At 36.7% G+C, this 144179-nt stretch overlaps 3 protein-coding genes and 1 pseudogene across 8 annotated transcripts in view; 1 reads left to right on the forward strand and 3 right to left on the reverse strand.

Moving 5' to 3' along the window:
- Positions 1-6630: 6630 nt before the first annotated feature.
- PICK1 (protein interacting with PRKCA 1) lies at positions 6631-76457 on the reverse strand. Of its 5 annotated transcripts, none has more exons than XM_081754017.1 (10): positions 76300-76457; positions 59312-59486; positions 36996-37088; positions 34200-34311; positions 32504-32632; positions 28415-28688; positions 26360-26493; positions 21166-21359; positions 15620-15872; positions 6631-11835 (listed from the first exon to the last, which is right to left on the reverse strand). In XM_081754017.1, exons 2-10 carry the CDS (start codon positions 59407-59409, stop codon positions 11740-11742), a joined length of 1383 nt encoding a protein of 460 aa, XP_081610143.1. In that variant the 5' UTR covers positions 59410-59486; positions 76300-76457; the 3' UTR covers positions 6631-11739. The 5 variants fall into 5 exon arrangements, with proteins under 5 accessions (XP_081610143.1, XP_081610146.1, XP_081610144.1 ...); XM_081754020.1 differs by lacking the exon at positions 76300-76457 and adding an exon at positions 42087-42165 and having other exon boundaries at positions 59312-59427; XM_081754018.1 differs by lacking the exon at positions 36996-37088.
- A 293-nt stretch (positions 76458-76750) lies between these two features.
- LOC145682407 (uncharacterized) lies at positions 76751-96099 on the forward strand. The gene is made up of 5 exons (XM_081754022.1): positions 76751-77067; positions 82158-82320; positions 85077-85209; positions 91347-91461; positions 95688-96099. The coding sequence occupies exons 1-5, from the start codon at positions 76900-76902 to the stop codon at positions 95814-95816; spliced, it is 708 nt and encodes a 235-aa protein (XP_081610148.1). The 5' UTR covers positions 76751-76899; the 3' UTR covers positions 95817-96099.
- Positions 96100-100163: 4064 nt separating this feature from the next.
- LOC145681367 (protein GVQW3 pseudogene) lies at positions 100164-100499 on the reverse strand (annotated as a pseudogene).
- Positions 100500-120836: 20337 nt separating this feature from the next.
- The window catches only part of dachs (unconventional myosin-IXb-like dachs), a 553892-nt gene continuing 530549 nt past the window's right edge, over positions 120837-144179 (reverse strand). For both annotated transcript variants that reach the window (XM_081754023.1, XM_081754024.1), the window contains exons 10-18: positions 143582-143722; positions 139357-139530; positions 136360-136549; positions 133143-133314; positions 131571-131782; positions 127253-127457; positions 124982-125252; positions 123461-123560; positions 120837-121540 (exon numbers count right to left, since the gene is read on the reverse strand). In XM_081754023.1, coding sequence (XP_081610149.1) covers positions 121374-121540; positions 123461-123560; positions 124982-125252; positions 127253-127457; positions 131571-131782; positions 133143-133314; positions 136360-136549; positions 139357-139530; positions 143582-143722 — 1632 coding nt within the window. In that variant the 3' untranslated portion in view covers positions 120837-121373. The remainder of the gene's footprint in view (positions 121541-123460; positions 123561-124981; positions 125253-127252; positions 127458-131570; positions 131783-133142; positions 133315-136359; positions 136550-139356; positions 139531-143581; positions 143723-144179) is intronic.

Genomic DNA, 144179 nt, shown 5'->3' on the forward strand with positions numbered 1-144179 from the left:
ATGTGATACGCCATGTCAGAAACGAAAAGAAAATGCCCATTCAGCATTAATGACCTATACTGTTCGTCACATTACGATTATCATAATTACTGATACTGTAAGTCATAACTCTGTTACACACAACACACTGTTGTTGTATTGCTGAGGTCTGTCATTGTGATTTGTATGGCAATGTATGTGCTGACATCGCATATAGTCTTCTATTTACTCCTTCATGCACAATTTCTCGTCATCAGGGTTTCAATTTCTCGTCATTAGGGGTACAATCGTTTCAATTGTACATGCTTTTAGTTAGTTTAAATAGCTTTTATGCCACAACTATTTTATTACAAACACAATGAGAGCATTATTTGCAAAGTAGAACACACATTCGACGTATAATATACTCTGTTATGAAATGCCGTTGATTTCATTTGCCTACTCAATACCTTACTCCAGGTTTCTTTGCAAACATTTAGTCTAGCAACACTGAATATCTACAGATGGCAATACTGAAGGTGCTTTTTCCATCTCCTTTGTGTCGACTAACATTATCTATGGTCATGGTATGTTACTGTTCATTATCTCTATTCGTTTATGAGACAATAGCAAACGAATGAATATCAAACCTTTGCCTTCCAAAGGGTCCGGCCGCCCCTTACTTTCATTTATTTTCATTACTTCAACTACAAACTGACCCTGTTAGCATGTTCCTGGTTTCGGATTTACACTTCTCATGACATAATGCTTTAGAACAACATATTTACATATATACGACAGTTTACCCTTGTTGTTCAGTCCCTTCGTAAATTTTTGTTTACTATCAGCTTCCCACAAACATCCCTCGATTTTACACAACCGAGCAGAATGGAGCAAAGTTTGTTTGTAGTGTCTAATTCCTAGGATATTGAGCTCATATGTACGAGAAACATCTGAGCTTCACTTGGCTTCACTCAAAAGAAAAGTCTAGAAACACAAAAATACACGTATACTTTTGTTTCCTTTGCTACGCTTACCTTTAACGCTCTTTCCAACGGGACACTGCAATCACATCACACATCTACGCACACCAACAGCAAGTATAAGCTTTGCATATATAATATATCCTGACCCCCTTGTTCAGTCGACGAAGGACATGCATAACACAACACTGGTAACTTTGTTGTCTCTAGCTGATACACAACTGCTGTTTTGTGCACAGGCAACCTCTTACATTGGACGCCAGTCACAGACTGCGGGAGGCTATTATTTGAAACACCCATATCGATATGACTGCCCAAGGTCAATGCCTATCCAGCACTACTACTAGTTCCGAGATTTGCGTCATGTAATTTTGGCCAGGTTTTGAGGGTCTCTGGACCACTGTGCGGTCCCATTATGAATATTAGCTGGTGCTACACCCAATGTATCTGACATTGAATAATTTAAAAAGTAAGTAATTTCAGTAACATACTTAATCCAATCAGAATATTTACCACGACAATAGGGTCTAAATAATATACCGATATTTCTGTGTGTTTTCCACAATAGAACTACTGGGATGGTACGGAGTAACAAAATGCACCTTAATATAGGCACTGTTCATTGCACGAATGAATAAATTACTTCGAAATTTCCACCATTGTCGCAAAGTATGTGTTCTATAGGACCACAATGAGGTATGTATACATTTAAAATTCGGTTAACAATTGCTGAAGAAATCGCTTTACGCAAAGGATATGCTACTAAATATCTGGTAAAAATGTCCATAACTGTGAAAAGGAAATTTTCCCCTGCAGCCGCTCTCGAAAGAGGTCCATATAAATCTACTGAAATAAAGGAATGAGGTCGTTCAGGCATTATCGACATCATAGGTTTATATAAAGATTGATAATTGTGTTTAATTTTCATACATTCCTCACAATCATTGATATAATTTTTGACTCGTGTTCTGAGAGATTTCCAATAGAAGGTTTGCTAATCAAAGAATACACCTTCAAATATCCAAAATGTGCAAAATCAACACGGTAGGCCTTCCATATACGAGGTACCAATATCGGTGGTATACAAATTTTATTCCTATGTTCATATTTAAAATCTTTACTAATACACCATTAGACACTTGATATAAAACATTTCAATTGCGAGGACAATCACAATTTCCAGAACAAGATGTTAAATGATGTATGATTTTTGCATATTCTTCATAACTTCTTTGATGTTCTTGCAATTCCTCCAAGGAAATTTTAGATACTTCCTCTTGTAAGATTTTGAATACATTTATAGATAATACTTGGTGGTTCTCATTTGGAAACAATTTGGATAATATATCAACTGGAACATTATCAACACCTTTAATGTTCTACATCGAAATCAAAAGATTGAAGTTATAAGGACCATCTTAATAAACGGCTGTTATATCCCTGTACTTTCTTAAGATGATGTAAAGAATTATAATCAGTTATAACAGTAAAAGGACATCCACTAAGGTATGGAGCGAATTTTCGCAGTGAAAAGCGTACAGCGAGTAATTCAATTTCTGTAGTGATAAATCCCTTTTCAGTGTTCTTTAGCGTTCGGCTACCGCAATGTATCACAGCAGGTTCATTTGTTGTAGGATTTGGTTGCCAGAGTATGCCAAAAATTCCAGATAATGAACCATCACATTGCACATAAAAAGTATCACTTTACTCCTCCAAATTAACTATACATTAAAATGCTAGGTTTATATGTGTGTGCTCAAGAAAAGTTTACATGTTTCTAGCTAATTCTTCTGACAATGATATCTCGGAAACCACAAGGTCTAGAAAGATGCCGTTTTTACTGATCGATTGCATCTTTTGTGTAGATTGTTCAGTTGTAATTGAATAGTGGTACACTGGAAGTGTTAAAATTTAAAAGCAAAAACTAAATCATCATATCCTACGAGTTATATATTCCAACACCACACATTTGTATACGTGGTTAGTATAACTCTCTGGAGTTTGTTTCATGGCTAAATGATAATGAAAAACGAAGGATAACTATTTCTCCAGTCTAAGATGAATTTTTATTGTTTGGAATGTTTTGCCCAATGAACACTATATATAGGGTGTCCGATAAGTCCTTCCCTGATTACAGAAATTGATAACTCAGGCTAGAAATAAGATAGAAATATGAAACTGGTGTTGAATTGTTTACAAACTATAAAAGTTTTTGTCTGTGTTAGGTTTGTTCTGTTTTACCAAGTCATTTTTTTTGTTTTAGGTTTGTAGTACGTAAGTAAGAAGCCCAAGAAGCCATGCCAACCAACCAGGAGAAGGCACAGTGTGTCCTGTGGTACCATGAGACACGATCACCAACCACGGTGCAGAGACAGTTCCAGACAACATTTGGGAGGACTCCACCTGATGTCAAGAGCATTAAAGCCTGGTATGAGAAGTTCAAGAACACAGGGTCGGTTGCTGACTTTCCGAGGTCTGGTCGACCAAGAACCTCAGCAGACACGGTGGAGGTTGTGCGGCAGTCTTTTCTGAGAAGTCCTAAGAAATCGGTGCGCAGGGCCTCACGTGGATTACAGATGCCAAAAAGCTCTATCCATGACATTTTACACAAACGTTTATTGTTTCGTGCTTACAAAGTGCAACTCGTTCAGGCCTTGTTGCCCGACGACGGTACACGTCGATATGACTTTGCGGTCGAAATGCTATCACGTATTGAGGACGATAATGGTTATCTCAGACGAATTGCCTTTTCCGACGAAGCGACATTCTTTGTCAGTGGAGTAGTGAATCGCCATAATGTACGCATTTGGGGTTCAGAACCCCCCAGGGAGGTCAGGGAGTTCACCAGAGGCAGTCCAAAGGTGAATGTTTGGTGCGCGTTATTGCACGATCGAATTATCGGGCCATTCTTCTTCGCTGAGGATACTCATGTGGAAGTGTACTGATGTGACCAAAACTTTTATAGTTTGTAAACAATTCAACACCAGTTTCATATTTCTATCTTATTTCTAGCCTGAGTTATCAATTTCTGTAATCAGGGAAGGACTTCTCGGACACCCTGTATTACTGACACTATAATTAATTCTGTTTGTAATGTATTTGCTTATTACATACTGCATGCAAGAAGAAAAACACTAATCATACATGAATTAGAAACTCCAACCGGAAGTAGGCTCAAATCTTGCAAACGGTACGAGATATTGAAAAAATCTCCCCTTTATGGTACCCGTTGCCGATGTTTATGAAGACATCTTTCACTTCTGTCTGTAAAGGGACATATAGATGTTGTGAGGAACGGCAAGGAGATTCATGTTTATATGTGAATGATGCGCTGTGTCGACAGCGCAGGTTCAGCTAGTTATGTTTTAAAGGACCATATTAAACATCGAATTTTCGATTATTTCTACCAGGATTCTCAAGATTTAGGTAAGTAAAGGTACTGATGATGTATGGGAATTAAGTATTCACGCTATTAAATGAAAACACATTGCTGTTCCACAGAATACACAGCTTAATCTTTCCTCTTCTTCATGGTGGTTGGTGATGATGGTGAATATCTCAATAATTCTACTATACAGGGTGGTCTCGAAGTGGGTGTACTCCGCCCGCCCTTTACTTTCAACAGTATAGTGTTAGTTATGGTAGAATGTCTGTACATACTTACCTTGAAGTCTTAAGAGTTTAAGAGTCATAAACATCGGTATGGTCACCATCCATGTCGTAACAAAGCTGAATTCTTAAGTTCTCGCAGATGTTTTGCGGAGATAATCCGGAGTCACGACGGTGAAGGCGTGTTTCACAGCTGCTCGTAATTTTTGTGTTGTGTGATATCGAGTGTTTCTTGCTTGTTGCTTTATGAAACCCCAAAAAGCATTGTCTGGTGTCGTCAGATCGGGACTTCTTGGAGGCCAGGCAAAGGGAGCTACTGAAGATGCACAACCTCTTTCAATCCAGCGGCCAGTGAAGTTGATTACTCCAACTTCACTGCAAATTACTGTTACCAAGCAGAAAACAAATGAACATGAATAGCAATGTTGCCAGACAATACCAAGCAAACGTGGTACCAAACAAACGTGGGTAAAACCTAAAACCGTCAGAAAACATCAATTCCGGACCATGCTGTACATCTACAAAGTACGAGGACGGATCAGAAACTAATGTTACAAGGTCGATATTTCTGGAGTTTCGTTTGTTATAGAGGAATGAGGAGTGTGCCGTAATTTTAATACATGGAGAGTTGGTAACTGTGCAGTTTCAGGCACCCGCAACCTACGGCGCTAGCTGTAGGTAAACACAAATGGTGACTCGTTTGGGACTCGTGAAGAAGGCTGCTCAATTATTCGATTTCTGTAGGCAAAACGTTTAACAGCTGCTGAAATTCACCGAACAGCCCAGAAAACAATCACCCTGTTGAAGCAGTTTCGCTGAGACATCATTGGCTACTCTCCCTACAGCCCGGACCTTGCTCCAAGCGACGTTTCCGCACTTCGAGCAGCACCTAGGAGGCCGTTGCTTCACTTCAGACGAGGAGATGAAACACTTCGTGACAACATGGCTAAACACGCAAGGACGGGATATTTACCAGGAGGGAATCTTCAAACTCATTCCACGAGACTATGTCAAAAAATAACTTAATGTATGCACTATCTGTTGGCTGTATTGGTTGTATGAAATAATATATACACGTTTCACTGCAGGCTTTGTAACCTTACTTTCTGATCACCCCTCGTATGTACTATCTGTTGGCTGTATAGGTTGTATGAAATAATATATACACGTTTCACTGCAGGCTTTGTAACCTTACTTTCTGATCACCCCTCGTATGTACTATCTGTTGGCTGTATAGGTTGTATGAAATAATATATACACGTTTCACTGCAGGCTTTGTAACCTTATTTTCTGATCACTCCACGTACACTCATGTCCAAAATGATTATCGCATATCTATAACTGTCTTCTTGTAAGAATATAATTTGATAATAATTTTGCTGGGTACCATTAATACTGATACTATGTCTATAATGTAGAAATGTATATCTGTGATAAATTTCATAGGAAAAGAATTATAAATACGAAAATTAAAATGAGTAAAACAAAATGTTGTTAAATGGACAAGAAAGTTTTATTTTCGTTTTATTGTTCTTATTTACTGCTATCTTGACATGAAATTTTCCACATACATGTCTTTGCCGATTAATAAACATACTAACATTATAAGAAATACCGGGCTAATTCGTTATCAAATTATATTTCTACAACAACGTATTTATAGGCATGCGACAATAATTTTGGACATGAGTGTACATAATCTCATTGACACAATGAATGCAGAAGAAATAAACAACGAAATTATTTAACAATATCATTTTATTCTGCAAATTCATTTTACAATAAAAATAGTGCTCATAAAATAAAATAAAATAACGTGCAATAAATCTGTTGTAAGGTAATAACGAAACAATATTACATAAAATATCTTTACGACAAAAAACAAAATATTTATCATATTTCATTGTATTAAGGAAGATATAACATTACCTCAAAATATAAATATCAAACGAAAAATATTGCACTTGAACATGGGTAAAGAACTGTGGTGCTCTCATAAATATTATAACAAAGGAATGTGGTTGTATTTAACAGTACTTCTAAGCACAAAATTTGTTATTCCGTTTGATTATCATTATGATTTTTCACTTTTTTTTTTTTTTTTTATGTTTTTAGAATCAATTTCCAAACCAAGCTTTTAATAGTTAGAATAGGTTTCCAACCAAAAGAGGTTCCTTTTTGTACAAATTCCTGTTTTTTGAACATAGTTTTTAAATACTTATTGAATAGTGTTGACTTGAAAACACTTATTAAAATCAAAGCGAGGTGGAGACATTGTTAAAACTAAGAGATTCGAAGTAAGGAAGGCTTTAAAAAAAAAAAAGTCTCTTTTAATAATTTAATGAACTAAACCTTCAAGTGGTTTATTGGAGTATACAAAGGGCAGTCAAAAAAAGTCACCGGAATTTTATTGTAAATCTTTAGTACACATTTAGTTAATCTCCTTCAAAGTAGGCATTTTCGGAACACCCACACTTCCTCGCAGGGCCGTGCCGTGGAAAATCAGCGCCCGGGGCGAGAGTATACGACGGCGCCCTCATCCATATATTCCAACCAATTTTTCCTATCTTTTTTCCTTTTTTCTCCCGAATTGTTCACCCCCTTACTTCGGCGCCCGGGGCTGTCTCCCCCCCCCCACGACACGGTCCTGTTTCCTCGACCACTTCTGCCAATGTTGGAAACACTGACAGAAACCTTCTTTTGGTGTCTTCCGAAGATTAGCCGTCGCGTTGGTTTCGGAATCTTTTACGGTTGCGAATCGGGTACCAGTGATATTTCCTTAAGGTTGGTTTAAAGGGACAAGTTTTGCCGATAGATGGCACAAAAGTCTTCGTATCTCTCCCATGTATTTTTTACCTTTCACCAAAATTCACGATTTCTCTTACAAATTTCAACCTAGAAACTTCAAATTTTTGGAAAAGGAACTTCATAACCTATCGAAAACAATAATCCGTGCCTATTTTTATTTAAAATTTTCTTCGTTGTTGAAATGGCTTGATTGTTGAAATGGATATTCACATCTTTAACAATGGAACTGTTTCAACAATGAAGAAAATTCTAAATAAAAAATCGGCACGGATTGTTCCCTTTAATAGGTTATGAAGCTTCTTCTCTAAAAATTTGAAGTCTATAGATTTAAATTTGTAAGATAAATTGTAAACTTTCGTGAAAGGTAAAAAGTACATGGGAGATACAAAGACTGTAGTGACATCTATCGGCAAAACTTGTCCCTTTACACTAACCTTAAAGCACTATCACCGTAAGCTGTTTTTCAGGCTCTCGGAGAACATTTCCTCATTTAGAACATGAATTTGATGTTTTTGCGCGTTGTTCGAACTGCGACATTGCTCTGACTAATCACCACCCACTCCTCCGTTCAGCTACGCTACTCAAGAACTGCCTGCTATGACCTGTTCACACTTGTCAAATTCATAATTAGGTAACCTACGGACAGTATTGTACAGTCCGCAGAAAAAACCTGCAATATGAGCATGTAAGTTTATTGTGAAACTACGCCTAACAGCGCAGGGAATCAACATAACGTCTAAGTGGCACGAATCACGCCAGGAAAAATCTCGACGTCCTCCCCTGCACACTTATTTTGGAGCAAAAGACTTCGTAGTTTCACAATAAACTTACATGCTCATGTTGCAGTTTTTTTTTTTCTGCGGACTGTACAGGATTCACTATGATTGGATCATTAATACAGAAACAGCAACGTCATTCTGGGAAGTTTTTGACTGCCCCTCGTAAAATCACAATTGTATTTTGTTGTAAACGGAGTATAATACTGGTATTTCTAAGGACAGAAATTTACCATGAATTTACGAATTAACGTAATAGAAAAATATTTAATAGACACCTTGCGGTGATGACGATAACGCCAACCGTTGAAACGTTTATGACTACATCAATAAACACGGTTGCTTAAATTAACTCAAGGTTATTATATGCCTTTTAAGTTTAGATGTGAATGCTCATACCGTAGTTTTCACAACCAGCAGACTATTCGACAATGACAATATGCTTCCAAATAACCACAGGAATTTAAGAACTGTAACTATTTGAAGAAATGCATTAGACAAAACATACACGAGGGATGAAAACAAGTATGTATTACTTTTTGTACATATGAATACAAAATGAACAGATTTCAGTCAAATATTTTAAATTAATAAAACTGTCCTAAATGAATGCAAAATATTTAATAATAGTAGTAATAACGGCAGGAACAATAGTAAAAGCGATTCTCAATCAGTCAATTTGCTGAGTATGGTTATGTGTCAAGATAGTACGTAACTTTATTCCACATTCAATTCAAAACACAATTTCCTTCAACAAGGAATATACAGACCTATTCAAATTATTACACTCACGCTCGAAAAATGCAAAATTGATGTAGGAGTCCTAATTTCAGAGTTCTAGAACATTTAATTTAATGGTTAAACCACCAATATAGGATCCTTCCTTTGTTTACTGTACAGTTGAAGTGGTGATATCACCGTTGAACAGCAGATGGTATTACTGAGGGGAAGGGGGGGGGGGGAATTTTGAAAGTGGTGTTTCAGTTATAGATAGCTATTGTGGTTCCTATCAACAAGTTACAGTTTGAAGTGTTGTGGTTGCTGTCGTAAGAAGTTAATGACATTCAAAGTGTTCAACAGTTCGAATGGGCCAGTTTAAAATGATCGTGACGTGTTTCGTGTATCAATCTTTTATTCTGTGTAGTCCTGTAATTGCAGCCTAATGGGAAAAGCAAAAGATGTAAGTTAACAAAATACTCCGCGTAAAATGTAAGTTAACAAAATACTTCAGGTGGAAATAAGATATACATGGCAATATATTCCTAGTAGAGTTGGGATAGAACAAAATTTGTGAGTAGAATCTCTCTTGAAATGAACAAGAGCCAAAAGGTTGGGAAGATGGATAAGATTAAGACTCGTAGTGTGATAAAGTTCCTGTATTTGAAGGGTAATAATGCCAGACAGATTCATAACGAGATGAAGGCTGTGTATGGCGATGATTGTCCATTTGATGATACCATTATAAAGTGGAAAAGGAAATTACAAACTAGTCATTTGTCCCTCACAGACGACCCAAGACCTGGAACACCACTCCTAACGGATGATGTGGCCACTGTGAAAAAAAGTGGAATGTTTAATCCTCGAAGACAGACGTCTAACCATCCAAATGATTATGAATGAAACTGGTCGCAGTTATGGTAGTGTGTGAAAAATTACCCATGACGAACTTCACATGTCTAATATCTAAGGTATCTGCGCACTGGGTTCCTCGTTTGTTGGCACCTTTCCAGAAACACCAGTTCATTCATCTCAAGTTGCTGTCGACAAAGCAAGGGCATGCGGCTTCCAGGTATTGCAGCATCCGCCTTATTCTCCCGACCTCGCACCCAGTGACTTTTTCTTGTTTCCGTTGCATGGTGGCAATTTTGAAAACACAGATGACGTCATTTATGAGGTGGAAAAGTGGTTTAAAGCACAATGTGCAGACCTCTACAATGACGGTGTTCGTAAAATGAAGGAACACTGTGAGAAATGTGTAAATGTGGGTGGTGACTACATAGACAGAGGTTATCAACTACAAATCACAACAATCCCTGTAGCCTGATTTTTTTTTACTATGATAATTAAAATTTTACGATACTCCCTCGTATTAATAGCTAAACTGTAATAATTTCTAACATCCTATATGGTTCAAACTTTTTAATTTTTTGAAGGTGTTGTTCCTTTCCTTTGTAACATTAATTCTTCGACCTAGATAACAAATTTAGAGACAGGGTTTGTTCTTCCGTGGAAATTCCAATCTACACCATTCCCCCTTTTCTATAAGGAAGTGGCTGAAAAAAGGCAGCCGTGTGTATCACCTTTCACATTTCCTTCTATTGTTGCTAGCCGTTGATAGGCTTTCTTGAAGGTTTATGGCTGTACTCTAAAATAAGCTAAACTTTCCCATTAGAGTACTACACAGTAAAATATTATGAGTTGTGAATAACCCATCCCTTATTCCGTAAAACTTGACATCTTAGGTCACCCTCTTAGTCCATATTAGGTCGAGTTTGCAGAACTCTATTCCGCTTACGGTTACCTTCCGTTTTATAATTTTGTTAAGAAAGAATACAAAAAAATATTAAACTAAACATTAAGTGGGTATCAAAGCTATTATGACACCCACCACTGCCCTAATATTTAACTAATAAACTGACTTGACAATATTTCGTAGCACATCGTGATCAAGTACAGATTGATTCTCCCGCCGGGAACTATTGTGGTTTGGATCCCACTTTAAGCTGTAGGCCCATGTCTCATATAGCTTCGCTGCTGAAAGAGACGCTGAACTCAAATCCAATCCAACAGATTGGATTATTTTTTACTGTGTAACACTTTATTAGTCGTGTAATCATCTTGAAACGCGCATACTTCACAACAGAAGCAGCACGGAAAGTAATGAGATATGATTGGGTTAGGCCTCATGTTCTAATATGGTTATAACAGTGAAATAATTTAGACAGGACATCCCCCATACGGTCCTGATATGTCATCCAATTACTTTTATGTCTCTAGATTGATGAAGCGGGATTTAAAAGAACAATGCAGTTATACCTTTTTTAATTCCGCGGTGTCTATATACACTCAGTATAATCTTACGTGTACGATAAAGAACATTATTTTGTACTAGAAGTCTCAATCCAAATTTCATTTAAAGGAACCATACATCTCTTCATTCATAATTACTCATTGAAAAATCTACAAATCATTCCTGATAATACTGAAATTGACTTTGAATCGCAACGACAGATGTTAATATAAATCTATTTTGTTTTAAAAATCCAATATTACCTGCTTTAAAAGAAATCTGTGGAAAATAAGTGATGTGAAAAATATGTGTTTGTTACAATAGTAATGTTTTTCTTCACTTATATTACTTAGGAACAAAATATATTTTTTTAAAAATAAATTTCAATGCTGTTGGTAAGACTAGCAAAATCACTTTGGCATCGAGAGTTTGTATAATTCACAGTAATGCCCTAACATATAATGCCCGTAAGTTATATAATAATCAACAATTGCCAACTGACAACAGTTGGCTACAACAATTAAAAATTGGTCAGATGTATATATATATACACACACAATGACTGGTAACCAAAGGATGAACCAACTGAGGTCGTTCAATCATTTAGGCCTGTTATCAAATCATCATCAGTTTCCTTCGCTTCTTCAGCACGCAATAATTCATCATCATCATCTTCTTCATCTGCTCCATCCTACAAAGCACAACAGAGTGTATGTGAAATTTATATATATATATATATATATATATATATATATATATATATATATATATACTATATATGCAGCCGCGCTCACATTCGCGGTCCAAAATCTTTGGCTGTATGACAAAAGAAAGAAAAGCAGCAAACATTTGGAAAAAGCTAAAGTTTATTATTACCTTACAAGTGGAAACAAGAAATTGGAGCTATGAAATTAAATAAAACTTTGTTACTTTATCTTGCGTTAATTCTTGAATATACGAATATTTCGTTCGTTTAATTATCCTACAGACATAATCGGGGTTTCAGCTTCTTTCCGGAGGTAAGTACGATTTTCCTACATCATGTTGTTAGTTACGATTTTGTACAGGCTTTTTTTTTTTTCCAGTTCATCCTACTAGTGGCAGTTATCAAATGTTCTAAGTATTATTTCTATAAATTTATGGTAGAAGAATTTTAGATACACAGTTGAAGGAAAATAGTAGCTAAAAATCGTACTTACCTGCAAAAAGAAGGTAAAACTCGGAAAAGCACAAGAATAGAAGAACGAAATATTGGTACAGTCCGCAGAAAAAAAAACTGCAAAATGAGCATGTAAGTTTATTGTGAAACGACGAAATCTTTTGCTCCAAAATAAGTATGCAATGGTGGACGCTAGGGTTTCTCCTCGTGTGATTCGTGACACTTAGACGTTATATTGATTCCCTGGGTTGTTAGGCGTAGTTTCACAATAAACTTACATGCTCATGTTGCAGGGTTTTTGCTGCGGACTGTACATTTAAAATCTAACGCAACATAAAGTAACAACATTTTATTTAATTTCATACTAGTACAAGTTACGTACAAATGAAATTACTAAGATGTTAAAGAAGTTGCCGCTATTTTCTTGAGCTCAGAAAACACAATGCGGTGGAAAATGAAATGAAATCTTTGAGTCTTACGTCCCACGATTATGCCGGTTAGGCTAAAGGAGACGGTGATGATGAGTAATGAATGAAATGGTGGAATGAAGAAAGTGGGAGGAAACGGGAGAACCCCGAGAAAACCCACGCACACTGTACAATGCGGTGGAATATCTATTGGTATACTATTGATTAAAACAAACATACAACAAACGCAAAGGGGACACTATCCCTCTCCCCCTAAAGGACATCCCTGTCGACATTGAGACCTCAGATATCACTGAAATGGCGTTTGTATGTCTTTAAAATTAGAGAATAGTTACCGTAGAATGGGGTGATACCGATCAATATTTGAACTTTTTGCGGGAAAACCAACAAAAATATTGAATTGCAATATTGAAAAATACATATTAGTTTCCTACGTTGTTTCTCTAGCAGATGTTAAAAGATGACGTGTGGTATTACGTTACGGCATGAGATATTAAATACGAATTATTGATCGGTATCACCCCGCATAGTGGGGTGATTCCCGATCACTCATGTATTGCTGCGGATGATCGGTATAAGCCTGAACGAGAGGTGATACAGAGCATAAAAAAACATTTCAAACATATATGTATTATCAGTAAATGACAGAAATGAAATGAAATTTTTGAGTTTTACGTCCCACGATTATGCCGGTTAGGTTACAGGAGATGGTGAACATGAGAAATGAGTGAAAATGGTGGAATAAAGAAAGTGGGAGGAAACGAGAACCCCGAGGAAACTCACGCACACAATGTTTGTCCACCACAAAGTTCACTTGGCGGGAGCAGGGTTTGAACCCGAGACCCCATGCACCAGAGGTGAACGCTCTACCACTGAGCCACCGCGGTCCCCAGTAAATGACAGAGTACAGAACACACTACAAAAAATAGAGACGTACAATGCTGGTAGAAAGCACGTTCACTGTCATAGTTATTCGACACCTTAAACATCGAGACCTAGAAATTCGACACTCGCCGACACACTTATCTCCCAGTCATGACAATCTGGTGAAAATTATTGAGGTTCATCAGGAATATCCGGGAACACAAATATAACCTGCTTTTTTCCACACTTTTTACGAAGAATCTTTATCTCTTATCTGTTGAACTCAAGGACTTGCGTCGCTTGTCCCATAAAGTAGCGTGTGTGGGTTTTGCTCACAGAGAATTTTACGCGCCATTTAGCTCATACTAGCCGTTGAACAAGATGCATCTCCTCCTCCTCAGTGAGAACTGTTTGATCACCATATTTCTTGCTGTACTTATTTTTAGCATTGACACAAAACGTTATATATGGGACGTTATACTTTTCTGCTGCCTTTCGGATACTTATTCCACCCTCTACTTCTCGCATTGCTTCCTCAAGTTGTTTTACATTATACTTACGCCGAGCATGCGGACCAACTTGTTTGAAATACTTTTTCGGCATGATCGGTTTCACCCCTAAACTTGGCACAAATTTGTAAGACACCCACCGTCACTACACCAATTTTGCTACTGTTATGCAAACTTACACGAAGCAAGCTGTTTTACCTTGCTACGATATAGTGTCCTACCAAAAGCTATAAACTACGTACTGTAGTCACACAAATATAACGGAAACAATACTCCGCAATAATAAACAGGATTCCGCAATAATAAATTTTTCAAAATTAAGCAACTTTGCACTATACACACAATCTACAGAGGGTTCACAAAAAGAAAAACATGTACTCAGTGTTCGTAATGAAATAATTTTAAAACAAAAAGACTTAAACCCACTAATCTAACGCACAGTGTAGTGTAAGGTATTAAATTTGCTGTGGTAGACGGAGCTGGCAATTTATGCCGCGGGGGGTAGCTGGTAGTAGAACGAGCCAGTTATATTAGCCAGTGCAGCATAAAACAGTCGAGTAGCACACAGCAAAATTGTCAAGTGAAATTCGTCAACGAGATATGGATATAGCAAACAGAGTACATTTTTCTGGACAATTCTCTAGTTATTAACAACTAAACTTATTTCAGAGTTCTAATCAGCGATAATAATCACACCGATAAAAATTAATATTTTATCCCTACAAACCAATGTCCTAATTCTTGAGTACAAGAACAGTACCTAAAGCTAGACTACCATGCTGCAAGAATCTTGTAGCTGTCATTAAAAAAAATCTTGCAACCCTACAATATTTCTCCATGTAAATATAGTGTTGAAAGGGACATGCAACAATTTTTTCATCTTGCAAGGAGTCAAACCATGTACAACTTTCTGGGTCATCTTGCTTGCTACCTGCTATCGCCCTCCCACTATCATAAAGAAAGAAAGAAAGAAAAAGTTTCGCCGCTTCCGGAACGACGGATTATTTTGGACGGGGAGAGGAAGCGCGCCAAAATATACGTCTTTAATGAGGAGGTTTACTATTTCTACACTAATGTGCAATGCTGCATGGGTGGAAATATCTTTCTTGCTTTCAGAAAGTTGTAATGTGTAAATAGTACATAGAAAGATGGGGTTGCAAGAAGAAAGTTTTCAGGATTAACGCTCCACGATTATGTCCTGTAGGCTACGGAAACGGATTATTAATAAGAGTGAATGGTTCTGAAGTTAATTTTTTGTGCTCTCCCACCGGGAATCGAATCTGGGACTACTTGTATCAAAACCTCACTTGACCAGCGGAGAGAGCATTTTAGATTGCAGCAATAAAATATTATTTTTTTCCGGTGTGACTACTCTCAAAAACCATCACTGGTTCTAATAGGTAGTGAAGGGTATCATGGCATGAAAGACATATCCAAATATTAAGTAAATAAGAAGCTTGGTAAGCATCAACGTTTGGCAAACATTATTTTAAAAACTCAAAACAGTTAACTAACCTGCACAACGGGACTGGTGGACTCGTATTGGAATGCCTTCTGCGATAAATCCACTTCAACTGGAAAGAGAGAGTTTCCACGCAAAAGTTCTAGAGATTCTTTATGGAATTCTGCCAGCCCACCAACTAACCTCTGCAACTGACGTACAACGTCTTGCACATGTTTGTTATCCAGAAGCTCCATTTTCACCAGAACATCTGAGCGGAGACGAGCAAACCGAGCTCGAGCTTCTTGGCGACAACGAAGAATTAATCTGAAAGAAAGAAAGCATGGTTACCATCATCGGAAGTATTGAGTTAATCCATACGAAGTGGCCTGAAGCAGGTTGCTCTACCATTTCGGAAAATTATAGAAATTGAAGTGTGTTGAACCTCGTGTATGAGAAAGCCAATTACAGCAGTCACGTTGTTGTATGTACTAGTATTCCTGAATAGCAGCCATTTTTGCTGTCTGTGAAGTACCATTCCATGCATTTGCAAGCGTGTACGAAAACTGCAGTTGCTCTGGATGTATGAATCAGACGAACACGAAACAAAAACGTATGTTTACAGGAGAAACAGGTACACGAATATATATAATACTCTTGCTTCTAAATAAATATGCAGGGTTGCAAACCAATACATGAAATCACCAGAAAAAGTACAGAAAATTGCACTTTTAAAGGGCTGTGTGTTGAAATGGCATAAAGTGGGGGGTTCATAAGTTTTGTGCTGAATACTATTTCATGTAAATATTCTGCAGAAATATCCATAGCTATGATACTACTGGTGCCGTAGATTTATGGGGGTCCGAAAATTGGAGTTTTTCATTTTAATGGCATTTTTGGAGCGTAATATCTCTCAGGAGGGCAAAGTGCTGAAAATTTCTCCTTAGGCCACAAAGTAATTCTGTATGTGAATAAACTATTGAAAAAAAAAATCAGGACTGATATTACATGAAGAAAAAAGTGAGGATATGGTAAAAATGAGAAGGAAGCACGTTCATGACGATGGTATTTTGAGTTAATTATTGCTGACTGAGCAACAAAGCAGTATTAAATCAGGTAAACACAGTGTTTCCTTTATACACACCGCTGCCTAATGATACTATGAAATCATCCGCGATATTTCTTCACACAACTGCACGAAAATTGTATGAAGGCGGCCTGTGGCTGTTGTCAGTTCCAATGGGGAAAACCTACGAAGTACATTCGTCAGAGGAACCCAAGCGGTGGCCACCATAGATACAAGCAATGCTTTTCTTGCATCTCAGTGTTAGTGGCACGCATTTTGCAACATTAGTCCTGAATTTCGTCACCTGTAGATGTAACATAACAGCGTAAGGTATGTTCAGAAATGGCAGTAGAACTATGAAAGCTGCGGCTTGGACTATTTCATTATAGGAACCATCTCGGCATTCACCTGGCGGGACTGAGAAAAACCCTGGAAAACTCCAGTTAGGGTAGCCGGTCCAGAAATTTAACCCGGACCTCCCGAATACAACCCAATTCTCTACCAATAGAGCTACCGGAGCTTGGTACAGTCCGCAGCAAAAAACCTGCAACATGGACATGTAAGTTTATTGTAAAACTAGGCCTAACAGCGCAGGGGATCAGCATAACGTCTAAGTGGCACGAATCACGCCAGGAGAAACCTCGGCGTCCTCCCTTGCACATTTACTTTGGAACAAAAGACTTCGTCGTTTCACAATAAATTTACATGCTCATGTTGCAGGTTTTTTGCTGCGGACTGTACATATACATCTATATATGCTATATAACGCAAACTTGTGAACATATTAACTTCCGTAATTGGGACTGGATTTCAATGACACTTGGCTAATACATTAAATGCCTTAATACCGCGGTCCAGTTAGACGATGGGTGTCGTGGGTGCAAGGGTGAGCTAACCCCTCTCCTATATCAGGGTGTCTATACTAAAATTCCAAAGTGAAATTTCGTGACTTTTACGTGACCTTTTCTTTACCAAGCCATGTAATTTCGTAATATTCTCAAGAGCGATTCTGGATGCGAATTAGGCCGAATTTTCACGAATTTTTTATGAATGCGCGCTTTGCTTGTGATTTGGTAGCTTCTAAAGCGGACCATACACATTTTTGGTGGCGAATTTTGACCTTTTATAGAGCAAAATTTTCCAGTTTGTACTTTTATTTGTACAGATAAAAAAAAAAAAAAAAAAAAAAAAAAAATCGTAACCCGAAGGCTAAATTTCGTTACTTTTGTGACCGATAGACACCCTGCATATAGACGTGGCAATGATTATGGAGCTAGAAAGATGGAACAAACGTCATTCGCAAACTTTCGCACAACTGAACACAAAAGAAAACGGGCCTAATTGCTGAACCATGCGTTGTTTTTGAGATCTAGCATGAAACGTATATGCAAATATTTAACTTTTTCCGAGCTACGGCCATCGTCACGCACGTGCTTTCTTCGCATTTTTACCATGTCCTCACTTTTTTCTCCATGCAATATCAGTCTTAATAGTTTATTCACATACAGAATTACTTTGTGACCTAAGCAGAAATTTTCAGCAATTTGCCCTCCTGAGATATTACGCCCCAAAAATGACAACAAAATGAAAAACCTCAAATTTCGGACCCTCATAAATCTACGGCGCCAGTAGCTGTGGATATTTCTGCAGAATCTTTACATGCAATAGCATTCGGCACAAAACTTATGTAACCCCATTTTATGCCATTCCAACGTACAGCTCCATTAAAAGTGAAATTTTCTGTACCTTTTCTGGTGATTTCATGTATTGGTTTGCAACCCTGCATATTTATTTAGGAGCAAGAGTATATATTCACCATGTACCTCAGTCTGTACTGTAAACTTCGTCTTTGTTTTGTGTTCATCTGACTCGTACGTCCTGAGCAACTGTAGTTTTCGTAAACGCTTGCAAATGCATAAAATGGCACACCACCGACAGCAAAGGTGGCCGACATTCAGGAGCAATTGTACATACGCAAACGTGACTGGTGTTATTGACCTTCTCACACACAAGGTTCATCAGACTTATTTTCTCTTATTTTCGGAGATGGTCGAGCAACTACTTTTACCATCTTTGGACCACTTCAGATGGATTGACCCTATTCTGAAACCACTGACAGGTCTTTGCCACAAATTAGGAACCCTGTCCTCTAATAATCGTTTCGTGTTTTCATGAGAACTGTTGTTGTTGTTTTTTTTTTTTTTTTCATATTGTCCATGAAGTCTAGTCTTCTATTTTTTTGTCTTATACTCCCTGAGAATATAATTTTATCATAAACAGTGATCTCTAAGAATAACCGAGCGCGAACAATTTTTCCCCCTATGGAAATCAGATAGGTCGAACATTTTTTACTATCATCATGTGCTTAAAACAATGCCCACTGCCGTTTTATTCCTTCTCATGTAGTACGGAGTTTGGCCCACTACACCATCAACAGGTCAACATTGCAGTCCCCACCTGACCATTGCCAACCCAGACATCTGAAGTTTTTCCATCTCCGGAAGTTTCCATTTTTTACAATCATCTGTATGCTCATTTTTTTTGTTTCTTTGAAACTTTTGATACAATCAAATATTTCAAAATACTATATATACAGGTAGTGATTAAGCTTTGTTTAAAATACACAAGACTGTATATACGAGGAGTGATCGGAAAGTAAGGTTACAAAGCCTGCAGTGAAACGTGTATATATTATTTCATACAACCAATACAGCCAACAGATAGTACATACATTAGGTTATTTATCGACATAGTCTCCATATCGGTTAAGCTTCTTTATCGACATAGTTTCCATATCGGTTGAGGTTATTTATCGACATAGTTTCCATATCGGTTGAGGTTATTTATCGACATAGTTTCCATATCGCTTGAGGTTATTTATCGACATAGTTTCCATATCGGTTGAGGTTATTTATCGACATAGTTTCCATATCGCTTGAGGTTATTTATCGACATAGTTTCCATATCGGTTGAGGTTATTTATCGACATAGTTTCCATATCGGTTGAGGTTATTTATCGACATAGTTTCCATATCGGTTGAGGTTATTTATCGACATAGTTTCCATATCGGTTGAGGTTATTTATCGACATAGTTTCCATATCGGTTGAGGTTATTTATAGACATAGTTTCCATATCAGTTGAGGTTATTTATCGACATAGTTTCCATATCGGTTGAGGTTATTTATCGACATAGTTTCCATATCGGTTAAGGTTATTTATCGACATAGTTTCCATATCGGTTGAGGTTATTTATCGACATAGTTTCCACATCGGTTGAGGTTATTTATCGACATAGTTTCCATATCGGTTGAGGTTATTTATCGACATAGTTTCCATATCGGTTGAGGCACTTGTCACATTGTGGAATGGATTTGGAGATTCCCTCCCGGTAAAAAAAAAAAAAAAATCCTGTCCTTGCGTGTTCAGCCACGTTGTCACGATGCGTTTCATCTCATCTGAAGCGAAGCTACGGCCCCCTAGGTGTTCCTTCAAGTGCAGTAACAGGTGAAAGCCGCTTGAAGCGAGGTCCGGGCTGGAGAGAGCGTGGTCGATGATGTCCCAACGAAACTGCTTCAACAGCGTGGTGCTCTTCTGGACTGTATGCGGACGTTTTCTCTACCAGCTGCAAACTTTGGCGACATGCTGACGAGACATTACAGTCTCTTCTTAAACTTTTACCAGCTGCTGGTGAATTTCAGCCGCGGTTACATGTTTCGCTCACAGAAATTGAATAACTGAGCGGACTCTTTCGCATTCCAATTTTCCAAATGAGTCACCATTTATGTTTACCTACAACTAGCACCGTAGGTGACACGTGGCTGAAACTACGCACAGTTATTAAATCCATATATTAAAATTAGGGTTGGGCAAAACCGGTTTTTGTAAAAACAGAAAACCGGTTTCTATAAAAACCAAAACCCGAAAAACCGACATTTCGGTTTTCTCCAAAACCGGTTCGGTTTTTCATCGAAACCGGTTTCGGTTTTCTCCTACACCGGTTCGGTTTTCACCGAAACCGGTTTCGGTTTTTTTCAAAACCGGTTCGGTTTTCACCGAAACTGGTTTCGGTGAAAACTTTCCGAAAACACATAAAACTATTTCTGTGGAAATGGATTCAGTTTCCGGAGAACAACGAAATACCATTCTGGTCAGAAATAGAACAAATTTTGAAAAAAAAACCGGAATCGGTTTTGAAGAAAACCGAAACCGGATCAGATGAAAAACCGAACCGGTTTTGGAGAAAACCGAAAACCGGTTTCGGTGAAAATTTTCAAAAACCGGTTTCGGTTTTTAAAAACCGAAAAATCGGTTTTTGTGCCCACCACTAATTAAAATTACCGCACACCCCTCATTCCTCTATAACAGACGAAACTCCAGAAATATCGGCCTTTGTAATCTTAGTTTCTGATCCTCTCTCATATATATTAAAGAAATAAATATTTTGACACCGTTATACTTGAGAATAAGAAGTACCATTGTTACAGCAAATTCTGGTAATATGATCAATCAAAAACATTATTTTCTAAAAGCCCCTTAACGCTTTTGAGAATACCTGTATTCGTAATTCCCAGTTTCTACTCTGTACAAAGGTTCCTGGAGTGCACTGTAGCTATATTCTTCATCATCCATCTCCTTCACTTTCAGGCAATAGGACAAATACTCAAATTTGGTGTCTGCGTACTTCCGGATGGTAAGTTTTGTGTCAGGGATAGCTTTGTACAGGTATGTCCCAAGATCAGTCAGAATCTTTAAAAAGAAAGAAAGAAAAGTAATTACGAATAGAGTTTCAAATCAAAGCTTACTTATCAAGAAGATATCTTACTTATAATTAGAAATGAAATTATTTCTTTGACTGTTTACTTATACGAGGAGACACACAAAAGCAGCCAGACTGAAGGCGCGCAGCCGTTCCTACGCGTAGTGGAGAGTTCTCCCGTTAGGTGGGGCTAATAGAGACCTTCCCAAATCAGTTCCCCAAGTGGCGTCTACGTAGGATTTTAACGTTTGATAGTAGTGTTGTTTTTCTCAACTATTCTTTGTCGCCTGCGAAATCGTTATGAGAGATTTAAAGGAACAAAGAGTGTCTTCGAAATTTTGCTTCCCGCTTAAAAAATCTTCACAGAAGCTTACCAAATCCTTCAATAGGCTTTCAAGAAAGATGCTGTTAGCTTCATATAACTTTCCGAGTGATTTGGCTGCTTTAAACGCGGGGAGATGAGTGTTGAACATCATGCTGGTTTTGGGCGCCCTTCATATCAAAAAGACGAAAACATTGAAAAACAATCTGCCTACATATCAACGAGAATCATTATTTTACAATCGAGGAAATTTCCGAACAAACAGGAATGAGTTGGAGCTCGTTCTAGGGGACTTTAACTGAGGATTTGCAGATGAGACGTGTTATCGCACAGTTCGTTCTTTGCGTGCTCACAAAGGATAAAAAGACAATTCGTCTGAATTTGAGCCAGGATTTGAAAAATCAGATTGAAAGTGATCCTTTTCTTTTTATATTTTTACTAAGGTCATTACAGGTAATGAGAGTTCTCGAGAATGAAAAAATGTAAAAACGAATGTGATGATGTGAAGTAAAAAGGGCTTCGCACAGGGCACTAGACAATACAAAAGTTAAAGACTTTCTGAGGTGCTTCAAACAGTGGAAAAGAAGACTGGAGAAATGCATCACATTTAATGGAGAGTACTTTGAAGGGGACTGTAAGAATTTTGTTTGTTTGTTTGTTTTTTTTTAAAAAAAAAAAACAAATTAATTTTTTAGAACGGAAGTCCGTTTTCTTTTGGGTCCGCCCTCGTATTCTAACTCAACAAGAATACTAAAATAAATAAGTTTTTAAATCTTCGCTCTACTTTATATCAATTATTCAATCTCAACAAGCAATATAAAGCTCCTTCATGGCTATATGAGGCGTTCCGAGGTACTAAGGTCGAATTCAACAAAAGTTATGTGCAATATGAACGCTCGGAGATTATATTTGGGATGTTTTAAGTAGTAACACAAAACTCATCTGTGGCAGCCAGTTCTCGTGCCTCTATGAATAGTTTGTGGAAGCCGTTCCGCTTTCCCTTAGAAAATACAGTTTCAAAATAAATGAAAGATTCTTTTGACCACTGAGAGTGCATTTTAGGAAACAAGTCTTTGTTGACTTCGCTCTTACTACGCATGCCTCATATGGTTAGCGCATGCGCTCGGGAGCTATTTATTAAGCCTACAACCTTAGTACTGAAAAGGGAATTAAACTCCGAATAATCACTGAAATAAACGATAACAATACGATTATTTCATTTAAAGGTCATTTACCAGGGCTATCCAGAAAGTAGATTACGTTTTGGAATAAAAAATCAACAAAGTATAGGAAACAAATTTTATTATATACAGATGAAAGCCACACACAAATACTACTTTTCGACATAGTCACCATTCAAATTAAGGCATTTATCGTAGCGATGTACGAGCTTGGAAATTCCTTCGTCGAAAAATTCGGCCGCCTGCGACTTCAACCACTTCGTTACCTCTTCTTGCAGCTGTTCGTCGTCATCAAAACGCTGCATAGCCAGCCACTTCTTCATTGCTGGGAAGAGGTGGAAGTCGCTCGGTGCCAGGTCGGGACTGTACGGCGGATGAGGAAACAACTCCCACTGAAAAGATTCAAGAACTTCACGCGTGACATTTGCCGTGTGGGGCCGGGCGTTGTCGTGAATCAACAAGATCTTAGAGCTCAACATTCCTCTGCGCTTGTTTTGAATTGCTCTTCTGAGGTTTTGCAGAGTTTGGCAATACCTCTGAGCGTTTATTGTAGTGCCTCTTTCCAGGAAGTCCACCAAAATCACACCTTTTCTGTCCCAAAAAACAGTCGCCATCATCTTCCTTGCCGACATTGTTTGCATGCATTTCTTGGGTTTTTGGGGAGAACCTGTGTGCCCCCACTGCATTGATTGCAATTTCGTTTCACAGTTCACGTGTTTCACCCATGTTTCGTCACCAGTAACGATGCGATCGAGTAAAGAGTCACCATCCTTATTGTAGGCGTCCAAAAAGTGCAACGCTGCAGCCATTCGCTGATTTTTGTGGTCCTCTGTCAAGATTTTTGGAATCCATCTTGCACAAAACTTGTGGTAACCAAGCTTTTCGCTGATGATTTCGTGCAACAAACTTCGCGAAATTTGTGGAAAACTCAAAGAAAGTTCCGTTATTGTGAACTTTCGATTTTCACGGACTTTAACATCGACTTTTTCGACAAGTTCGGCAGTCACTTTGCTGGGTCTCCCACTTCGATCTTCGTCGTGAACATTGGTTCGGCCATTTTTAAATCTTATGACCCACTGTCGCACTCCACCTTCAGTGATAATGTTGTCCCCATACACTTCACACAGCTGCCGATAGATTTCTATCGGTTTACAGTTTTTTGCTGTCAGAAACCTTATTACTGCACGCACCTCGCAGCTCGCGGGATTTTCAATGAACGCAGACATTTCAAACCGTCACAGTATCTTAACGGAGCACAGCACGAACCTCTCACTAGCACGGCTAGATGCCGACTGAGCTGCGCAACGCTCTGACCCCAAGATGGCCGCGCTAGCCCCGCCCCTAGCGGACACAGACGAAAACGTAATCTACTTTCTGGATAGCCCTCGTAATTTACAAAATATTATTTGAGTGTCTGACATTTATGATATCACAAAGTGCGTACCCAGATTTCTGCCCCACAACGAAATACTTCAAAGGAATTATTAGTTTATTTAGCAGTATTTTGTACATATTGTCTGGCTTACTTTTTAATTTATTTTTCACTCTTTATTGCCTTATTTACTAAAACTAATAAAATGATGAGAAACGTAGTAAAGACTTTTAATGAAACAATTAATTTCTAATAATTAACAGAAGCATTCACCTAACAATTAAAGTAATAATTTCTAATAATTAACATAATGGAGCATTGCTTTACTGTAGCCATGCTTCTAGAAGTACAGACTATTGAAATATACACAGATATATATATATATATATATATATATATATATATATATTGATTTATATATATTGAAATATATATAAATCATATATATATATATATTGATTTATATATATTGAAATATATATAAATCACAGTTAATATCCAAGGAGTTTCAAAACAACATCGACAACCTTTGGGAGGTAATTCCTGAGATCAAGATAAGTCAAAAAGTATAAACCATCCTGGGTGCAGAAACGCTTCCTTTCGGAGTTATAGGCTACAGAAAACATGAAAAAATGAACTTTAAAGGTAAATAGCTCCAATACTATGGGACATACCGTAGTCAGGTCAATACTTCACTTTAGTATGTGCTCTATCCAAATATCCATGTTTCAGAATCCTGCGGTACTTCCGCAACAATTTTTATAGACGTAGTTGGTGAGTACTTCAAATTATATGCCCGTAGCCAAACTCCCTCTATAAAAATTGTTGCGGAAGTACCGCAAGATTTTGAAACATGGATATTTGGATAGGGCATATACTAGTTTCTAAGTAAAGTCTAGACCTGACTATGGTAGGTTCAATTTGGAGCTATAGACCCTGACAGTTCATTTTTTACATGATCTTTAAAGTTTATTTTTTGATGACCTTTAATATTCATTTTTTTATGTTTTCGGCAGCTTATAACTCCGAAATGACGGATTTTTGCGCCCAGGTTGGTCTATACTTTTTGTCTTATCTTGGTGCCAGGAATCATCTCCCAAACGTTGTCGGTGTTGTTTTGAAACATCCTGTATATACATATAGTTCGCTTGTTCTGGAGAGGATCAAAATTTTTCAGTATAAAAGAAAAGTGCTAAACATGCGTGAAAAATATTTCATCAATTGTATCAAAACTAAAAGCATTTCTGTCATGCTATTCTCCGAAACAATATAAAATCAAGATCTATTATCTTTTACACTTTTCAGAATTAAGTTATTTCTCTTCAATCATTTAGATGTGTTTATTCATTTATTGAGATTAACTTCCCCCGATTATGCACAGAAGCTAAGGGAAACGATGAATGATAAGATGGATGATAATGGTGGAATAAGGAAAGTGGAAGGAAACGGGAGAACCCGGGAAAACGTACGCACATGGCATTTGTCTATCACAAAGTATTTGGCCAAGAACTAGGATCGAAAAAATGAAATCTTTAAATTTTACGTCCGATGATTGTGTCGGCTAGGCTAAAGGAGACGATGATGATTAGAAATGAAGGAAATGAAGAAAGTGAGAGGAAACGGGAGAATCCCGAGAAAACCCACGCACACGGTGTTTGTCCACCACAAAGCTCACTTGGCGCGAGCCGGGATCGAACCAAGGAAACCATGCACCAGAGGTGAACGCTCTACTACTGAGCCACCACGGTTCCCAACTGGGATCGAAACAGGGACTCTAAGTGCCAGACGTGAGCGCTTTACCACTGAGCTACCCTGATCTTCTTGATATGATACGTTGATTAACACATCATAATTCACGTTCTATTTAATCTTAATTATGGATCTATAAATATGTGAGTTCAGTGCATCGATCATTTTCCATACTTTGAGCGACTGAAGATGAAACCACAAGCGGCTTTCGAAAATATTTTTGCTGTAACAAATACATTGGCTTAGTAAAGTTGAGAAAAATGTACCAAACAGTTTCTATATTTCCCATTAATCTCAAGATGAAAAAAAAATGTCAATAGAAATAATAATAAATAATACGCTATATGGAAGAAATAAAATACCTACAGGCTTAACATTTTTGAGCATCATTATTCCATATTTCTCCAATTGGCGATGGTAATCTCCGAAACGGCTGAAGGCTTCACTAGCTCTCGGTTGTGGCTCTCGGACACCAATTCCAGCAAAAGTATCTCCAAACGCTGGAAAGAAACAAAGGAAAAAAATAAGTACAAAAATAAACGAGAAAGTGAAAATAAAATCAAATGAACTGCGTATCACGCTCTATAACTGAGAACATCAAACACGTATAGATCACACGAATAATGTAAAAATCATACGATTCCTGTAGATATATTGTTATAAAAGATTCTTAATAGCTTTCACTATTAATATATATTTTCTTCTATTAATGCCAATTAAAAATTTACAGTGTTAATAGTATCTTAAAAAAAAATGTAAGTATAGTAACTGAATCGAACCTAACAAAATGATTCGTTAACCCGTTTTCATTGATAGAAAATACGCAATGAGACATCTGAAGTAAGTACCAGACTTCATCTGAGAGACAAAATCTGAAAATAATATAAACCGAATATCTCATATAACACATCACTCAATACTTTCGTAAGACGGCATATAGATGTCGCCATTATTCACAAATCCATATGATATTTAGGAAGTACTAACCTTCAAATGATACGTGTCACAATTTCACATCTGACGTTCAAAAGTGGTTTTAGTGACGCAATTTTTGGAACTTTCAAAACAAGATCTGAATTTCGTGTGTTGATAAAGCATTGCTTTTTAATGGAGAAAAAAATGAAATGAAATCTTTGAGTTTTACATCCGACGGTTATGCCGGTTAGGCTAAAGGAGACGGTGATTATGAGAAATGAATGAAATGGTAAAATGAAGAAAGTGGAAGCAAACGGGAGAACCCCGAGAAAACCCACGCACACGGTGTTTGTCCACCACAAAGTTCACTTGGCGGGGGCTGGGATCGAACCCGGGACCCCAAGCACCAGAGGTGAACGCTCTACCACTGAGCTTAATGGAAAAAAGAACCGTTCAAGTAAAGCAATGGCTTGACATGTGTTAATCGGACTCTGCTCCATCGAGACAAATGGTAGAGCAGTGGTTTCCTGCATTTAAATGCGGCCGTACAAACATCGATGATGCGGAACGGTCTGGTCGCCCAAATTCAACAGCTGTTCCAGAAAACTGAAAAAAGGTCCACAAAATAGTTTTGGCCGATCGTAAAGTGAAGCTGTGTGAGATAGCTGACACCTTAAAGATATCAGAAAGCAGTGTGTTCACCATTTGGCATGAACATTTGTCCATGAAAAAGCTCTGTTCGTAGTGGGTACCATTCTTACTCACAGTCGACCAAAAACAACAACGCGTCGACAATTCAAAGCACTGTTTGGAGCTGTTTCAGCGCAATAAAAAGGACTTTTTCATGCGGTATGTAACAATGGATGAAACACGGAACTATGACTATACTCCAGAGTTTAATAGGCATTTAGCTGAGTTGACAGCAACCGACGAAAGCCGCACAAAGCGACCAGAAAACCAAATGTTAGGTGGTAAGGTTTGGCCTTCGTATTTTGGAATGCGCACGGTACCTTAAGAAAGGAAGAACCATCAATAGCGAACATTATATGGCGTTACTGGTGCGCTCAAAGGAAGAAATTGCGAAAAAAAGGCCCTACATGAAGAAAAAAGTGCTCTTTCACCAAGATATTGCACCGTGTAAAAAGTCGATCGCAACAATGGCAAAATTGCACGAATTGCACTTTGACTTGCTTCCCCATCCCTGTACTCTCCGCATCTGGCTCCCAGCGACTACTACCTGTTTGCAGACCTAAAGAGAATGATATTGGCTCCAATAAAGAACTGAATGCCGAAACTGAAGCCTATTTTGAGGCCAAATATAAATCATTCTCTCTCTCTCTATATATATATATATATAAATGGCATTTAAATGTTAGAAAAGCGTTAGAATGAATGTATTACTCTTGAAGGAGACTATGTTTATGAATAAAGCCGAGTTTTGCCTAAAAGTTGTTTTGTCATCTTACGAACTTACTGAGTAATGTGTTATATACTAATTCGCATTACCTTTATATACTTGCAGAAGTTCAAAAAAGGCCTTGAGAACCCGTTTTGTATGCTCTACTAATCCCTTATACATCAATTCTGTTTGTTCCAACTCTTCGAGTTTCTTCACCAGACTATCATTACACAGAATAGCTCTTGATAAACCTAAGGCGTCGGCTGTTGTACTGCTCATGTTCTCAACCAAACGATGCTTCACCTTCTTCAACACAATATCCAAAGACTTTCCCTGCTGGGGGTCGGCGTGAAGTTTGTTGTAGTTGATTGTCACTTCCTCCTGGAATAAGCAACAAAATAGTGCAATTGTAGCATGACGGAACAGATTATCATTGGTGGTGCCGGGTACTTAAAAAGAAGCGAAATAAATATATAGCGACTAACTTCTTGTCTAATACCACGTTCCAATGGAAAAAAGGGCCGAAATCCAGAAAAATATTATTTTCTTTCTTTTTTATTCAAAAATTTCTAAAAGAGAGGCATTAAAAACTTTAGTGAACAATAGAAAGAAGTAACTTCATACAAAGCAAAAACAATAACTGTCCTTAACACGGAAGAGAATTCTTCGCAAAACTATTAACAGCCACTGCACAGAAAATCTAACAGTCTTTGAGTTACGGTACAGTCAAAAGAATCAGAAGAAATAGGTTCTTCGACGGAAATACATCTGAGCATCCTCATTACAAGATGGATGGAAAGCGGTGACCGAGTTTAGAAATATCAAAAATAATATTTTGACCGAAGTGGAAGAGGATACAGGGTTATGACGTAGTTAGGTCAAATTTACGGTTTGTAATGTGAAAGAGAATTGAAAACGATTTGTTTCAGTTCATTCGAGAAGTATGATACAGACCTATGCGTGAGTTGGATCTCTCCGCACAGTCTATCGTGTTCATTAACCCGTAAAGACCCATCCGTGGTCTGTAGGGCAAGTAAATAATTAGCTCCGAGACTTATCTCACTTAACTGAATTAACTTACGGCCAAAGTGTACTTATGTTGAAGTCACTTTGTGTAATCGCAAATTTTACTCGTCGTTACATTTTGTTATATAGTGTAGGAATGGTTGTAATTATGTAAGTACAATAAGTCATATATTACAAGTATGCATAACTGATTAATTTAGGTAGTGCAAGATAGAGTTAACTAGGTCTCATATGACGTTGGCCAGGTGTACTCTGGAGTAGAAAGGGAGCTTAATATCGCTTTCTCTCGAAATTCGTCTTCATGGCGAATGACTCTTTGGATACATTTATAATTACATTGTGTAATGTATATGTTACATATTAATGCTGTCAATCTAGGTTGAAATGTTTTATGATTTGGACAGCACGATCCTAGAACCCACGATCTTTGATACTTTATACTACCGTTGTTATGATCCTTTGTAATTAACTCTGAAAAGAACTATAATTTACTACAATAAAAGGAATAGGAAGTTTCAATTGATTTGCTTTCATTTAATGGCTAATTGGTAACAGTGAATACCTAGGTTATTTCTAAACTATGTTCTAAATTTATATAAAAACCGACTAAAATTCAATTTCTCTACATTTATTTTATGTAGAACTAAGAACTGATCTGCCCTGTCAAGCGAAAAGGCCTTATCTCCATTTCACATACTTTCGAGAAAATAAGCAAAACGCGTTTTGGCTTAGGCTGTACGTTCAAATTTGTTGTATTTCAGTAAAACTTTATTAAATATATTTACACGATCTAAAATTTCTGTGGTAATACAGTTAAATATTTTTGCTTATGAATTGCCACTTAAGGTCTTTTGGCTTACTTTCAGGTAGTTTTGAATATAAGGTAAACACTCATGACGTCATTACCCCCCTACCTATTGGTCAAACCACGTCAATTTCTCTTTAGATAGATGCAGAATTGTACTTCGAACATTCCCATACCAATATCTCGATTTTCGAAAAATGTGGAGTTAAGGTCTTTTCGCTTAGGACGGCAATGATAGCTTATACTGAATCACAAATTGCGTGATGTAACAACCGTAGCACTCCGGTCACTACTACTAGCGCCACGCCACAACGACGACTACTTTTCGAAATTATTAGGCCTCATTGAGAATACACTACGCTTCAGAAAAATCAAATAGCTTTTAGATTTTGTTTTTCTGTTTTAAAATGGGGCGAATTTACCTTTGCCTCTAGCGAACTTCAATCCCAAGCAATCAGTAATTCCAATAGGTCTCAAATGAAAGTCACATAATTCTAAAAGAAAATAACTCCTTTTCACTTTCAAACTACGTAAGAAACAGAATTCGAGATTTTAACAGATTTATACGTTTCATCGCTCATAGATGTCGAAAAAGTGATTTTTCGACATCTGTCCGTTTATCCGTCCCGGTATACATATACAGTAGGCCATACTGTTTACGGTATCGATACCAAAGTTTAACGTTTTTATGTGATCTTCCACGAGTTATTTTGAATTTTCTTCCCGCTCCGAAAAAATGAAATCTTCAAGTTTTACGTCCCACAGTTATGCCGGCTAAGCTAAAGGAGACGATGATTATTCGAAATGATTGAAAATGGTGGAATGAAGAAAGTGGGAGCAAACGGGAGAAGCACGAAAAAAAAAACGCCCCACACGGTGTTTATCCACCACAAAGTTCACTTGGCGCGAGCTGAGATCGAACCAAGGACCCCATGCACCAGAGGTGAACGTTCTACCACTGAGCCACCGCGGCCACCCTACTATAAAAAATAAGGGAAGTTTTCTTAAGGGTAAAAATAAAAAATTGCGATTTTCTCAAAAACGGCTCTAATGATTTTTTTTTTTAATATTTCATAAATCAAGTTTCCAAATACAACCCATTATGAGGTATCTAAGAAAAATCAAGAACGGGTAGTTTATTCTTGGGCTGAGTTTTCTTTCCAACGATTTTCTCAATAACGGGTCATGACATTTTGTTAGTATTTCAGAAATAAATATTTCATTATTATTCTTATAATGTTGCATAAATCACTTTCATGAGAATACCTATAAGGGATATTTACTCTTGCGTTTTTTTCTTTTTTTCTTTTTCTTTCTTTCTTTTTTTTTTTTTTTTTTTTTACAAATTTGTAAAATGTAACTTATGCGAGATTTTATTATAATTTTATAAACAATTATTTCATTAATAACCCTTACATATGGCATAAGTTATTTCTTATGGACAAATCTACAAGGGATGGTTTACTTCTGGGAATGACTTTTCTTTGGACGAAATTTTTCAAAAAAGCCTCAAATGTTTCATTCATAAAATCGGCACAACATGATTCACTTTAAAGAATTAGAGCGAGAATGTTTAGTGCGGTGGCCCTTACCTTTTATTGAGATGTGGTTATCTGTAGAAAGTTTTTCGATGTGCGCTATGATTTCCCTCGCATAAAAGCGGTCCTTAACTCGTAACTCTGGGCTTGATCGCAGCTTACATTATTATCTCCTAATGCATACTTCCTTATTACTTTGATATCATACAGGGTGTTTCAAAACAACACTGACAACGTCTGGGAGGTAATTCCTAACACGAAGATAAGACAAAAAGTATAAGACAAGACCAACCTGGGTGCAGAAACCCATTATTTCAGACTTATACTCTGCCGAAAACATGAAAAAAAAAAAAATGAACTTTAAAGGTTCACAGCTCCAATACTATGGGACCTAATGTAGTCGGGTCAAGACTTTACTTAGGAACTAGTATGTGCCCTATCCAAATATCCATGTTTCAGAATCCTGCGGTACTTCCGCAACAATTTTTATAGAAGTGTGTTGGTGAGTACTTCAAATTATATGCCCGTAGCCGAACTCCTTGTATAAAAATTGTTGCGTGAACCGCAGGATTTTGAAATATGTATTTTTGGACACTGCACATATTAGTTCCTAAGTTAAGTCTTGACCGGACTACGGTAGGTCCCATAGTATTTGAACTATTGACCTTTAAAGTTCATTTTTTCACATTTTCGGCAGCCTATAATTCCGAAATGAAGTATTTCTGCACCAAGGTTGGTCTATACTTTTTGTCTTATCTTAATGTCAGGAATCATCTCCCAAACGTTGTCGTTGTTTTGAAACACCCTGTATTTTCCTGAATACTTACTTTGCATGCTTGTATCATTTTGGCCACTTCCACTTTGGTTTTTCCTTTCACTGAAGTTCCATTGACACCAATCAACTCATCCCCACTTTGCAAAGTTCCATCTTTGGCAGCCGGAGTGTTATCGAACACCTGAACAAAAGAAATACAAATTTTCAAGTAAATTAATAACAAAACACTACTCTAACCTACTCCATATTCCAATGATTCAAATTAAATATAAACACATTCGTTATACGTAACATTTGAATAAATAGAAAACTTTTGTTTGTTTGTTTAAATTCGCATTGACAACCTTGGTTATATAAGAAGTGTATGTACTGCAGTTTAAAGTGGAATTCGAACTACTGTAATAATTTCAAATTTAAAGTATTTCTAACCGAGAATCGAATCCGGGACACTGTGTATCAAAAGAGCACGCGCTAGTCACTAGACCTGCAATGAGCATTATGTCTGAATTACGAGACAGAGACCATTGGTCAGGAAATCCAGAAATATCCGATGGTCTTACCGTATAATTACTTTACTAAAGACAATCTAAGCGATCATGAGAAATTGTGGACTTAACGCTAGGGAGTCATTTGGATTGAGTTGATTTTGAGCTTAATGACCCGTTCAGAAGAGAGGCTACATGAGACGTGGACCTAAAGCTTAACGTGGGATCCGAACTACATGAGATCCCGCCGGGAATCGAACCCGGATCTCCCATGTCAAAAGCATGTACACTAACCATTTAGCCACGAAAGAGCTCACAGTCAGACGTTCAAGTAACATCACTGAGACCTCCATTCTCGCCAACAGCCACATAAGAAGAACGAAGATTTAACATATGTATACTGTGTAGTAGCAAACAGTTTTTAATCAGCGGTGTTGATGTTTTAATTTCTTTTATTTATTTATTTTATTTGATATCCAACTAATTTTCATACTATATCCTCGCTAAAACTTTTTCTCACTTATGTCTTGAGAATGCTATTTAACATGTTAGCTGAAACTTAACTGCGCAATACAGAATTACAAAGTGAGTTTGTCCTACGTACATCAAGAAGTTACGCGTCAACACCGTACACCAAGGAAGGGTTAAAAAGTGTTCACGACATAAACACTGTTTCAGAAAATGTAATACTCTTCTCCATTTGGTGTCTTCAGAGAAGAATATAACTTTTTTTTGGGAGGGGGGACAAAACAGTTCCGAGATCTGATCTGATTTCGTTAACTTCTTGGTGCACGTATGATTCCAGTTTTAATATCATCACTCTAAAAACAGCAGTTTTTTTTTTCGTTTGGGTGTACAAGGCTTTACGGCTGCTGTACCCACAGCAACACCTAGTATCAGAACCTTCAACTTTAACTCGAAATAACCTCATGTACAATATGGTAACACGTTACACCAAATAAGGGTACTTTATGTCCACCACCACTTTTTTTTTAATTTTAGGTTATTTTCTACAAATTAAAAGTATTGAATGACAGAAAATAATTTTGACACAAAACCTGAGTTATGGCATGATACTAAAGAAACATTTATAAAAATTCTTATCCTAATAACAGTGTGGACAACTTTTCGCTCACCTTGGTGGACGTAGGGTTAATAGTTTTGTTTAATTTGATAAGGGAAAAGAAAATGGGCAAATTTCGAATTGTTTTGGAATGTAGTATCACAGGTATTACACATTAAATAATGAATATGCGTACCTACCTGTACAATATAGAGACACGGGCAGAGAGGTGCTCCACCCCCAATACTAATTCCGATCAAATTCGTGTTATCTTTCTTAATCGTTATGCTGCCTGAAGTTACGGTCATCCCCCTGAAAAATAACAAAAAATAATGCTTCGAGTTTGGTAGAAATAATGAAAAAAAAAAAAATCAAGCGTCTCGGGAATGAATTGCTGTGAAGACAAAACTCCTCCTGTACAAATGAAAGAACATGTTAAAAATATTTTTAATTCAAATATTATACCGGTATTAAACATCTTACATCATGTTTTATTTCTACACATCATCGATTGGCTCCCTCCGCCCCTCAAAAAGAAAAAAAGTGCACACTCTAAATAATAAAGTAACTGTGGCAACTGCGTAATGCAGGGTTTTTCAACTTGGGGTCGCGAGAACGTTTCATTGTGGTCGCGAAGATAAGCGCAAGATATGAATATAATTAGAATCTAACACCACAAAATATTCTGAATGTTGTTCTGATAAGCATATTTTTAATTTTATACATACTGTTAAGAACAACAAAAACTAGGTCTATTAAACATTTTCAACAAGTGCAAAGTTGATAAAAACTCAATTTAAATAAAAGTGGTACCATATGAAACTAATGAGAACTGCATATTGAAATTCCAGAAAAAAATAAATGCAACAAAACCTACATATTGAAATACAATTAAAATTGAAACCTAATGAGAGAGTACCTGAGCATGGTGTGATTTCACTAGTGCGGCAATGTCCGGTTCAATCTTCGTGACGCATATCATCAAGTCATTTAAAATACTCAATACCTTTTCTTTAACAACTGTCCAAGTTCTTTTAACCAAAATTAGAAATCACTTTATTTTTTATCATATGATCCAAACTTAAAGAAGTTATGAAGTTTTAAAATTTTCAAATGTCCTCCATTTTGAAATAGTATGGCGGACGGATTCCATATTTGTAATATGAATGAACCTGCCAAAGTTGGTTTTAATCCATTTGCTTTTAGTGAAGTTACTGTATCCATTATATACAAGAAATAGATGGATATCGTGGGATCTCCGCAATAGGTATATTAAAAATCCCACACAAGCTTATTACAAACTAGAAATTATAAGGGGAGTCGCTGGCAAGATGTGATAAAATGGGGGTCGTGATACGAATTAGGTTGAGAACCACTGCCGCAATGGATGAATAAGTTCAGTACATTCTCGTCTGCTTGAAACAGAAACAATTTTGTTTAACATTGAGAAAATAAAATTGCTTATTTTAGCGCTTTCATTTAAGAGATGATAGTAAGAGAAACAGACTCGAATTTTTTCGTTTTAACCGACTTCTCATTCAAAAATGACTTCCTTGTCAAAAACTGATAACGAATTAGACAAAACAACCTTCTGAAATGGTCCGCCATCTTAAATAACGTTCCAAGGGTCTTAATTACACTCTCCATTACTTCTTTTGAAATTGCCGTAGGTAACTTAAAAGATAATTAAGATCAAAAATGTAGAAAGTAGGGATAGCCAATTCCGGAAAATAAATTTTCCGGAACCCGGATAATTTTGGCCATCCCTAGTAGAAAGTGAAGCTAACACTGAAGACAAAACTGAATTACATAATAACACTATTTTCAAATCTTTTATTAGGACTAATAAGTTTGTATTGTTATTAGGATCATCTAGTGGGCCTTGTACGATTGTAATGTTATTAGTCTCATCCTAGTGGGTCTTATAAAATTGAAATGTTATTAGAATCATTTTAGTGGGCGTTAAGATTGTAATGTTACTAGAATCATCCTAGTGGGCCTCATAAGATTGTAATGTTATTAGAATCATTCTAGTGGGCCTTATAGCATTGTAATGTTATTAGAATCATCCTAGTGGGTCTTGTATGATTGTAATGTTATTAGAATCATTCTAGTGGGCGTTATAAGATTATAATGATACTAGAATCATCCTAGTGGGCCTCATAAGATTGTAATGTTATTAGAATCATTCTAGTGGGCCTTATAGCATTGTCATGTTATTAAAATCATTCTAGTGGGCGTTATAAGATCGTAATGTTACTAGAATCATTCTAGTGGGCGTTATAAGGTTGTAATGTTACTAGAATCATCCTAGTGGGCCTCATAAGATTGTAATGTTATTAGAATCGTTCTAGTGGGCCTTATAGCATTGTCATGTTATTAAAATCATTCTAGTGGGCGTTATAAGATCGTAATGTTACTAGAATCATCCTTGTGGACCGCATAAAATTGTAATGTTATTAGAATCATCCTAGTGGGCCTTATAAGATTGTAAGATTAGTAGGTCCGTCCGCTACTCTACACGATAACTCTTGAACGAAAGAGAATTTTTGCATTTTTTTTCTTGAAATACATAGCTAGATCAATTCTCTTGGCCGAGTTCGTCAATGAAGTCAATCCACTAACATCTTCACAGGTAACGGTGAATTTAAAGGTGGTTACCCATACCCCATTTTCTCTTATTGAAACAAAGGCAGTAGAAATTACACACCTCGCCGTTAAATTGCAGAAAATGTCTTGCAGCAGGTGGCATCTACCGGACAAAATTCGCGCAATGATCTTTTTACTGTCTTTAGCAAAGTTTTTTGTAGTTACAAATGTGGGAACGCAATTTATGACGTCATTTAACTTATGAGCGCTCGAATGTTTGTACTATACGGAACTGAATCAGTTCATATAAGTAACGAATCAAAAGAAGTGCACTATTTACACAGAAACATACATACACACATTTAAAAATATACATATACAGAAACATTCACCCAGAAAGGACTTACATTTTATTTTCATAGGTCAAATGCAGAGGAACCCTTTCCGAGCACACCTCCTCCTCATCATCATTCAAGACATCCTCTTCCGTAAGCTCCTTTCTTTCGGCACAATGGTTGAAAGCACAAAGAGATACAGCAGAACATGCTCAGCTATTTTCATTATTGTTTTTTTTTCTTTACAAGAAATAAAAGTTAAGTTCGGAAAAAGGGAGGGGGATAAAAACACCTGAAACATACTAGGAGGAAGTTCAACTTTATTGTACATATAGTTTATATATATATATATATATATATATATATATATCGCACCTTCTACAGAAAAGTGACACAAGTCAAATAAAGATCCAAGCTCGTATCCCTCGCGAGAAAAATGACATAACTCGTAACTTGTTTTAAAGTTATTTTATAATCACAATGTTTTTTTTTTCTCTTATGTGTAAAAGTATTGTAAATATAGCTTTAAAATTATCCCAAAATCAGAGTGTACTAGAACAAAAATGACAAATTTCGTGTTATGTCACTTTTATTGCGAGGGATCGAATTTGGAGCTTAAGGTTTTTTGACTTGTGCCACTTTTCTCGACAAGGTGCGATATATCGGGTGTTCTAAAAATGGTGCACGTGGACAACACAGCACTATTCTAGAAGTCAAATTAAAGCGAAATATATATATATATATATATATATATATATATATAATTCTATACCTTTCGGGCTGTCGTCTAGAGACGCGAACTGCACTATATGGCAACGTCACTGATGACGAACCCTACAGCAGATCTACCAATCTATCAAATAGCTACATGAATTCTTTTCAGATGGCAGTTACAGATTGCCACTAGCACCATCTATTACCGTAACAATGGATGTAACTGCTTGATGGATTCGTAGATCAATGCTAATGTTTCCAAGTGAAACTGCAACGTTGCCACACAGTGAAATTTTTTATTTTCCTTAGCGGCATACATATGGTTAGTTTTAGTTTGTGAACCCCCTGGTTCTATAGGGGCCGCGGTGGCTCAGTAGTAGAGCGTTCACCTCTGGTGCATGGGGTTCCTAGTTCGATCCCAGCTCGCGCCAAGTGAACTTTGTGGTGGACAAGCACCGTTTGCATGGGTTTCCTCGGGGTTCTCCCATTTCCTCCTACTTGCTTCATTCCACCATTTCTTTCATCTCTCATCATCACAGTCTCCTTTAGCCTAGCCGGCATAATCGTGGGACGTAAAACTCAAAGATTTCATTTCATTTTTTCCCTGGTTCTATAGTCCAAATGCGTTCAACTGAGTAATGCTGTCACCGCACAACGCCACTGTTTCTGACCTTTAAAACTAGAATTTTCCTAACACTTAACATGACTGATTGATACGTATTTATGCTCTTCGTCAGCACTGAGGCTATGTTGGGGGAGATCTACGGCTTATAAGTGGGATCTGAACCATTGTAGTACGCTTGATCTTTCATGAAGACGAGACAATTTGATGTGGAAAGCCCTACATTATGACGCGTTATCTTGCATGATACATCCGCCAACTGTACAAAATTTCAGGTCCCTGTCATGGTTCAGAGTCCACGTTAATAGTGGCTCCTGTTCATAGTCTTCCTGCTACAAAAAGACGTAAAGCCCGAAAGCTCACAACCCAAGTGGGAATCGAAACCCGGGACCTCGTGCAGCGAAGACTCTAGCCATTAGATTGGGAAGAAGGGCTATTTAACACAAGTTAGTCACCAACTGCTGCTGGGCCAATACGTAAAAGAAAGCGCTCAACTAAAGTCGAATCTGAGACCACGTGAGCATCAAAAGCACGCGAGCTAATTCATCTTGAATATCAAACACAATACAACATTCATTCGCTTGCAATATTACTGACACGAATACGTATTGAAACCTTAGCAAAACGAATAACAATTTCGCAAAAGCAATTTCAATATAAAAATGCTGAGAGTAATACAGATAAATCTGGACGCTCCTCGAACTCTCATCCTGGGTCTCGAACCCTCTCATCTTGTATTTGCCGAGCGATTCCTCTAATTGACCTCTAGCAACTCCCAACTAGCTTTATGTATATATATATATATAAAACAATAAAAATAATGTTTCGCTTGTGAACAATTATGCCCACTGAATGAAATTTATAAATGAAGTGGGAAATCCCCGAAAATAAACTAAAACAGGTAAGATTGTCTGTGAAAAGAACGTTGTCAACAACGTACTTATTACAAACTACATATTAAGAGGATGTAAATTTAGTTCTATAGGTGGATTTCACCTATATTCTGAAATTCTCGCGCCAGTCATACCTTGTCTGCCCTTCGAAGAAAACTCCATGTGTTGGAAATGAAATAGCAAGTTTAGTATTAATACCGTACGTTCTTGGAAAGCGTATCAGAATAAGGCACTGATCATTATTACAAATTTATTTAAACGTAATTCCAATGACTCCTTTAGATTGTACACTCTTCCTCCTACTACGCTTCTTAAAACAGAATCTAATACAGATAAAAAGTGACAGAAATATCCACATCCAAGCAGAGTATTAAATTACATATTACACAGTTAACAAAGAAATGCAGAAAAAGAGGAGATTCTAGAGAATGCATATATACTATTTATTGGAGAACACCAAGAAATTAAAGTAATATATTAAGAGATAGTAAAGATGATACAACAGTAAGTTTTACCAACTAGAATTAAATAAAATTAAGCATTTTCTTTAAAGAAATTTACTAAGGAATTAGTAATAATAATGGTATGTTTAATATGTTTTCAAAATTTCATTAAATATATAGAATGGAATTATACTGTAATATATACCTAAAATAAACTTTTTTTTTTTTTTTTTTTTTTTTTTTTTTGCACAAACACACACATATATATTCAAACTTTTGAGAATTGTAAATGCTATTATCATTTATCTTTTACTAACATCAAGAAAATTTCGTAGATATAAATTGACATCAACTAGACATTTTTTATAGCATGTCTACATTGTACATTGGTGGAAACTATGCCGAAAAATAGTTTAAAAGGTGGGCTTTTCCATGGAAAAATAAATTTGGCTTGAACAAACCTGTTTAATTATTTTTCTTTTCAAAACGGTACATACTTTCCGGAGACGCCTCGTATATATATATATATATATATATATATATATATATATATATATATATATATATATCATTGATCAGAAATATTATGGAAAACGATCTAAGGATCGGAAGAACAGAGACACTGTGGCACAGCTCAGTAATAATAAGGTTCTGCTTTCGCCAAGCTTTGTTTTTACTTAAATTCTTTGTTTTGAAATTACGAATCATATAACAAAGTATTGTTTCCATTGTGGTGAAAACAAATGAATGTAAACAGTTACTATCAAAACTTCTGATAAGAAACGAAAGTTACCAGTGTTATGTTCCATTTTTTCAATTTTTTTAAATAGAAGTATCCATTTTTATCAAAAACTCCATCTTATTTCTTACTTTAATGAAAATTACTAGTGTTATGTTCCATTTTTTCAATTTTTTTTTTTTTAAATAGAAGAATCCATTTTTATCAAAAACCCCATCTTATTTCTTACTTTAATGAAAATTACTAGTGTTATGTTCCATGTTTTCAATTTTTTTTTTTTTTTTTTTTTTTTTTTTAATAGAAGAATCCATTTTTATCAAAAACTCCATCTTATACCTTACTTTAATGAAAATTACTAGTGTTATGTTCCATTTTTTCAATTTTTTTTAAATACAAGAATCCATTTTTATCAAAAACTCCATCTTATTTCTTACTTTAATGAAAATTACTGGTGTTATGTTCCATTTTTTCAATTCTTTTTAAATAGAAGAACCCATTTTTATCAAAAACCCCATCTTATTTCTTACTTTAATGAAAATTACCAGTGTTATGTTCCATTTTTAATTTTTTTTTTTAAATAGAAGAATCCATTTTTATCAAAAACTCCATCTTATTTCTTACTTTAATGAAAATTACCAGTGTTATGTTCCATGTTTTCAATTTTTTTTAAAATAGAAGAATCCATTTTTATCAAAAACTCCATCTTATACCTTACTTTAATGAAAATTACTAGTGTTATGTTCCATTTTTTCAATTCTTTTTAAATAGAAGAATCCATTTTTATCAAAAACTCCATCTTATTTCTTACTTTAATGAAAATTACTGGCGTTATGTTCCATTTTTTCAATTCTTTTTAAATAGAAGAATCCATTTTTATCAAAAATCCCATCTTATTTCTTACTTTAATGAAAATTACCAGTGTTATGTTCCATTTTTATTTTTTTTTTTTTTTTTTTTTTTTAAATAGAAGTATCCATTTTTATCAAAAACCCCACCTTATTTCTTACTTTAATGAAAATTACCAGTGTTATGTTCCATTTTTTCAATTTGTTTTTAAATAGAAGCATCCATTTTATCAAAAACTCCGTCTTATTTCTTACTTTAATAAATAGTTCACATGAAGAACACTGTTCCTGTTCCCAATGTTTGAGGAATAATTCACTCCTCTTACGGAAAGGTAATTTCAAGTAGTAAAATTTTAGAATTGTGAAGTGTCAGAAATGATTTTTTTTAAAACCAAAATGATGATGAAAAAATTATATCTAAAGCTAAAAAATATACATTTTATGATAAAAGTTTATCTTAAAAATAAAAATAACGTAAACGTAATAATATATGTGTATATATATTGGTAAAACTTGTCTGCAATTTTACAGTACAACATATTCTACAAATACTTCTAGAAATAAACATAGACATCTGACGGATATTTGAAGATATCAACACTATATACATCCTGGACAGTTTCAAAGAAACTGACAGGAAAGAAAAGAAAAAAAAAAGAGAAACAAATGCTCATATGGATTAAGATACAAGCACCATGAACATAGGTTAGTTACATACATTATTTCATGCAAAAGTGCATGTACAGATATATATACAGTATAATTGAGTGAAGAGGTGCAGAAGTTGAAATGGTGCAAGAGAGGAGATATATATATATTACAAGACAAACACACGAAGGAATCTCTAGAATATGGGAACAACAACAAAAATTACAACACATTCTCAGTATGTTGAGTTTACGATTACCTGTATATAGAACTTGTACTTGGGCTTCCTGGATCTCTTACCCTTTACGACGTTTTTAATGGTCTTCTGTCACTTGGTCCTAAACAAGATTTTAGTGTATACTCTACTAATGGTCAATGAGGGAATTATATCAAGTGATTGAAGAGGATGTCAATACAAAGGGTCTAAAAGTTGCTTGACAATACTCACTGTATGGTTAGATTGATAATAATAAATGTAACCGTGTACCCTCAGGTAATAAAACTGGTTACCACTAGTTAAGTCTCTGTATAATTTTATACTCGCACACATAAGCGAAATAAAACATCATATTAAAATATCTAATCTTGTTCAATCCGGAGAACGTTAAAAAAAAGGATATTCAGACTAATAATGCTTGCTATAATGTAAAATGTGCTTCTATTTTGTTCATCGTACACAATACTACATTGTTAAATTCAATTCTAGAACTATGTCAAAATTCAAAGCTGAAGCTACATCAGTTGTAACGGGAAAAAAGACAAATTTATTAATTCTGGTCAAAAGTTTGTGTTGTGTGTTTATTTTATACAAAGAATACTTACATACCTTTGTAGCAGATTCTGTTTACCGCCTAAAACTGAATCTTACTTTAAATTATTCACATACGAAGCTCTCTTCTTCTTACCTATAGGATATGGGATTTTTTCATTTTTTAAATGCAGGGTGCAGATTAACTACTGTAAACTCGATACATGTTAATATAAAACCTCAATGTCAAATGTTACAGAATAAAATATCGGTATCATTACGATATACTCGCCAATAGCTTGGTGAACTCTGATTATATTATACCATGGTTGAGTCGTACTGACTGTATCAGTATATTCCTACAACATGCTATTTGTTGCGGCCAATGGATTTCTGCCATCTTGTAAGTGCTACACTAGCTTCATACAAAAGCTCTTTCATGGCTATATAATTAGCATACACGCCTTCGGGACGGAGACCTGAGATCTATTCCCGGTGGAAGCTCATGTGGTTTGGATCTCACGTTAAGGCGCAAATCTATGTCTCATACAGTATGCGCAAAACAAACAGTACTGAAATCACATCGTTGACATTTATTTGTTGTACAACATAATGAAATATAAGAAACGTTGTCAAATAGATGTCAACTAAATGATACTCAATATATATTGGAAATTTAAGAGGAATTGTGCCTGCGTTCAAAATGTCGACCATTACGGTGCACACATTCTTCATAGCAGTCCTGTAGATCGATGATCATCTTAAGTGACCATGGCAAGCTGGAAAGACAAAACAAATGACCGAATCTTCTCTCTTAACTCTGGTATAGTGGTAGGGGGTTATCTGCTCGGAAAATTGCTTCCTTCAGCATACCCCATATGTAGGTGTCTGCAGCCGTGGGGTCAGCGGAGTGGAAAGGATATGAAAAATTCGTTACATAGGAAACCAAGCGATGTCCAAACTCTCGTGGGAAGACGGACGAGTGACTCATTTGCAGTGTGGGCAGTAGATCTATCCTGCTTCATCCACTGTTGTTATAACAACAGATTTTTGGTGTGGCAAAAACCACGCAAATCATGCAAGAATTAGTCAATAATCACAACTGTCGAATGATGTTGCAATCAAGGAGGTAGACATGGCTTTCACCACTGAACCGTATGCTGGTGACGAAATCTTCATCTTCATCATATGCTACAGCTCCAGAGCAATACAGTCGACATGCGCGCTCATCTCCTGCAGTGAGATGCTGCCCCACACCGTATGAGCGGGAATAGTGCTCGACAATAAACACCTTCCCCTCTGTTGTGAGTAACATTAACTTCGCACCAACTGCACACTATGCTAGTCGACATACAAGTGTGCACACATGTGGCGCTGACAGCTCATACCATATTGCACCTGCGCGTCATCCGTACGCAGATTTCAGTGCTGTTTGTTTTGCCGCATACTGTATAACACTGGTCCTAAAACGAACAGCTTAACTCCAAACCAGCCAAATAGCTAGGTTCACGTCGACCAAATGTGATGATTACATCATTCATTGACACTGTCCAAAATACTACTCGAAGAAGTTCTGAACAATGTTGACCCGAAACACAATTCATTATTATCCTGTGGCAATCTACAAAATCTAGAGACAGCAAATGTTCAGTAAGCAGCGACATAACCGTTACCGATCAATGACGACTTTATCACATCCAATTCACGTGAATACAATCACATACGCAAATTATTAACAACTGGAGTCCATGACGCCAAACTTTAGGTATCAGGCCTACAAGAGGCACTGAGTTCGGTTCTGTGGTCTTACGAAAAGTACCGTATGCACTCGCGTTAATTTCCGCACTTTTTTTTTTTTTTTTTTAACTAAAATCGTGGTGTCAAAATGCAAGTGCGAACTTTACGCGGGTCGTTCAAAAAACGTGCGATTTTCAGTAAAAATTTTTCGAAGTAAATTTCATTTTGAACTTCCTACATAATACTGGTAAATAATTAAATAAAAAGCAAATGAGGGCCACTAATTGAAACAAAGTTATGGCATTTAAAATTAATAAACAAATTATTTAAATCTTACCTTTATTTTCTCCTCGAACATAACTTTCAACCACGTCAGAACACACTTGATGTAAAGTCACAAACATAACATACACTCATAAATGCAAAAATATTAAAATTACTTGTAACCAGCTTTTTTCACTGGAAAGAAACAAATGTTAATACACAAGCAGTGCTGGCACTTTTTTTTTTTTTTTTTTTTTCACTCGTCATCTGACGAACTGTCGGTAAAGTCCGAGTTATTATCGGTGTTTTCTTCGTTCACTTTATCTTCCCAAAGGAGATCGTCTTCCGATCCATCAAGTGCGTTTGATATACCAGTTACCTTAAAACTTTTTAAAATAAGATCACTGGATATGCTTTTCCACGCAGCAAGAATCCACGTACAAACTTCCGAGATTGACGCCCTTCTTAGACGTCCAGTTGCCAGAAGTACGAAAATCGGAACCGTATTACAAATACCACAAGACGTAACTTAGATTTTTAGAGTGCGGACATTACGCGAGTCACCCCCCCCAAAAAAAAAAAAAAAAATTCTGAAGTTGGTGTGCGGACATTACGCGAGCGTATACGGTATTCTGCTCCTGTGTTCTATGAAAACAAAAGAAGCTGCATGGAGCTACTAATTTGCAACAGGTATCTCCTGTGATGTTATCTGATAAGGTATCGCTGATCTAATATCGCGGAAAATTCTAGGTAGATGTGACAGGTACTCAGCAATTGTGCTGTGTTCGCTGGATAGTAATATTTCTTATGATCGATGGTAATATACTCACGTAAATTCTGAAACAGAATGCTCCATTCGATCGGTAACTACTATCATGTAGGTAGCTCCATTCGATCGGAGCTACCTACATCGATCGTTGTACAGAATGCTCCATTCGATCGTTACACCAGTTGCTGAGGAAAATTACCTTCTGACCTAGACGCCACTTCAGAAAACCAAGCGTCACAATAACACAAATCCAATTTGATGTTATACCGCAGAGTACAAAGGTGAAAGAGTCTTTACAATCCTGTATGTGCTAGACTAGGTTCATGTAAGGCTGTCCAATAACATGGACACAAAGACCTACGTGGTTGGTGGTATAAAAATTTGTGAAGTTTTACAAAGTAGCAATGTGTATTTTATGTCCATGCATATACCTTGTACTCTGAGCGGTAGAATATCAATTGTCCATTTTTCTGAACAGATCAAAATCCTCTAATGATTTTCCAGCCATTTATGTTACGATTCAAGATAAGCTGGAAACTTTGAACTCTATAACGAATTTCTTTTAATCTGTCTAAGCACATAAAAATCAGAATTATTGGCAGGTAACTATTGCGAATACTAACAAAATAAATAAATAAATAAATTTTAAAAAAAGCAAGGAAAGCTACGCGCCAGACTCATATTTCCACTTTCCAAAGCGATCTGACCCGAGATTTTCCGAGCCCTTATCATGTCCTATTTAAATTCCCATTAAGAGTTCATTTTTGTTTGTGATGATTACATTGGCCAATGTTGGACTTACCTCAAGAGTTAATACATTGCACCTGATTAATATAATATAATATAATATAATATATATATATATATATATATATATATATATATATATATATATATATATATATATATATATATATATATATATATAAACAAGCCATCAACCCAGGTTGGCAGCACTTGACGATTTACAAGATTTCCAAATTGCTATCCCACGACTCTGGTATTTTAGTAAAATTTATATTACAAAGTACAAAACTAATAGTTATGTTAAATTTTACTAAGTTTCAACATTGATCCCCAAACCGAAGAGATTACAATTTCATTAATCTGCAACCTGCATACCTTTGTATTGTATAAATTGAAATCCCAGCCTAAGTCTTTCAGGGGCTACAAAGAAAACAAAGCAGCGGTGCACTTAAGTGATGTGACAATGCGCAGTTTCCGATTTACTTACATATTTATTAACTCATCATCATCATCATCGTCGTCTTTTTTCTTCTTATCAGCTGCAGGTTTCTCGTCCTTTTCATTCCCAGATTTACTGGGGCTGCTTGAGATGTGGAAATTATTTAAACATTAACAACCTTGCTTAAATACGGTTTGTAAAAGTATCAAAACCAATTTGGAGTCAAAGATTAACTGCACTCTAAGTTTCATGCTTTTTTTATGGTATAATTAATTATAACATGCTTTTGGATATAATAGATATTCTTTAAAATATCAGTGCGTGGAAATACGTATTTACAAATAAACTTATGACTACAATTAAGACTTCCATTATACACAAAAAAAAAAAAAAAAAAGACACCTATTTGACTGTTCCGTACGGGGTCTCTGTGGCTCAGTGGTAGAGCACCTACTTCTGTTGTGTGGGATTCCTGCCAAAGTAAGTTTGTGGTGGACAAAATCGTGCTCACAGGTTTCCTCGTGGTACTCCCGTTTCCTCCCACTTTCTCACTCCATTAATTCTTCCATTATTATTCACTTGCTTTAATCATAGTCTCCGTTAGCCTAACGGGTATAATCATGGGACGTTAAACTAAAAGATTTCATTTTTCGACTATTCCGCATTTTACGGGCTTTGTTGCACTATTTTGCACTTTATGATTGCCGCTTACTTTAAGTTGGTGCATAACTTCGTCCCACTTTTATTTATTTATTGTATGAAACAAATACAAGTATAGTAGTCTCAGTCTAAAGACAGCCAGTTGTTCGCAAAGGGATGCCGCCCCCGTGTAAGGTTTCTTTTCATACTGTCTTGTTCGGTTTTTCTCTCCCTTGAAAAGTAACTGACAGGCAATAAACTGAACCCAAACTGTTGCCAAATCTTTCTCAATGATCCTTTTTCTTTGACCCTCCTCCACACACACTCACACTGACACATGGATGGAAGAGAAAGAGAGGGAGAGAGAAAAAGGGGGTGAGGCAAAGGAAGGCACGATGTATGGCAACGTTTAGTTTTTATCTTCTTCCGAAAAAACCACAAACTTTATGACGCCTTCTTTGTGCTAAATTCAAAGTCTCCCGTCTGGCTATCGTCTGAGCGCGTCTTCTATACTAATCACTGATATATACCCTGCATTCTTAGGGACCACTTTGACTCAATAGTAGTGCTCACCTCTGGTGTGAGGGATTGCTGGTTCGACTTGAGGGCATGTGAGTTTGTGATGAACAGCACTATGGGTTATCCCGAGATTCTTCAATTTCCTCCCACGCTCTCGTTCCACCAATAATTTCAGTAATGATCCGTCTCAGTCTAAAGAGCATAAGCACAGAACTCTGAAATAAAACTTTCATTTCGCCGCATTTTCCTGCATTCTGTATGAATGCTTTCCAGAGCTGTAGGTGTTTTTCGTCAGCACACTTGAAAAAAGTGGCAATGATAATCGGAAGAACTGGTGAAGTCAATTTTGAAGAGCAGCTAATTTAATAAATCACCACATAGGTTCTCCACATACTGCCGGACAGAAACGAAACACTCACGACAATTCGTGACGAAAAGTTTGAAATTATACAATTAGCGATGAGCAAAGGAATACTAATGACAACTTAATGGTTCCTGTTCTTACCATAAAATAGATTTAATTAATGGGAACTCATGGCACCGATTTTTGGACATTTCCAACACAAACTTTCAGAAGTTGCATTCTTGTTAAATGGTTGCAGGTCGCTTTAATAGTCAACTCACTAGTTAATTCACGAGGTTTCATCGTGCAGAATAGGACCTGAGAGAGAATATATTCTTGGGATTCTGAAACCATATCAGAGAACCGTCTGTCGTCTCCTATCACCGTTGTCATTCCATAGAAATTAATGCTGAAACTAATGGAGTAAATGTGTACCACTTTCGTAAAGAAGTAAAGAGATCTCACTATGTAATACTGGTCTTGCTCTACGATCACTAACATTGAAACCGGGAACAACTCTTTTCTGTCACTTCCGATTTGAATAAAAAGGAGATGGGACATATTCTTAGAAACTAATTCACTAACTCTATGACCTATGGAACCCAGAGGTTCAATGTCGCGTTCCCAAAAGCTCTTCACTGACTTCTGCCCTTAGTCAACTGAATCCAGTTTCTACTTTGGATTCCTATTTCTGCGAGATCCATCTTAATATTGTTCTCCCATCTCCGCCTAGGTTTTCCTAATGGACGCTTTCCGATTGGATTTCCATTTAAAACTTTGAAAGCGTTCCTACTTTCTTCCATTCTGGCTACATGACCTGCCCATGTGAGCCTCCTAGACTTGATGACCCTAACAATGTTTGGTAAACGTCTAGTCTTAGAAAACTATATTTATACGAAGGTCAGTCAAAAAATTATCCGCAATGTGGCTATAACTTCTCTTACATTGCTGATACTGACATCTGTCTTCATTTATTTTATTGTTATGTTGCTGTGGTCATGCTATGAAAGTTTGATCCTAATTCCTCCATTTGTCTTTCTTTTGTTGCATGCTATGAAAGTTTGATCCTAATTCCTCCATTTGTCTTTCTTTTGTTGCATGCTATGAAAGTTTGATCCTAATTCCTCCATTTGTCTTTCTTTTGTTGCATGCTATGAAAGTTTGATCCTAATTCCTCCATTTGTCTTTCTTTTGTTGCATGCTATGAAAGTTTGATCCTAATTCCTCCATTTGTCTTTCTTTTGTTGCATGTTATGAAAGTTTGATCCTAATTCCTCCATTTGTCTTTCTTTTGTTGCATGCTATGAAAGTTTGATCCTAATTCCTCCATTTGTCTTTCTTTTGTTGCATGCTATGAAAGTTTGATCCTAATTCCTCCATTTGTCTTCCTTTTGTTGCATGCTATGAAAGTTTGATCCTAATTCCTCCATTTGTCTTTCTTTTGTTGCATGCTATGAAAGTTTGATCCTAATTCCTCCATTTGTCTTTCTTTTGTTGCATGCTATGAAAGTTTGATCCTAATTCCTCCATTTGTCTTTCTTTTGTTGCATGCTATGAAAGTTTGATCCTAATTCCTCCATTTGTCTTTCTTTTGTTGCATGCTATGAAAGTTTGATCCTAATTCCTCCATTTGTCTTTCTTTTGTTGCATGCTATGAAAGTTTGATCCTAATTCCTCCATTTGTCTTTCTTTTGTTGCATGCTATGAAAGTTTGATCCTAATTCCTCCATTTGTCTTTCTTTTGTTGCATGCTATGAAAGTTTGATCCTAATTCCTCCATTTGTCTTTCTTTTGTTGCATGCTATGAAAGTTTGATCCTAATTCCTCCATTTGTCTTTCTTTTGTTGCATGCTATGAAAGTTTGATCCTAATTCCTCCATTTGTCTTTCTTTTGTTGCATGCTATGAAAGTTTGATCCTAATTCCTCCATTTGTCTTTCTTTTGTTGCATGCTATGAAAGTTTGATCCTAATTCCTCCATTTGTCTTTCTTTTGTTGCATGCTATGAAAGTTTGATCCTAATTCCTCCATTTGTCTTCCTTTTGTTGCATGCTATGAAAGTTTGATCCTAATTCCTCCATTTGTCTTTCTTTTGTTGCATGCTATGAAAGTTTGATCCTAATTCCTCCATTTGTCTTTCTTTTGTTGCATGCTATGAAAGTTTGATCCTAATTCCTCCATTTGTCTTTCTTTTGTTGCAGATAAATCATGGCCGCTCCATTAGAAGTTTGCACTAAAGAGGAACAACGAGCAGTGATCCAGGTTTTGTGGTCGGAAGGTATATTAGGGGCCGCAATCCATCAAAAACTTTCGGCACAATACGGGAGCAGTGTCTTGCCGCAACAGAGTGTCTACGAATGGATTGAAAAATTCAAAAATGGTCGCACAGGTGTTACGCACGAGGAAGGAGCCGAACGACCATCTACGACCATAAATGATGACAATATTGAACGTGGACGTGACTTTATGATACCCAAGTCTGTGCCGAAAGTCTCTAATAGATTGCGGCCCCTAATATACCTTCCGACCACAAAAACCGGATCACTGCTCGTTGTTTCTCTTTAGTGCAAACTTCTAATGGAGCAGCCGTGATCTACCTGCAACAAAAGGAAAACAAACGGAGGAATCAGGATCAAACTTTCACAGCATGGCCACAACACCATAACAATAAAATAAACAAGGACAGAAGTTAGTGTAAACACTGTAAGAAAAGTTATAGATACATTGCGGATAATTTTTGACTTAACCTCGTATATATTAAGAAATATGTATTTCTATCTCATTGTTTTTGCTCTGATATCTGTCAACGGATTGACTGACGGACATAGCCGTTCTATAAGACTTCCCGTAGTTATATACAGCATAGTTTGAAAGTCTTAAAAAAAAAAAAAAAAAAAAAAAGAGAGAAAGACTATTTGTCTGAAATATGAGTGCTAATAAGAAGTGTTACTAATACACTTCATTCTTTACTTCAACTGCTTTCCAATATATACCACTCAAATTAGAACAAATTCTCTAACAATAACTTCTAAAAGTGATATTCATTCAAAATGCTGACTCCATTCACGTAAACAATGTATCATAAATAAACATATATATATAGGGTTCGGAAAAAAGTTACCACTTACATAGGATTTGTTATGTTCTTTTCGTTTCAGACAGACGGACACACGATTAAATCTGGAGGAAAGAAGGAGGATTGTCGTGTGGATGGAAGTATATCAATCGCCAACAATAGTGAGAAACAAGTTTAGTATAATCATCAGAAAAATCCCCCAAGTTGGTTAACCATTCGGTGAATATATGAAATATTTGAACGAATGGGTTCTATGGCCAATAATTATAAAAGTAACACTGGGCGACCCAGAAATATCAGAAATGAAAACAATATCGTGAATGTGTATAAAAAAAAAAAAAAAAAAAAAAAAAAAAAATGCTTGATTGTATGAGAAGATCACTTTCTCCTTGCTCGATCTCTTCGACGAATCCTGCACCGTGATTTGTGTTTCAAACCATCATCACATCCAAATTGTGGAAGCACTGCCTCAAGTAGATAAAACTGCTCAAGAAAAAATCGTAAATTTTAGTGGAAATGATCTACCTGTGCTGTTTCTGTATTTCGATGAGGCAATATTTCATGAGTGCTTATGTTAAAAGTAACAGTGATGTGGTCTATTCAACATCGCACATGAGCTGTGGGTGCACACATGGGATCAAATGTACGATGTGTGTTTCCAAGTTGGAAATAGTTGAAAAACAAATTCTAACTTGCCACCTATAACTGATGATTCCTACTTGGACATGTCAATGAATTTCATAGACAATTTTCCTATAGCCATTCTTACATAATTCATTTCAACATAATGATGCACCCGCACATTACTACGTAGGGTTTCGTAGGTACACTCATGTCCAAAATTATTGTCGCATGTCTATAAATATGTTGTTGTAGGAATATAATTTGATAACGAATTCTTCCGGTATTTCTTATCACGTGAGTATGTGTATAATCGGCAAAGACATGTATCTGGCAAATTCCATGTCAAAAGAGCAGTAAATAAGAACAATAAAACGAAAATAAAACTTTCTTGTCCATTTAGCAACATTTTGTTTTACTCATTCTAAGTTTCGTATTTATAATTCTTTTCCTATGAAATTTACCACAAATATACATTTCCCGATTATACACATAGTATTAGTAATAAAAGTACCCTGGAAAATAATTATCAAATTATATTCTTACAGGAAGACACTTATAGATATGCGACAATCATTTTGGACATGAGTGTACCTCTGCTGAATATTTGGCCGACGACAGATTGACTGGGGCGTGGTTTGCATCCAAACCAATCAAGGTCATCTTAGCCCGTGTAACCTCTGGTTATGGAGGATGGTAAAGGAATCCACATGACATTCACGACTTCCAACTAAGAACTATACAAGTGATCTGCTCTATGCTGCGACACTTGTACGCAAAGATCAAGGATTCAAGACTGACCGCATGTTCATGGTCAGACAGGCTTATTAAATATGTACGTATTTCAAGCATTTCCATGTACATGGTAACATTTTTACCGGGCCCTATATATATATATACATATATACAGAGGATGGACAAAATACCGAAACACCTAGTATAAAAGAGGTAGCTGTTTCAAACATGATCTGTGTCTGAATGGTAGGTGTCGCTGTGCTCACCGACACCTCCTGTGAGGTATACAACCTGGCCAATCGAACAAATGGGCCAATTACAGTTGAGCAACCGGTCCACGTAAGTTATCGTGAATCTCGTCTGAGCTGACAGAGTTTCAAAGAGGGCAAATTGTGGGTGCGCGTATGGTGGGAGCTTCCGTGATGAAAGTAGCGGAAATGTTTGGTTATCAAGAGGCACAGTCTCGAAGATCTGCCTACAAGTGATCGGAAATACTGCATCAGTGAAGCACCAGCGTGGACGGAAGTGTGTATTACGTGACAGAGGCAGACGCACATTGGATAGGATTGTGACCAAACAGAAGATCACCACGGCGCCAAAGATCACAGGTGAGCTGAATACAGTGCTTACAAACCCTGTTATCGTCAAAATAGTCAGAAGATAACTCCAGAAGCACGATATTTATGGCAGATCTGCAATTCTCAAACAACTCGTTACTGCTGACCATGCTGCAATAGGGAGGAGTGGTGCAACGCCCATAAAAATTGGACAAAGGAACAGTAGAAGACTGTCATTTGGTCGGATGGGTCATCCTTTACATTGTTTTTAACTGCTGGTCGACTTTACGTGTGAAGAACGCCAGCACAAGTATACGATACTGACTGTCTCTTACCAAGAGTGAAGCATGGTGGTGGTTCAGTGATGATTAGGGCAGCCATATCCTGGTATTTTGCCGGACCCATCATCACCCTGTATAGACATGTCACTGCTAAGAACTACGTAACCATTTTGAGTGACCAGCTGCATTCCATGGTGAAAACTTTGTTCTCAGATGGTAATGGCATGCTTCAAGGTGACAGAGCCCCTGTTCATACAGCTCACATCGTCCACGACTGGTTTGATGAGAGCACGAAGATGAAGTGTCACATCTGCCATGGCCTCCATAATCGTTAGACAATACTATTGTGGTCAGTTTTGAAGACCAAAGTGCGAGACAGCTACCCACCAGCGTCGTCTATACAATTTGCAACTTGCTTTGGAGGAAGAATGGTACAACATCCCTCTGACAACCATACACGACCTCTATTTCTCCATTCCCCGTCGACTGAAGGCCGTTCTACGTGCCAAAGGCGGTTCTACTCGCAATTAATAAAGGTAATGTACAATTTTTCAGGTGCTTCCATATTTTTTGTCCATCCCGTGTGTATATATATTTTGCAATCAAAGAAACTTGTTACAACAAAATCAGAATACCTAAAACTACAATGTATTGCTTCTGAGGGTGTTCGGAATACCAAGCTGGCGAATAAGAAAAATCAAATTATATTTTAAAGTGGAAAAATGTATATTCTTCTACAACAGCTCAAGAATTACAGGTGTAGAAAGCGGCGTATTTAAAGGATAATCTGTTTCCTAAAAGAAAATAAACTTGAACTATGGCACAGCACTGTAAATAGAAGCTTATCAATATGGGCAGAAGCCTTAGGACATGATATTGGCCATCTACAAAATTGAATAATGGTTACGAAAGCGTGTTGGTTACCGCGGGTGTACCTAAGCCGCCTTTATACTCACGCATCGTTGAACGCCATATTAAACTCATTACGAAACTTGTCATTTGATGATGACGATGTAATGTGTATTTCAGGTCTATATAAAAAGAAAAATATATATATATACGAATTATCTGAAACGTAAAACGTATAATTAGCTGTTAATTATGAGACAATAAAAATAATATTTATGAAGAAGTCCTCTTTCTTAAATTATCCTGAAATAAGAAATCAAAATTAATAAATTACATACTATATATATGAGAAAATAGTGTTTTTACATTACCAAGAATAAATTTTCCAATGCTTGCAACAATAAACTTGCAATACTTTTGCTAATTCAACTACAAAATTACGATACACTGCAAAACTGACATTACCAATACATTTTTGGTTGGTAAAATGACTTGAAAATCGGTGAATACAAAGATATTTATGTTATGGGTCCGTATTTATTCCATACTTATTGGTCGGTAAGAGCTCCGTCGTGGTTATATGGTTAAGGTACACACTTTCGGAGCGGAAGGCCCGGGTTCATTTCCAGCACAAACTCATATAGTTCGGATTTTACGTTAAAAGGCTGACATACAAAAATAATACAAAGTTTACCATTTTTCTCTTGCTTGTTTCTTACAATTGAAAGGAGATAAGAAATGCAACTTACCACAATCACAGATAATGTTATTCTACAACAGAAAATATGAACCTCAAGAATTTTTAGTGTTGCCAGAATAACATTTCCTCCAAAATCTAAGTTAAGGCAGCGACTAGAGGAACGAACTCAACTGCATTTGACTACATTTCATGTTGTTTTGGTATCCTGTGAAGTACTTTTTTAAATATCATTATTATTTAATTTTAATAACTGTATGTTAAAACTAATTTGTTCATTACAAAACTAAATACAACTATTATTTAAAAAGTAGTTCACAGAATTTCAAGACAACATGATACGTAATCAAATGCAGTTGGGTTCGTTCCTCTAGTCCAGCGTTTCCCAACCGGTGTGCCGCGGCACACTGGTGTGCCGCGAATGGGCCGCTGGTGTGCCGCGAGAAAATCGAAACAAATTATTAATTCTATAGGAAACAAATTTCAAGACATAGGTGAAAATGTATCTTTGTATTTCACATTACTATGAACCTCTACTATAAATCTACAATTTTAAGTTTCATACTGTGTTACTTTTCTGTACATTTTTAATGTTGAAAAACGTATTTATCATTGTCATGACCATTATTGCAACATAGGATAAATTCTCGAGATTGTGTACGACATATTGCAGACTATTTTGTAACTTGAAATTTTAACATATTATTCAATAAATTCAACAAAGCAAACATGCATACAAATTACCTACATTTGTGTTTTAAAAGTATAGGAGATTTGTTTATTTGTTCGTTATTTAGTGATCTTCCCTTTTAGTTAAAGGTTAGAACCCGTTTTCGAAAGAGAAAGTGGATTTTTAAAAACCCGAGTCCTACATTTCATTGCTATTGTTTTCTATTTTAAAATTAGAATGAAAAATAAGCATAATGATTTACCATGGGGGAAAATCAGTGATCGAGCTTTCTTCTCTGTAAGAAGATGATCAGTAATCACATTAAAATACCACGGTATTATATATTTACAAATAATAATAATAGTAATTTTATATATATATATATATATATATATATATATATAATATGGGTGTGCCGCGAGAATTCAAGTTACACCTGTAGTGTGCCGCAAGTTGAAAAAGGTTGGGAAACGCTGCTCTAGTCGCTGCCTTAACTTAGACTTTGAGGGAACTGTTATTCGGTAACATAAAAATTCTTCAGGTTCACATATTTTCTGTTTTAGAATAACACTATCTATGATTGTGGTAAGCTGCATTTCATTATCTCCTTTCACTTATGAGAAACAAGCAAAAGAGTAATGGTAAATTTTGTATTATTTTTAGTATGTCAAGCTCTTAAGCTGTAGGCTTACTATCGTATAGGCCTAGATGCTGAACGGGATATTAAAACTATAAAATCATTATTGGTTCATAACTGTTAGTCATAACCAGCACGACCATAACCACGATGTAAGTTGAAGCAGTTTGTCGCTGTTTACAGTATTATAAGATGCTTATAGTTGATTTTTTTTTTTAAACTATATAACCTAGGCATAAGATTTAACGATCTTTTTGATTTGGATTTATCAGGTTAGTGTTCCTTTCACCAGCAGCGGCGGATCCAGGGGGAGCGATCGCCGCCCCCTCCCCCCCAGAAGAGGAAACTTTCTCATTTTATATATATAAATAAAACCAATCCCAGAGTTTAAAGCTCTTAAAAGTAGCTCAAAGTAGCAGTATAACAACCTCCCCCCCAGAAGTCAATCCTGGATCCGCCCCTGTACACCAGTGAGGTTATATGAGACATGAACCTACAGCTTAATGTGAAATCCCAACCACCTGAACTTCGGTCAGGAATCGAACCCAGGTTTTCCACCTATTATGAAAATTTTTGAGGAAACATGCAATGTTTTGTACATGGAACTGCCTGTAAAAGCCTGTCAGATTTTGGCAGGCATTATACAGGCGCCTGTTTCGGCGAAAACACATGTAAAGAAAATATTACAGGCACATTGCCTTCAGGTGATATGCATGTCGAAAAAGTATTAAATTTCTGTTGGAAATTTTGCACGGAAACACGCGTTGTACAGAGCCTGTACATTAAAATGAGAACATGCAATGAACACGTAGTCACTCACGTACAGTAAATGGAGAGAATATGTGCATGTAAAGTACCTTGAAATAATTGTTGATAACATTCACAATACAGTTAGAATGAAAAGTACCAGGAAGGTGCCTGTTTATCAACATATAATATACATGTGTGACATTAGCATTACATGTAAATACCATGTATTAGCGTATAGCATGGAAAACGCATGATGTAGAATATGTTATTTTACATTTATCATTTTCGTGTACATGTGAAGAGTGTAACTCCCCTACGTGCAGTGTAAAGGCAATGTTCAGGTGAACGGGAATATGCAATAATCATGATTACCAATAAGTGTATTAAAGAGATACGTGTGGTAAACAAGGTGGATTGAGCTAAACTTTCACGTTATAGGCATAGGAGACATGCACTATTCAGGTACAAGTCTCCAGTTCGACATTCGCTATGCAAGGTCCTGACACATGTATAATGCATGGGATTAAAACTGAATACATTGCCTGTATTATCTCCGTGTACATGCGAAGTGTGAACCACCTATATGCAATGCACAGGCAATGTGCAGGTAAACGGAAAATGCAATCATCATGATTGCCAATAAATGGGTTAAACTGGCGTATGCCATGAACATGGTTGATTGAAGTGAATCATTAATGTTGCAGGTGTAGGAAACATGTAATATTCTGGCACCAAGTCTCCAGTTTGTCATGCACGTATGCAAGGTCCTGACACATGTGTAGTACTTAATGCGATGTACTTTACATATATATTCCGCTAACACGCCCACTAATTCCCTAACACCTATATTTCACATGTATTTAACATGTCAATTACATTCTTATCAAATGAAAAGCAGCTGTCGTCAGATCCTCATGAGGTAACGTAAATGTCAACTACATGGAATATGCCGGTTACGTACATGTCTTCCCATTCTCTACATGTTGTTTACACGCATTTTTCACGTTGCAAGGTTGCAACCCTATCAACATGAAAACTACCTGTTTCCATGAAATGAACATGCAATGATCGTGAAAAAAATCGATACCTGTCTCATGCGTTTAAAAGTGTTCCATTTTCAGGCGCATGTACAGGCGCCTGTAAAAATATGCCTGTTTATGCATGTTTCACAGGCGCCTGTAAACCACCTGTATTTTCTGTCTGGGACAACAAAATTTACAAACAGCAATTTTACATGTTATTTATATAAACACAAGATTTATATGTTCTACACGTTATTTATATAGGCACAAAATTAGAGTAGAAGTTTTAGTCATTCTTTTCTGTAACACTTATTCATACGTATCATAAAAGAGGCCTTCAAGTCAAAAGACAGCATTCGCGATCAGTTAGGTGCAGTTAGGTGCATATGTACACTACCGCTCAAAATTTTCGAACACCCCGGATTTTTGTAAGCATCTACTGTGATCCTATTATTTTGGCACAAGAACTTTACCGTCCTGCATCAGAGGAACTCCTACCTAAGGCATAGGTACTGCAGATAGTATGTTGAATTATAATTCTGACAACAGGCCGAAAAAGGATATTTCATTTAGATATTACATAGAATAAACAAAATTGTGCAAGCAGAGGCAACAGATTAGTTTTGTTGAACGATGTAGACACAGCGGGGAAATGCAGTGACAGAAATTTGAAAGGAAAATCAGTTTTCCAAACGTTGTAGATCTGTATACTTTATAGATATGCTGACTTTAAAAGAGCTGAAAATACCATTCTTTGAAAAATGCTTACGACGGTCAATACTCATCCTTGTCTGCTTAATTTTCGCTCAGTGGAAGGGTATATTTAATGCTCGGTGTTACTATTTCAACGAGCAACAATTCAGCATACGAAACCATCGTAAGGACTTTTGAAAATATGGTATTTTTGGCGTTCTAAACGTTAGTATATCAACAAGCTATAAAGAACTCCAAAATTTGGAAAACTACTTTCTCTTTCAAAGTTTTGTAACTACATTGACCTTCTATGTCTACAATTTCCAAACAAAATTAATATCTTACCTCACCTTCCACACTTTTGTTTAAACTATGCAATATCTATATCAAATTGTGTCTTTTTTGTTTCAATTTTAATAATTATGATTTGACATATCATCTGCAGTACCTCTCAGACCTCAATTCAACTGTTGTCAAATTCTATGCTTTAGGCAGGGCGGTAAACTCGTGCCAAAATAATAGGATCATAGAGATACTTACAAAAATCCGAGTTGTTCGAAAAATTTTGAGCGGTACTGCATATATGAATAGAGGCAAAACTAAAAAGAACTGAAAGCAGCTAAAATTGAAAAATTAACAACATGCAATAGAAAAAGAAAATAAAAGAAACTAAATAAAAACCTACGACGTACATGCGATCTTCCAACATTGCTGCGAATTGCTGATCGGTCAGCGTATCGAAAGAGTCTTCCTGATTAAAAAGCCGAGTGTATGTGTAAGAATTCCACATCAAAATAGCTTTTAACTAAAGGATATGACGGAGATTCACGGGATTAACACAAGTTCACATAACAACTCTAGACAGTACTGAAACAAGAAAAGAAAAAAAAAGCATAAGGAAATAAATAAAGTTATTATAACTAAAGCAAATAAATAAATAAAGTAAAACAAAACATTTTAATGTTGGTACACACATGCATGTTCAGAAGAAAAACAACTTAAGCTGGTCAAAATTTAAACTACAGCAAACAGGTAAGCATTAAATACAATAAATTAATTAAGAAATATATAACTTTGATTTCTAACATAATAAGGAATAGCTTTGACACATCTTATGGGAAATAAACAATGCATTTGCGTATGTTGCTTCAAAAATATAACGCAAGAAATTAATACTTTTGGCGCAATATAGGCGAGTGCACTATTTTTTTCTGCTAACCTGCTATTGCTTGCACCTTGCAGTAATCGTTGGTCGGGGTGTGTGTGATGATGAGAGTGTAATATGACGCGCAGTTAAATGCCGTGTTCGAGATTTGAAGAATACTTTCAGAAATGAATGTTATATTTGTTGGCTTATTTTGTAAAGAATTTCTCTGTAATTGAAACTTATTTAAATAGTCAAGTGATGCTTGCAACACGGAAGATAACAGTTAGAAATTCTGTTTCAGTGTGGGAATACTGAAATTAAGACTTGTATTTCGTGTGAGAAAGAAAATGAAATGAAATCTTTAAGTTTTACGTCCCACGGTTATGCCGGTTAGGCTAAAGGAGACGGTGATTATGAGAGATGAGTGAAATGGTGGAATGAAGAAAGTGGGAGGAAACGGGAAAACCCCGAGAAAACCCACGAGCACGGTGTTTGTCCACCACAAAGTTCACTTGGCGGGGGCTGGGATCGAACCCGGGACCCCAAGCACCAGAGGTGAACGCTCTACCACTCAGCCACCGCGCCCCCTCGTGTGAGAAAGAGTATATCATTTTTCACCTTTTGTGGAAAACAACTGAAAGTCAGAAGTATGTAATATTTAGAGGCATGCAGCTGAATTGTATTCATCCATATAATTTTTTTAGGAAGGTAGATGCTTTTTATTTAATACATATATTTTCTTTAAATTTTACATACCGGTATAATATAGTAGTGTTGGTATAGTTGGGGGCTTGCCCCCCCCCCCACTTCCCAAGTGAATAAAAATGTTTGTATTATTTTACTTGCTTATGCTACATGAATTCCGATATAATGGTTAGTTTTAGGATTAATGAATTGTATTCTAGAACTTGGTGGAATTAAGAAATACGGTCGTTCTAGAATAATTTAGAACTATTCTGAGTGGAAATTATTACAGTAATAAATTTTTCGTTACTTTAGAAAGCAATGTTTAAAACAAATTGGTGGAAAAATGACAGCAGGAATTACCATGATAACTAACCCGATTCAGTTTCGGAGGAACTCGTTCCTCGGAACATTTAAGGAACTCTTGCGAGCAATCAGTTTTCTGGAATCGGAATTGGAATCACTGAACGAATCAAAAATGAATGAATTGCCTAAAAGGAAAATTTGCCCGAAAAATTAAACATTTACAATATGAAGATACGTATACAAAGATCACACGTGGCCAGAAACGGTATGAGCTTGGGTGCTTGAACCCAGTCCTTAATGAAATTCTGTGTACTTAACCGCCGTCAGCTCTCTATAATTTAAGGTTATGTTAGCTTCGCTTAAAATTAGGTAGCTGGTATAAATCTCCTGTGCTTTTCGCAGAAGTTCATACAATCACATTAGCAGTCGTATTCCCTCATAGTGTGTTTTGTATCGGTCTCCAGTTGCTTATTTTTGTCTTCTCTGAATATTTCTTCTTAGATATTTGTGACAGTGCTAATTGTAACAGCAAAAGTTTCAATTTTAGCCTCCAGTTTACAAATCTTGAGCAACATATTTGTAAAACTTATAGAAAAAATGCGAAATTGAAAATAACACTGTGTAAATAATCAAATTATGTACAGATCTCACCTTTCAGATGCGTAATAACGCAGAAATAGGCCTACATGATATAAAGAGGAAGGCAGTGTGTTAATTTATGACGCGCCAGCATACACTTGTCCCACACGTTAGTGCACTATGTAAAGATAGTGAATTAACTCAGGACGCGCACTACACAAGTGTCCCACACGTCAGGGGAATTAAGTTCCCATGAACCCTGCGCCAAGCACATGCACGAAATAAATGAAACCAAATTTAACCTAACCTAAGTCACTATTGTCATGTTGAAAAAATGGCGGAGGATGACAGAATAAATGATGATAAGGGATCTTCCAAGAAATATATATACACAAAGTATATGGAGAAATGATTTAGGCGGTTGTCCTTGCCACCACCTAAATCCGTCCGGTACCTCTACCTACGCCTCCTCTAACCCATGGTTACAGATACAAATCCTTATGAGCAGGGCTTAAAAAATCTTGCTTGCAGGTACTAGCAAGACCATTTTGATGTCACGGTGTTTATATTCGCCAAACGTAAAAAAGTGCTCGGCACTCACGAGCAGGCGAGTGAATTTCTCATGCCGTGCTTGAGGGTATCTAGCACACATGTAGGCAGTTATAAAGAAAATGATCAATCATTTCTGTGTTTATATTTGTAACGATAAAATCCTCCTAAACTGGTTCTGCACTCAGGTATGCAACTCCTCCCACTGTTAGAACTACTAAAGGTAGAGGTAAGTCTTTACTTTGACTCCAACTGTGACTTTAATCGGTTCTTATAGGTTCAGTTACTTCCTGGAACTGTTTGTGCGTGAGTCACTTGTTAGAACTGTTCGTGCCTTTGGTGTGACGTCTTAGTTCATATTTTTCCCACTAGGTGTCTGTGTAGTCATATGGTAGTTGGTTAGTAGTCACATGTTCTGTGTGCATATATGTGTGTGCTGCTTGTTACCTTATACATCGTATAATGTAACATGGCCCGGAAGTTTTGGGCAACCAGTGTATATATGAATTCTATATTTATTAAAATTTTATTTTAATACATATAATTAAATCAATGACTCGATTTGAAGCAGGTCGCGAAATTTGCGTTAAGTTCCTTGAACTACTGATTTTAGTATATTTAGAGGGAAATATATGGTAATATATTTACATTGAATAATTATTTGTATATTTAGCTAAAATATAATATTATTTTAGGAAATAAGGTAATTTCTGGTCGTTTTTAATTCTTTCCAATCAATTTTCATTCATATTTTGGCTTAGGGGATCTTCAAAAGAATTCACAATTTTTTATTTCAAAAATCTTATTGAAAATTTTCATTTGTAAAGTCAGCCATAGTAGCTTCTTGAAGCATCCCTTTGTTTAATCTAAATTATCTGTGATTGGATCTTCCGCAATCACAGTTGTGGTTGAGATTTTTCGGCTCCTTTGATCTTGAGAGAAATGCCTATCATCGTATAGTTACGTCACAATGAACCTCCAATTAGGGATCTTCTTCCCATTGTCTTTGTCTTTTCCAGAAGCGGTGTTTAGTGATGGACGTACGATAATCTCAGTCCATAAAAAAAACGTGAAAAGAGAAGTATTTAAAGGTTACGACACTAAATAATTGATACCTTTGATGTCTTTGGGCAGTCTGTGTATACAGAGAGTGTTTTGCTGTGCTCAATGGACGATGAAGCTACAGTTGTGAGAGCAAAATTCATACGTCAGGGTGTGAGTGGCTGACGTAAGCCATTGTGTTGGTACAGTTCAATTGCCCGGTTTCGAAGGAGAACTTCAATATTTTTTGGAAAACACCATGTAATCGCTCGGTAAGAGGCGGTGGTGTAGAATATTGCTTCAAGAATAACAACAACCATCAGACGTAGGAGGGAAGTATTTATTAGTTTTTCCATGGAACATATCAAGTAAGTTATAGACGATAGCATCAAAATTATTGTTGTTTTCGGCCACACTAACCTGCTAAATTTCGAACCTCTTTCGGATTGAAAAATGTGTTATGTTATTGGTGTTGTGATGCCTTATAAAATGTTCTAAACGCTGCGTAGTTTTCCCTAAGTTGTACATTATACAAACTCAACGATGTAACATAAATCACTCGTTCAATGGAGGGGGGGAGGATTGTTCTTTTGGAGTTTCAGTGTGGACGTTTGTTACCAACAGTCCATGAAATGTGTATACTTTCGAGTACATACATTTCACCCCAAAATTATATCTTGAATATGTAATCTCGTATATATTTTTTTTTATTTATTATTTTTCCGTACTGCTATATTACTAAATTAATCCATTCTCTGGTTTGTGCTTACCTTCACTGTAGTTTGAATACGATGAGACAAAATGTATACAAAGTTTCGGCTCACATTGATAACAAGGGTGCTGGCATAGCTATTGATAATGGGAGATGCTCTTAAACAGTGAAATATCCGTTTTGTGTTTTGGAAATTCCCTTAATTAGCAAAACAAAAGTTCAGTTTTGAAACCTTATGCAGATTTTTTTTTTATTTTATTTAAAGAATTGGAAAGCTGACTGAAAAATGTTCTGTACGTCCTTGGAACCGGCTGTGCATACTATTCTATGAATATGTCTGACAAAGTGAATTTTCTATGTGTTAGGTTAAGTTAGTTTTAGATAGTTAGGCTAGGGATTAGGTTAAGTGTAAATTTTGATTTGAATTTTCTAATAGGTATTTTCTTTAATGTCAAGAAAATGATTTATTGTTGTGGAAGAAAATGTGAATAGGTCTGAGCTTATACAAGAGGTCACCCTACTGGTATAAATCCTCTGTGCCAGTCCCACTTTACACAACCTTGACCAAGAGAAAATACAAAAGAAAGAAAATTAGTATGCACACAGCCATGGAAAGTAGTACGTGTGTCGTATAGTGTTTTGTAATAAGGTTTTTTTTTTCCATTTCGTAACAAAATGTGATGACATATGATTTGTTTATAGCCAATGGAAATTAAAACACATGAAGGTTACCCACGAGATGTGGAGAGAAAATGTCATTCTAATTAATTTGTATCCAATCAAGCTTATTCATTCTGCTATGTCAGGAATTTTCCTCAATTTCCAACCTTTGCGATTTTTTTTTTTAAAAATATGTATTCTCCTGTCATTTCTTATCATATAAGAAGTTAGTGTAATAAAGTATGCGAGTCGAAACAAAATCTTTCATTATCCAGTGCAAAGCTAATTATTTTAAAACGATGTAGTGGAGTAACTTCAATAGTATTGTTAGTACTCAGAAAGTAAAGTGTTTAAAGCAGTACGTGAACAGTGTAACGAAAGTAAATCATAGTGTCTTGAAAGTGTACAGAATTGATTTCACTTAGTGTGACCGGGGTTGGAATCACAGACCTGCCAGGAAACTTCACTTCGTTAATAATATCAACAAAATTCATTTTGGCACTTAGTTTTCGTTTTCGAAATTCCATCCCGTTGCGCGATTTAGATTTGATTCGAGAATTTTTTTTTTATCTGGGTTAGTAAACACAAACATTTAGATTTTCGAAGCATTCACCGTCAGTTTCACTCTTGGGTCAGTGTCTTGTTCTGTCGGGTTGTGGTTTGTAATCTTATCTCTTGATGGGATGCAGGCTATGACCTGCGGATCGGGATGCTGGACTGCGAGTGAGAATGAGGGAGGCTTAGAAATCTTCACATTTTGGGACGATTTGAGTTCTACTTTCCGGAGATGATTGGTGTAGTGGATGGGTCAGTGAGTGTTGACAGCTTGCCCGTCTGGGCCCGGTGGGTTCGCGTTCAGCAATCAGTGACACATTCACGCAATCATAGTCTTAAGGAAAGTGAACGTCATACAGAAACACAATATCAGTATCATCATCATCATTTTATTTTATTTATTTATTATTTCTTTTCATTTTTATTTTACATTTTATTCATTTATTTTACTATTTTTTTTTTTTTTGTAAAATTGGCGTTCCACAGCCAGGATCTGTTATTTCAATCTTTCGCGAGTGCTAAGTGAATCGTATTGAAAGACCAGTGTAATGTAATGGGGACTGTTGTGACAAACGACTCCTTGAACGATGTGTAGTCACTCTTGAGTTTGTATATGTGTAACTTGGGGAAAACAATTTATATGAAATGGAGATGTCTGCTGGTAGCAGGTCAAGTACTGAATCCCGTAGCCCGGATGAATATGTATGTTGTAGCGAAGAAATACAGGGCTTTAGTGTTTATTGTGATGGTTGCTCTGGATGGGTGCATGCACAGTGCTATAGTATAACCGATGAACAGGTAGAAGAATTAAATAAGTGTAGTGAGCCATGGTTTTGTAAAACTTGTGTGGCCAAACAGCTGACTGTGCGATCGCTACCAAAGCCACAGGAAAGTGGAAAGGAACGGGACACCACGTCGCACGTTACGGGAGAGAAAAGTTTGCACGATGGTGGAGATAGTACGGGAACTGCAGGTTCACCTGCATCCGTGACAGACCTTGCGAAAATGTTAGAACGTTTTAGTCAAACTTTAACTTTAACTTTGGACCAAAAATTTGAAAAGGTTGACAGTATTATGAACCAAAGGTTTGAGAAAGTAGATAATAATTTGTACGCGATGAATAAAAAATTTGATTTGTTAAAGTCGGAAATGGAGCAAATTGTAAATGAAAGAGTCGAAAATGTAAACAAGGACGTATCGGACCTCCGGAACGAAGTTCGCGATATATACACTTCGGTGGGGGAATTTCAGGATACGATAACAACGCGGGTGGACACCGTTGAGGAGAATCTCCGGTTGTCAATAGAAAAGCAAAATCGCAGATGTGATCAGCTCGCCAAAGAACTATCGCATCTCGAGTTGAGCACCCAGAAATCTTATAACGTACTCGAGGCTAAGATCCAAACTTTGGTGAAGGATCGGGAGCAAAATAAACCAGGTCGTGTCGGTCGCAAGCGGTCACGTGACTTTGTTGGTTGTGAGGGGGTTGACTCTGACGGAACAGACTCTGACACCCGAGTGGATGAACCAGTCTCTTCGGTTGGGGAGACTCGTACTGTCCCAACGGTGACAGTCTCTGTCTGTCAGCCGACCAGAGTTCACGCTAAGAATGTCTGGCCGTTTGACTTAAATTCGCATTCGTTGGTCACGAACAATTCCAGTCGCGCCTGTGGGGATATCATGAGTGGTCAGGTTGCCTCTAGGGCTTTAAATCCTTTATTGACGTGGTCTCAGGCTTCGGTCTCGACTTCCAATGTATGTAGCTTAAGTCATGTAGTGTCCAGTAGTGCCGCAGACAGGACTCCTTCGTTTGTTTTAATTCCGGAGGGAGTATGTAGTCACACAGTGGTATCGATGCCAGGCAACTTACCTTTTGGCCCAAATTATACCTCTTATTCGAATTTTGGACAAAATTATAATAATGCAAAGAGCCCTGTGATTGGCTGCAACTCTCCCCTGAATCCCGGCAGATATGAGGGATGTTCTGGAAATAGAGCGTTAAATTTAAGGCTGTCGGAACTAAATCACTTACCAAACTTCACTGGAGAATATGGTTTGGCCAGGTCTTTTCTTGAAAGTTTAGAACAGGCGTTTAAGATAATCTCTGCGTCGGAATACGAACGCATGGTTTTGGTACCGTGTTGTTTGTCGGCTGGGGCCAAGACTTGGTACCAAACGGTCTGCAAAGACATCAGCAGTTATGCGGACTTTGTGCGTCTATTTAAGGAGCACTATTTCTCGGCCAGGATGGAACGCCTGCAGAAGAAATTCATCCAAGGAATGAAATTTGACCGGTCCAAGTATAACCGGCTAACTGACTTTGCCTGGAAGGTCATAGCTGAATACTATGCTGTGGCACAACATCCAGATGAGACAGAACTCATTGAAATAGTCCTAGATTGTCTGCCAGCTGGAGATGCAAAATTGTTGCGAGCCGTGGAGCCCAAGAATATTCAGCATCTGATTGTTAAGATAGCCGAAATAGAAGGTCATCCGGAACCTGTGGAACCTGTGACAGATAAGAAATTCAAGCGTCTGCACATTCGGCAGGCGAAGATAGGAAAAAAGACCGAAAAGAACGGAAAGGCGCAACAGACTAAAGACACTTCGTCGCAGACGGAGGAGGACGAAGTAAAGAAGAATGGTGATGCCAAGGGAAATGGAAATGGCAATCGATTCTTGGGGAACCGAGGTCGCAGAAGAAATTTTCAGGCCAGAAGACCCTGGTTCAACAACCGAAGGCAAAACTGGGGGAACGGAAATCAGAATGCTCCATATGTTTCCAACCCTAACTACCAATCGGGAGCAATGAACTTTGGATGTCATCGAGGTGCATCCCAACAGTGCGCGCCGAGTTCGAACCACATACCGGGAGCGCAAGCCTATCCGGGATACATGCCGAATTTGCCTCCTGGAGGAGGAGTGGCAACTCCCACATCCACTCCTTCCCCAGCGGTGAACATGGCTATGTCCACTGGTTGGCCTTCACCGTATACGACGTTCATGCCGCCGATGGCGCAGTCATCTGAAGCGAATGGGAATAGTTCGGGAAATGCATGTCGCAGCCCTCATTAGGGGAGACTGTGGACTGCGATATGAATTCCTCGACTCCCCAAAAGGAAGAAGGTTCGGTAACGGAACATCAAAATTTTTGTTTGGCATCAACCTGTCCAGAAGTTAATTTCGAACCTCAAAATTCCAAATTAGATGTTTTGGTAACTTCCGGAATTCGGGGAAACAAATCGAGCACGCCTCTGTTCTCGGTTCGTTTCGTGATAGACGAGAGGGAGTGTGACTCCAGTGCGGAAAAAGGTGTTCTTTTATCCTATCCCTCACCCACTCTAACTTGTTCGGTAGGAGAGTTATCTTTGGTCTGTATCCTAGATTCTGGAGCGGATACGAATTTGCTCTCGGGAGATGCTTGGAGGCGAATAAAAGAGATCTATCCTTCTGCCAAACTTCGACCGAAAACTAATATCTCTTTAAAAGGTTTTGCAGGAGACGAATCATTCCAAGTTAAAGGTTTCCAGATCTTAAACTTCACTATCCAAGGTTGTGTGTTTGAAGTCCCAGTCTATGTTGTCCAGAAATTAAAAGCACACTGTATTTTAGGATTCCCATTTTTCGTTCGGTATAACCTTTCTCTAAATTGTAAATCCAAAGAAATTTTGCTTGAAACAGACTCGGGACAGATCATCTCTATTGACATGGAACAGCAGCATTGTTGCCAGGTTACTGTCGCCGAATTAACTTCAGATAAAGAGGACGACTCTTTGTTTCAGCCATCGGTCACGAAGGAGGAACTTCGGAACTTTGTTTCTCAGAGAACCGATCTCGATTCGGATTCTCAGGAGAGGTTATTTTCTTTATTAGTTCGATTCAGGTGTCTCTTCACAGAGAATCCCCGTATCATAAAGGTCGAGCCGTATAGAATACAGCTTTCCGACGACGTCCCGGTGGTAGGAAAGTTGTATCCTGTACCCATTCATCTTCAAAAAGAGTTTGAGGAAGTCTTAGATAAGTGGGTAAAACTTGGGATTATCGTTGAAGGTCCTTCACCTTACAGATGCCCTGTACATATTGTGCGTAAGGCGTCTGGAGAGCTAAGGCCCGTGATTGATCTGCGTGGTATCAATGAGCGTGTGATTGCACCAAAGATTCAGGTCGAGCCGATCTCCGATCTAATCGCGCGAGTCAGTGGTGCAACCATTTTCACCTCGTTGGACTGTACGCAATCATATCATAGTGTCCCGATCCATCCAGACTCTTACAAATATGTTAGTTTTGTTTACAAAGGACGTCAGTATCAAATGACTCGTTTAACAATGGGTTTGAAATCATCACCAGCGGTTTTCCAGTCTGTCATGCACACCTTCTTTGGATTAGAAACCTTCAAAAATTTTCTTATAGTTTACCTGGACGACGTACTTTGTTTTTCATCTTCCATAGACGAACATTTCCAGCATTTAGAAAAGGTCTTCAACACTCTTCGTTCGGCTAATCTTTCTCTCAATTTTCGGAAATGCAATTTCTTCAAATTCGAAATTCCTTTTCTTGGTCATCTTGTTTCAGGATCTTCTGTAAAAATAAATCCTAAAAGTAATGAGGCCATCCGTCACTTTTCCCTTCCGCGAACTAAGAAGGCTCTACGGAGATTTCTTGGTCTCGTGGGATGGCGAAAGCGACATTTTCCAAACTTCGCAGGTTTAACTGCTCCGTTTTACGATCTTCTTAAGAAGGACCGGAAGATAGAATACTCTTCGGAGTTATTAGAAAAGTTCGATCATCTAAAAGAACTTCTAAGTAGTCCTCCTGCTCTTGCTCAACCTGATTTCAATTTGGATTTTCATCTGTTCAGTGATGCCTCTGCGGAGTCATTGGCTGGCTACGTGGCACAATTTCCCCCGGGACAGGATGACCCGGAGGTTATTGCGTACGCGAGTCGGCGAATAAAACCGCATGAGGCCTCCTTGTCAGTTTTCCAGTTGGAGTTGGCAGCTGTTCTTTTCCTTTGCGAGAAGTTCTCCTACTTCATTTTGGGTCGACGGACTACGGTCCATTGTGACAATGCTGCAGTCACGTATGCTTTCAGTTTGAGAAATCTCGATGCTCGAACTACTCGTCTTTTGCTCAAACTGCAACGTTTCGATTTACAATTTGTTCACATCAAGGGCTCTGATAATGAAATCGCTGACCTATTGAGCCGTTATCCTCCAGAAATTCCTGAGGCAGAAGAGGATCATTTTATAAATTTTTTGACCGCGGAGGACGCTGACCTCTTGGATGTCGCGGAACTGAGGCGAGAACAGCGGAAAGATCCGTATTGTAGAAAGCTACACGCCATTTGGAAGGGTTCTCGAGACAATGACAGGATACGTGTGGAGAATCATTTAGTTTATATTAGAAATTCTCAAAATTCTGTTTGGCTGCTGGTCATTCCTGCCAGCTTGGTGGAAAATATGGTTTCGGCAATTCACAACAAAGGCCATTTTGGTGTGAAGCGATGTCTGTCGTTCGCTAAGGCCATGTTTCACTGGAAAAGTATGCGTGCGACTTTTACTAAGTATATTCAAGAATGCCTTCCTTGTGCACGAACTAAGTACTCGTACAGGGTGATCAGAAAGGAACCCTGCCATGTTGAGGCCTCTGCTTCCTTCGAGAAACAATGCCTCGACCTGGTCGGGCCCCTTCCTAGGAGTCAGGGTTATAAGTATATCTTGTCTATCTTGGACGTCTACAGTCGCTTCGTGTGTTTCTTCCCCCTTAGGACGGCTCACACGAGGGAGATTGTGGCTGTCCTCGAGAAAAGATATTACTATCAACTACCTTATCCTAAGTATTTGGTGAGTGACCAAGGTCCGCAATTCTTGTCGCGCGTCTGGCGAGAATTTTGTCAAAAACATCGAATCAAGCACATACTTACCACGCCATACCATCCTTCCTCCCATGGCATTATCGAACGCAGACATCGTGACCTCCACCGCATTCTCCGCCTCTATTGTAGCGAGAATCAATCCAAATGGAGTACCTTTCTAAAAGCCGCCCAAGATTTGTGTAACCATTCCTGGTGTGATGCACTTGGATGCACACCGGCAGAGCGTTTCCTATGCTACTCTGCGTCCAAGAGCTTCAAAGAGAATTTCATTTGGCCAAAAGAATCACTTCCTGTCAGTGAAGACAAGAAGCTCGTCATATCTAGTCCAGCAACTGTGCCCAAGAAGGAACGAAAACAGCATAAACATCAGGACACCATTACTGAAGGCTCATTGGTAATGGTTAAAACACATCACGTATCATCCATACCAAAGAAAGTATTTGCCAAGTTTATGGACACCTATGTAGGACCATACATTGTTTCCGCTTTAACTAGAAACTCAGCTAGACTACAAAGTCTAAAAGGAGAGAATATTGGCACTCAGAGTTTCGACAACCTAAAATTATTTCGATGCTCTGAAGAAAAGAGGAGAGAGCTGTTGGGAGGTTGAACAGAAACAAAACATAGTCGTAAAGAAAAAAGAAAGAGAATCGTAGGTTAAATTTAGATAAAGGTAAATTTTGTTTGTTTTTGTGTCTATTTTTGTGTCCAATTTTCTTTTCTTTCACTTAGTGTAGTTATAAATTCTTTGTTAGGTTTAAGGTCTCTGGAAAATCTTCAAAACATTTCTTATATTGATTGCATTGCATTAGTGTATTTTATAATTAAAATGTTAGGTTAGAAAAAAAAAAGGAGCTTAACTTAGAACTTCTAAGTTAGATTTTTTTTTCCGAAGCTCCCGGAGGATGTTACCTTATACATCGTATAATGTAACATGGCCCGGAAGTTTTGGGCAACCAGTGTATATATGAATTCTATATTTATTAAAATTTTATTTTAATACATATAATTAAATCAATGACTCGATTTGAAGCAGGTCGCGAAATTTGCGTTAAGTTCCTTGAACTACTGATTTTAGTATATTTAGAGGGAAATATATGGTAATATATTTACATTGAATAATTATTTGTATATTTAGCTAAAATATAATATTATTTTAGGAAATAAGGTAATTTCTGGTCGTTTTTAATTCTTTCCAATCAATTTTCATTCATATTTTGGCTTAGGGGATCTTCAAAAGAATTCACAATTTTTTATTTCAAAAATCTTATTGAAAATTTTCATTTGTAAAGTCAGCCATAGTAGCTTCTTGAAGCATCCCTTTGTTTAATCTAAATTATCTGTGATTGGATCTTCCGCAATCACAGTTGTGGTTGAGATTTTTCGGCTCCTTTGATCTTGAGAGAAATGCCTATCATCGTATAGTTACGTCACAATGAACCTCCAATTAGGGATCTTCTTCCCATTGTCTTTGTCTTTTCCAGAAGCGGTGTTTAGTGATGGACGTACGATAATCTCAGTCCATAAAAAAAACGTGAAAAGAGAAGTATTTAAAGGTTACGACACTAAATAATTGATACCTTTGATGTCTTTGGGCAGTCTGTGTATACAGAGAGTGTTTTGCTGTGCTCAATGGACGATGAAGCTACAGTTGTGAGAGCAAAATTCATACGTCAGGGTGTGAGTGGCTGACGTAAGCCATTGTGTTGGTACAGTTCAATTGCCCGGTTTCGAAGGAGAACTTCAATATTTTTTGGAAAACACCATGTAATCGCTCGGTAAGAGGCGGTGGTGTAGAATATTGCTTCAAGAATAACAACAACCATCAGACGTAGGAGGGAAGTATTTATTAGTTTTTCCATGGAACATATCAAGTAAGTTATAGACGATAGCATCAAAATTATTGTTGTTTTCGGCCACACTAACCTGCTAAATTTCGAACCTCTTTCGGATTGAAAAATGTGTTATGTTATTGGTGTTGTGATGCCTTATAAAATGTTCTAAACGCTGCGTAGTTTTCCCTAAGTTGTACATTATACAAACTCAACGATGTAACATAAATCACTCGTTCAATGGAGGGGGGGAGGATTGTTCTTTTGGAGTTTCAGTGTGGACGTTTGTTACCAACAGTCCATGAAATGTGTATACTTTCGAGTACATACATTTCACCCCAAAATTATATCTTGAATATGTAATCTCGTATATATTTTTTTTTATTTATTATTTTTCCGTACTGCTATATTACTAAATTAATCCATTCTCTGGTTTGTGCTTACCTTCACTGTAGTTTGAATACGATGAGACAAAATGTATACAAAGTTTCGGCTCACATTGATAACAAGGGTGCTGGCATAGCTATTGATAATGGGAGATGCTCTTAAACAGTGAAATATCCGTTTTGTGTTTTGGAAATTCCCTTAATTAGCAAAACAAAAGTTCAGTTTTGAAACCTTATGCAGATTTTTTTTTTATTTTATTTAAAGAATTGGAAAGCTGACTGAAAAATGTTCTGTACGTCCTTGGAACCGGCTGTGCATACTATTCTATGAATATGTCTGACAAAGTGAATTTTCTATGTGTTAGGTTAAGTTAGTTTTAGATAGTTAGGCTAGGGATTAGGTTAAGTGTAAATTTTGATTTGAATTTTCTAATAGGTATTTTCTTTAATGTCAAGAAAATGATTTATTGTTGTGGAAGAAAATGTGAATAGGTCTGAGCTTATACAAGAGGTCACCCTACTGGTATAAATCCTCTGTGCCAGTCCCACTTTACACAACCTTGACCAAGAGAAAATACAAAAGAAAGAAAATTAGTATGCACACAGCCATGGAAAGTAGTACGTGTGTCGTATAGTGTTTTGTAATAAGGTTTTTTTTTTCCATTTCGTAACAAAATGTGATGACATATGATTTGTTTATAGCCAATGGAAATTAAAACACATGAAGGTTACCCACGAGATGTGGAGAGAAAATGTCATTCTAATTAATTTGTATCCAATCAAGCTTATTCATTCTGCTATGTCAGGAATTTTCCTCAATTTCCAACCTTTGCGATTTTTTTTTTTAAAAATATGTATTCTCCTGTCATTTCTTATCATATAAGAAGTTAGTGTAATAAAGTATGCGAGTCGAAACAAAATCTTTCATTATCCAGTGCAAAGCTAATTATTTTAAAACGATGTAGTGGAGTAACTTCAATAGTATTGTTAGTACTCAGAAAGTAAAGTGTTTAAAGCAGTACGTGAACAGTGTAACGAAAGTAAATCATAGTGTCTTGAAAGTGTACAGAATTGATTTCACTTAGTGTGACCGGGGTTGGAATCACAGACCTGCCAGGAAACTTCACTTCGTTAATAATATCAACAAAATTCATTTTGGCACTTAGTTTTCGTTTTCGAAATTCCATCCCGTTGCGCGATTTAGATTTGATTCGAGAATTTTTTTTTTATCTGGGTTAGTAAACACAAACATTTAGATTTTCGAAGCATTCACCGTCAGTTTCACTCTTGGGTCAGTGTCTTGTTCTGTCGGGTTGTGGTTTGTAATCTTATCTCTTGATGGGATGCAGGCTATGACCTGCGGATCGGGATGCTGGACTGCGAGTGAGAATGAGGGAGGCTTAGAAATCTTCACATTTTGGGACGATTTGAGTTCTACTTTCCGGAGATGATTGGTGTAGTGGATGGGTCAGTGAGTGTTGACAGCTTGCCCGTCTGGGCCCGGTGGGTTCGCGTTCAGCAATCAGTGACACATTCACGCAATCATAGTCTTAAGGAAAGTGAACGTCATACAGAAACACAATATCAGTATCATCATCATTATTTTATTTTATTTATTTACATTTTTATTTTTTTTACATTTTTATTTTACATTTTTATTTACTTTTATATGACTTTTTTTTTTTTTGTAAAATGCTGTTTGTGGCATGCGGGAGCGCGTAATTGAATTGGTTGAATTGAGTTAGAGAAAACCTATCATAGTTGTGGTCTAAACTGAAGATATTTTCGACGTATTCTAAAAGTGGACGTTTATTGGTTTCTTGTTTGTAATAATAGCAAGTGTGCTCGGTTTAATAAAACGACGTGTGTGCGGAAAGGAACATTTTTCAGTAATGTTGAGTATTGTGCATGTGTTCTTGGTATCTTATTTTTTCGTGTGTGGAATCAGCAGTTATGAGTTCATTATTCATAAGTGTTCTCCTATGGCGAAATGGTGAGTGTTTTCTTTTTTTAATTCATATTATTTTTATTCTTGATTTGTTTTGCATTTGAGTATTAGGCAAAGTATTTGGTTTGCTGCTGCTTGTCCTATTGTCTTGTTGAGATGTAATTTTTTTTTCTTTGTCATGCACTGATTTATGATTAGAGACGAGTTTTTTTATTTTTTAATTTTTCCCTTCTTATCTTAGCTTTATAGTAGTGGTGTGATTATTTATTATTATTTTGGATGTTTTTATGGTACTTGAGCGGGGGGTTGGGGGGCGGTAGCCCCCCATTTAGATCTCAAAATTCATAGTCACCGCTTCACCTGAATTGATGTTTAGTAATATTGTGGCCCTTGTACTTATAGTATAATTCTTAACTTCGTATAGTAACATTGTGGCCCTTGTACTTATAGTATAATTCTTAACATCGTATAGTAACATTGTGGCCCTTGTACTTATAGTATAATTCTTAACATCGTACATTACTTTCACTGTGTTGGTAATTGTAATCGATTCATGTGATCCGGTTCCGGGAGCAGTTTAGGAATGATTCCTAAACTGCTCCGGGAACCGGATCACATGAATCGGTTGAAGTCACAGTTGGAGTCAAAGTAAAAATTTGCCAAGGTCGATTTTGTAAAGTACACATATAATTAACTATGTATAGTTCCAAATTGTAAATCTGCATCTAATCTCATGTATAGTTTGTGTTCACTCGAACAGACGGTTCTACAACATAGAATATTTATGGGTAAAATACGATGTGAAACACATTTTGTGAAGGAATGCGAGTGTAAATATAAGTGATTACTGTCAATACACACCATATTGAAACTTGAATTTTGAGTGATAGTGAAAGTATTGTATTTGTAAGTGTGCTCTTCCACTATCCTCGTTTATGCGTATACCTCCATCAGTGACGCGCCTGCTCCCTGGAAGCACCCCCAAGCTATCTGCGCTCCTGCCATGACTCCGTTAGATACGATTCGTGCTAGAGGTCACCTAGCACAAATTGGTTCCTGTTTTATGCACTGTAGTTTTGAAGCCATACGTTCACACTGTATTTATACTGAGCCCTTCTTAAGTAAATCTGCAAGTAGTAACAGAGCTCCTCATTTAGTGCATGCTCTGCTAAGAAATAGAAAACTCTAACCTGAAAATGTAAGAAATATGTCTAAATTTGATAGAACTGTCTGACCGAGTAATGCCGTTATTTTAAATCTGCACCAATTGATTAAACTATAATATCAATATTGAAATCAAAAATAATAACTATATAGCGAAACGTTCTCAGGTTATTACTTGGATGTTTCATGAGCACTTAATTTACAATCACGTCATACTGTTCGTAACTGAATTTTCTCCTTACATTTTATCCTCCTCCAAAAAGTAATCATCTTCATATTCCAACATTTTATATACAGACAATAACCTGCCAACAGATATTTTTCTGTCTAGGCCCTACGATAATACACACTACGAAAGCAACCACCCACACCTACAAGATTATTTATGCTAAATTGCACATTTTGTAACCCTGCTTTCTTCTCTGCAGAGAACCATCAAAATGGTTGTTGTAACCAATAACCATAATGATCATTTTTCGATGTTATAATATAATTTAACAATTTAGCATGAGCACAAACAATTTAATTAATTTACATTCCTGTACCAGAAATTAGCATATAAGTATTATTATTATAACTGTTTGTATTTAATGTGTTTGTTTCTTTAGTTTTAATAAATACCAAGAAATTCTTGATCGATGTGATAGAGCGACATGTTAGTGTTACCTGGCAAAGCTGAAGTTGTCTGTCAACATCAAATCGAAAATATCGAAACACAACGGCAGGGCTAGCAGCACGCGGGAGTTTTGTGTGCTCGTAAAATAAATATTTTGTAATAAAGTGACAAGTTCAGCAACATCAGTAAAGCAGTGCATATTGAGCTACAGATAAACTAATACTAAATGATGACGAGTAATGGTTCTTGCCACACGTCTCTTCATGAGATAGCTAAGAAACATGGATTCTCTAAGAAGGTCCAGAAGTTACAATCAAATTCTGAATGTGACAGTGGAATTAAACCTTTTGGTGAATTCAGCGAAGATAGTTCCGTCCGGAACGTTGATCACAAGGTATATTAGAATAAGGTAGTTCCGTTCGGAACGTTGATCACAAGATAGAATAAGATAGTTACGTCCTTAACGTTGATCACAAGGTATATTAGAATATAAACAAGATAGGAAATAGTAGTGCAGGTTGTTTCCTCGCTTCAAATGATTCCACCTACAATTGCTCTTCTTCCATTTCTTTCGGTTCACACATAACGGTTAATCATAAGTATTTCTTATTTTCATGCTTTCTGTGCTCTTGACATTAGTCGAGCAGACGGTTCTACCAAATTTTGACATATTTACAGGTTACGTCAGAGTTTTGTATTTTAGCAGAGCATGCACTAAATGAGGAGCTCCATTACTACTTGCAGATTGACTTCAGGGGGGCTAAGTATAAATACAATGTTAACGTATGGCATAAAAACTACAGAACATAAAACGTGAACCAACTTTTCTAGGTGCCCACTTAAAAGCACGAATGTTATCTAACCGAGTCAGGGCAAAAGTACAGCAGGGGGCCAGAACGGTAGCAACGGGGTGCGTCCGTAGGAAGTAAGCGCGTCAGCGAAAGGGGGTATACGGATAAACGAGGATGGAAGAAGGGCACACTTACACTACTGTCACTATCACTCAAAGTTCATTTCAATATGCTGTGCACTAACAGTAATTACGTATTCACACTCTCATTCCTTCACGAAAAGTGTGTCACATCGTATTTTATCTATAAACTTTCTACTTGGTAGAACCGTCTACTCGAGCGAAGTAAACTTTGTGGAGGACGAACACCGTGTGCGTAGGTTTCTCGGGGTTCTCCCACCTTCTTCAATCCACCATTTCATTCATTACTCATCATCACCGTCTCATTTAGCCTAACCGGCATGAACGTCGGATCTAAAGATCAAAGATTTCATTTCATTTTTTTCGAGTAAACCCCCCCCCCCCCAAAAAAAAATCTAATTTTAATAAAGCCGTTTTTTCTCTGGCTTCTATCCCAATCCCAATATTTTCTTGACGTGTCTTCTGGGAATCTAAAGGGATCTTTTATGGGCGGCTGTTCCAGGGTTTGAATCCTGAGTGTGATAGGGGATTTTATTAAGCCGCGGTAGCTCATGTCTGGCGTGGATTCCTGGTTAAGCCCAGCTGCCTCGAAGTGAGTTTCTGCTGTACAAACACCGTTTACATGAGTTCTCATGAGTTTCACCCATTTCCTTTCACTTTCGTGGTGCTATCATTATCATTCATCATCATCACGTACCATAAGGCTCCAACTGGGTTTCGTGGGACACCATTTGCACCATTGATACTTGTTTGTATTTGTGTTTCTAGAGAGAAGGAAGTAGGTAGTTTGTAGAGTAAGAAAGAGTGGGTAATTCTATATAATACAGAATGCATAGTAGAATATATAATACAGAATTACCTACTCTTTCATACTTTTCAAAATTGTCTACTTCGTTCTCTCTAGAAATGGAAATACAAACGAGTGACAATGGTGCAAAGGGTGTCCCACGAAACCCAGTTGGAGCCTTATGAATGGTGATGATGAGATGAATGATAATGATAGCATCACGAAAGTGGAAGGAAATGGGTGAAACTCGAGAGAACTTATGTACACGGCGTTTGTCCACCACAAAACTCACTTGGGGGGAAGCTGAGATCGAACCAAGAACCCGCACCAGAGGTGAGCCACCGCGATCCCACAAGGAAATTCCACACTTTCATGTGTACAATAGAACATAAATGTTTAAATGATGGGAATATGGCCTTAAATATTTATACAAAATTTAATAAAGCCTAGTTTTTCCCAACGAAATCAATGAGTCTCGCAACTCTGATGTGTATAGTTATTATTTTCATGAGCCTCTAATCTGCATAAAGAATTGCGTGCAGATTTACTATATTCGTCAAATTAAATAGAAAAGAAAATCCTTCACTTTTCTTTCTTTACATGATTCCTTCTGCATTCATGTTTTCATGGCACATGTTCAAATAATTGCGTTCATATTGATAATATGCGTGCAAACTTCTGCGAAAAACATGGACTAACCTCTGCAAGGTGGACACTACAAGTAAGAATTGTATCTTTCCTATCCTAATGGACTCTATAGCATACGTGAGGGCGCGGTGGCTCAGTGGTAGAGCGTTCACCTCCGGTGCTTGGGGTCCCTGGTTCGATCCCAGCTCGCATCGTGTGGACTTTGTAGTGGACAAACACTGTGCTCGTGGGTTTTCTCGGGTTTCTCCTGTTTCCTTCCACTTTCTTCATTTCACTCATCTCTCATAATCACCGTCTCCTTTAGCCTAGCTGGCATATTCGTGGGACGTAAAACTTAAAGTTTTCATTTTCTATAGCATACATCCGTTTCCCTTAGTCTCGATGCATAATTGTGGGTAGGGTTGCCAACTGAAAAATAAAAAAACAGGCACCCCCTCAAAATCTGCTATGATATTGGTCTAAGTGTGAAATATCTCTGAATGCATCCATGGAAAGAAAATGTACTATTGTGAACAAAATTGCATTAGCACCTGTATTCTGCATAACCTTAGTACATTCACTAATAAGCTTAATGATACATTGTTCTATAAGTGAGAAACTGAAATCGGCATTGATCATTTTATTGCATTTACCAGTAACTGCCACTTCTTTAAAGTTATCGAAACAGATGAAGAAAAGTATATTGATCCTTACGTAACAATTTTGGGTTTGGACAATGGAATTTGTTCTTTAAACTTGTACTTCAACTACGGGAAATTGCCTTAACAAGTCCTTTTTCACTCAATAAATGTGTAAAATACCTTACAAGTTAATTTCAAATTTTCTCTGATACAGGCCTGTTCTCTCTTTAAAATTACCTAAACAGATGATGGTGATAGATAATAGTTTGGATGTACATAATGAAAGTTACGTACTTCTTAAATCTATACTTCTAACTAAATACAAATTTGAAAAAAACCGGCCATAAAGGGACTGGTAAGAAATGTGTACCGGTCACTGGCTTTAATTAAAATAACAGCAATTATTTCCGACCAGGCCGGTCAAAAACGGCCAGTTGGCAACCCTAGCGTAGGACGTTAAACTAGATATTTCATTTCTACTAACCTTGTATCGCGATAGAATATTTATTCTCCATGTGTCAGTTCGACCCTTCTACTCAGTTATATGAAAATGTAAGAAAAGGAATAGCAGCAAAAGAGAACTTTTAGAAAGACCCCACAGAGGGTAGAAATTATATTAAGAAGAAATATTCTCTCGAGATACAAAGTAAGTGCTCATTTAAAGACTTGTGTTAGGGCAATATGAAGGTGGTGTGCCTGCGTGTAGATCTGTCCCTAGGGAACAGGAGCGAAGCAATGGTGATTATTCGCATAAAGGACTATTCATACGAAAAACGCCACCAACTTGTACTAGCTCTCCATTATAAGCGTCAGCTCGATCTTGTTGATATATTGTATTTATAGGTACCGTAATATGCTTTTTGAAGTATTGCAATGTGTATGATGTATAGCATATAATTGACTAATAGAACGTATGGAATACATGCCTAACTATAATTAAAATATTTATAGAAGCTATAGGCCGCATATTCGTACATTCATAAGCAAGTGTCTCATCTGACCTGTTTGTATTCCTTAATACAAAATACAGTTTCCAATATTTCGCTTATATACACGAGTAACCTTTTACGAGAATAAATAAGGCTTAATGATAAGATAAGATAAGATAAGATATGCTTTATTGTCATTAAACAACATTTGTTGTAATAGACATTGTCAAATATAACATATATATATATATATTTACAAGTTTTATCACACTATCAGGCAAGTTTTATCTAGTTCTTGCTTTCAACTCTTGATAACAGATTTTTTCAAATTCAGAGATACTATATACAGAATTGCTTATAAGGAAGGATTTACAAAAGTTTTTGAAGTTGTCGTGAGGCATTGTGCGTACATTTTGTGGTAATACATTAAATAATTTCATACCTGTATACTTATAACTCTTTTGAGTAGTGGTTAACCTAACTTGTGACATATTAAGGTCGCCTTTATGCCTAGTATTGTAGGAATGAACATCACTTCGGTGATTAAAATTATCTAAATTTTCTTTTATATACATGAGACATCGATAAATAAATAAAGAAGGCACTGTCATAATTTGAATTTCCTTAAACACTTGCATGTTGTATATTAAGATTTTTACGTGTATATTGCTTTAGTATCAATGTACATTTCAAATTTATATACAAAATACGAGGAGTGTTCGGAAAGTAAGGTTACAAAGCCTGCAGTGAAACGTATATACATTATTTCATACAATCAATACAATCAACAGAAAGTACATACATTAGGTTATGTGTCAACATCGTCTCCATATCAGTTGACTCACTCATCGCATCGTGGGATGAGCTTGAATATTCCCTTCTGGTAAAAATCCTGTCCTTGTGTGTTCAGTCAAGTTATTGCGAAGTGTTTCAGCTTCTCGTCTGAAGCGAAGCAACGGCCTCCGAAGTGCTCCTTCAAGTGCGGGAACAGATGAAAGTTGCTTGGTGAGAGGTCCGGGCAGAGGGAAGGGGGGTTCGATGATGTCTCAGCGAAATTTCTTCATCAGCGTGGTTGTTGTCTGGGCTGTATGCTGACATTTTTCTCCACCAGCCGCAAACTTGCAACACCATTCTGCGACATGCTGACGAGACATTACAGTCTCTCCGGAAACCTCTACTAACTGCCGATGAATTTCAGCCACGGTTAGATGTTTCACCTACAGAAAGCGAATAACTGAGCGGATTCTTCGCGAGACCAGTTTTCCAAACAAAGTCGCCATTTGTGTTTACCTACAACTAGCACCGTAAGTGCCGGGTGGCTGAAACTGTGCACAGTTGCCAGCTCGATGTATTAATATCACCGCACATTCCTCATTTCTCTATAACAGACGAAACCAGAAATATCGGCCTTACAACCTTTTTAGTATGTGAAGAATTCTCTTTTCTATGTAAAGAATAATCCAAACAATAGGCTACCCCCCCCCCCCCTAAATTGATGTTGTGTATAATCTTGTAATTATACATTTTCTTACTGTTATTCTTTACGTAAACTATGTCTTAATTTTTCAGGATGCTAGCAGGGTTAGTACCAATAAAGGTGATTCTAGCGAAATGAGTTTGTTAAGTCTTTTGAAGAAAATTTACGATGTGGAAGAAAAAATACTTCGATATGAAGAACAGAAGCACATCGTTGAGTGCAAGTCATCGCTTGTGTTTGTTCAGGAATTGCACAGTAAGTTCTATTGAATTTAATTTGTATAACTTTCGGTTGGAAAGTAAATTTCTCTAATTTAAGTTGGAAGTGTTTATCGAAGGGCTATCATTTAGCAGGAGGAAAAACATAAAGGACATAGTAGAATATATATCAAAGACACAATTCTTTACTTTTCTTATGTGATTGTTTGTATACTTTATACAGAATCTGGAAACAGGACCTGATACCTTCAGATTTATTTATTTATTAATTTGTAATATGTCAATTTATGTTGTTGAGTTCATTTTAAATATTTGTATAATCTAAATTGTTTTAATATACGATGAATAACATGAGGGGATAGTCACATTAGATGGTCTTAACAACTTTGGGATTTTGGTCCTCAAAGTAGAAAGATTTTCAGCTTTCTACGACGGCTTACGAATAACTCAAAAACTTTCTGCAAGCATTTTAGTAATAGCTAATAAAATTATAACCTAAAATTTTCAAGCTCACAAAAGTAAGAAAATTGTTTTATTTTCCAGAACATTTCATTTAAATTATAGTATTTTTATTTATGGAGAAATATATATATGCGACACTTATAGGGCTATATAATAACTGAATAAGTAATCAATCAAGAAATCCTCATAAATTTGCTTAAGAAGTATTAAGAGGTACCGTGTTTACTCGCGTAATAGTCGCACTTATTGTACCAGTTTTTTAATGCGAAAATCCAAGTGCGACTATTACGCGAGAAAAGCTGCCATTCAATTATCGCTATGATCAAAACAATTTCGAATTTTGATACATACAGCATTGTGTCAACATAAAAAATAAAATGTAGCTTACAAGCGGTAAAATATTAAAACTTGTAAAAATTAAACTCGTAACTTAGGAAGGAGTTGCGATTCGTTCGAGGGTGGAAGTAGGTTGCGTGATCTCTGTTGACAGATGGAAAACAATGTTACGTGTCAGTAAAAACGAAAAGTTCTTTTGCTAAAACTCGTGCAAGATAAGCAATTTCGAAGAAAGTCTCGTTCACAAAGACAAAAATCCCGTAGACTGCGACTTTTATGTGGGGAAATTTTTTTGGCAAATGCTTTTACTTTTAAACTTAAGGTACGATTCTTACACGAGTAAACACGGTATTTACTTTTTTTTTAATTCTTAAAACATGCCAATGAATCGTTTAAGTCTCATGGTATCCTTCTTACTAATTTGGATGTCACCTATTTAGACATTAATTTGTCTCCAAAAACAAGTTTGAAACCGTTGTAATATTGTCTACTCATTGATATTTCAACTGGGGAAATTAGAAGTAATTTTATTCGCTTTTTTTTTTTTTTTTTAACAATTCTTTGCTTTTCTCTCTGCTGTGTTTTCTTTTTTCTTTCTTTAATTCCTCGATAGCTTTCAACACTTAGGAGTGTTCTCTTCAATTATGTCTGAAACTGAGGGAGAGCAGTTTTTCATTAAGTGGAGCTTTTAGGATAATTGAATACACTGGATATTTTTTTGAGTTGAGTTAAGTATCTCGTCCAGCAAGGAGTGAATATTGAGACCTACAGCTTAACGTGGGATCCGCACCGTATGCACATATGCTAACCATATTCTGTGAAGTTCAACTCTAATTTATTATTATTATTCACGTGAATACTTTTATGATATGTAATGAACTTTGTACATTCATAAATATACATTTATGTTCTGGTGGAACTTATTTATGAGCTTCCAGTAGGAATTTACAAATCTGGCGCAAAGTTAATATGGAACGACGAGGTGGTGGTAGGTAATAATCATCCCAATATGACCCCTGGGATTACTACCATGAATAGTAGTGATCCCAACATGGCCCCTGGGATTACTGCTATGATAGTAGTGATCCCACACATGTACAGAGATGTTAAAAAATATGTAGTACTCACCTTAATATCAGGTATAACCAGTCCGAACGGCCAGAGAAGGAGCTAACTGTAGTTGTGTATCCCATGCTCATTGTAAATCTTGGGGTAGCAAGGGATAGTCATTGCCAGAGCACGGCTAGCGGTCGCGCACTGCTCAACATGTAATCGTTAGAGCTTGGATCCGAAGACCTAGCAGGCCAGAGTAGAAGGTGTATACCAAATGGAACACGCAGTCTATGAAAACCCATGAACATAAGATTCCTCTACTACTCAATTATATTGTCCATCATATAGTTACCACACAGTGAACGTTTCTTCATGCATTACCTTCTCGGATCGGATACCTAACTAACTAACTCTATGGCTTATGGAACCCGGAGGTTCTATGCCGCGTTCACAAAAGCTCTTCACTGACTTCTATCCTTAGCCAACTGGCTCCAGTTTCTACTTTGGATTCCTATTTCTGTGAGATCCATCTTAATATTGTCCTCCCATCTGCGCCTAGGTCTTCCTAATGGTCGTTTTCCGATTGGTCTTCCAGTCAAGACTTTGAAAGCGTTTCTACTTTCTTCCATTCTAGCCACATGACCTGCCCACCTAAGCCTCCTAGACTTGACGACCCTAACAATGTTTAGTAAACCGTATAAATTAGGTAGTTCCTCGTTATGAAGTTTCCGCCATTCCCCATTACCGTTCCTCTTGGGTACGAATATTCGTCTCAGAATCTTGTTCTCAAATACTTTCAGTCTATGTTTTCTCTCAGAGTAAGCGTCCAGGATCGGATACCTATTTAACATTAAATGAAATATCGTATGAGTTTTATTCTACCAAAAATATAGGGAACAGGATGAGTGTAAAATAAATGATGCTTTTCTTTTCCTTTTACAGATGATCTGGATAAAAAGTTAGAGAAATGTGCCAGTAATATCACATTTTTGTTAAATAACATGAATGTTATTGAACAATCTCTTCAGCAGCCAATGTTAAAGGACAGTCTTCCCGTTCGTTTCCACATGCAGAGGTAAGATCGAGTATTCAGTTTTTACTACGATAATTGAAGTGCAGCGTCTCTTTTCAGCACCAAGATTATACGTGTATGAAACAGGATGTACTGGGTCCCTTCTACTGGTCTAGTGGCTACCGCGTGTGCCTTTGGTACATGAGGTCTCGGGTTCGATTCTCAGGAGAGCTCTGAAATTCGAATTCATTACGGTGGTTCGGATTCCACCCTAATTATCTGTAGGTTCACGTCTCGTATAACCTTGATGCTGAATAGGAACGGTAAATTTCAACAAGCAATAACAATTTTAAAGGAAGTTGTAGGCTCTTACTTAGGAAGCTGCTACTGCTATCCGAATTACTTTCACTGTTTGTACAGGGTTTGCCCAATAAATGTCGAGAAGGAGTGAGGGGCTGTCTCGATGGGTGGCGGGATATTTGATGTAAGTGAGGAGAATTATGTCAGTTGCCCCCAGGCTGTTGGAGTGTGTAGATTTTAGATAAAGTGAAAATATGTTTAGTGTTTGCGTCGAGAGTGAAAATGCAACGTTATGCCATCAAATATTACGTTAAATTCACCAAATGAGCTAAAAGAGACTTTTTATATGATCCGTAAGGCTTACAAAGACGAAGTTATGTCCATAACACGTGCTTTTGAGTGGCACAAAAAATGCAAAGATATCAGCGGGAAATGTGGAAGACAAACAATGCGCTAGACATCAGACAAAATTCGAGATCTTTTGAACTCTGGTCGCCGATTATGTGTTGATCTCTTAGCAAAGGAGTTACAGTTAACGAAATTCACTATGTAATCAATGGTAACCAATGATTTGCAAATGTGAAACGTGTGCACGAAGTTTGTGAAACAAGTAGAAGCAACATCGCGTGAAGTATCGTGAACTGTTGGAATCTGTGGAGACCGATCCAAATCTTTTGAACAGAGTGTACGATCCGAAGACCAAAAGCAAAGTTCTAAGTGGCACACAAACGCCTCTCCTCAATTAAAAAAAGGCCCGCATTAGCAAATACAGAATGAAATCGATGACGGTTGTCTTTTTTAATGCGAAAGCTATAGTCCACAAGGATTTTAAGCTTCTGAGACAATAAATTTTATACAGAAGTTCTGGATTGGTTGAGTAGTACGGTCCGCCGCGTCCGAAAGGTCTCTAATATGTGAATTGTCCATCACGACGATGCGCCCAGTCACATGTCGTTAATTATGAGGGAAGTACTGTCCAAACACAACATCGCAGCGCTACCCAACTACTCTACAGTCCAGGTCTGGCTCCCACTGACTTCTTTTTGTTCTATTGGATGAAGAAAAAAGTTAACGAAATTCACTGTGCACGTCCTGCAAGGACATCTTTACGGGACAATTAATGCAGTTCAAGCGTCTTCGGCGAGATGTCTGTAGAGCCCTGTTGTTGTCAACTTCCAGGGTGCGTATTAGGCCGGGAAAAACCACTAGCAGCGGTGTATTAAGGTTAGTATAAAGGGACAAGTTTTGCCGATAGATGTCGCTACAGTCTTCTTATCTCTTCCATGTATTTTTTTACCTTTCACGAAAATTTACAATTTCTCTTACAAATTTCAACCTAGAGACTTCAAATTTTTAGAGAAGGAACTTCAAAACCTATTAAAGGGAACAATCCGTGCCGATTTTTTATTTAGAATTTTCTTCACTGTTGAAACAGTTCCATTGTTAAAGGTTTGGGTATCCATTTCAACAATCAAGCCATTTCAACAATGAAGAAAATTCTAAATAAAAAATCGGCACGGATTGTTCTCTTTAATAGGTTATGAAGTTCCTTTTCAAAAAATTTGAAGTCTCTAGGTTGAAATTTGTAAGAGAAATTGTAAATTTTCGTGAAAGGTAAAAAATACATGGGAGAGATACGAAGACTGTAGTACCATCTATTGACAAAACCTGTCCCTTTAAACCATCCTTAATGCAGGAGGGTCATAATTTGTAGTGTATTAGCACATTCTGTATATATACATGTATCCTGGCTCATACTGGGAGCGCCAAAATCATTGTCAAAAAAATTATTTTCTTAAATATATATATATATATCTTCAATACATTTCTTGTTAGACTTTAGTACCAATACTTACTGCACAAACCCTGTACTTCACTGTTTTCAGAATGGATTGGGTTTTTAAATGATACTACACTTGCACGGATACAAAAGTCGGGGATTTTTCGGGAATTTTTAAGAAAATAATTTTTTTGACAATGATTTTGGCGCTCCCAGTATGAGCCAGGATACATGTACTTCAAGAAATAACACACATCCTTATCTCTAGATGTTTATCGAATTATTGGAATACGGGTAATATGTAGGCTATGAACATGCTAAATATTTTCCAACCAAAGGTGTAGTGCAAAATGGATGAAAAATTTTAACAATTAAAAATGTAGGAAGCTCTTGTGTGTACTTTAATTATCATAAGTTTATTGTTCGTACATTATTGCCTACAGAATGAATCTTGCTTTCCAGTGATACCACACACACGCTTCACGGTCCATAAATGCGGAAAAATATGCAGTTTAGTAATGTTGGTGGGCTTCTTAAACTCAGGTATCTGGGCCCAACCGAACTCCAAAAATATTACAGGTCTTAGACTGTAGTTTCGCGAAGTTCCATTGGCTTATGGTTAATAGGTATGAATAAAGGAGAACTTTTTCGAATTGCTCGTTCATTGATGGCTCGTAGATTCATGGTTTGTGATTGATTATCTTCTGAATGATGCATGCTTTTGAATAAAATTACATACATATGTAACGGTTCCAAAATTTGGAAAAAATTCTCGACATTTTTCTTATAACAGTATTGTTTAATTTGAATACTCCTATTCGAGCCCCAGGGTCAGATATCTGCATGAAAAATAGATCGAAAGTTGTATGATATATTTACATGCAGTTAATAGCTGACGGTCTCTCGATTTTTTTTTTTTTTTTTTTTTTTTTTTTTTTTTTTTTTTTTTTTTTAAATCAACTTACTACCGATTCAGTGCCAAGCCAGAATATACAGTAAAGATATTTACATCCAGAAATTATATTTATTTCGATTTGACTTGTAAAATGATATAACAACGTACATAGATTTTAGGCACACGTGAAAGCTGTGTATCTTTTTCTTGTCCCGAGCACGTTACTTCTTTTCGTAACATTTCTTGCCTAACAGTGTGTAGTGTTAGATAACGTTGCATTGTGTTTCTTTCTCATAAATTTTCCATGACCAATTGATGCCGTACTTAAAATTACCTTCAGTAAATTCGTTCATTCATCTCGTAATGCTGTTTGTTGTTCCGTTTGCAGTGAAAGGTTTTTGAACCAAGGACAACTTTTGTAATAGATATGATTTCTGAAAGAGAAATGAGAGGTGATAGAGAGATGGAGAAATGAAATAAAATTTTTCAGTGTAACTTCCCAGTATTATGCCCTTTAGGCTAAGGGAGACGGATGATTAAAGCAAGTGAATGATGATGGAAGAATTGGTGGAATGAGAAAGTAGAAGGAAACCGGAGTACGGTGCTGTTCACCACAAACTTAATTGGTCGAGCATCGAACCATCAGAGGTAAACGCTGTATCAGTGAGCTCCCCCTAGAGGGAAAGAAAGGGGGGTCTTCATATATAAACGGTGTCCCGCAACTTTATTTGTAAGAAAAGTTGCATAAGCCTCATAATGTAATTTAGTATATTGTAATATCCCACGTGGTACTGTATACAATCAATACTTTACGCTTGTGTTTACAAACACCACCACATGGTTTTACGCCTCCTACGAAGCATACGATGACATTGGAGCAGCAGCGCCACTGCCTCCTGGAGGCCTATAAATTCGGCAGCATCCAGCGGACCAGTACCAGTTCTCTGGTGTCCTCTTACTGTTTGTTATGGAACATTAGGAGTAACCTAACCGCAAGCATCTAGTCTGCTACGGGGCTTTGTGACTACTAACCTCCTCACTGCTTGCCACGGAGCTGTGGGAATTCCTTTCGTCATTATGCTTAGCCTGCCACGGGGCTCTGTGGAGATCCTGTTCGCGACCTCACAGTCAAGGACTACACCTTTCTAACCGAACAGATTTAGAAGAGAATAACTTTGTAGTATTTCTATGAATTTTATAATAAAAGCCGGTAGTGGGAGTCGATTCTGGACACTCATATTATTACCTTACTGTACCTACAACTTATATGGGACAAGAGTTTTATAAAATCTACATACCAGTGAAATGTCAACACCTGGCAGCAGGGTTGGCTGGTTTAAACCAGCTGTTTAAAAAAAATGGTTTAAACCACAAAACAAAAAATGTTCTTAAAAATGTAAATGTTGGTAAAATCCTGATGAGCATAAATTTGTGGGTTACCACGTGTCACTCCCACATGTTATTCGTATTATATTCAGACCCAAATTCCCAATTCGTTACTCAAAGAGATTATACTAAAAAGGCAACTTTTTTTATAAGTTTATAAATGTTTCTTCTGTGATTTTTTTTATAGTTTGTTGTTATTGTTTTGCAATTGCAATCAAAGAAAAATTCTAAATATTGTTTCATTTTAATAATTTACTATTGGTAAAAATACATCGAAATTTTTTTTTTGGGGGGGGGATCATACAAACCCCACGAGAGGCATATACTGAAATCAGAAGTATCTTTGGTATCTATTTATGTATAAATGGGTCAGAGCCAAAGTGGACTCAAATAATTCGTATCTTCATTCACTTTTGTTACCGATATGCAAATTAAGTCGTTGTATTTCTTTAACTTGGAATAATAAAAGTCGTAGTGAACTAACTTAATTAGTTCTTCTGTACTATGCAGTATTTTGAAATTGTCCGTATGTAATTTTGTATAATGGTTTCATTTGTGCAACTTTATGTTTTTGTTCTCCTCAAATGACTCTTGACAATTAGACAATTATATTAGAAGTATGTAAAGATCAATACAACGTATCAGGAGTCCTTCGTGAGTGAGTCGGCAGACGTATCGCATTTATGGCCAATTAGTCCCGGTTTCGAGTTCAAATGGAGGACAATTTCTCTCGGATGTAATTCGAGAAACGGTTTGGACTCCGCTTTAAGCTTATGTGACCCCTTCCAGCATAACCTGGTTGTTGCATAGTAACACCAAGGTGAAACAGACTTATTTCTGTCCATATGTGATATAAATACATAGAGCAAATTATTTAAACCTAAAAAACCTGGTTTAAACAAAAAAAAACTTTTTTTTTTTTGTTTTTTCAATAAAAACCATGGTTTTTACCAACCCTGCCTGGCAGTGATGCATATGGAGCGTCACTGATTTTAAAGGGATCAAAGTGGAATCCCAACCACTGCTTGGCTTGTATCCGAGGCAGGTACACTCTAAGTGAATCAAGCCCAGGATTTGCGCACGTCAGTCATTCGGCCAAGAAAAAGCATCCGTGTGAATTTGGTTAAAAGTATGAGTAAATAAACAGTGGTTAATGATTACCAGGGTCCAGATAGACTCGCATTTGTTGTAAAAATTGAATCACTCATTCAGATTATTGTTCCTAGTCACTAAATAAAATAAATTCCACTCTCGTAATAGAGGAGTATTCATAGGTTTCATGATTCCGACATTTTCTGTGAGGGTTCCCCAAACTTTCTCAGATCATAGTTTTTCGATTATCGGAAATATTAATTCTACAATAGAAACTTTTTTTTTCACGGGCTCCCTGAAATTTGTCTTATACACGCTTTATAGAATGGTTTATTATTTATATATTTTAAAACGGTAACAATAATTATATTTTCTGTATTTGATACGCAGCTGCAATTTTGTAGGTAACGTTTCTTCATAATCAAAAATATAATTATTGTTACCGTTTTGGCATCAGTTCTTTTTCGAACAAAAAAAAGTAAAGAAAGAAAGAAAGAAAAATCCTTAGACGTGCCGCAGGATTTTAAATTACGCAAGTAGTGAGCCAAAAACTAGAAAAAATTTAAAATGCTAATATAACGCAAGTAAGATAAAGTATTTTACATGGTTTATAGTATTTTCCAAATATGTTGGAAACGGGATATAAATAGATAACGGAAATTTTGATTTTAAAATAGTGAATTGTGTATGTTCTCTTTGATTTGTATCCTTACACCAAATGAAACAAATATACACTTTTCATTTCAGGCGATTAATTTCATGTTTGAAAACTATGGTGGAATTTTCCAGTAGTATCTTGGAAAACGCTCAAGTAGTTGAACAAAATAGAGCAGTCAATTGGTCTCATGTAACCAGTCAAGGGGTGAGTACTAGTTATTTAGAGAACTTATTTATTTTACTCAGATTGTATAAAAATTTATAATTTTCCAAAATGAATGTTGGAATGTATTTGAAAGTTTGATGTTGTCTTCTGCTGTTTTCTGCTGTTTTTATTATTATTACTGTATGGTGGGAAAAAAAAATCGGTTACTATGTACCATTTTCCGCATAGTATCCAGTTTAGCCATCATAATTATTCTTTAATGTAGGCACTGAATGGTTCAACCATAGGAGGAGTATATGTAATACAGTCCACGTGATCTAAATAGCAAGGTGTCCATATCAAGAGTTAAAACATATGCATGGTTTATGAACGGATTAGGTTTCGCATTGACTTAGCAAGCCGAAGACTATCCTTGGCTGTGTTTTTTTTTTTGTTTTCTTAAATCTTTGAATTTCATGGTTAGGATAATGTTCAATTAAAAAAAAAAAAAAAATACTGTGAGGGACCTTGTAGAAGTCACAGTAAAAGATAACCGGTGGTAAGGGAGAAGTCGATTGCAATCAGTGAATGATATAGTAGTAGATAACTTGAAATTCAAGTCAAAGAAGTTAACTTAGGACTATAGGGTGTGGCAGCTCCTCGTTTTGAAACTAGTGAATTACCAGCAATAGGCAAATATTTACAACAGTAATAATGATAATAAAGATACTATAAAGTTCTGCTAATGCAGGTAGAAGGTAGAGCAATTGCACACGGGAGTCGTTTTCTCTCACTACCAATTTTATTAGAAAACTTTCAGGTATAACAAAGTATGATACAGTTTCACGAAAATAAGTATAGAAGATCTGTAATGTTTACTGCAAGTTATGTGAGTGGGGTAGGATTCTCAATGTTCCGCTGCAAGCAAAGAGAGGGGTTAAAGTGCCGCAAACTTCCACTGCAGACTAAACAGGAAAAAGAACAACGAAGCCCCACTGCAGGCTAAGGTGTTTTTGTGGTAAGGATCTCTCAAAGCTCCGCTGCAAGCTAGAAGGCTTGGTTTAGGTTAACCCATTTCTGCCCAAAGTATTTTTTTCGTAATATTTGCTTCTATTGTTGATATCTCTTACAAATATGCACCACGTGACACAGAGCGGGATGTCGCTGACCTTATACCGACAGTGATACCAACCGACACGAGAAAAAAGTTGTACCGTTTATTATTTCAGCTCCAGAAGTTCGAAAACGTCATGTCGACAATGGGCACAAATGGGTTAAGGTTCTGCCAGATTTCCACTGCTTTTTAAGGGAGGGTATTTGACTAGTGAAGGACTGACTGATACAAGTTGCTGTGATCCTCTTGGTTTTATAACTTCTTCTGTATATCGGTGATGATGGTGTTCCTCCTCCATCACATAATGAGTGGTGACGTTGATGTTCCTGTAGTCTGCCCCTTAGTAACTCGTAGTAGGAACGCACGTTGGTGTTGTTTATATACACATGCAGTGTTAATTGTTTGTAAACAGCATCATGTGCGGGATATTATAATATGTTAAATATAAAAAAGATTTTTGCGCATGTTCATGTCATCTAACTCTCTCCGTCACTTGCAGCTTAATCACAGGACAGTTTCTTAGTGACAATCTGCTTTAATGCTCGCTCGCGATACGCTCGTACCACATAAGCGAATGCCGAGAATTTTCCCTATTTGGTAATCAGAGAGGTCGTCAATTTTATACTATCGCCGTCTGCTTAGTTCATTGCGTACGGCCATTCTGTTGCTCCTCATGTAGTACGAAACTTACCCTAACTCACTACTACCAACAGCCCAGCGCTGCGGTCGCTGCCTGACCGTTGTCAACCCGGACATCGTACGAGGTGCTACCCAAAATATCCGAGATTTTTTTTTTTTTTTTTTTACTGGGCCAACCAATAGCAGAGAGACATCCCGACTCTATGTGTCTCGGAGTACGTGTATTAGCTACTACACCACAAAGTTGTGTCATCTTTGGCGTATTCAGTTGTAAGCTGTAGTTGTGCGTGTTCACGGGCGTCTCTGGCGGGGGAGACGAGGGGGATGCGTCCCCCCCAATATTTTGAAGTACAAAATATTCAACATTTTATTCTAATTGAATTTATTTACTAATCACAGAATATCATATAAATAATAATAACTATATTTATTTGGAATATAATATTCAGGCTGTGAAACGATTATAATCGAGTTCTTGATATACCTTAGAGGGTCCGTGAAGGTAAGCAGAAAGGTAACAAATGGAATCGAAGTTAATAAACAGGTTGGGCTAGGTAGTACCATTTAAATAACTTTCTTTGATGTTCCCCCCAAATTTTACATGCCAGAGACGCCAGTGTGCGTGTTAGGATGTGTTCCAGTGCTTCTGCAATTTGTCAGATGGCTGACGTTAAAGAGCAATGGATTTGCATCAAGATCTATGTCAAGTTGAAGAAATCTGCATGGTGAAAGAGGCATTTGGTGAGAGAGCACTGAGTCAAGCAAGAACATTTGAGTGGTTCAAGCGTTTCAAAGAAGGCCGCGAATCTATGGAAGATGAAAAAAACATTTTTGTCGACCGTCAACATGCGCAACACCAGAAATGATCATGAAAGTGCATGGTGTGATTCGCAAAGACAGAAGGCAGATAAATGACGATGTTTGTAACAGACTTCAACTGTCGTACGGTACATGTCTGCGAATTCTATCCAATGAACTGAATATGAGACGAATTGCAGTAAAGTTTGCTCCTCGTCTTCCCAGCATCATTTTTTAATAATCAGACGTGCACTGAGCTACAACAGAGTTCGAGTTTGTCCAAACTTCTTATCCAGAGTCATTACAGGTTATGATTCTTGGGCTTATGGTTATGACCCGGAAACGAAGCAGCAATCATCACAATGAAAGACACCATCCCTCTAAGGCCAAAAAAAGCTCGACAAGTTCGCAGCAACTGTTTTTTGTACATTCGAGGTATTGTGCATAAGGAGTTTTTCACCTGGTCAGAATGTCAACGGGAAGTTTTACTGTGAGGTTTTGAAGAGACTGAAAGAAGATGTTGGGCGCAAACAGCCAGAGTTTTGGCAGACGAAAGACTGGTTGCTGCACCATGACAACGCGCCCGCGCACACCTCGTTCGTTGTTAGGGAATTCCTGGCCCAAAACAACATGGCAACGGTCCCTCACCCTCCCTACTCCACTGACCTAGTTCCGTGCGACTTATACCTGTTCCCGAAGAAGAAACTCGGGTTGAATGGGCGATGCTTTGACTCCATTGAAGACATTCAAGTGAAATCGCAACGGGTCCTGAACACCCTTCACCCTGCGGACTTTCAGGAGTGCTTCCAAAAGTAGGAACAACGCTGAGATCGTTGCATACATGCCAGAGGGCAGATGACGGAGGACATTAGGACGTAAGTATAGTTTTCTGATTTTTACAATGACATTCTCGGATATTTAGGGTAGGTAGCACCTTGTACGTGTTTCCAACTCTATATGTTTCCATATATATATATATATATATATATATTTCATCGTATCCTCCATACGGAAATAAGAAGTATCCTAGTACAGAAATCCTAGATTTAACTGTCTAATTGAGGCGAAGAAGTGTCCGTTAAATCGTGAATTGTGTTATAAACAATACATGTATTTACATTAGGATATTACGAGAAGGTTGCGATCGCTCAGTGGTGGAACACATGTCTGCTGCATGGAGTCCCTAATTCTTTCCTAACTCTCACCAAGTGAGCTTTTTGGTGAACAAACACCATGTGCGTGGATTTTGTTGTGCTTCTCCGTTTTTTCCCCACTTTTCTTCATTCCAGTTTCGTTTATTATCATCATAATCACAGTCTCCCTTAGCCCTGAAAATAATCAAGGGGCGTTAAATTCAAAACAATAAAATATTATACTTCAAATTATTGTGCTGTATAATGTGAAATATTTAATGTACAAACCAAATTAGTAAGAAAAAATTCCTTAAAGTTGTGCATTGGAAGGTTGAGAAAAGCGTCAGAGTTCAGCCGCTTTCCCATTGACTTTTCTTTCTTAATAATAAAGATTTCAACTGCCTGAAATGTTAATTATAAGCCAAGATCTTCAGATTTTTAGATATATCTACGTGTGCGATGTTCTCTCAAATTGTCTGTTAAATCGAAAGTCAGTTGATTCGATGTCTGTCGCAGGTTGAATGTATGGAAATAATTAAATGTTATGAATCGATTTCTTTTTACGTTGATATCATATCAACATTTATTTATTTATTTTCTAGGACGAAAATAGCCGTCAGACGATTCAGGACATAGCTAGTTTGAATGACTTCGTTTATCAACTGAGCACGATAATGGAAAAGCTTGAGAGAGCCTTGAGACAGTTGAATCCGGAAGAAGGCAGAAGATAAGACATTTTCTAGTTTCAAACCTTTTTTACACTATTCTTATTACAGTTTGTAGATCTTGTATTTGTCATGAATATTGGTTGATTAGATACGAGCTGAATGCTGAAAAGAATTTTAGAATTATAAAGGTATTTAATGCTTTTTTTAAAATTACAAATGTATTTAATGATTTATATATGATAAAAATGTTTGTTGCTATTGAACACAGAATAGTGAAATGTTTATTATATGTTCGTGTAATTAATGTAGATGTTGGTCAGGCCAAATAACAGAGTGGGGCTTGGAATATTTTTTTTTATTTTTTATTTATTTTTACGTACTTCAGTTATTAGTAGTTAATCACCAGTGATGTTTAGGTTACCTCTGATAATGCAGTTATATATATATATATATATATATATATATATATATATATATATATATATATATATATATATATATATATTATATCTAAACAGGTTCCAACTTACACTCTTACCATAATGTCGATCGTGACTCGACATCGGACTGAAATGAAAAACTAAATGCCGAGTCCCTTTCGACAAAGGACCACAAAGGGTTAAAAAGAAACAATAGACGAAGGACAACAAAGGATTAAAAACAACAACAACACAAAAGTCTCATAATTTCGTAATCACTCAAAACGAAGCGTTTTATAAAATATTTAGAATTGTCACTGTAGTTTTGTTTCAAACCCATGTGTGTATATAAAATTTCTTGTAGTTTATACGAAGTGCGTCTTGGTTTTTACTAGATTTTTATTATGCCTAGAAGTGCTCTTTTGAAGTGAAAATCGACTTCAAAACTCACTATGAGAACTTTGGAAGTTATTGATGAGTATTGCATTCAAAAATTCTGCAAGTATAAGGATGTTCCATATTTATGAAATAATTATCAAGGTGTTAGCAAATAAATGTGTGGTTTCTTACCGCACACTACTGCTGAGTTTTGTAATCTTATACCTAAGTATATAAAATTAATTTTGTAAAGCGTTGAATGGTTTGAGATTAATATTAGAACATAGTTAAGTACCTATCTCGAATTGGCTTTTTATCATTGGTTAAATGTGTCTGTAAGAAGAAGAGGCTGGTTAAAATTTTATACCAGAAATAATATTTCAGGAACTCCCTTCAGTTATTAAAATGAAACTCGGTGTACAAATGCCATATTAAAAGTAAATGGATTGAACAACCAGCGTTTTCAAAAATTCCGCTTCTAAGGAGATAAAGAGGTATACGAACTGTTGTGCACGCTGACCAGCCAAAACATTATGACCGCCCCCTACTTTTTAGAACAAAGTCATTGCGCTAATGTAAGAGTCACAGGGCACAGCAAAATCGCTTGCCAAACAGTGACAGTGATCTCACTCAATCTGTCTGTGTGATACTTGTGCGTAGAATGGAAAGACCGACGACATATCAGAGTTTGATAAGGGCCAGATTGTGATTGCCAAACAGCTGGGAATGGACATCTCGGAATCAGTGGGACTTGTCGGATGTTCACGAACTATCTTTCAAAGATGGGAAAAGAGCGATGAAAGTTTGGAAGAAACCAGCACTAAGCTATATGATATTGGGCGTACACTAATAAATATGTCGGACGTTGTAGACTGTCGAGGTTGGTATAATAGGTTAGGGCGCAAACTGTGGCAAAATCAGCACTTAAGACTTTAACAGTTGACAAAACTTAAATATGTCTGAGGACACAGTTCACTGTACACTGTTAGATATGGGCATCCGGAGCCGACGTCCCACACGTGCACCAATGTTAACTGCACAGCATCATTAATAAGAACTGTAACGTATACATGCCCATCGTCATGGAACCTCAGAGCAATAGCACAACGTTGCATGGTCCGATGAATCACAATACTCTCTTCATCACATCGATGACCTGGGCAGAATCCTTCATCATCCAGGGGAACAGTTGCTCAAGACTTGAACAGTAGGGTAACAACAGGTCGGTAGTGGCTCCATTATGATTTGGGGAATCTTCACCTGATCATCTATGGGCCTAGTAGTGCGTGTGGACGGCACTATGATTGATCCTAGCTATCGATAGGTCATTGCTGATCATATACACACAATCATGTCGGGCATAGCACAACAATGCTCCGTGTCAAAATGCGAACGTTGTGCTTTAGTGATTCGAGGTACATAGGGGCGAATTTGAGTTTCTGTAATGGCTTCAACATTTGACCAATCTTAATCCAATTTAACATCTTTGGGATGTCATTGAACGTCAGATCCGAGCTCATCGCTCCTCTCAACGGAATTTACAAGAATTAAGTGACTTTTGTGTGCAGATGTGATGCACCATTCTTCCAGCCATCTACCAAGACCTCATTGCTTCCACGCCCAACTGAATTGTCACTGTCCTGCAAGCGGTGGACATGCTAGATAGGAAGTAGATGGTCATAATCATCTGGCTGGTCAGTGTAATAGAGCTGCATCTTACCGAACAATAAATATAGTGAGGTAGGTCAGTCTTAGATTTTATTTGAAGATGAATTTCTTTTTCACTTTAACAGTATAGTATTGCAAAAGATCAAAAGTACGAAATTAAATTCATTTGTAAATAACTGTATGTAAAGAATTGGATCATGTTGTAAACACTTTGTTACACAATCACGTCTATGAATTCGTCTTATGTGTTGAGAGCAGCTTCTCTTAAATAATGAGTTAATTCATTAGGGAAAGCTAGCACAGGTATATTTCTTATTTTCTAAATTCCGTACTTTGTTCTGAAATTCCTGGAACTCGTACTCAAAAAAGTTTGCTTACTGCACGTGGCTTTATATCACTTCCACAACCATTTAGAATATCTACCTAAGAAGGGATCCTGATGTAAAGTATTAAGTAATTTTAAAGATGGTTCTAGTGCTACTAAGAATATGGACAACGCAAAGATCCATGTCTGTCGTCATGAACGTAAGATCAGTATTTCGCGTTTAATAGACTTGGTTTTAATTTTGGCATTCATAGACTGATATTGTGCATAAGCGAAATAGTATCCATTTTAAGTACATCGTTGCTGATATACTGAATGATCAACATTGTTTCACAAAGGACTGGTAAGTGAGTACTAACCCACCATTATTTGGTCTCCGTAATAATTAACAGCTATCAATCAGGATCGGGGTTGAGTGATGAAAACCTATAATTTGGAAACGGAGAAATCTGTTTGTGCTAGGCTTTAATCAGTGCATAAGACAATTCACTAGCAAATTCATACATTTTAAATTAAATTTTATTAAAGATCATTTAAGTTTGATTTATGAGATTTTATTGATATGCTTCTTGCTACACCCCCCACAAAAAAAAAATAAATAAATAAATAAATAAATAAAAAATAAAATAAACCTAGAATTAGAGTAAATTTCATAGTTGAACAAGAGCAATTTCGTCCAAGATAAGTCTCCGTTTACTGCTATATATCATTGCTTACGTTTCACATGGGTCCCGATCCCGTCAGTCTTCGTAGCCATTTATTACACCAACCAGTATTTACTGATGAAGTGATGTACATGCATAAACATACGGTATTCTGATGTTCCTAAAACAGAGGATTACAGGGTCAGTCCTTAAAGTAGTAGGACTGAGTCAATTAAAAATAAGATATTGACCGAAATAACACTTACGCTTAATATTCTTCGAAATATGATCCTCCTACATCCACACACCGCTGCCAGCGGGATTTCCAGTTTTCATACGCTTCCTGGAAGGCGGAAATTGGAATGCTGTTCAGCTGCCTCGTCACGGCCTGTTGTAATGCTTCCACCGAGCCGTGATGATGCCCTTTCAGGGTGGTTTTGAGGCGGGGAAAGAGGAAAAAGTGGTGGGGCAAGGTCGGGACTGTAGGGTGGCTGAGGCAAGGTTGCAATGTTATGTTGGGCCAGATACGCCACCACTCGGAAGGCTGTGTGGCTCGGCGCATTGTCATGATGCAGTCGCCAGGAGTTGGCGATGGCTGGGTGGACGCGGACGATGTGTTTCCTCAGCCGTTCCAGGACCTGGAGATAAAAAAACTGCATTGACAGTCTGTCCGTGTGGAACAAATTTCCTGTGGATCACTCCTTGTGAATCGAAAAAGCAAATGAGCATGCTTTTCACTTTTGATTTCGTCATGCGCGCCTTTTTAGAGCGTGGGGAATTTCGGGTGTGCCATTCCGCGCTTTGACGTTTGGTCGCAGGGTCATACTGAAACGTCCACGTCTCGTCCCCAGTCACCACATTGTCTAGCAAGTTTGGATTTAACTCACTTCTTCGAGAAGGTCCTGGCAGATCCGTTTGCGAACGTCCTTTTGCTCGCCTGTCAGCACTCGCGGCACCAACTTTGCACAAATTTTCCTCATTTGCAATTGTTCGTGCACAATTTCGTGAACTTGGGTTTAGCAATGCCAAGTTCATCGGCAATCATGCGAACAGTTAATCTTCGGTCACTGTTCAGCAAATTCTTCATTTTTGCAACATTTTCCTCCGTTTTGGAGCTCGAAGGTCGTCTTGGCCGTGCAGCGTCTTCAACTTCTCTCCCCTCCCTGGACAGCTTGTGCCACTCAAACACACTCGATCTTCCAATGGCGTTATCACCGTACGCTGTCTTGATCATTTCATGAGTCTCTTTCCCAGTTTTACCGAGCTGCACGCAAAATTTGATGGCGTAACGCTGTTCCAAAAGATTGTCCATGACGCAGCGTGACGAGGGTCACTCGCAGAGGTTACGATGACGAGCGATCTTTACCGTGCTATGGCTGGCAGCCGACTGGCGCTGCTTCCTGTCTTTCCTTAGACCCATCTCAACCAACAACAGGTGGAATAACCGCCGTCAGTCTGTAAAAAGAAAAGAAAAAATATCAGTCCTACTACTTTAAGGACTGACCCTGTATAGAGGATGCGGTAGTGGTGTGTATAGTCGAGACGTTCTATTGGTCCCCAACCGGCTTCCTTTGTACTCAAGCAGAAAATTTACCCTAACCACCCTCATAAATAACACTCCAAACAAGCCATAAACGGCACGTGTTTGGTGTCCAGCTGATACGTTGTTGCCATCGCTAAACTTATATTATCGATGGATACATTATGTAATAATAATAATAATTAAAAGAATTCAATATAATAATATGGACAGTGGCGGTGAAGGACGGATTTCCGGGGGTGGCAAAGAAATATTTTTATTTCATCGGGCTTTTGCGGCACTGATGCCTTACGTGAGGGGGGAGGAAAGGGGCGAACCACTTAACATGTTTGGTTCGTACAAGCGTTATCGTTATGGAAGTTACACAATATTAACAATATGCTATATTTAAAAGTAAAGTAAGCACATATCATGGAACTAATGATTGATTTCTTTTTTCTCTTCATTACAACATATGTAACTTGAATTAAAATCAAATGAAATATTTCAGTTTAACGTCCCACAATTATGCCCTTCAAGCTAAAGGAGACGGAAGGAGGAGGATGCAACGAAAACAAAAGACGAAAAAAACTAGATAAATCTGCCTCTGCAAAGACTACTGAAGAATCAGTAAGCAAGAGGGTGAAAATTGCAACATCGCTTTCTTTTTCAGCGGGTCAACTGGAAGGACTTGTTGAATTATCCCTCCCATGTAACAAAGAAACATGTGGTTTTCTTCAATGATGTTCCGCTTCCTGGGGACGGTCTGAGCGATTTCACTTTACATTAGGCGACTCAGCTTGTTTTCTAATTTTTACCACGTGTGTTCGAGTGTTGGTCGCCAAGACCAATCTCCCTAAGGACCGAACACAGCTGCCTTTCGTCGATTCTGTCAAGTAAGAACGACACATTTGTGCGGTATCAGCTTTTGTTTTTTAAACTTTCTGTGTTCGCTGTAGAATATCTGTAGCAATTACTGAAATGGAGACGTTGGACTGTTGCATGAGGGTGATACGTGGATTTGCCTCTATATGTGACTTTAAAATATCTTTATCTGCCATTGATGTTCGTTTTATGCAGTCTTTGTTTTGTTCCCGGTCTGGAGTTCTTCAAACGAAAATACATTTGTTTTCATTCCCAGGTAGAATCTACACCCTATACTTTCATTAGATTCTGATACTTTTGTGCCGCATTATTCCAGATTAAACGCATCCAACAAATTATGCGTAGATCATTCTGATCCATAAATCATTGCTGCATATTGTATGACATCTAAGTTATACTTCTATAAGAGTTACCTTTTGAGGTGGCCGTCAACTGGAACTATTCATAGTTCCATCGATTTGTACATTAAGTCAGGGAGAGTTGAATGTGAACATCATGCATTTTGACAATTTGTTTCTACAAAACTTAGATGTTCAGTCGAACAGAAATTTGTCTTTGTGACTAAATGTTTCGTCTGTGGTTCGATCCTCGGTGAAAATCAAATCTCATGTTAACGTCTAAATGCCAACATCCCTCGGTGCTGAAGGGAAATTTAAATTCCAATAAAACAATAAATGTAAGCTACGTTTATTTCTTCCACAGGATAAACGAAAGTAACCTGTAAGTTTACCTACAAATAGGATAAGCCCACTAAACCTCTTTAAACTGAAAGATAGGTCAAATTCCAGTGGTATCTTCCTATAAGCGAGATTTAAGTTCACATTTACAATACACTATGTTGAAGAAAAAAACTTCCAGAAATGGCAACAATGACTTAAATGGAGCCAAGCTAATATTAGTCAAGGCTGAAATTTTCTATACTAGACTATTTTCTTTTCTATACTATTTTCTTTTCTATACTATACTAGAAATACATATCAGAAACGTTCAAAATAATTACGATATCTAAACACACAAATTTCTTTTTATCTTATTTGCCGTCGAGATTCCCGGTGGGGGCACTCGGTCGAAAAAGTGTTAAAAGCTTTTTCAGGACAGCCATCCTGAATGAGGTTTTCCTGGGTTTTCCCCATTCGCACAGGCAAATGCTGGGATGGTACCTAACATAGGTCCCAGGCCGCTTCCTTCCTTCCCTTTCCCTTGATAGCGTGCTCGCCGATAGATATCATCCCTCATATGTGACGGGCTAACATGGCCGTAGATGCCGAAAGCCCGGAAATCTAAATCCTAAATCTTTATTTGCTGTCAAACTCAAATGTTTTCAAAAATTGATTAAGATGATGTAGATGGAATATGGCAATTATATTTTTTTAAATCTCAGAATAAATAAGCAAATATTTACAATTGTTTGCAACCAAATTCTACATAAAAGTGCTTGAATATCATGGGTAGTGTTGTATCAAACGAAAAATTATGATTCAAAGAGCTAACGACCCTCAAATACAGGGTGTTTCAAAATGAATATCGAGGTTTTAAGGCTTTGTATAGTATTTATTACATTTAACGTACAATTATAAATAATAACATCAAATGAAAGAATAACTCCAAACAGTTTTTGCTACAAGTGTTCAATATGAGCACTATTTGTCACATGGCACACATCGAGTCGATTAGTGAGTTCTTCCAAAACGTTGATCAGTGTATTTGGAGTAATCGTTGCAACAAGTGCTTTTTTTAAATTCCTCAATCTCCTTACAATTCTCCACACAAACGTCACTGAAATTGCTAATTGACGAGTAGACTTCCGAATTGATTTCTTGAAGTTACCCGTGAAAGACTCTCTCACGTATTCAACACGTTTTTCAGTCACTCTTGGTCGTCCCGTACTCTTCCCGTTGCACAGACAGCCGGTGTTTTCAAACTGATGATACCATCTACGGATGTTATTATCATTTAGCGGATTGCAATTGAAGTTAATACGGAAAGCACGTTGCACTGTAACTACAGTTCATTCTTTGCAAAATGTAAAACAAAAAGCTTTCTGCTCACTAATCGCCATCTTTGCTACTAGCGCTTTCTAACGGCAGATAGAGAAAACTGCATGCGCATGCGTGCGTACAAAACTAAGTTGCTCTTTTATTTGGTGTGTTATTTATAATTGTAAGTTAATTGTATTAAATACTACAACGCCTTAAAGCCCCGATATTCAGTTTGAAACACTCTATGTATAAAATAATGTATTAATGAAGGTACTTTGGGATAGATTGGTCAGAGACATAAGGAAATCTAAAGGAAATATTGGATAGGAAGTATGTAGCTCAAATCTTAGGAAACACGAGAGCGTCCATGTTTAGTATGTGTTTTGGAATTTCATACACTTATGGCAGGGGTGGATCCAGGACGGACTTCTCGGGAGGGGGGCGGTGAGCTGTAATACTGCTACTTAGAGCTACTTTTAAGAACTCCAAACTCTGGGATGAGACTTATTTATGTATGAAATGAGAAAGTTTCCTCTTCTGGGGGAGGAGGCGATTTTCCCTCCCCCCTCCTTGGATCCGCCGCTGACTTATGGTGAGCTTTTATAACTGATCTGTTACTTAAAACCAAAAGGAGAATCAGTGCATACTCCTAAGTTTTCAGTTGCGTACAATTCGTCAACGTTAGAAACTTGTTTCTAACTAATGCAAGTGAAACAATATAAATTTGTATGTTCATTCCAGTAGAACTAAAAGCATATTATTTTTATTGTGACAAAAGGCTAGGTTTATATTCTTTCCATTGCTGCATTGTTTAGTATTATCGCGTGGCACCAGCATTTTAATAATCTAACAGAGGTAAGAATGAAACTTAAAATTACAGAGTGTCTACCGGTCACGAAATGAGAAAACGGTCATGAAAGTCAAGGAAAAAGTCACAAAATTTAGCTTTCGGGTCACGATTTTTATTTTATTTTTATTTTTATTTATTTATTTAATTAATAGTAAATTTCAAACCAGAATACATGAGAAACTTATGGATCTATATGACATAAAGAAATACAAATGAAATTATAACAAACTGTATATGAAAACATTATCAGGAAATGTAGCCTACATGTTGCGCAAACGACAAACAATAAAAATGGCACATTTATTAAATAAATTTATGAAACAATTAAGAAAAAATAATTAAGTCAACATGAAACATATTTCGATAGTCGAACCATTTATTTATTATTATTATTATTTTTATCTGTACACCATATAAGTAGAGACTGAAAACATTTGTTCTATAAAACATCAAAATTAACCACTAAAGATGTCTATGGTCGGCTTTAGACGCTACAAAATCGCTACCAAATCGCATGCATGAAAATTCGGCCTAATTCGCATCCAACTTCGCTCTTTAGGGTGCTCCAAAATTTTATGGTTTGATTTAAAAAAAAAAAAAAAAAAAGTCACGAAATTTCATTTGGGAATTTTAGTAGACACCCTGAATTAGTATTTATGAAAATGGACTGTACAATCAGTTTTCTGGTTTGAAATCAGAAATATCAACATGTTATAGGAATTGACAAATTATAAATTATGGATTGCACGCTTTTCGAGAAAAGTGGATGCAGCAAACATGCTCAAAATAATGCTGTATATTATTGCTATACTAGTCAGTAGTGCATATGTCGAACGAGTGTTTAGTGTAATGAAAGTTTTATGGTCAGATGATTAAATCCGAATGTCAGCAGAATTTTGTGACAGCCGAAATGTGTGTTCAGATGAATTTGAAAATGACCTGTCAACATTTCTACTAAACGGTTCTGGAAAATAGAACTCTTCTTCAGCAACAGCGATTTCCAAAAGATACACGAATAAAAAGGTAAGGCGTCTATAACCAGAGACTTATTTTCATTATTTGGTATTTTGTTTCAGTATGCGTTTCATTAATAGTAATGGTAGAGTAGTACTTAAGTTACAGTTTGGGCTCGGATTTCTACGGTCTAACAACTTTGAAAACCTAAAATATGGCAAAATATAGAATGACCCCTCCCCCCAAAAAGTAAAGAAAGGTAAGTAAATTATCTAAAAATTTATTTAAATTTAGATTTTTAAGAAATAAATTTCTAAGAATAGTAATTTTTTAAAGAAGTTGCCGAAGTTATTTTATCAGGATCATATATCTTTTCTTAAGCGTAGATCAAAGCGTATTGCTTAGCCCCAAAGAGAAAAGCTCTCCTCATTGCTAACACTGACAAATGTTTTCCAGAGTAATAAATAAAACTCGTCTAAAAAATGACTAGAGGCACGAGTTTTTCGCAATGTGCGGTAAAACGAAATGCATCAGAATTAAGTAATTTTCAGTTTCTTGACGTTTTGTGATATTCTGTGTGCATTTTCATTGGTTTCCGTTGCGCGATAAAACGCGAAATTGCCATTTTTACGCGAAATTTCTAACAATACGCAAATTTTTTTTTTTTTTTTAAAAAAATACGCTTTCCTTAATTTAAAAACTCCACTTTCCCGCTGACGGAACGATAGAACATGGCATGAACGGTGAATCTTGGTTAATTCGGACACAGCTATAGAGAACATATTGCGCGTTAGCTATCACCATCGCAGTTGGATGGAGAGGAGCCGTTTTAATTAGGCAATGGCATGGACTACTGATAAGTGACAAACGTAAAACAATAAAGGAGGAAAATGTGGAAACATGTAACATGTTTATGTTCAATATTTAAATGTAACATGTGCCTTTGTGTTTTCAGAAGACAGCAAAACTTTCCCACTCAGAGTAAGTTAGTTAGTGATTTTCTTTTAGTTTGATTTAAAAAATATAATTTTCTATAAGTGAAATTTACAATGTCAAGTAAAATATCCAGTGTATTTTGTTTTCAAGTAATTAATGGTTTATTTCTGTAGTGACCTTTGAATAAAATGAACAATTGTAAAAAAATGCCAGGAAATATCTTTTCCACAAGAGCTACAAAATGCGTAACTTTATTTGGAAAATGCGACAAAACGCGAAATATGAAAAACGAAATGCGAAATTTTCAAATTCTTAGTGCGAAAAACTCGTGCCTCTATGTCCTAGAGCTAAAAGTACTTCAAATATGTATTGATTTGACCAATAAAAACAAACATTTTTGTATTCACAAGTCAGAAATTTAATTGTGTTGAATTAAACGTGCAAAAAGATATCAAGATAAAAATATGACGTGTCATAGGAATCCGACCCTTAGTTTTAGTGATTGCAACTATTGAAGAAACTAAAATGACGTATGGCTATTAGCTCAAACTTCGGATACATCAAGAGGACCATGCGTGAAGGGATCGTCGTAGACGGAAAAGTTTGAAGAAAGTCATATATGTTGTTTTGAAGTATCACTGAAACTGGTACATCAGTTGTGTATTTATAGCTTCTGTACCTATTATAAACTATTTACGAGCTAGTCTGTCTTCACCAAAAATGAAATGAAATCTTTGAGTTTTACGTCCCACGGTTATGCCAGTTAGGCTAAAGGAGACGGTGATGATGAGTAATGAATGAAATGGTGGAATGAAGAAAGTGGGAGGAAACGGGAGAACCCCGAGAAAACCCACGTACACGGTGTTTGTCCACCACAAAGTTCACTTGGCGGGAGCTGGGATCGAACCCGGGACCCCAAGCACCAGAGGTGAACGCTCTACCACTGAGCCACCGCGGCCCCGTCTGTCTTCACCATTTAGGTTGTTGAAATTATATATATATAATATCGACAACCTAAATGTTAAAGACAGACTAGCTGGTGAATAGTTTATAAGAGGTACAGAAGCTATAAATACACAACTGGTGTACCAGTTTGTGATACTTCAAAACAACATGTATGACTTTCTTAGTATATATATATATAGCATGTTAGGGTAGGCATAACTACAGCAGTAAGTTGAATTTTTTCACAACACAATTCAAGCTCCAATAAGTAATCCGAACAGAAACATTAGTGTATTTGAAGCTACTATATTTGATAATATAGTGTTTGTCCGAAAAGTTGTAGGACTGAATGATTTCTTTTTAAATTATCCACAATTTTGTCACGTCTACTTAATAATTTTCAAAATATGCCTCTTCTGCATCAACACAGCGTTTCCAGCGACTCTGCCAATCACCGAAGGCCCCTGGATGAGCTCCCTCACCGCGGCCTCTTGAACGGCCTGGACCGAGCCATGGTGCCATTCTTTGATGACCCTTTTCAGTCGGGGAAGAGGAAGAAGTCTGCAGGAGCGACATCTGCACTGTAGGATGGCCGGGGAAGCTGTGTGGCTCGGCGCATTATCGTGATGAAGCTTTCATGATCTGGTGATTGCTGAACGGACGCGGGCGACTCGTTTTCGGAGTCTTTCAAGTACTTCCACGTAGAATGCAGCATTCACAGTCTGACCAAGCGGTGTAAACTCTTTTTATTGTGGAGAAGAGAGGCACTTTGAAAGGGGTTCACCTTAAACTCGATCTACACTCCGTGAAGGTTCGGAGACGACTGGTGCGCTGGTAGCTTAGCCCCCACCACCACCCAACCAGCTCAGTAACATCTCCCTCCATGTTTTGGCGGGAAAAAAATCAGTCCTACCACTTCCCAGACAAACCCTATATATATATATATATATATATATATATATATATATAGAGAGAGAGAGAGAGAGAGAGAGAGAGAGAGAGAGAGAGTCCACAACCTTTTGAATCAAATTTATACTTCCTCAGATGGATGTATCATCGAAAGGAAAAGGCGAAAGAGTGGTAATCCGCTGATCAGCGCGTTCGCCGGATCTCAGTCTTTTCGCCTTTTTCTTTTGAGGACAGGAAGACTTGCTTGCAAGAGTCCTAACTGTCTGCTTGATTGTGCAAGAGACACCGGGAATATTTGAACGAGTGAGGCAAAATTTCGATAGGCCTTGTGCTACGTGCATCGAGGTTGGTGGTCGTTACTTTGAGCAGTTACTGTGAGTGTTTGGTAGGTACAGTGCAGCAGTAGTTTGTTTGTACTAAACCTTATATACTTAGATGTGGTGTTATGCACAATAAAGCAAGTTACATTGACTTGAGAAACAGATTTTTATTGATACGTCGAACTTGTTCCCATAGATTGCTGCAACTTCAAGAACTGCTTGAACTAGCCGTTTTCGATCTTCGGTTTCCTATCTCAAAATACTTATATTGGACCCCCCTATCACCTGTATAAATTTGACCCAAAAGGTTATGAACACCCTGTATATCCATCATGATGTAGCTTATGTATTTTCTTTTCACAATATTGGAGGTAAGCTTAGCCATAGTTGAAATGATGTTTCATTACATAATAGAAGCGACGAGATATAACAATGTGTGTTTATGACTGATCTAAGGATTCACACTGATCTTGAAACTCAGGGAAATTAAAGTAAATCAGGGAAATGTTTCAAAGTATACCGTGAGTAAGGGAAATCTGCTTTATTTTACAGAAGAGTCCAGGATTTCATAACGAGAAACTACATAATTTATACGGTTTACCTAACATTGTTAGGGTCGTCAAGTCTAGGAGGCTTAGGTGGGCAGGTCATGTAGCTAGAATGGAAGAAAGTAGAAACGCTTTCAAAGCCTTGACTGGAATACCAATCGGAAAACGACCATTAGGAAGACCTAAGCGCAGATGGGAGGACAATATTAAGATGGATCTCGCAGAGATAGGAATACAAAGTAGAAACTGGATCCAATTAGCTAAGGATAGGAAGTCAGTGGAGAGCTTTTGTGAACGCGGCATTGAACCTCCAGGTTCCATAGGCCATAGAGTTAGTTAGAGTCCAGGATTTTCCTTAGCTGCCCACAGAAGATATGAAGAGAACCTTAAAGAAGCAAGACAGATTCAAAAAGACGATAACCCGGGCTCGATTCCCGGCGGGAGCTCATGTGGTTCGGATTCCACGTTAATCAGTAGGTCTATGTCTCATATGGCCTCGCTGCTCAAAAGGGACGCTAAACTAACATCAACTCAACTCAACTCAAAAAGACGATAAGAAAATGACTCAAGAAGGAAAATTGCCTTTTAGAAATAATTTGGTATTAATGTTTTATTATATTCCAAATACAGGAAGTTCGACTCATAATAAGTATTTACAGTCAGAAAGTAAGCTAATATTGTATTTCAAAGATATAAAACAGGAGAGGGATGGTTATGGAGAATGAAAGAAAAAAAAATGAATGACAGCGTTCCGGGTCAGGGAAATATCTACTTAGGCATGGAAATTCAGAGAAATCAATACCAGAATTTAGTGTGTACCCTGAATAAGCCGCTGACGTAGGTGGGTCGTTCCCATTGAAAATTTCGGCTTTGAGTACATATTCAGACGCATTCTTGGGCTTAAATTTAATAGTACTTGTAAAAATATTAGAAGTAACAGTAGCAACGCCAGAGAAATCATGCAAAACTCTTCAATTTGAAATTTGTGTCTTTAGTCACATGAATGCCACTGGCCTCCGAGCTGCTTTCAGTTTAATTTGCCAACAATACTTGGGCTACATTTGGACAAGGATAGAACAAGGAAATAAACCCCATCGGGAATCAAACTGGTGTCGTCTGGTTGATAGGTAGACGACTTACCGACCACGCATTCAACTCTCCAAAACATTAAGTTAAGGCTCAAATTGATAACAGTCAAGAAGATACATCGACATTTTTCAGTAGAAGATACTCGCCATTCAATGTATTTTAATCATTTACTTGTTGATTCATTTTAATCATGGCAATACACTCAGAACGCAAGTTAAAATTTAACATGAGAAACTTAAGGTAAATATTGCCATCCCTTTCTGTAGTTCTAGTATAGACGTTTGAACCACTGAGAAGAATGTCTAGTCACCTAGACGAATGTCAGTAACGTACATTAAATATGATAGTTAAGACCTTGACATACTAAAAATAATAAAAATTATCATTTTCCTTTTGCTTGTTTTTCATAAGTGAAAGCAGATAATGAAATGTAACTTACCACAATCATAGATAATTATAATTCTACAACAAAATATGAACCTGAAGAATTTTCAGTGTTGCCAGAATAATAATTCCCCCAAAAATCTAAGATAAGGCAGAAACTAGAGGAACGAACTTAACTGCATCTGATTATGTATCATGTTGCCTTGGAATCCTGTAAACTACTTTTCAAATAATACTTGTATTTAGTTTGTAATAAATAAAATAGTTTTAACATACAATTATTAAAATTAAATAATAATGTTATTTAAAAAGTAGTTCACAGGATACCAAAACAACATGTTACGTAATCAAATGCAGTTGAGTTCGTTTCTCTAGTCGCTGCCTTAACTTAGATTTTTGGGGAATTGTTATTCTGGCAACATTGTAATTTATAAGGATGGCAACACTGAAAATTCTTCAGGTTCATATTTTCTGTTGTAGAATAACATTATCTATGATTGCTAAGTTGCATTTTATTATCTCCTTTCACTTATGAAAAACAAGTAAAGGAAAAATAAATTTTGTATTATTTTTAGAATGTCAGGCTCTTAAAAGAATACAAACTTCAATTTAAGATGTGTCTAATATAACCAAAATTATCATGTTGAATTTGTGTGATTTGTTAGTTTATCCAGTGTTTCATGTCCACAACGATAACACCGATCAAAGCAACTAATGTCCAAGGTTGAAATTAGAAGAGGGCTCGAATCCTATCGTAGGCAGTTCGTAGATTATTCTACTTGCAGACTGCTTGCTATAAAATGGCCTTATGGCTGGCTACAATTCCACTAATAGGGTGCTTGGGGTCCCTGGTTCTATCCCAGCTCGCACCGTGTGGACTTTGTGGTGGACAAACACTGTGTGCGTGGGTTTTCTCGGGGTTCTCCCGTTTCCTCCCACTTTCTTCATTTCCACCATTTCACTTATTTCTCATTATCACCGTCTCCTTTAGCCTAACCGGCATAACTGTGGGACGTTAAACTTAAAGATTTCAATTCCACTAATAGGATTAGCGTAAGGCTAATCATGGACTGTTGACGAGGACTAAGTCGGGAATCGACTGACCGTCCTCCAGTTTAAGAACTGATGTTAGAGGAATTCTCTACTTGTTCCTTTTCTATACCTCACTGATTTTCTGACTGATTATCTCTGGCTAACGCTCTGCCTGCATGCCCTCTTTGTTTTAGCGTAGAGTTTTATACCAATGCTAACGTGTCTGGCGTGTCTTAACAACCATCTAACAAAATTCTGACCTGGAACGATGAGAACAGAGATGTTAGTATCACGGAAATTAAAAATGTCCACATCCAGATTTACGTAAAGAAAGAATTTTCGTTACATACATCTGCAATCTCAGTTACTAAGAAATCACATACACATGTCACTTGAAGTGACATTAGCTCAAATTCTCAGAGACAAACAACCGCTATCTGTTTCCGTCGATGATAGAAACAGAAATAAATAAATAAAATTTGGATGTGTTGAAGTGCAGTGACAGTGTTCATCATGATCGATAGATAAGTGGGGTGAAAACCGTATTTAAATCGGTTCAGTGGTTGAGTAGTTCAGTGACGACATATTCTTAATCAAATTAGTTTTTAGAATTCTAACAATTGCGGACTAAAATATTTCGTTATTTCAGTTGATCTCAACAATGAAAAGGACAGTATTGTTTGTTATTATTTAAATTAAATCAGTTCGTTTTAAATTTTTAACATAATATCTGCAGAATCAATTTATTATGAACATAGTCGAAACTTCTATAATTGATAACTCTTCAGGTGAAACCACCGTTAATCAGGAAGATGGCAATAAGACTGAACCTGTAGACTCCAATAACATCTGTGTCTGTGATTCAGATATGTTTAAAATGGCACAATTATGCTATATCTGGAAATTTGTTCAATAAATAAGTCTAGCTCTGCACGGGAAGTTTCTGGCACATCAAACGAAGTGCAATGCCAACATTGCAATAAATACTTTCTCAATCAAAGGGGTTTGTCCGTTCATATTGGCAAGTGCCATCGCGATATATTCAAAAATAAACGAACCATCGCAAAATCAAACTACCTTGTCAATTATTTATCTCACGAAGTTCTGGATATCAATTCGTAAGAATCATCAGCGAAACTAGGTGATCTTCTTTGTCACTTAAAGGCCAATATTCCCGATCCTTCGTCGAGTTCCACGAGGCGCCCGTTCATCTGTGGCAGATTCTTTACGTGAAATAATTAAAAATATCACAAATAATAACGATTTTGAATCTTGGATCGACCTTAAAGTCTCAAATCTCACCACTTGGGTGAAACAAAGAGTCAGAAACTGGTCTCAAAATCATCGGTAAGCACTATTAGACCAGCATTTAAAAGTCTACTATAAACCTCGCAAAGTAGCAAAAGCAAAGCCCTTCAACTCCAAGATCATCGAACAGAAATTATCAGACGGAGATATTAGTGGTGCAGTGAGATTATTGATTTCTGAAAACATAATGACCACACCAGATACGTCAGTGTTGAAAGCTCTTAGAGAAAAGCATCTTGCTCACTCCCACTCATTCGCTAGTCCAGAACTTCCTGAAGCCTCTACTTCTGTACCCAGAGTATCATCTGCAGAAAGCACTGAAATCCTTTCCGTCTGGATCGGCTGGTGCAATGGATAATCTACGCCCCTCAATTCTAAAAGATTTGATACTAAGGCAAGACTTCGAATCAAAAGAGCGTCTGATCACATATACATGTGAACTACTACATTTAATTATACAGGATGTCCAATATACGATGCAACCCGGAGTTTGGAATAGTAGAACTTTTGAACTTGAAGTGATACACAAATAATGGTTATACCAAAATGAAGCCTTGTTCATACATATATTTTTTAACTAGGAAGCAACGATTGAAGTACACTAGGAATCACACAGTGTTGCCAGATGTAACCGAAGTTTTTTTTTTTTTGGGGGGGGGGGGCAAAACCTGTAAATTGAATCATAACTCATATGTATGGATATTCTGTCGTTAATTTTCAGTTTGTTTAGTTGGAGTAGTTTGGAAATTATGGATCAGAAAAAAGAATTTTTCAATTCCACCGATAACTAATCGGATGAGGCCTCTGTAAGACGGAACTAGGAAATTCACAGTTTTTATAAAGTAACACTCTGAATTGGCAACTCTGCTGATGTTTCAATGAAATGGTGGGATGAAGGAAGTGAGAGGAAACGGGAGAACCCCAAGGGAACCCACGCACACGGTCTTTGTCCACCACAAAGTTCACTTGGCGCGAGCTGGGATCTAACTAGGGACCCCATGCACCAGAGATGAACATTCTACCGCTGAGCCACCGCGGACCCTATATTTGAGTAAAGGACATTGTGCCCAAACAACAGGAAGACCAATGTTACAGAAAAACACGTGTATTATAGTAATTTGTAAAGACTTTATTTTCTTAAAGATATTCTGTACAGCGAGAGACACAAACTGATCTTGAGTGACCAGCCGGAGTCATCCACACACATTCCTTATGACTACTCTCTTACACTAAATGCATTCTGTATAGCCCTGAGAAAAATAGATACTGGTGAAGTAATATATGAATCAGCTATATGAAACAAAAGTAATGCAACTGTTGATTACAAACTAAAAGGGATCTGTTTGAGGTCATTTCTTATACGTTATCGATGGCAGTTCTATTACCCTGTACAACTGAAATGTGAAATTTGCGTTACAGATAATTATAAATAGTAAGACATAATTTGCAACTGGCATAAGTAAATCACATTTCAGTACAAAAATTTTACTGTTCGTTTCTATCACATTGTGGAGGAAACTTTTTTTTTCTGTACCCCATTATTAATCGAACAGTTGCTGCATACACATGTTACATTATTACAACTTTTTAGTTACACTCTTTCACATATATACATGTAATATTTACACTCATCAAATCCAATTACATTTACCAACTCTTCATATACATTTTTTATGTTTATTTTACAATATATTTAATACCTCAAAATGGCGAAAGATATCGTAATGTCTACTTAAAATATGAATTGATACAAATTTAGATAAAAGTGAACGGTGTGAGATGCAGATAAAAACACTAATAATATAGTTTACTTTCGGAGAAAAAAATGGAAACAATCATAACTCGTAGACTCCTGGTAATTTGAATTTTCTTTCTGCTTTAAATCCCCTTACAACTTCAGTACAGGGTGTATCAAAAAGAATTTTATATCTTTGAAAGCTCATATTGGTTTATGCATTTATCCTACAGGCACGGTTTTGGTGTCATTTTGTAGAAAAATACATATTTTTTTTTTTAACTCATGTAGTACAGTAGTTCAGAAACAAGCCACTGCAAGCGCCACCGGCAGTTACAGCAAAGATGGCTGCCTGTACTGGTCCCAAGCGTGCTAGCTATATGTTTTGGTTTGAAGAATCCAAGTCTGCGACAACTGTGCAACGTAATTTTCGTACAAAGTATGGTACAGATGCTCTCAGTAGACCTACTATTTATCAGAGGCATAAGTGCTTTATTGAAACTGGATGTTCGGTAAGACACAACAAATCTTCAGGTCGTCTCCGTACATCTAAAGACGTTGTAGAGCAAGTGAGACTTCAGATGGAATGTGTACCGTATCACCAGAGTGTCTATGAGTCACGAAATCAGAAAACGGTCACGAAAGTCAAGAAAAAGTCACGAAATTTAGCTTTTGGGTCACGATTTTTTTTTTTTTTTTTTTTATCTGTACGATATAAGTAGAGAATTTTAAATTTTGTTATACAAAACGTCATAATTCACCGCCAAAATTATCTATGGTCGAATTTAGACATTACCAAATTACAAGCAAAGCACGGTTCTATCGCATGCATGAAAATTCGCACCTACATTCGCTCTTGAGATTGTCCTTCAGCTGGCATCATTGAGCAGTGGCGACGCAAATTGCATCGCATCGCATCGCCGAAATCACCTACGCATCTAACCAGTTTATTCAACTGTAAGAAGACATCAAGTTTTTATCGCTCCAGGAAACAGCCTGGATAAGTGCTAAAGAATATAGATACGGTACTGTTATTAGTTTTTGAACTTTTCGAAATTTTATGATTTGATAAAGAAAAGGTCACGAAATTTCATTTTGAAATTTTAGTAGACACCCTGATCACCAATGGAAGCCACATTGAACCTCTTTAGTTGTAAGGTATATAAAAAAAATGTATTTTGCTACAAAATGACACCACAACCATGTCTGCAAGCTAAATAAATAAATTAATGTGAATTTTCAAAGTTATAACGCCGTTTTTTGATACACCCTGTATAAATCTATTTCATAAAGCATGAGACAATTTCAATTACATTACAGAAAGATGACACAATCTTTCCTGGAACGTACTGAAATCATTATGCGAGGCATGTTGTTAATATCACAAGTTATGTTAGAAGATATGGAATCAAATTTAGATTATTATTCATTGTTTTCAATTATATGAATAATGTATGGGCAGAGTACAAAATAAGTTGAGCATGTATTACTTAACAAATAAAAGTATTCCTCGTCCGTAAATATAAAGATTGAGACTTAAAGCATTTCTTCTCTCTCTACTGGTGTGAGTATTTTTCAAGGAATATTCTATCTTCAGTAACATCACTTCCGTTACCCGTTGAAAAAAATTAAAGTAAATTTCTAGTCGCGTGTTTTTTTTTTCTTTCTTTAGGCTAATTGAAATTAAATAATAATAAAAAAAAAGTATGAAATCTTTGAGATTAAAGTCCCACAATTATGCCCTTTAGGCTAAGGGAGACGATGATTAAAGCAAGTGAATAACGATGGAAGAATTAGTGAAATGAAAAAGTGGAAGGAAACGGGAGTACCCCGAGAAAACCCACGGACACGAGGTTGTCCACCACAAACTAACTTGGACGGGGATCGAACCAGGGATCCCACGCACAAGAGGTAAACGCTCTACCACTGAGGCACCGTTCCCCTCCCTCTCCTTCAGCCTAAATTCGGCGGATGATTAATGAAAATTAAGAATGTGGGAAGAAACGAGAGAACCCCGAGAATACCCACGGATAAGATGTCCACCACACACTCGCATGACCTGATATCAAACTGAGGACCGGTTGAAACAAAGCTGAGGCTCGCGGGCAGAGGGAATTTGTTACTGCTATGTTAGTCACACTGCCGTGTAGCTTAGCTCCAGCCTTTTCCAACGAGCCGAATCACGCGTCAGTACGACCAAAACTGTGGCCACAGTAACATCTCCCGTAAAAAATGCCAATAAAATCTGCTACCAAGTGCGAGGCTCGTAGTGTTTTGTTATCCGTTATCTCGTTGTGAAGGAAAAATCTTCGTCTGAAGTTTTTTAACGAGATCGAAAAAATTGAGAAGGGCAATTCTGATTAAGAAGACGGGACTGCTGACGAAGGGAGTCTGCTTTCTGCACAAAAATGCCAGACCGCATACGCCAATGCAACAAAGCAACTTTTGGAGTCATTGGGATGGAATGTTTTGAACCACCCTGCGCAATCCCCCTGACTTGGCGCCTTCACACTATGGTCTGTTTACACCTCCTTGAAGATGTACAAGGGTGGGAAAAAATGTTCAACTAACGAGGAAGCGAAGATGGAGATGAAGAATTGGGCAAAAGAGGTGGCGGCAGACTTCTTTGACCAAGGCATAAAAAACATTGACCCCTAGTCTTACTATGTGCATCGAGAGGAATGGCAACTACATGAAGAAAAGAGTTCACATATGTATCATGTAACCATGTAAAAGTTTTGTTTTAAATAAATTCTTTGAAGCCTCCAAAAATCTGGTACAGTCCGCAGCAAAAGAACTGCAACATGACCATGTAAGTTAATTGTGAAACGACGAATTGTTTTGTTCCAAAATAAGTGTGCATGAAAGGACGCCAAGGTTTCTCCTGGTATGATTCGTGCCACTTAGACGTTGTTGATTCCCTACGCTGTTAGGCGTAGTTTCACAATAAACTTACATGCTCATGTTGCAGTTTTTTTTTTTTTTTTTTTTTTTTTTTTTTTTTTTTTTTTTTTTTTTGCTGCGGACTGTACACTTATTTTCTGAACGTGCCTCATATATTGTACTTTGCCTTACAAAATTAATAAATCGCTAGGGGGGCAATGTGTAAGTAAAATATACGTGAATTTGCAGTGAAATGTTTTTGAAGATAAAATTTAATTATTTTCCACAGTCACGAGAGTTTCTACTGATAAATCATATTATGTATTATATATATATATACACAATGATTCATATTTTGCTCTTTGAAGACGAAAGTTCCTGTAATAATTACTGATTAATCTATTTTTCGTCATGAAAAAAGCAAGAAATGTAACGTTTCATTTTGCTGTATTTCTGAAATCCCATGCTTACATTTGAATTCCGCAGATAATCCCAAAAGAAAAAAAAATAGGAACGTTATTGTATTCAGTCACAGAAACCTGTATTTCACTTATACTATGTATTACTTATAAACACTATTAACTTTATAATTCATAAGTCACTCGGTAATTTTGCACATGATTACATTAGAAAAAATCGGGTCAAAAATATACCAAGACAATGTTCAAATTTATCCGTATCTTTTACCTTTCATTTCAAAACTTCGTTTTTTTCTTTACAACTTTTTTTATTGTATATACATATACAGTTCCTATATATATGGCAATCTTATTTTACCTAGATCCCATATAGCAAATAACTAATATGTTGTAAAACCGTAATATTTACAGATTAATATAAGATTGAGCATTTTTAACAGTTCATCAATAACTATACACAAAGAACACTTTTTTAATAAGTTTACAATGGTTGGATGGGAGTGAGGGTTTTTACGTGTGGCTAGTTTGCTTTGCGTTTCTATGGGAGTCAGTAATATTTTTAGGAAAATATTACAGCTTCTTTCTAATAGTATTAGATTGTAATTCTATTAATACTCAGGTAATAATTGTCATTTAGGACGGATAAGGCATGTTTAAGGCGTATTTCATAACTAATTACAATGAAAAGAGATATATTAAAAACTATAATTAAAATAATAAAAGCTGCTTCGTAATTTTTAAGTCTTGTTTATATGTTTATTTGACGCATTACCGTTATTTATTGAACTATGGGCAAAGCTCATTCATATAACCAGTTAACTGCCTGTAGGTCAGATATTATCAACTCTTTTGAGCCACAGTATATACTCAAGCACACACAAAAAAAGTTCTAACACCATAGAATACTTTACAAATGCGCTTATAACGTTTCCAATCTGAGAGGTTTGATAAAAGTTTCAAAAAATACTGAAGGCTACAGTCGCTGTTACGCGTGTCACTAAACAGCTAATCTTGAATTTATTGCTTGATAATTCTGAAGGAGAAAAAGGCCAAGTTTGGGTATGATAAAGAAAAGTGCGGGTGAAATTTCAAAGAAGCCTCTGATTAGGGCTGCTGCTCTTGAAGAAAGTGGAAACGTTCGAGCGAGGCTACTATACAGAGGCAGCATTCTTTTGAAAGCAAGTGGAAATGTTTTGAGCAAGGCTAATATACAATTGCAGCATTCTTTTGAAAGTTACTATACCAAAGCAACATTCCTTTTAAACAAAGTGGAAACGTTTTGAGCCAAGCTACTATACCAAGATGTCGTTCCTTTTAAAGAAAGTGGAAACTTTTTGAGTGGAGATACTATACCAAGGCAGCATTCATTTATATATTAAAAAAAAAAAAAAACTTTTTTGTGAAAGCATTCTTTTAAAAATGTAACCATTTTGACAGAGGCTACTATACTGTATACTGGATAACTGAGGAATTATTTTATTGCTTATAATTAAATATCAGTTTGTTTTCTCTCAAATGTTTTAAAATATAGAAAATATTCCAAATATAATATATGATTCGATAATTTCACTTTTCGGAAAGAAAACTTTGTTTTCAATAAGAAACATTCCGTTTGTTAAATGTAGTTTAAGTTACGCATATGCACTTAATCCTGAATGCAAATATTAAATACAAAATAATAATTTTCACTATAAATTTAGTAGACATGAGACTTTCCAGCATGACCTTGCCAAAACTTGAAGAAAATACCAGATTAACAGATTAAAAGTTAAAGGTAAAGGCATCAGTTAAAGGAAATCTTTTACAAATAAAAAGTGATGCATATTTCATAAATATCACTAATCAATTTATTTGTTTCCTTATTTGAAACAAGAAATAATGATTTCAAAAATATTTTATAGATAAATCTCAGGAGCATAAAGGTACTGTGTATCGTTGTATATTGCCAGGGAAGGAGAAAAAAAAAAAAAAAACTAAAGCCACGGCAACATTAAAGTGATAAAAGGTGGAAAAATACCTGAAGCCATTCAAATTTTACGAGGTTGCAGATAACTGATTATAATTCTGAACATGTACTCACAAATTTTACTTTTGGAGAATATATACAGGGTGTTACAAAAAAAATTGACACAATATTTTGAGAATAGATTTCTCACATCAAAATAAGAAAAAAAAAAAAAGTTCATATGGACCTATGATCGGAAGTGTATAGTTTCGTAGTTATAAGGTGCCGAAAATATGAAAAAATGACCTTTAAAGGTCCATAGTTGCACTACTATAGGACTGATCGTAGTCAGGTCAAGACATCACTGAAGAGCTATTGTGCTGCCAAAATGACTTGAGCCGTGGCAAAAATGCGAGCTCACACCCCGACACACCCACGCGTTGAGCCAATAAGGGTTCAGCAGCTGCTAAGCGAGAGAGCCTTAGCGAAAGAGAGTGGAATTCCTTCAGCCGATAGCAGCGCCTGAAACGGAAGACTGGGTGTCAAGTCAATGTGGCATATTTATAGTATATGAACTATCCAAATGTCCATCTTTCAGAACCTCCTGTACTTGTACAATCACTTTTAGAACGCCCGTTTGAGAGTACTTGATCACTCTCCACCTACCTCTCTAAAAATTGGTGTGCAACTACTGGAGCATTCTTAAACATGGATATTTGGATAGTTTACACATACCAGTTCCTCAGTGATATCCTGACCCGACTACAATAGATCCCAGAGTAGTGGAGCTGTGAACTTTTAAAGTTTACTTGTTTCACGTATTCGGCATCCTATAATTCCGAAACTATCCACTTTTGAGCACAGGTCCATATGAACATTTTTTCTTATTTTGATATGACGAATCTGTTCCCAAAATATTGTGACACATTCATGTATATATATATATATATATATATATATATATATATATATATATATATATATATATATATATATATATATATAATATTTACGCACAAGTTAGGTCAAAACAGTAACACGTCTTAATACTAGAAAACAGGAAAAGAAAATTTAATTTCGAACAAAAAAAAAAAGTGCTGTATATTCTAAGTTTTAATTTTTGGTTTAGTACTTTTTCTACTATTTGGCTGTTTCATAGGTATTTAAGTAAACTGTCCTGCATACACTTTTCAAACATAAAAATACATCTCTTTATATATATTTATAAAGCGGAAGACAGTTTCGTCTTTCTTTTATACAAGAAAGTCAATATGGACAAATTCATTGGCACTTGTTGATTCAACACAACTTAAAAAATATTTACACTTTTCAACATTTATATATATATAAACTCTCTATATATTGTCTGTAATATATATATATATAAAACAAACACGTAGTGAAAGATAGTAGTCAAATTCGCAGGAAAATTTAATCACTGAGCACTTGCTTTAGGATTGTACTTTATTGTAGGAATATGAGTCGAAATTCAACTCTATCGTGATAAAATTTTAGTGATAAGTATTCACCAAAATTTTCTCTGCAATTATATATTGACTCCAGGCTGGGGTCCAGGTTTCAGTTCCAGGTACTGGAAAGGTACGTGTAGTGTACAGTTCTTATGTTCCACTACGAGGTGTCCTCTTCGGGGTGACGCCCCAATCACGACCACGGTTTCTCCCTTGAGCAGAACAATGTCTCCAGTCCCATCCTCTGTAAAGGAAAAAAATGGGATTATAGGTCTTTAGTTACATACTGACACTATTCTATAGTGCATTATTTTAAGCCTAACATTAGAAAAACTAGATACAACCTTTAAGAGGTCCCATCACGGCAAAATTAAAATACGCTAATTTTACAATAATTATGTGATATCTTCAAATAGATAAAAGATAATAGAAAAATGAAACAAGAGCTCTCTGAACAACATTATTTTACGTGAGATACCATTATCACGACTCACTTATCTGCTTTCGATTTCCAGCCATTTAGAAAATTGGCATTTATTTTCGCGTTTCTAAATGGCTGCAAACGGAAAGCTACTAGGTGACTCGTGATAACGGTACCTCGTGCTAAATAATATTGTCTAGCGTGTTCTAGTTCCATATTTCGATTATCTTTTATCTATTTAAAGATATCGCATAATTACTGTAAAGTTAGCAGTATTTTAATTTCGCAGTGATTACGCCTCTTAAGGCTATACAATAAGGCTACAAAACAAATACATATATTTCCAAAGGCTGCTGATCAACTAGATACATCTAATTTCACCCTTAAATTAGATAATTCCTTAAGGCTATAGAAAGCTAGTTAGACCTTCTAAATCTAAACATGAACAGCATACATCTCCTACGCCTGCAGAAAAATTAGATACATTTCTTAAGACTAAGTGACATCCAATAAGATTGTCGATGAATGAAATATATCCTTTAAGGCTGTAAATTAAGATCTTTGAAATTCATCCCACTACATAGTTATTCCAAATAATTCTATATGTTGCAGTGAATATTATTATTTTTATGGGTACTGATTCAACTTCACTTTCCAAATGAAAAAGATTTAATAGCATCTATAAATAAAATGGGGTGGAGTCCGAACGAAAACTGAACAACAACAATTGCCAGGTCGAACAAAACTGGTTATGAGGCATGAACGATATTCAGACTCCTGAAAAAGCTTAGACTTACCAAAAAAAATGACTCATGACCATTGCAAATTCATTGAGGCCAACACAAAGGACGGTAGGTAGGCCAAGGTCTGGCAGATCACGCATTGTGCCAATTCCATAGGCCATAAAAACCGTCATGGCCATAATCTCGGGAGATCCTGTTCGCAACAAAAAAAAAAAAAAAATATTATGACCAAAGAGGTGAAAATACCTACCACAACAATGCACTATCTTATTCGTGATCTTGAAATGCGTGCCTACTTAACTCCAGCTTCGAAGCTCGAAAGCAAGAGAAATCAATGGCCTTTGCTGGTATGGTACGCAGCTAACCGCCATTACAAGTTCTATTTACAGACGAGAAGATATTTTCGTTACAGGAATCTTACAACCACAAATAGATAAAATTATGCATAAAACTGTAAAGAATCTTCTGAAGTTTCTTGGAAGATTCGAAGAGACCATCCTGAGGGATCAGCGATGATGTAGTAAAGAGTAAGTTATAAAGGAGTTACAAGGCTCCATTTTTGTAAACAAGTGATCAAAAACCTTGGCAAATGTGAATAAACAACACGTGTTGTGCGGTGAAGTAAAACATCTTAACGATACCCTTTTCAAAAACAGACATTGAGTTTTTCAATAGATCTTTACTCCCACGCACAAGGCCAAAACAACTAAAAAGTAGCACATGAAAAATTTTTTCGAGCTCACCAGCTGTGTTGATTGGCCAGCTGGAAGTCCAAACTTTTACCAGTTAGATCATAGCTTGTGGCATAAGTTGAAGAGGACAGCCTGTGCTAAACGTCAACCCAATATGCAATCTCTTAAACAATTTCTTGTCCAAAATGTGAAGTGATTCCATGCCTGACTGCGATTTGGAATTACGAATAATGGAGACCATTTTGAATCTATACTGCCTTTCAACAGCAAATCTTACAAATATAAAGCCAAGTTTAAAACTGACTTACCTGGATATGGCATCTTCATCACACGTGTTTGCGGATACCCAAGCTTCGTATTTCCAGTCACTGTGTACGGTCGGCTTGGGGGAACTGGAGGAGGTCGCTCCTGTAAAAGAAACATGAATTAATATTTGATCATTTAATACATTTTTTTTCTGAATGATCAATTTATTTTTTTAAAAAATGCAGTACATGTTATGTTATATGCTTTCTTTCTCTTAGACTAAATTTCTACCTGGAAAACAATTTCAATAAACAACCATTTTTGAACTTATTTGAATTTCCTATATAAAGTTATACTGGTATGGTTGTTTGTTACATAGTTCTATTACCTCAAATAAAATTGTGTGTTTAGATTTTGTTAGTTGAAATGTTGATGAGTATAGCTGTTTAGCAAGTGAAAAGCCACATTACTTCCAAAACTTTTTGTGAATGTGTATGGAACTTTCCAAAATATACAGAGTGGCCCAAAAGTAGGTATACAGCCGTGTATTGATCACGTGTGACATTTTAATTTACTAACATAATGAATTTATTTGCTTCAGTCTATTCCGAGTTTAATGTATGATTGAGAAAAAATTAAAAACAAATAATAAACTAAACTAATTCAAACCTGTATGGATAACAATAAGTAAATTACATAAAATGTCATAGGCCGATCAATATGGGACTGTACATCTACTTTTGGGCCACTCTGTACATAAAGGAGGGGTCAGGCTTTGAAACAAAAGTCGCGAGGGGTATCGCTATCCTTTTAAAAAAAATGAACCCGTACATTAGAAAGATACAACTCTTATTGGTTGATCAGACATATCGTACACATTTTTCACTCACAAAACACCTTCAGATTTAAACAATATAAGGAAATTTATCTTTGTGTTAAGGGGGAAGACTGTTAGAAATGATACAAAAGCTAACCCTTTTTCCTTTTGACCATTTTTCGTACGTAAAAAGAGATAATGAAATGTAACTGACCACTATAATAGATACTGTTATTTTACACCCGAAAATATGAATCAAAAGAATTTTTAGTGTTGCCATCCATAGAAATTATAGTGTGGCCAAAATTTAAATTACCCAAAAATCTAGGTTAAGGCAGCGACTAGAAAAATGAACTTAACGGTAATTGGTGACTTATCGTGTTGTCTTCGTTTTCTTGTTAACTACTTTTTAAATAATGTTTGTATTCATTTTGTAATAAACAGAAAGTGTAATTTTAATAAATTTTGCCTTGACCTAGATTTTTGGATAATTCATATTCTGGCCACACTGTAATTTCTATAAATAGTAACACTGAAAATTCTTTCGATTCGTATTTTCGGGTGTAGAATAACATTATCTATTATTGTGGTAAGTTATATTTTATTATCTCCTTTCACTTAGGAAAAACGGGCAAAAGAAAAATTGTTAGCTTTTTTTATCACTTTTAGTAGTCTGCCCCCTTAAGGGCTTCCCACAAATGTTATTAAACACAAGTGTATTATCTAATTGTACATAACTCCAAATTAATGTTGACGTTTTCCTTACCAAATCCAGCCCAAAGAAGTTGCATGTTTGCTGAATCATTTTGTGGTCACACTTCTCCACTGTGTCAGGTGGAGGGGTTCCAGCAATAGGTTGAGGCCGAGGACGAGCAGAGTTCCGAGCCTGGGAGGTAGCCAACTGCATCTCCAGGTTGCGCCTCAGCGTTGGCCATCTTCGTCGGAAGTGCCAGCCTCTCCACGTGGCCTGAATCAGGACAGCTGAGCGGTGTCTTTTCTCTGAGCGTAGGGTCTCCAATTGCTGTCGGGCCCCTTCACTGCAAAATACAAATCAACGAGATCAGTAGCATTAAAAACAAGGAATTTTTCACCGAAATTTTATGGATTTCGTATTAGCTGTTGAAATCTTTCTTTAGTTATTTGATAAATTACTTTCAAGAATGCATGTATGAATCTTTGGTAACTCTGTTCAGCAATAAGGTTTGTCACAATCATAAAGCTTACAAAATATCTATTTAACCGATAGTGATTTTGCAGAAGAAGAATATATATAAGTCACACCTTTTAACACCTTCTTTTCTGAAGGATGAAAATACCTGTCGCTAGAGCAGGGTTTCTCAACACGGGGGTCGCGAAGATAAGCGGAAGAGATAAATATAATTAGAATCTAATACCGGAAAATATTTTTAAATATTATTTTGAATTTTGTTCTAATAGACATATTTCTATTTTTATGCATACTGTTAAGAACAACAAAAAAATTAGGTCCACTAAACACTTTCAACGGGTGCTGACTTGTTTAAAAATCAATTTAAATGAAAGAGGTACGATATGAAACTAATGAGAACTGCATATTGAAATACCAGAAAAATACAAATGCAACGAAACCTGCATATTGAAATACAATTAAAATTGAAAGGTAATGAGATACCTGAGCATGGTGTGATTTCACCAGTGCTGTAATGTTCGGTTCAATTTTCGTGACGCATAGACCTATTATCATTTTCAACTGATAAGCGATTTCTTGTCTTTGTTTCAATACTTAAAATGGAACACAAACCACTTTCGTTCAGGTACGATGTAGCAAATGGAATTATTTATTTTAAAGCAACAGATACCAGACCAGGATATTCCTCTCTCCTCTTCAGCCAAAACGTGTCCAAGTCTTCGTTAGAGAAAACCAGTTACAAGGACTTGTAGCACGATAATTCTATTAGTTGGTCAAGAAGTTGTGGGCTTAGATCAGCTACCATGATGACCTCTTCAATGAAGGGCTTTCAAACTATCTTGGACCAGCACTTTCATTCTAGGGAACATATTAGAGTTACTGTAGCCACTATTAACCAAGAAATGGATTGTACTAGTATAGAAATAGGTGGCTATCGTGAGATCTCCGCAATAGGTATATTAAAAATCTCACACAAGCTTATTACAAACCAGAAATTATAAGGCTGTCGCTGGGAAGAAAATGTGATAAAATGGGATCATGATAGAAATTAGGTTGAGAATCACTGTCCTAGAGAACGATTCTCTCAAAATAAAATTCCGTATGTTAACAGCGAATAAAAAATTGCATGATACACAATTCTGAAGTTAATTGTTGATAATATTTGGTTGAATTTATGAAATAAATATTGTAAGGTTCCACATGTCTACACGTCATGCAATAACCACGTGTAAACTACATGTGTTAGTAGGAAATAAAAACAAACAGACAACGGTCCCGAAGAGGAGTCGCCCATCATCGCCAACAGTCGGAAGGACGAGAATCACCGAAGGAAGCCGACACTACAGGATAAAAGGGAGCTGCACGCCTCGACAACATCAATCTCCACAGGTTGATCAAACCACCTAGCCCTAAGGCGCCCGGCCATTAGGTTACCCCACCCTCTCACGACGCTTGGTCAATTGAGAGACACCTAATCCTAAAGCCCTAAGACGGACGGTCATTGGGTTCCTTCTCTCTCTCACGATGCCCGAGGGAGACACCTAATCACACAAAAACTTAACCCCTCTCACGACGCCTCGTCAAAGAGAGTTACCTCACCTCAGAACCCACGACGCTTGGTCATCGAGTTCCTACCACACTCTAACCTAAAGTATTTAAAGGAAACTATAATTGTACATACTTCTGTATTAGAGGAACTTTTTATAATAAAAAGGTGATGGGAAAAGTCCAAATCCCGAGTACTATATTTGTTCTACACAAGAAATTTTACAATATATTCTATCGTATCATTTCTTATTATACTGAAAATTCACACAACTTAATACAAGTAAGCTACTTGAAGTGTGTAAGTATAGCAACAGTACTTACCTAAGGAATATATGTCTCTTTCCCATTGTCCAACTTGTGCTAACTTGTTGAATTTTGGGCAGATCTTCAATGGCATGTTGGAAACACTGGAGAATCAAGTGACAGTCTTCCATTGCTTTCTCCTCAACTTGTTTGAGTTTCTTGAAAGGAGCCAGCATTTTGTAGCGAGCATTGAAGGCTTTAAACCTCATCCGATGAGGATAACCTACAACAAACAAAGAGAAAAGTCGTATTATAATATTTGACACGTGAATTCTTTACGATATATTCAAATATTATTATTGGGTAGTTCAAAGAATAATGGATCCAATTATATAATAAAATTAATAGAACCACCTGTTAATGCCTTTATGTTTTCCTTTTTCCGGATCAATTTCGATTTCACTAATTTCTGAATTTTTCATCAGCTGCTCATGATTTAGGAGAAAAAAATAATTAGTTTTAACCTTTGTAACATGTCTTAGAGAGAGAGAGAGAGAGAGAGAGAGAGAGAGAAGAAGAAGAAGAAGAAGAAGAAGAAGAAAACCGTTACTCTGGAAAATGAGATGACAAAACTGTAAAAATTTTATTGTACTCTGATATGAGCTGCCATCTAGCTAGAAATTATGTGCGCTGTTTTCGCGTTGACAGCTGGCTATTTCATGAAGGTAATGTGTCGTATAAGGAAGCTTTCTTTTGTACTTCATATAATGGAGGTAAGTTTGTGTTCTTATACTTGTAGACTGAAAATGAAATCCGTGCTAAGTACCAAAAATGGGAAAGTTCGGTTTAATGTAAAAATGGGCCTATGTGCCCAGACCCGTATCCAGGGGGGTCTGGGTGGCGGACCCCCTAAATTTTTCTGGCCCCCTCTAAAAATTTTACCGTAGGCTTGCAAATGAACTATAATATGGTGATGAACTATAATATGGTTGGATCGGGCCCCCCCCCCTAAATTTTGGGGCTGGCTACCGGCCTGTAATGTGCCTAACACTGTTCAGTTAAAATCGGGCTACCTAGTATTCACTGTGAAAGTATTTCAAATAATCGCCAGAAGAATGCGCGTGGGTCTATGTGCCACCATTCTGAAGTAAAACCTTCGTTTTTTACTCATTTTCATTTTGGCACTTAGCACGGATTTTATAGTCAGTCTACGTTTGTGGAAAGTAAAAATTAAAATGAGTTACAAGCGTGTCATGAACGGGTTTGTATGTACACTGTAAATTATGTACGAATACACACATAGTATTCACGTTTAGTTAAGATATTTTTTTCTGAATTTGAACCTGATTTTTTTTTTCTTTTCCTTAGACTTAATAGCCATTTTAACTGAGCCTGCTGGATGCTGGTGTGCATTTGCACACGAGGAACAATACTTCCCCCCCCCCCTTCTGGCATGTTTAATCTTGTTTCTGGGAAACTTTATTTGAAATTAATATCTTAAGTGTAATGGAAATATTGTACTGTTGTTCCATAACTACTTTCATAATTATTTTTCACTACCAAAACTGATATTTAGTGCGATACAAACTTAAAATTAAATTCACTTTTCGGAAACAATTTAGAAAATTTTAACTTGTTAAAAATATACCTATTAGAATTTTTGTTACTTGTTGCTTCTTTACATATGTTTAAAATTTATTACAATAAATTGCATGTTTTCCAAAGGTATTTCTCATTCCACTTACACTAAATCTTCACCTCAACCAGTGGTTTATGGTAAACCCATTAATAGTCTTTCACAGATTAACTTTTATGCTTGCCTACCGGGGGCCAGTTATATTCCACTTCACATGCTTGATTCTCTTCACGACTCTATGTTGAATATATAAAAATACTGAAGAATTCTCATGTTGTTTATGCTGTCATGAGAAAAAGATAACAACATGACCTTTTTTGAACATTAACACTGGCAGATTTTGTTGGTGTCTGATAATATCTGCGAGCTCCATGTTAAAAATTCTAATCAGGTTATTAATTTTTAAATGCGACAAATTCAAGACAAGAGCTAATTCGTGGCTAAGCGGTTATCGTACGCGCCTTGGGCGTGGAAGATCCGGGTTCGAGTCCCGACGGGAGCTCATGTGGTTCGGTTTCCATGTTAATCAGTACGTCCACGTCTCATATAGCGTCGCTGCTGAAAGGGACGTTAAACTTAAAATCAATTTAACTAAATTCAAGACAACGTAGAATTCTTCAGGTATAGCTATATATTCAACATAAAAACTCGAAGTTAAGAAGAGAATTAAGGTGTATATGTGAGATTAGAATATAATTCGATTTCTTCTAAAACCACGAGCCGCTGATCAAGATTTTAGAAATAAGTGAAATCGAAATTGATCCAGGAAAGGAATAAAACAATACACACTGAAAAGTAATACTATTTTCTTATACACTGACCAGCTAAAAGATTATGACCACCCACTACCTTTTCAACGAAGTCGTTAGGCTGACGTAAGAGGCACGGTGCACACCAAAACCGCTCACCAGATAATGATAAGGATGTGTGATGCTTGTGTGTAGAATGGGAAAAGCCAACGATACGTCAGAGTTTGATAGGGGCCATATTATGATGGTCACATTGCTTCAAACGAACATCTTTAAACACCACTACTTGTCGGCTATTGCCAAGTTGTTGTGGTTAGTGTCTTTCAAAGTGAGAAAAGAACAATGAAACCATCACCAAACCACATGACAGGAGATAGATACATCTCATTAAAGATGTCGGGCGTCATCCACTGTCGAGGTTGGTACAACAGGGTAGGGCGCACACTGTGACACAATTAACAGCAGACTTGTACAGTGGACAACGCACGAGTGTGTGTGAGCGCACAGTTCACCGTACACTATTAGGTATGTGCCTCCTCAGCGGACGTCCCACATGTGTACCAATGTTAACGGCACAGCATCATCGACAACGACTTGAATCCCCATGCGTTCATACCAGTGGCACAGCATTGTATGATCCAATGAATCACGATGCTACTTTTATTCCATCGAGGCTTGATCACAATCCGTCATCTTCGTTACTCACTCGGAACCTGAAGACATCCATCTTTGATCGCTTGCTTACTGGTGACGAAAAGTGGATTCTCTATGACACTCCCAAGCATGCCAGACATCACTTGTTGCCACGTGACCCCGTTCTTCACATTTCAAGACCACCTCTGCACCCACGAAAAGTTATGCTCTCTGTATGGTGGATTTGTCTACAAGTGGAGCATTATGACATCCCTCAACTTGGTCAGACCATCATGGGTGACCTCTACAATCAGTAGTTGCAAAGAGTGCATCGTACATTGCGACAGAAGGTGCCGGGATTGGTAAATCGCAAGGATGTGCTGGTCCAGCACGATAATGCCAAGCCTCATGTCGCAAAGAGAACCCGGGAGACCCTTCAGCAACTTGGCTGGGAGAGACATTACTATGCACCATATTCACATGACTTGAGCTAACAGATTACCATCTGTTCCATTCCCTTGACAACCACCTCCATGGGAGATCCTTCGCAAATTAGGGAGACCTGCGGAACGCACTCACAGACTTCTTTGCATCCTTAACCGCCGAGTCTTATCACTAGGGTATTGTGTAGCTGCAGGAATGTTGGCGAAAGGTATTGGATGCTGATGGAGATTACTTCAAAATGTTGGCGAAAGGTATTGGATGCTGATGGAGATTACTTCAAAATGTTGGCGAAAGGTATTGGATGCTGATGGAGATTACTTCAAAATGTTGGCGAAAGGTATTGGATGCTGATGGAGATTACTTCAAAATGTTGGCGAAAGGTATTGGATGCTGATGGAGATTACTTCAAAATGTTGGCGAAAGGTATTGGATGCTGATGGAGATTACTTCAAAATGTTGGCGAAAGGTATTGGATGCTGATGGAGATTACTTCAAAATGTTGGCGAAAGGTATTGGATGCTGATGGAGATTACTTCAAAATGTTGGCGAAAGGTATTGGATGCTGATGGAGATTACTTCAAAATGTTGGCGAAAGGTATTGGATGCTGATGGAGATTACTTCAAAATGTTGGCGAAAGGTATTGGATGCTGATGGAGATTACTTCAAAATGTTGGCGAAAGGTATTGGATGCTGATGGAGATTACTTCAAAATGTTGGCGAAAGGTATTGGATGCTGATGGAGATTACTTCAAAACCTAAAGGTACGTATCGTCCACTGTACTGTTCTTTGTGTATGACTACTCTAGAACGACAACAACTTTTGGGTTACCTTGTATCACGCACATCAATGGCGCATCTCAAGCCACAGCTTAACGTAACAGGCTGTACAATGATTACAAACAAACGAAAAATCTATCTTTATACATTGCTTACCTCCAGCCATCAAATTGACTGTCTCCAAAACTTGCAATGAACGAATTTGCCTCATGACAGTCTGTCTGTCGAATTTCCCTGGCGTCTCTGTCTCGTTACTTCTTATACAGCGAATGAAGTGAGGCTTCGCGTGGACCAGAGTTCGCAGCAAATTGTCAAGTCGTGTATGGAAGTCTTGGGTTAACGTTGACACGGGCTCATCGCCATTTTGCCTGCAAGAAAGCAAAGGAAAAGTCAAAAGTGTGTTTATACAATATAAAAATTTCCAATGTAAGGGACACGATTCTATAAAGCATGATAATTATAAAACAAAACTTTGATTTTATGTATTTAAATTAGAGTTTGTTTTGAATTCATCAATCATATGTATCTGAAATGATATATGAATTTCATTCTATTACAAAATTCCAAATACAGCCTAAAGCCAATTTACAAGTTATTACAATAGACGTATGTCAATAATATCAACAATGCACTTCACAATACTTTGCTTATACGTCAATACTCATTATCGCACTGATAGCAAACAAAATACACTTCTAAATATGATAAATTTCACATTGGTATTCAACTCTTGATTGCATTAATTGATTATTCTATTTCAATCTGTAATTACACTGTTCCAGCTTTACACACCACATCTGTCATATTTCATAAATACAAATTTCAATCTATGAATGATGTCTGAGAAGTTAAGATACCCATCCAAAAGCTCCATTAATCTTAGTAGTTTCCTTTTTGTAGATGGCGCTGTTCATTGATTCTAGTTTGTATGGCCATTTTGTATAGTGGCCGCACTTGTTGCGCGCTGAGGAAAACAATGCAATGCAGGTGAAGTTTGAAACAACTTTATAGACCAGTACTTCTTGAAAGAAAATGGAAATGTCTTGAGCAAGGTTACTAAACAAGGCAGCATTGTTTTGAAAGAAAGTGGAAACGTTTTCAGTAAGGCAAGTGCTAAAATATACAAAAACAGAATTTCTTTGAAAGAAACTCTTGAACAAAGCTACTATACAATTTAGGATTTCTTTGAAAGGGAGTGGAAACATTTTGAGCGAGGGTCTATACAAAACCAGCATTCTTTTGAAAGAAAGTGGAAATGTTTTGAGAAGATTAATATACAAGGCAGTATTCTTTTGAAAGAAAAAAGAAACGTTTTGAGCAAAGCTACTGTACAAGGCAGGATATTTTTGAGAGGGAAACGTTTTGAGCGAGGCTAGTGCAAGGTTAACATACAAGGCAGCGTTCTTTTGAAAGAAAAGGAAACGTTTTCAGCGAGTATTCTATACAAAAACAGCATTTCTTTGAAACGAAGTGGGAACATTTTGAGGAAAGGTAGGATTTCTTTGAAAGGGAGTTGAAACGTTTTGAGCAAGGCTACTATAGAAAGGCACCATTCCTTTGAAAAAAAAAAAAAAACCGTTTTGAGCAAATATACAAAGGCGGCACTCCTTCGAAATAAAAGTGGAAATGTTACGAGCGAGGTTATATGTATTCTAAGTAATTTGAAAAAGATGGCCGATATCTAAACAAGTATTGCTTATGATTATTATAATGAGTATAATTACTTACAAGTCAGTATGAGACGTAGGAGATATGCGGAAGCTGATGCCTCGAGGCACCGTGTCTTGTGAGTAGAGAGCCTTTAATTCGCTTCCAAACAAGTGAGTGGCGAATCCGAAATTGCAATTGTGTTTATGGAACACTGACACCAAGTCATCTGGAACTACGTCTTTGTTTGTATCTGAAAATCAATATATAAACATTGATTACTCCAATCATATCTAACATAGAATTTATTTACGTATTTCTACGTATTTACATGATTCTGAAAGAAATATTTAAACAAAACATTGTATTGCCAATGAAAATGAAAAAATTAGTTTTATACCTAGTAGTTATTGACAAGAAACTGGTCAAAGATTTTAAAATACTCTTCATCCTGTCTCGGATCTTATCTACAGCTATGACGTCATAAGTGATTTAAAAACGTATTCTTTGTCCACATAGCACACGACGTTCCTAGGACGTCCCATTTTGATCCCAATTATTCCATATAGCTCCTAGAATTATCAGGACAATGAGTAGATATCCCATGGGCGTCCTGCATGGAACGTACTAAAGGATTTTCATGTAGAATGTCCACGGGACTCCCGAATGGGACAGGAGGTCCCAGGGATATCCCACGCCGGACATACCTAGGGCTACGTTATCCCACGATTTACCAGTGTGGACATCCCTTTGAGGTCCCGTTTAATATTCCGTTTACCGGGATATTAGTGGACATCTGGATACCCCGCTGAGGTCCTATGGATGTCCCAGGAACAAATTCGGATGATCCCAGGATGTCCCGTTGTCCATTGCGGATCAGTCTTGAACGTCCCGTGTGTTATTTGGGTGATAATGAGGAACACATCGATAACATAAACTACTTTACTAAGTAACGTTTCGTAAGCAGTAAACAATTAAGGAAAGGAAGTTTACCCTTTCCTTAATACTACTAGTAGTACGCTTTCATTTCCACAATACTTTGAAAAAACCGTTAAAAAAAGGGGAGGACGAGATTGATAGTCACTCTTAACCCTTTCCAGATTTATGATATATATATATATATATATATATATATATATATATACATTGAGTGTGTACAGTTTTAAAACACTTATTTAATATCTATTGCTGCTGGATTTTTTAATCAGTCGTACACGCATTGCGAAACAGGTCAGATGTGTTTTGAGAAGGAGCTCGTCAAGCTGGTGGGGGTCATGATGTCATTTCTTTAGCCGTCAAGAGTGCAACGCAAAAGGCTTATTTTGTTCTCTCGCATATGCTATCTAAAAGGTTTTGAGATCCAAAACACACACACACATATATATATATATATGTATAAAAGTCGTCGACATGACCATCAGACAAGAGTATACTTGTTATGGATTCTTTTTCTCCTCCTTCTCTTCCTTCCCCTCTACAATTTCCTTATCATTGTTTGAGTTGAAAGGCACTTTTTGAAAAGGGATTTTTTCCCTTTATTTCCCCTTTTCAGGAACATGATACAGACATTCGAATGGCACCATTTGGAAGGTTGTTTTCTAAAGAGAATGCTGTACGAACCACAATCCTAGGATAAATAGTTATGATGTAGTAGCTGCTTCACTGAAAGTCTAAAGTTGCCTTAAAAATACCAAAAGAGTTAATAAAAAATAAGAACAAATATGATGCAGACACCGCTCAATATGGCTACATTATTTTCTATACTTCAGCATCTTCTATCGATCGAACTGTTCTTCATTATCTCGCTAAAAGAATTCTCGCAAATCCAATTTCGAAGGAACTTTTATTTGAACTTCCAGCTAAACCAATGCATTATCAACCATTACTGTTCCTCACGTAATTTATTTTACAATTTATACAGAATGTTTCAAAACAACACCGACAATGTTTGGAAGGTGATTCCTTAGATCAAGACAAAAAGTATAGACCAACCTGGGTGCACAAATGCTTCCTTTCGGAGTTATAGGCTGCCGAAAACATGAAAAAATAAATTCTAAATGTCCATAGCTCAAAGACTATGAGATCTACCGTATTCGGGTCAAGACTTCACTTAGAAAGTAATATGTATGCTATCCAAAAATACATGTTTCGTGATCCTAAGGTACTCACGCAACAATTTTTATAGAGGTAGTTTGGCTACGCGCATACAAGTACTCACCAACTACCTGTATAAAAATTGTTGCAGAAGTACCACAGGATTCTGAAACTTGGATATGGTATTTGGATACAGCACATACTAGGGTACATATGTGGAACACGTGCATTTGCACGGAGTAGTAAAGTCTGTCATAACTGTATTATTTAAAATTAATATTTCTTGTTGGAAACAGATTACACGTTGATGGTAGTTAAATTTACTAAGCTGGTCTTCTATTTGAATACCACATTCATAAATCATGTTTAAGTCGCATTAGTTGAAGGTCACATGGACAATGCTAAAGCAAATGGTCAAACAAATCTCAGCATGAACTGCTTCATTGCTGTCAAATACAAGAACTCAATTCTGCAACAGTAGCGTACACCTATTCTATTTAGTTAGCTATCACAATTTTGATATGAAAAATTAAACTTGCCTTCATCAGAAACAAGTTCCTTATCATTGAAGGTGGAAACAAGTTTCTTTTTTATTTTTTATTATTTTTAATTAAACAGATGTAGAAGGAAAATCAAGAAATAAAGATAAAAGAGCTGCACTGGAATCGCGCACTGATATATTGAGATTGAAGCTCGATATTGAATTCTATAAAAAGGATTACCATTTTTCCTTTGCAGGTGCTTGTTTTATCTTTCACTAACATAATAGACTATTATTTAAAGGAAAAAAAAACACACAACGAGATTGTACTTGTAGCATTTAGGCCTTTCTGAGCGCGAGTGCACTTTCCCTCCTCTTCGTTGTTCATGATGGGGTAACATACTTAAAATGGTGGCTTTTAAGATTTGTTCTTTCTGAAGAAATGGGAAGGGGCGGCAAATTGCGTAGGGCCGGCACTGACTCGGCACGTAGTGTGCACATCAGTGCAGCGACAATACTTGGAAAAACTTCTGGCTACGCCTCATAAGTATAGGTACCCAAATATTGATAAAATTGCAAATTACCATGTGGTAATTTAATCCAAGCTTTTTTTTCAGTTAGAAGCTCAGATCAAATTTATAGCGCAATTACTTTACATGAAAAATTTCCCCGAAACAACTGATATACATAATACTATATACATAGTAAAAGTCATCGACTTACCCATGAAGTCTGATGCATCGTACACTACACGTCCAGTAAAATGCTGAATACCAAATGTCCGTGGTTCGAGGGGCTTTGGTTCGAAAAGTCTCGGATTCTGTTTATGCTGAACTTTTACCTTCTGGATGTAGGACTCCGCCGTTCCCCTCACAGAACATTCTACGTCCAACATACTGAGTAATCCTGTTCTCTGTAATGGAGTTTAGAAAAAACAATGTTACACATAAGTGAATGTAGATAATAGACTCGACATTTTTATACCGTTTTAAATTGTTATCGTGGCTCGATAAAACATGCAAAGAATTCTAAGAGTATATATGATATCTACAATAAACAGCGTCATTATAAAATCAATCTCAAAACTATCAAAGTTATGTATGTGAGTCAAGTGTTTTAATAGCTATATGAATGTCATTTATGACTTCAAAAAACGATTTTAAGTAATACTTTCCAAACTTTCTCTATCTCTACAAAAAATAAAATACAATAAATAAATAAATAAATAAATAAATAAATAAATTAATTAATTAATAATAATAATAATAATAATAATAATAATAATAATAATAATAATAATAATAATAATAATAATAGTAATAGTAATAGTAATAATAATAATGTGTAGTAGAGATACTGCTTTCCTCAAACTACTTACTGTTCAAAAATGTCGAAAGACAAAAACTTGAAATACCAGCTAAATCTTCACACGCAAATGATTTTAAGAACAAAAACATACTGAATTAAAATTAAAATTACGAAAATTTCTAAAAGGTCTACATACACTTCCTTCAACGGAATCTTTGATACTGCTTTAGTTTGATGTATACAGGGTGAACCTGAAAGATGTGTACAAACTCCGGGAGGTGATTCGTGAGATCAAAAGTAGACAAAAAGTCCTCTCGCATGTTGTCGAATTTCGCGTCGTGAAAGAGTGACAGGAGGTGACAACTTGAAATCGAAAATCGAATCGTGACAATTGGAACGGAACAGAAAGATGTGCACATTATTCGGGAGTTGATTCGTAACATCAAAAAGTAGACAAAAGTCCTGTTGCATGCTGTCGAATTCCGCATCGTGTACGTTGAACAGGAGTGACAACTTACAATCCAAACTCGAATTCTGACAATTGGAATAGAAAGATGTGCGCAGCGTACACGGCGCGGAATTCGATAACATGCAAGAGAACTTGTTGTCTTCTTTTGATGTCACGAATCACCCCCCGAAGTATGTGCATATCTTTCTGTTCCGTTCCAATTGTCACGATTCGACTTTTGATTCCAAGTTGGCTCCTCTGTCACTCTTACATGACACGGAATTCGACAATATGCAAGAGGACTTTTTGTCCTTTTTGATGTCACGAATCACCTCCCGGAGTTCGTGCACATCTTTTAAGTTTATCCTATATAAAAACTAGAATATCAATCAAAGATTTCCAATAAAATCTCATGTTCCTAAGTCCATTTATGCTCGCAACATTGAGATATTGATATTTCAGTTCTAAGCTTTTATACTCTTTGCTATTTAATTTTTTGTTCTAAATGAATATTATAAAGCGTGGAATAGTAGAGAGATCCTTTAGTAGAAATTACATAGTCGTTTTGCTTCTTCTGTAAATACGATATGGCAACATTCAGAAAGTTTACTGAGTTTATAATACTACAGTAACTTCATTCAAACTTTTTCTAATTTTACGCGACAAACAAAAATAACCAATGTGAAATAGGTTTTTAATTTTCGGACTTAGGCACATCTGCTTCATTCGCTTTCCACTGGAGGCACATAAGTTTTGTAGTTGGTCCAGGATCATGAAGCAATTGAGGAGCTACTTGAATTAAGAGGTAGAAGACTCCAGGATGGAAAGTCAGAAATTGTTGGCGCTAAGAGTCGATGCGCTACTCAGTTGAACTGCGCAATCTGGCCGTCGTATTTGTCCACCAAAAAATCTATTTTAGTGTACCAGAACTGAAATATGTAATTTCAGTCACTACGCTACGAATTAATATATGTTTAAGTGAGTCTCTCAATTTTCAAATAGGTATATTTTCGCAACGAATAACAAGATATTAACATAACTAAATGTAAATGAGAGGTTATATCCGAGGAAATAATTTACAGTTGCAAAATAGAAGTATCCCTCTTTTTCAGGGAGATACAATCTTACACGTTTTCGGTTATCAAATACATACCTTATTATGTTCTCACTAACCTTAGAATTGTGTTTTACATCAGAACCGTCATGAACTTTATTCTTACACTAGTAAGCTCTTTGCGTGGAGGTGCGAGGAATGTCCAATAAGTTATTTACCTAGACAGGAACGAAAGCAGTTAGGGTCACCTGGTCTCACTGTTTTTCGACGTAGTCCCCATGGAGGTCTATGCACCGTCGCCATTTTGTGGGCAGCGAAGATATCCCGAAGAAAAAATTGTCTTTGTCATGGCCTGCAAATCAATGGAAAACAGCCTGTTGGACCTCGTTGTCCCTGCAGGTGTTTCTTCAGGCCTCGGAAGAGGCAATAGTCACTAGTGAGAAACTTCATGACCGAGCGGTGCTCCAACTTCTGCAAATCCAATGTTCGCGGCGTCGCACACACATTGGCTACGCGGCATAACACAAACTCTCTGCTCATGTCCACTGTGTTGCTCCGATTGACCTCAAATTGCACAGCAGAGTTCTCCACAGTGGCCTTGGCGTGCGTGTCAGACGTCATTAAGCTCAGTCACTCTCTTCCTGTCTAGGTAGATAACTTATTGGACTCCCCTCGTAACAGAATTGGTAAGCCAAATTCTTAATAACAAGAAAAATATGAACACATGTTGCTGAATTGTGTTCTCCATTTTGATAGCTACGTGACAACAAAGACCAAAGATCAATCTGTATAAGAACGCAGAATCAATATGTACCAAAATCCAAACTCCTTGTCAATTGTGGACACTCAGTAATAACTATTTTAAAATTAGGAAATCCCATTGAAACACTTAGTAGATACTGATTCTTACCAAGGAAGAAATTAGATCAATACATGGCACATTGTCTACATAATCCACTTCCACCTCACAGTGAATACCTTCGTCGCGGCAAGATTCAATACTGGACTTGAAAATATGCGTGTTATAAAAATGTTGCATTGTTTCGGCACATAAGTTAATACACAAATGTTCCAGTTGGCTGGGCTACAACAAGAAAGAAAGAAAAAAAAAAAAACATACAAAATTAAAATACTTTGTTTTAGTACATTACAAAACAAAAACAGTAATAAAGATTATGATTAAAAATTTTCAGATTTTTAAAATTTGAATTTTAAAATTTTCATGTAACATTATTTACTGTCATATTTAAAAATATTCTTTTGAAAACTCTCTATTCGATTTCACACTTCTAAGTAGATTATATTATTGAATATACTTTTAATAAACTGTTCAAAGAGATTCAACACTTTGAGTGATAACTCCGTATTTTTACGGAGTAGTTTATCTTTCGTAGACTGCGGATTCCGTATTTATACGCGATATGATTCAAAATGTATTTCAATCATTTTGCTAATTTATTATACGGAGTTAGCAGTTTTGAAATATTCCTTTGACTTCGTAGTTCGAAATTTCGTCGATAGATGGTGTGAAGATTCTAATTAATATCTTGTTACCGCCAGGGTTCAAAAACCATGTGTCTATTGTTTGATCGTCAAAAATGGCGCGAAAGAACCTTCGGACGATTCAGTACATTTCAGTTTACAGGGTTCCTATTGTCCTGGAGAAATCTATTTTCCTGACTTCTCCCTGACTTTTCCTGATCTTTGACAGGAATTCCCTGACAGGCATCGGATGACGTTGACATATAAACAAGGAATAAATAACCGTGAATATTTATATATTAGAACATTTACTCTAGAGGGAGAAATAGTAATCAATTGCTCATATGCACATTCCATTTACCTCCTATAAAAGCTGAGCAACGTCCCACATAATGGTTGACTAAGCTGAAATTGGTGTACAATTAATGTTAGAAAAAATATATTTTATAAGATTTCCCTGACTTTCACTGATTTTCAGTCTTTTCCCTGATTTTCCCTGACTTGCACCGTTTTCCTTGAGTTTTCCATGACTTTCATGACGAGTAGAAACCCTGGTTTAAAAGTAGAATTGAGCGACAATCATGGTGATTTGTTTGAAGGAGAGTTATTAAACAATTGTGAGACTGATCCAGACTATGTAGCAACAGAAATATCATATATATCATGTAAGTAACCTTGAGATAATAATTCTCATATTAATTTTTCTTGCACTATGTGTAAATGTTATTTGTGATTTGTAACAGTTTTGTGGTTGAAATACAGAATATTAAGAATAAAGAGTCAGCTGTAAACTTTCAAAGGTGCATATTGTATTATTTTATCTTTTCTAGATTTTGAGATATAATTTTTTAAAAGGTTGCTAAAACGTCCAGCTTTTTTGGGAAAGTCTGCACTTCAGAGCCCAGCACTCAAAGTGTTAAAAAAAAAAAAGTACATATCTGTATTAGAGGCAAATGCGTAAAGGTTCTGAAAGACAGTAGAGTGTTTGTTTTGCTTATGAAGATTACTTCGATTAGTATTATGTTCCGAAACAAAAATTTTAGTTTAATATTCCACGGGTTATGCCTTTTATAGCAAAGGTGACAGATGATAAAAGAAGTGAATAATTGTAAAAGTCATTTGTTTTTGTGTTCTCCCAGCGGGAATTGAACACGGGACCACAAAAAAGCGCACATTCTAGCCACTAGTCCAGTGATGAGGACTATATTATGTTCTGAATACTAGAAGTTACTAATATTCTATAATACAACACATATACTAGTATGTTCTTACAATATATTATACGAGGGTTGATTAGAAAATTCGTGGCTTGACTAGGACAAAAAACAATTATTTTATGTTTGTATACATTAGCAGCGTAGTTATATCCGTTGATAGTCATTGTGTAAAATTTAATTTCTCTATTGTTTCAGGTGAGAAGTTTATAAGGCGCTAAGACGGCGGACGTGACGGAAATTTGTGACATGGAGAAAATCGAGCATCGAGCTGTCATTAAGTACACGTCCCTTGCATTCATGGCAGAAATTCATTCCTGTGAGTTCAAACTGTTGCCGTACCCGCCCTATTCGCCTGATATCTAGCCCCCTCGGGGTTTCACTTATTTAGAAACCTTAAACAAGTTTTTTTGGGACTCAAGTGACTTTCTTCGGATGCAGAAGTGAAAAGTTCTGTACTGGAATATTTTGCAGGGTTCTGGGAATCATTTTTTTAAAAGTGTTATATAAGCGTCACCTGAGAGGTGACGTAAATGTATCTCGATCGAGTGGGATTACGTGGGAAAATAAAACATAACTTATCCAAATATTTTCTAATTTTATAGGTCAGGCTGGGAACTTTTCAATCCACCCTTGTACATAATACAAATTATACTGTAGTAAATAGATAATAAATACAAGTTTTACCTCATTACTTTAGTAAATAGCTCTACAATAGTATTTCAAATAATATTTCTTAAGTATTATATATAAATTCCTATAAAAATACACTATTATAGTAAACACTATGAAAAATGAAAAGCCAGAGGAGTAATAAAGTAAAAATGATATTACAATAGGACCTGTACGAACAATGTAAACAAGTTTTAAGTGGAAATCTTTCTGTTTTCTTTTCCATTTGAGCTTATACTTTTAATAAACATGTAGAGAATGCCCTTCATGTTAGCTATCAATAGTTTCACTGAGAGCTGGCCGAGTTACAGAAAAATTGAATTGGAGCTTAACGTCCCTATCCCCAGCGAGGTTATATGAGACATGGACAGGGCCGTGCCGTGGGGGTGCGAGCGGGGCGGCGGTCCCGGGCGCCAAAGTAAGGAGGGCGAAAAAATCGGGAGAAAAAGGGGCAAAAGAAAGGAAAATTTACTTGGAATATATATATATATATATATATATATATATATATATATATATATATATATATATATATATATATATATATATATATATATATATATATATATATATGGGGCGCCGTCGTATACTCTCGCCCCGGGCGTTGATTTTCCACGGCACGGCACTGGACATGGATCTACAACTTAATGTAGGGATCTGAACCACATGAGCTCCCACCAAGAATCGAACTCGGGTCTCCCTCGCAACGCTAACGATGTAGCGACAAAGAGAGTCTACAGAGAAGTTGGACTATCATGCAATATCTTACATTTGTCTGTTCGTCTGTTATTGCACTTTCCTTTAATTTCTTTCTTTTGACAGAGTGATGCTCTATCCTAATATGTAGTTACAAGCTGAGCTGTACACTAGGGGTAGGGTAAACAGTTTTCCCTTCCCTTGTGATTAAAAGTAGTTTACGCAAAACTGACGATTTTAGGTTGACATTTACGATTAGGGATACCAGTATATAAGAACTACGTAATTGTTCACTTACACACGTCTATTAACCCTACGTACATCAAGGGGTTACGCGAAAACTCCGCACACCAAGGGAAGATTAAAAAATATCCTGCATATAAATTATTATTTTCTGTTTCAGAAAATGTAATATTCTTTTCTATTTTGCACTAACTATAAACTTAGACAACTGAAGGCAGAAAATAGAGAAGAATATAACATTTTCTAGGACAGAAAATAATTATTTTTGTGTGGACATTTTTTTAACCCTCCCTTGCTGTGCGGAGTTACACGTTACATCTTGGTGTATGTATGATTCCACTTTTAAAATCATCATTCTGAATCCAGCACGTCGTTTCCATTTAAGTGTACGACGCTTTGCGTCTGCTGTACCCGTAGCCACGCCTAGTGTCATTTTTTTCAACTTTAACTGGAAATAACCTCATGCACATTATGGTAACACGTTACACCAAGGTTGGGTACTTTATGTCCATCACGAAAACTTTTTAAAAATTTTGGGTTACTTTCTAGAAATTAAAAGTATTGAATGACAGAAAATAATATTTACATTATTTTTTACCTGATTTATGACATGATAGTAAAGAAACATCCATAAAAATTCTTATTCTAATAAAAGTGTGGACAACTTTTAACCCACCTTGGTGGACGTAGGGTTAATGTTCCATCTTTATATAAAGCACTCATAACTACTAACTCAGAAATAATTGCGAAACATAAATGAGATATGTGTCCAAAGAAAAGGAGAAAAGACAACTGTTAGAAGGTTTGGTAATTAAAAACTCCATTTACCTTTGGATCCTCAAATCCGAACATATCCAGAATGCCAATGAAGCCATCAGTTGCATGCCGGACTGCATTATTCAATGCTGTCATTGATTTACTGGACTTTGAACCTGCAGTGCCTATTGTCGAGGCATGCTGGCTGGCAATCTGAAATTAAATAAATAAATTTAGGAATAAAGACAAAGAAAGTAGTATCATGACATTTTAAAATTAATGTAATGTTATTTGTGGATAGGAAAAACTATTTGTGAGTAGTGCGTGAGCATTCGAATATCAAAAAATGGGTTCTTACCAGGATAGATTTAAATCACTTGTTTTCTTAAATAAAAATCGTTGATTTAAATCAAATTCCGAAATAAATTAACTTAAAGCGAAAATAAGTAAAATCCCGTTTCTGTTATGTTATTTCGATTATGGAAGGCAATAATCATAATACAATGAGACTCAAATGTATGTACAGCACAGTATGAAAACAAGTGTCATGCAGAGGATGATTAGGGAAAATCCCGATTTGAACGGGTAACGGGGAGAATTCTGCTTTCTTCTCTTCGTAATATAGGGTTTTTACATCGTTAACTATTCCAACGGGGGAAATCACCATCGA

Source organism: Thermobia domestica, chromosome 3 (genome assembly GCF_964235325.1).
Source record: "Thermobia domestica chromosome 3, izTheDome1.hap1.1, whole genome shotgun sequence".
NCBI classification, from domain to species: domain Eukaryota; kingdom Metazoa; phylum Arthropoda; class Insecta; order Zygentoma; family Lepismatidae; genus Thermobia; species Thermobia domestica.

Excerpts from the sequence above, each read along its gene's own strand:
- LOC145682407 (XM_081754022.1), top strand. The coding sequence starts at position 76,900 with ATGATGACGAGTAATGGTTCTTGCCACACGTCTCTTCATGAGATAGCT. Across the intron at positions 77,068-82,157 it reads TCCGGAACGTTGATCACAAG|GATGCTAGCAGGGTTAGTAC; the intron begins GTATATTAGAAT and ends TTAATTTTTCAG. Across the intron at positions 85,210-91,346 it reads GTTCGTTTCCACATGCAGAG|GCGATTAATTTCATGTTTGA; the intron begins GTAAGATCGAGT and ends TTTTCATTTCAG.
- PICK1 (XM_081754017.1), bottom strand. The coding sequence starts at position 59,409 with ATGTGGAATTCTTACACATACACTCGGCTTTTTAATCAGGAAGACTCT. Across the intron at positions 37,089-59,311 it reads GCAATGTTGGAAGATCGCAT|AAAGGAGCTTACGGAAGAGG; the intron begins GTACGTCGTAGG and ends TTGTGCCGAAAG. Across the intron at positions 32,633-34,199 it reads CGTGTCTCTATATTGTACAG|GTGTTCGATAACACTCCGGC; the intron begins GTAGGTACGCAT and ends TCTTTTGTTCAG.